The sequence below is a fragment of the Tubulanus polymorphus genome, chromosome 3, assembly GCF_964204645.1.
Source record: "Tubulanus polymorphus chromosome 3, tnTubPoly1.2, whole genome shotgun sequence".
In the NCBI taxonomy this organism is placed as follows: domain Eukaryota; kingdom Metazoa; phylum Nemertea; class Palaeonemertea; order Tubulaniformes; family Tubulanidae; genus Tubulanus; species Tubulanus polymorphus.
Window position 1 is genome coordinate 19,788,260 of NC_134027.1, and position 144,179 is coordinate 19,932,438.

General features: G+C 32.3%; 7 protein-coding genes across 11 annotated transcripts; 3 read left to right on the forward strand and 4 right to left on the reverse strand.

Annotated features, from left to right (window-relative positions):
* Window positions 1-40,110: 40,110 nt before the first annotated feature.
* Window positions 40,111-42,095, forward strand: LOC141902149 (uncharacterized). The gene is made up of 2 exons (XM_074789789.1): window positions 40,111-41,702; window positions 41,747-42,095. Exons 1-2 carry the CDS (start codon window positions 40,111-40,113, stop codon window positions 42,093-42,095), a joined length of 1,941 nt encoding a protein of 646 aa, XP_074645890.1.
* A 344-nt stretch (window positions 42,096-42,439) lies between these two features.
* Window positions 42,440-43,660, forward strand: LOC141902151 (uncharacterized). Its single transcript, XM_074789790.1, has 2 exons — window positions 42,440-42,851; window positions 42,900-43,660. Exons 1-2 carry the CDS (start codon window positions 42,440-42,442, stop codon window positions 43,658-43,660), a joined length of 1,173 nt encoding a protein of 390 aa, XP_074645891.1.
* Window positions 43,661-48,955: 5,295 nt separating this feature from the next.
* LOC141902683 (uncharacterized) lies at window positions 48,956-95,411 on the reverse strand. Of its 4 annotated transcripts, XM_074790513.1 has the most exons (6): window positions 95,184-95,371; window positions 59,840-59,860; window positions 56,750-56,913; window positions 56,418-56,527; window positions 50,549-50,710; window positions 48,956-49,247 (listed from the first exon to the last, which is right to left on the reverse strand). In XM_074790513.1, exons 3-6 carry the CDS (start codon window positions 56,878-56,880, stop codon window positions 49,060-49,062), a joined length of 591 nt encoding a protein of 196 aa, XP_074646614.1. In that variant the 5' UTR covers window positions 56,881-56,913; window positions 59,840-59,860; window positions 95,184-95,371; the 3' UTR covers window positions 48,956-49,059. The 4 variants fall into 4 exon arrangements, with proteins under 4 accessions (XP_074646614.1, XP_074646616.1, XP_074646613.1 ...); XM_074790515.1 differs by lacking the exons at window positions 59,840-59,860; window positions 95,184-95,371 and adding an exon at window positions 95,393-95,411; XM_074790512.1 differs by lacking the exon at window positions 59,840-59,860 and having other exon boundaries at window positions 95,184-95,369.
* Window positions 95,412-95,417: 6 nt separating this feature from the next.
* LOC141902684 (snaclec salmorin subunit A-like) lies at window positions 95,418-99,868 on the forward strand. Its single transcript, XM_074790516.1, has 3 exons — window positions 95,418-95,677; window positions 97,121-97,303; window positions 97,689-99,868. The coding sequence occupies exons 1-3, from the start codon at window positions 95,644-95,646 to the stop codon at window positions 97,895-97,897; spliced, it is 426 nt and encodes a 141-aa protein (XP_074646617.1). The 5' UTR covers window positions 95,418-95,643; the 3' UTR covers window positions 97,898-99,868.
* Window positions 99,869-101,589: 1,721 nt separating this feature from the next.
* On the reverse strand, window positions 101,590-103,858 carry LOC141902500 (uncharacterized). Its single transcript, XM_074790263.1, has 5 exons — window positions 103,806-103,858; window positions 103,460-103,611; window positions 102,845-102,954; window positions 102,573-102,734; window positions 101,590-101,887 (listed from the first exon to the last, which is right to left on the reverse strand). Exons 2-5 carry the CDS (start codon window positions 103,594-103,596, stop codon window positions 101,715-101,717), a joined length of 582 nt encoding a protein of 193 aa, XP_074646364.1. The 5' UTR covers window positions 103,597-103,611; window positions 103,806-103,858; the 3' UTR covers window positions 101,590-101,714.
* A 7,924-nt stretch (window positions 103,859-111,782) lies between these two features.
* LOC141901279 (B-cell receptor-associated protein 31-like) lies at window positions 111,783-130,018 on the reverse strand. The gene is made up of 7 exons (XM_074788424.1): window positions 129,942-130,018; window positions 124,080-124,285; window positions 123,735-123,882; window positions 121,983-122,121; window positions 121,305-121,431; window positions 117,898-117,998; window positions 111,783-115,718 (listed from the first exon to the last, which is right to left on the reverse strand). Exons 2-7 carry the CDS (start codon window positions 124,270-124,272, stop codon window positions 115,665-115,667), a joined length of 762 nt encoding a protein of 253 aa, XP_074644525.1. The 5' UTR covers window positions 124,273-124,285; window positions 129,942-130,018; the 3' UTR covers window positions 111,783-115,664.
* Window positions 130,019-130,519: 501 nt separating this feature from the next.
* Window positions 130,520-135,589, reverse strand: LOC141902790 (uncharacterized). 2 transcript variants are annotated; one of them, XM_074790683.1, is made up of 6 exons: window positions 135,511-135,589; window positions 135,074-135,188; window positions 134,823-135,015; window positions 134,630-134,740; window positions 134,446-134,535; window positions 130,520-132,618 (listed from the first exon to the last, which is right to left on the reverse strand). In XM_074790683.1, exons 2-6 carry the CDS (start codon window positions 135,078-135,080, stop codon window positions 132,591-132,593), a joined length of 429 nt encoding a protein of 142 aa, XP_074646784.1. In that variant the 5' UTR covers window positions 135,081-135,188; window positions 135,511-135,589; the 3' UTR covers window positions 130,520-132,590. The 2 variants fall into 2 exon arrangements, with proteins under 2 accessions (XP_074646784.1, XP_074646785.1); XM_074790684.1 differs by having other exon boundaries at window positions 134,823-135,002; window positions 135,074-135,512.
* Window positions 135,590-144,179: the final 8,590 nt, after the last annotated feature.

Consider the following 144,179-nt stretch of genomic DNA (forward strand, 5'->3'; position numbering starts at 1 on the left):
TTATCGCCAGCGACAATTCATTATTTTGGTTTTATCGCCCGCGGCAATTCAATATTTTGGTTTCATCGCCAGCGACAATTGATTATTTTGGTTTTATCGCCCGCGACAATTCATTTTTTTGGTTTTGTCGCCCACTCTATTAGCTTTTGAATAATTAGGCCAATTAATAACGTAATAAAGACTTATGCTTTCGCCTATTTTGAAGTCGATTAATCTGATTAATCTGACAACTCGAGGCCCTTTATCGCTTCCGTACAGTCGTCATATCACTGGCGTCCTCAACTTTCAGCAACGCAAGTCACATGGAGTCGTACATGTTCTACTTTCTGCGACGTGACACGACTGTCACAACCAACTGACACAATCGTATTGCAACCGACATGCACCGAAACTTGCGATGCAACGCGAGGATCGCATCGTGTCACAAGACCTACCTACGTCCGGCTTTAAGTTACTGCGGAGCACCAGAAATATCTTTTTTTTTCGTTCAAAAGACCTTTCGCTTGAAAATTCTTTCGTCGGAACAAAATTTATTTCGTTCGAACCAATAATATTCTATACGATTGAACCAATTTGAAAAAATCGTTTGAACAAAGTTGAACAAACTTTTTTTTGTCCAAACGAAAGGTTTTTCGTTCGAACAATCGTTCAATTGAACAGAATCGTTTTAATTTGAACAGAATTTTCTTGTCAGAACATTAAGTTTTTCGTTCGAACAAGTATATTGAAAAAAGTTTTTTCTCCGAACCGAAAGTATTAAGTATTTCGTTCAATCGAACAGAATTGTTTTCATTCAAACATTGGTTCGAAAAAATTGTTTACGCTCAACCAAATTTTTTTGCCGGGACTAAAAATTTTTCATTTCAACAATAACATAGCTTTTTATTCGAACACATTTTTTGTCAGGATAAAGAAAAATTTTGGTTCAAGCAAAAAGCGTATTGTTCGATCAAACAGAATAATTTTCATTCGAACAAGATTTTCTTGTTGGAACATTAAGTTTTTAAGTTGAACAGCGTGTTAAGGTCGATTTGGAAATTTACTCGGTCTGGTATATGTTGGATTACTGTGTATGTCATTTGTCAGGACATTAAACAGAAGACAACTTAGGATACTACCTTGCGTGACTCCACTAGTTTGACCGACTTATTCCAAGATGAGGCGTTCCGTTGATTTCGGCTACAAGTTTTCGTTCAGAGATAACTGCTGAGCCATTTGGGCGACCTATCATTGATACTGTTTCCTAATAGCCTGTTTAGTAATGGCTGAAGTTGCGCCTAATCAATTGCTTTGTCGAAATCCACCGTTGAACAGGATTCTAAGACTGTGCAGAAAACCCGTTATCGCTGCTTTGCAGCTATATTTATTATTAGGGTTTTCTGTTATTTCACAGAAAACCCTATTGATATCCGCGTGGTTATTATTATTATTATTTTCTTCCACACTATTTTTACCAAAAGAACATAGGCTTTGTTACCTTTCCGCTGTTTCATATACAATCCATATAATATCGTTCAGCTCACTGAGATCTACAAATAGCCCGCGTGTTTTTTCACGAATCATCGTTACAAAAGCGCTGTCGGGCCGTAAACATCGAAAATTTAGCCCCATTCAATGGGGCAACATGTTTTTCGAGTCGTCATCCCGAAATCAACCCGCAGGCCGACTGTCACTTCGATTATCAATTCAAGTATAAATGAACTAATTTATTGCCGCAGACTTCACATTCAGTCGCGGTCTTCAAACAGTGATTTTAACAATAGCCCATTTTCCTCATCAAATCATATTACCGATACACTGGAAATTTACTACTTTAGATTTTAAAAGCACATCGACGAATCGACGTGTGTTACTACATCGACGTTCCGGGGATCAGCTGCGAGTTTCTCCTCATCATGAGTCAAATCGAGTACAAATTAATTTATTACTACCAGTGATTTGGCTGCGGGTTTCAAGGAGTTAGTTTGACAATACCTATTTTTCTTTACCGAATTAACCGTGTATTTACTAAGATAAATCTTTAGTGTACCGGGGAGTCGTAGGCCTAAACTAAACACGCCGAAGAGATATAGCGGAGAAAAGCTGTTATGTCGACGAGGTATCAAAATAAAAAAATGTATTACTTTATTCGGCCGCGGGCTTCAACCTCTATATCAATACCATCAATACTCTATATTTCCTACAGTACATACCGATCATTGTCAAATGCACAAGGTATTTACTAAATACAAGTATATAACACACTCCTTTCCGTATGCTGGACTCACGCTTGACATTCGGAGTAAGCATTCGCTGTGGGGGAAAGGAGATCGTTCGCTGTGTCGCTTGAAGTGTTTATCGAGTTTTACGCGGCTTTAGGCCTACCGGTACTGAGCTTTACTAAACAAACACAGTATAATTGTTGCGTTTATTAACGGACTTATTGGATTGAACTTCAAAACAAAATTTACGATATTTAGGTGGGTTGTTATTCAATTGGCCTACGACCAATCTGTCCAGATTTTAGACCTACGCATATACATAGGCCTACAAAGGCTTGTAGCCTCTACTAGGTTAAAGCTAAGTTCACTGTAAAGGAGGAATCAAGATTTATTAAAATGCAGAACTAAATACAAGTATACAACACACTCCTATCCGTATGCTGGACTCACACTTGACATTAGTAATAGGGGTTTAGTTGTTCTAGATCAAAGGTCGAACGGTCGAGCTCGTAAAAAATGAAAAAATATGAAAATAACTATAATTTCTATTTGAATTACTCGCGAATTTCATAAAAAATGAGTAATTGGGAAAGTGGGGTTTCAGATCAGAGGTCGAAGGTCGAACACTCATCACCACAAGTAATTTTTTTTCCTAATAAATGGGAGATAGAAAAGCATTCTTAGCAACAATAAATAACAGAATTAAACCAACAAAAAAACAATTTGAAATAAAAAAGTTAGTTGATGTTACAAAAGAAATTGAACATAAGATATTGAAATTAGAAAAGATAAAAACTAAATATGGAGAGAAAGTATCAGCGAATTTAAGCTACTGTAATGTTAGTACATCGCGAGAATTTAAAGTGTTTTTACCTGATAAATGGGTTTCATTGAGTACAGAGGAATTAAAAGATTTAGAAGGATTTAAAATAATCTATCATGGGAAAAATGAAGACGGGCATCATGATTTAGAAATTGTTGATTAAATAAGAAATAAAAATAATGAATATCTAGAATCCAAAATTACCTTAGTCGTTTTATAAACAACTACAATCATACAATCAAACATCTGTTACATGTTATTATAAGAGAGTGCTTCATTTGAATATTGATCAATCAAACAGGTGTTGCACAACGTTGTTGTTATATTGGATAGCTAGCAGTTATATAATAAGCACGCAGTACATACAACACACACAGGCCAGTTAGCCGGCATTGAACGCAGTACATACAACACACACAGGCCATTTAGCCGGCATTGAACTACCACGTTTTCATTGGTTGCTGAAAGCGAGGTTTATTTAAATTAGCTCGGCCGTGACGACAGGAGGATAGTCATCATTCTCTCTCGTGATTAAAAGGAATATTTCAATGTTTTTACGGTAAGTTTTAGCAAAACCACCCGACAGGGGATAAGCATCCCGTTATTGAGAGGCGCCACGAGATACCTATCCCCAAGCATTTCTACTTACACCCCTGTGACCCACACCTCGCCAATTCTCCTTCAATGGTTGACAGGAAACACATTATATTAAAGGCGCCTAATGCATTTCCTATCAACCCCTTACCCCCGAAAGGAGGATCGAAAGTCGAAACTGAAGGAGAACCACGGAGGGTGGACAAAGGTGCATTTTCGAAATGCCCCTGCAAGCCAAGCCCGGCGGCACTACAGTGGTCGAATGAATTGCCTTATATACTTAGCTAAAACACCTAAGTAAATGTTGCTGGTGCTAAAAAAAATATGTGAAATTTGAAATTATAAATTATTCCGAATGAAAAGAATATAAGAATGAAAACTGATAAATGAATTATGGATTTTTAACTTAATTATAATATAATTTTTAATCAAATTAGTAATCAATTACTATGTTAATTGATAAACAAATTCAAATTCAAATATTCATTTTAGCATACCCAGTGCTGTCATCTTTCAATTTAAGAAAAAACTAATAGTAAGAAACGACTGTAATACAATATTCAAGTAAAAACAAAATAAATTAATAAAAATAATGAATATCTAGAATCCGAAATGACTTATCTGGACAATTTAATTGCTCCGCATAGATAGACAAAAGTAGTGAGATATTCAATTAATATTCAATTAATTAAAAAAAATTATTTTTTTTGCTTTTTTTCTAAAATATTAATCCATTTTCTTTATTATCAATTTTGGAATTTCAGAAGTATTTTCATTTTTGATCGCAGTTGTTTCAGAATTATTAATATCATGAATTTTATTTGATTTCTTATACCAATTACACCCAATCAAAATGAATACAATTACAAATCCAACTGTAAAATATAGACATTTATCAAATATTCTACTATCAGAAGGAGTAGAAAAAACAATATTTTCACCATTTTTATTAACATTTTTATTACTTATTTTTTCTTTTACAGCTTTTTTATATTCTTGTGATTTAATTCCTAATTGCCGAGACCATTCAATTTGTTTCTGAGTTCTCGGTTTTTTCTTCACAGTTAATTCCTTCACTTCTTTCACCTCGCTCATTTATTAAAGAAATATTTTTACTTTCAATATTTGAAAATGTTATAACCCCAGTTGATAATAATGTCATAAATCCACCTAATTGAAACGATAAATATCCAATCCATTTATTTAATTCAGTCATAACTAAATAATCATTTTTTAAATCGGAATATAATCTATTTTCATCTTCAATTGGTAGTATATAATTACATAATTTACTATAACCTTTTACTACATTTTCTGATATCGCGTCATTAATTCTAGCTGTTCTCGCGGCTTCATAAATCTTAAATAATCTAATAATTTCAACTGATTTCATTGTATCTAATTCATTATAAGTTAAATTTTTATCGACAAAATTTTTACATTTTCCAGATGCTATTAATATTTCTAATTGATGTTTGCAATAAAGATAATATTCATAATTATTATTTGTTGTAACATTATTTAAAGCACCATCATCTGGAATTAATTTGTTTTCTGTTATTCCTAAATCATCTAAAGTTTTTTCAATTGGAACATCACCATTTTTAGATTTTATTTTATTTTCACCTACCATTTATATAACAAAAAAAATTAGTTGTGATGTTGCAACTAGAATTTAACTAGAATGTAACTAGAATTCAACTAGATTAACAAGCTAGTTAAAATATTGTCAAATCTAGTTGATTTTTGTTCCAACTACCAATAACTAGAATTCAACTAGATTAACAAACTAATTGAATTTAAATAAATTCATATTTAAATGGGTGTTGTAATCTAAATAATAATTTTGATCTTTTAATATTTTTCAACTTATCCATATATTCATTATGTAAATCATGTGGAATAATATCATTTTCCTCAAGTGCATTTTTCATCGATTTTCTATCTTTACTGTAGAATAAAACAGGAAATCTAATGTTTTCTCTAAAGTCTTTAACAATTGAATTATATTTTTGATTTAAAACCCATGTTGTTATCCCAAAATGTCTCCCAGAGAAAGCTAGATAACATAACTCACTTTCTCTAACTTTTGAATCATGTAAATTTGCGCAATCATCTATGATGAATAATGTATTTGATCCTTTATAAATATCAATTGCTATTTTAACACAATTATTTAAATTTTCTTTTACTGTTTTAGGATCTAATATAATAAATTTATTATTTTTAGTAATATTTCTATCATAAGTTTGATCAAATTCATACGTTGGGCAAAATAATACTATATTATCAAAATAGTTTTCATAAAGAGTTTCTAATAAATTTAATATAAAATAAGTTTTTCCACAATTTGTTACGCCAGATATTAACATATTATGAGGCTCAAATATAAATAATTCTTTATTCATTTATATATTTTTAATTTTACTTGATAATATCCATTCGTTGAATTTATCTGGCCATCCAACCCATTTTACTAAAGAATATTTTTTTCTTTTAATAGTTTTTGTTTTTAATACTTTTTCAATTTTATATTCTTGTTCTAGATTTTCAGTAGTTAAACTCAATTCTTCTTCATAAAAATACCCATCAACTTCTTCACCATCTAAATCTTCTAATTTATAGACATATGGTTTTGTTGTTATTACCTTTTTTATTTTATATATTTCCCTAGTAAAATTTCGATCGTATCCTTTGTCAAATATCTTTTTTATACTTAGAAATTCTAACATTTTGACCAACTTTAAATTTAGGTTCACCAAAATCATCTACAAGAAATGCTCCATATAAATTATTCCAAACAATTTCAGCATTTTCAGGTTTTCTAGCATCAATAGGTTTCATTCCAATAGAAGAATGATAAGAATTATTATATCCTTCTATCAATTTTGGTAAAACATCAATCCATTTAAAAGTATTATTTGCTGTAAAATATTTCCACATTCTTGTTCTTAATGTTCTATTAAATCGTTCAACAACTGCTGCTATTTTATCCGATTTTGTTGAAAAATATTTAATATTATGATTATCTAAGAGTTCATGAACAAGTGAATTATCAAATTCTTTTCCATCATCAAATTGTATTTTTTCTGGTTTTATTTTATCATCCGAAAGAAATTTTCTTAAAACATTTGATGTTTGTACAGCATCTTTTCTATAAAGTGGGAAGCTCCATACATAACGACTAAAAATATCAATTATATTCAATAACCACCAATAATCATCATTATCTTTCTTAACATTTTTCATATCAATTAAATCTCCTTGCCACTGTTGATCTACATAACTTACCATAGTTTTACGAGTTTTATATTTTCTAACAATTTTTTTATGTGTTGTATATGTTGGTTGTTCTAACATAAATTCATTTATATCTTTATATTTAACTAAATTTTGTGGGATTATCTTATCTAATTTATCTTGTTTTACTTTACGCCATATATTTTTGGTAGAAGAATAAGCAACCGAACTCTCAGGGTTGTAATATAAATTTCTTAAATATTGTTCTTTAGTATTAGGAGTTTTTTTACCTCCCATTTATATATCGTTAATTTTAACTTTATATTTCTAATATTGAATACTATCTAACTGTGAATTTACAATATTTAATTGTGCGTCAGATATAATATAAATGTGCATTTTGAAATTTTTGTCTCCTTTTTTTTTCATAAATAATTGTATTCCATCTTTAGTGTTCTGTAATTTCTTCCCTGAACCATGTAATGAATTATCCCCTGTTGTTCTAAAATCTAACCATAATGCATATTTATTGCCGGTATAATAATCAATTTGATTAATATTACAATTTCCAAATGATTTTACTTTTTCATTCATAAAATGTTTTCTAATTTCTGGCCACTGATCTATCATTCTCATTCCTTGACAAAATATTTTATTTGCTATTCCTTCGATAGTTATTTCTACTTTTGTTATTTCAGGATTATAATAATTATCAACATTTATTGCGCCATTAGTATATGTTGCAATGGTAAAAAATATTAATATGCCTTTAATAGATCTTCTTGGGAAGTTAATATTCTCATTAATTATTTCATCATTTGCATTAATAGTTACGGTTTTAAATTTATCAATATAATCATATAATAATGAAAATCCTTGATTGTATTGAGTTTGAATTATACTTGAAATATTTTCATTAGTTACTGTATCATATTCTAAACATATATTCGATAATTTATAACTCATATCTTTAACAACGCTAGATAATACAATTTCATTTACAGGAGCAAATGTTATCTCAAATATAATATCTTCTTGAATTGCGTATTTATATAAAGGTGCATTATTATTTATCAATTCAAAGTCTAATGGAATTTTATATTTGTTCCACATATATATTTTTTTAATCAATTTATCTACAGCATTAGTTAATATTGCGCTATTAGCTTCTGATCTTAATTTATTTTGGTTTTCTGATTGGATGCCTTGAAATATCATATTATTTCTATTTTCTTTAGTTAACCATAAATCTTTATAATGCATAAATAAATTATAATCATCTAATGAGAAAACTGTTTCTGGACCAATCTTTATTGTTAACTTTTTAATCAAATATCTTCCAACATTATCAACAACATAATTATTATTATTACCGATTACTTTTATATCGGCCGATAAATAAATACTATTTGGAACATAAAAAGTATTTTGTGTTAATCGAGGGATTCTAACGTATAAAGTTTCATCGGGATTAATATTTGAAGGGTTATGAGTAATTATATGCTGTGATCTTTCTGCTTTAATAGCATTAGATATTCTAGAAATCTTAGAAGGATTGATATAACTCCCACTCATTTATTTAATAAAAAAATTTATTATTTATTTTTTGATATCATATTTACTAACCCAAAAATAATAGCACTTACAACTGTAATTAAAAATAAAATAATATGTTCAGCAGCAAAGTTAAGAATATTACCTGCAGATTTCAATATAAAACCAACAAATGATGCAATAATTCCTGGTAAAGCTGCAGCAGATTTTTTATATAGTCGCCATAAATATTTTGCTAATTTTTTTAAACCATCCTTAACTTTATCTTGTATAGAATTGTTATCATTCTGGGGTTTATCCGGTTTATTGGTAGTAGGAGTAGATTTCAAAGCATTTGATATTGCTAAACCAATTGTTGTAAATAACATAGTTACAGCTGTTAGAATTGAAAGAATTGTTATTCCTTCTAATTTAAATAATAACTTTATTCTATCTTTCAGTGATATTTCAGAATTTGGTTTAATCAACAAATCTTTAAAAATAACTTTTAATCTATTTATATTATAATCATATGATTTTAATAATAATTTAATTTCTTCTTTTTGTACTTCTAAATTATCTTTTAAATTATTAATTTCTTTTTCTAAACGTAATTCTTTTTGTCTATATTCTATTTCATCAATTACTTGATGATCTAAATCAGACTTTAATTGTTCTATTTCTTTATTTTTATCAGTTAATTCTTTTTCCGAATACATAATTTTTTGATCTCTTATACTTTTATTATGTGCAATTTTATCAGATGCAAGTCTTATACTAATAATTTCTCCAATTGCTTTATCAGAAAATATATCTAAATCTTCTAATTCTTGATCTGTTGCATCAAGTAATCCATTCGGTAAAAGTTTTTCAATTGGAACTTTATTTGATTTAAGTTTACTATTTTTGAAAGTTATATTCTGTTCAGAAGTTGTTTCTGTTTCTGATTTCTTTTTGATTATTTCAAATAATTCATTAATTCTTTGTTTAAATACGTCTATATTATCATCTATTTCTTTTTGTGTAACATCAGTTATTTCATTACTATTACTTATTATTTTAATTCTCTCTGGTTTTAATTTTTCTAAAGTTGATTCTGATAATATTTCATTTTTATTATTTTTATAAGTGATATCAATATAATAATCACCTTTCAAACGATAATAACATTTACCATTATCTAAAAATTTTAATTGATCTGCTAAAAGTCCAACGTCTTCATCATTTATGTTAAGTTAAGATTTTTCAATTAAATCTTCTAATTTAGGTATTTTGTTTAAATTATCTAAATCTTGTTTTACTAAATCTGGGTCTAAATTTTCAGGATTTAATTGTGATTCTGCATTTTTAATATAATCAGGCATATTTAAATTATTATTATATTCTGGTTCATTACCATCATTAAAACTTGTTTCATCAAAATCAGGTGGTTGTTCATCAGTTATACCAGGTTCATCAAAATTATCCATTCCAATATCTTCTCCACCTTCTACATCCATTTATATAATAAAAAAATTAAAATTTAAAATATAATATTCCTCCGATTACAATTCCTATACAAGTTATAGCTAATTTAGTATTTTCATGGGATTTATTATCATCATTTAGTTTAATTATATCATGTTGAATATTATCAGTTTTAATATTTTCTGTAGTATCTTTTATTTTGGAATCATTATCCAATTTAATATTCTTAGTTTTAGTTTCTGTTGATTGAATGTGTTTTTTATTTTTGGAGCAGTAATAATCTTTTTATTTATATCATTTAACCCAAATGAATTATTTATTGTTGCAGTTTTAATTAGATTATTATAACCAATTATATTTCCCATCTTTCATACTAAATCATTAGAAATAATTAATAGATTAGGGCCTATACAATAATTAAGCCTTACATGAGATTTATCTAAATAATTTTGATATCTTATAATGTTTTCTGGAATCGAACTATTTTTATCCTTATGAATTGAATCTTCAAATAAAACTTTAAATTGTTTCTGTGTATCGAATGATGTATTTAAATTTCCAATTATTGGGGATCTTGTTTCAACTTGCGCACCTAAAATACATATCAAATAAGTTCTAATAGATTGATTTATTCTTTGTATACCTGATTTTGTAAAACCTTCACTATTTTCTAAAATAAAATAAACCCAACCATTATTGTTTTCTTGTTCTAAATTATCATAAAATTTCGGTAATTTATTGAAATTAAATGTTTCTAAATCCTTTGTTTCTATTTTACCATAACCTAATTTATTAATTTATTATTATAGATATTATAAAAACTATTAGATGGTATGGGAAGTGCGCAATATTCTGCAATCTTTTTAGGGCAAGGAAATGATCTTATTGTTCCAATTTTTTTTCTAAAATGAGAATTATTTATATCTATATTAAATTCATTGCAAATTTTATAAAACTTTGATAAATTGATATTATTATCTAATTCTTTAAAATACCTAGATCCTGGTAAAGCGCACTCTAATTCATTTAATATTATTCTTATTTTAAAGTATGTATGAAATCTAAATAAACTTTGAATTAATTTATATTTAGAATTATTCAAATGATCATTCCAACTAATTCCACATCCTGTTGTTGCACAATAAACAGCAAAATTTAATTGGTTCTGCCAATACTTCATATTAGATTTTAATAACCATTGTTTTTCATCTTTCAATTTTTTAAAATTAATTAAATATACATGAAATATATTTTCCATCTTTGCATTAAAATTATTAGTTTCAGTAACATAAATTTCTAATTTAGTTAATGAATCTAAAACTTGATTTCTATATGTTATATCTTTATTAAAATCTATTGCTGGAATATTATATTTAATTGATTTATTATATTGGAAAGCTTTTGGAAAACTATCTACCATTTATTTAATTAAAAAATTAATAATTTATTAATTCTTTTAATAATTTATCTTGTTCTTCAACTGTTATATGACCATTTAAACTTATTATATAATCTAGTGTATTCTTTAATTTATCAATTTCTTTTATATTAGTTTTAATTTTTTCTTTATTACTTTTTATATTTAATTTTGAACTTATACCAGTTAAAACACTTGAACTTAATCCTAACACACCAATTGATATAGCTAAAGGTGTTAATGGACTGAATATTGCTAAAAATGTTATTACAGAACTAATTGTAACCGAACCACTTATAATCAAATAATATATAATTTTACTTTTTAGATATTTTTTTCTTTTTAACTTTTAAGTCACTTTCAAATTCTAATATTTGTTTTTCTAAATATATTTTTAATTTAGTTTTATTTATATCATGAGGAATAATATCAATGCTATCAACTTTATCTTCCATTTATTTAGCAAAAAAAATTACTAATTAGTAAATTTATATGCTACAAATATAACAATAACAGTTCCACCTAAAATCCATATTATTTCATATTTCTGTTGTTCTTTACTTGGGGTATAATAATCTGATAATTTAGGTTTGTATAGATGTAATTTTTCTTTATTGGTTACCGCGTTATATAAACTCATTGCATCATCAACTGATTGAAAATCTCTATGTGAAATCTTCTGATCATATAATTCTTTATTGATGTAATCCATATAGTTTTGTCTCTTTTCTCTATATTCTTCTGCAGCTTTATTGTATTTCTCTAACGCTAAGTTATGTCTTCTTTGTTCTCCTAATGAACTATTTTTATCAATATGTTTAAATAAATAACCACCACCAGTAAATGCTAAAGCGTTAACAATTGCCGATCCTATAATAGTTATAATTGCAGAAGCCATTTATTTAGCAAAAAAAATTATGCATTTATATGGGAGGAATATATTTTTGTTTTTCCAAATAATCAATAGTTAAATTAGATAAAGTAATTGCTAATGTTAACTTTAAAATATCATTTATATCAAATCTATCAACATTAACACTTCCCATTTTGAATACTTTTTTTAATACCATTGAATAACCAACAGTTCCATCTGATAGTAATGCTCCATTATATAATCCAGTTATTATCCACTTATTATCACTCATTTATTTATCAAAAAAATTACTATCTTCAAAATATTTAGTTATCTTAGTGATGATTAATTCAACATTTATTTTATTACTAGTTTCATTTGTATATATTTCAATTATTATTTTTCTAATATCATCAATGATAAAATCTTCATCTAATTCATAAAATCTTAAAGATTCTCTAATTTAATTAGTAATCTTTTCTACATTTAAAGTTTCTTTATCTATTGTTGTTTTATACTCAAATGTTGTTTCATTAGAAAATACAATATTTTTGATTTGTGTAATTACATCATTAATGTTAAATTTCATTTCTTTCTCACGTTTAAAATCGAACCCAAAACATATACTCGGTCCAACAGTTATATTCATTTATATAGTGAAAAAATTACTCTTTACATCTTATAACTAATTCATAAATTACAGGAAAGTTATTCAAATCAATTAAATAACCATTATGATGTCTTATTTCTAATTTAAAATTATTGAAATGTGGAATACAAGGTTTGAAATCACATTCAGCTAAATTATAATTTATTTGAGTTCCAAATTGTTTGACATTTTTTAATGGTAAAATATTTAATAAACTAGAATTAAAAATTGTATCTTTAGTTGCTTCAAATGTTTTTGTTGGGTCAATTAGATTACAATAAATATAGAAATGTGTGTAAGGTATTATATTTGAGCTACCTTCTACGTTTCCAGTAACAATACGCGGTTTAATTCCTAACATTTTAGCTATTGGTTTGTTTACCATAAATTTATTTTGTTCATTGGCTAACTTTATTTTAATTTTATCAGAACTATCACTTTTTATAAATCTAATTGAAAATTTATCTTCACTTTCAAGTTTTAATCGTGCTTTCCGATTAATTTCTTGGGCTAATGTTTCTAAATTATATAATCCTAGTTTTAAAAATAGATGAAACCATTTATTTTTATTTCCAATATGAATTAAAAAGTCTCTATGTTCAAAAGTTTTAGCCGTTATATTATAAAATGAGTTACATAAACATAATTTTCCATCTAATTGAACTAGTAAATTATGTGATTTATAATTTGTAAGTTTTCTAGAATCAACAAATATTCTGTATTCTTTTAATTCTACCATTATTTATAACATAAAAAAATCACCGCTCATCACTAAAAATTAATTTTAATAAAATTTTTCCTAAATAAATGGATGAGAAGATAGCATGCGAAATTTGTGGTGAACTTCTAAGAAAAAGTAATATGGCTCGACATATGAAAAAACATGATGAAAATTATAAACCCCCTAAAATAAACTGCCCAAAATGTAATAAATTATTCTCAAGAAATTATGTTAAAAAACATTCAGAGAAGTGTAGAATTAATGGCGCAACGGCTAATGTTGATAGTAATGAAAGTAATAGTAATTCTGCTGAAGTTGAACCTGAAGTTATTTGGAAAAGACCCTTCTTATTCTATGATAAGGATAATATAAAAGATCATTTCTGCGAGCCTTGTCGAATAAAATATGGCCCTGAAAATATAGAAGATTGGGAGAATCATCAATTTCGTAAAGTACATATAGATAAAATTTCTAATAAATTTGAAACTGAATTTAATGAAAGAAAAAATAATTTATTAGAAAAAATAAAATATGAGAAAACGTTACCAGATAATAAAGAAACAGTTGAAAAGTTAGAAAAACAATATAATGAATTAACAAGAAAAACATATTATTGTAAATATTGTAAATTGATTATTACAACAAGTAATTCAAATCTACATAATAGAACAATAAAACATAAAGAAAACGTAAGAAAATACCAAGAGTTTAATGAAGATCTATTACCAATAAATTATGAACAAAAATGCCCACAATATATTTATGCGACCTTAAGGCAAGAAGGTACTGTGTTATTTTGTGTTGATTGTGGATGGCAAAAGAATTTATGGGGTGAAGAAAAAACTAGAAATTTTCTAATAGATCCAAAATTAAATTATCTAGATGAAATTTTTAAAATATTTTCTATGGAAGATCATACAGCAGAATATATGCAATGGCTTGAAAAAATGAAAATAATAGAAAATAAAAATGGTGAAATAACTAAAAAAGATATTATAAATACAATTATTCCGTCAACATTTAACACAAAACAAAAGAAAATGTATTTATATTTATTATTTAACGATTATTATGAAAAACCTAAATTAACAGAAGAAGATACGGAAAATATAAAAAAAAAATTCAAACAAATATTAATGTATCATTTGGAAAATAGAATAACAGATTCAATAAATTATGAATTCTTTTTAAATAAGATTGTAAATTATTTAAACCTAGATATTATAATTCCATTTGACGAATTAACAAACAAAAAGAAACAAAGAGAGCGAGATGAAATGTGGAACAAGATAGAACTTTATTTAAATGAAAAAAATGGAATGGAAGAAGAACCTAAACAATTAAATGAAAATGAAGAAACCAATAGTGATTTCGAGTTTGATGATATAGATCCATTTTAATAACCATAAGGTAATGTTTTTATACCATCATCTAAAATATGCCTTTTATCATCAAATGGATTTAAACTAGTTTTTTCAACTTCATTAATGTACATCTCATGATCTTCTGATCTTAAACAATTCATTTTGTGTTTCATTACAATTGATTTATATAAACACATTATATAATCTTGAAATTCTATATGTTTATCAACCACATGTTTTGTTATTCCTTTTAACTTTTTAGCTTTATGATCTTTTGTTCTGTAACTATACATTTTACTTCTTATCTTAACAAATTCAATCATTTCATCACCCCCTAATTCATCTTTAAACTTACCAGGAATCTTTTTATTATCATTGCTAAATAGTTCATGATCTTTGGGATAATTGCTAAAATCAAAATGATGTTTTAATGTTTTTAAGTCTTTTGTTATGTCATTTGTCTTGATTTTTAGTATGTAACTGTCGGTATTTTTTTGTATTAATGGGAACCCAGAATTGAATGTTCCATCATCTGTTGATAAATAATAAACATAGTCAGTTGGGTTATATATTTCAAATAAATCTTTAACTTCTTCTGTTAATTCTTTTTCTACATGCTTTAAATTAAAACAATTTGGTTTAGATTTAATTAATTCTATATTCATATTAAATCCTAATGAACTGCATAATATATTCAATCCTGATATAGCAACTTTTCCTTTTTGAGCAAAGGATATTGTTTTGCGGTTTTGGAAACTTTTTGAACCATCTGCGGCATAGAATCCAATGAAGAACCACTTTCTTAAATTATTTTTTGCATTCAATACATAATCTGGAACTATCTTTTCTTTTGTTGAAGTATTACTTTTCACTATTGCATGAATATAGAATTCATCATTATATTTTGCAGCAGAATCTTTAGGATTATTTACAAATATTCTATAAACCGCGGATGATTTCATATGATCCATGATTCTAAATGTTTTATATGAATAAACTTCTTCGCAGAATTTCTTTATTCTTTCTAATAATTTCAAATCTTCATTGCATAAATACCAACGATATTGAGTGCGATTAACATAATTATACACACCTGCTGAACCATCTCCCATGAAAAATCCTTTGATAAAATATTCTTTTTCTTCTAATGTTTCAGGTTCTATATTATAAATATTATCAATAATTTCATCAAATGACATATGATTCATTCTTTGGAAAAATCTTTTATGTAATAATTCATCTCCAATTTTTATATCAGTTGGTTTTATTTCATCACCATTTCGTTTAATTAAACTATGATCTTCTGTAACATCTACAAATCCTAATTTAGTTCTAACTCTATAGATTTTCTTATTTGTTTTATGCCTAATAATATTCTTTAATTTTTTCCATCCATTTCTTGTCCAAACATCTATTAAACCATTTATTTGTATTAATTCTTTTTCTCCATATGAAATATAACATTCATTTTGTTTTGGAATTATTTCTGAAATTCTTCTTATCAATATTTTATCATTACATTTTAATAATATTGGGGTGTCAGCTGTTACAGAATCAAAATATAATATTTCAATATGCTTTTCCCCAAAAAGTGGTTGTAAAACATTATAATAAAAATCATACATTAATAATTTTGATACTTCTAAAACAGTCGAACCAATAAATATAGGTTTATTAAATTTCATTGATGTTCTTTTTAATTTAACTGCTGTTAAATAATCTTCAAATCTTTTATTTCCTAAATGTCTAGGACTTGATTGTAAATGTCTTTATCTTTCAGAATTATTTACTAATTCAATATCATTTCTATTTCTAATATTTTCACATGTTTTACCATAAAAACTATTATTCAGTAATTTGAAGAAATCTTTTTCAAAATCTGTTTTTGATATGGTTCTCTGTTGAGTATTGAAATCTATATATTTTTCTAACCACTTCGATTGATTAAATTCAATATATCTATGTACTTTCTTTAATTTCATTCCTTGTTTTAGATGAAATTTTACCATTCTATAATGAACAATATAATTGTATTTATTATTTTGAGTAAGTATTAATTTTTCTGTAAAAACATGATCTTTCGGTTTTATTTTCTTCTGGTATTCACTTAAATAACTATCATCTACAGTTAAATGTTCTGGGCAATAAGGTAAGTTTCTTGTTTTAAACTTTATATTTTCAGGATATTCTCAATCAACTACAAAGAAATAACCAATTGGTGCTTCATCTTTTAAACTCGCAATTGCGCTTTCCCAATCAGTTTTATCACCATTTTTAACTTCTGTTAATATAAAATTTTTATATGGTTGAGGTTGCATCATTGCCCAACCAAATAAATTATTGGCGTCAATATATAATAATTTATATTCATCATTTGCTTTAAAATATCTATCTCCCATAACACCACTAATTCCACCTCTAATTGATTTTTCAAATAATAAAACCATATCTGGTTCTTTTAATAAATCTAATTCTACATTTGTATATTTTAAACGACATTGCCAGGTTAAACCAGGACTAGAGTAGCAATAACAAGGATCAACATTAAAATGATTCAAATTAACTTCTCTAAATTTTTCAAATATGTCAGCCAATATCATAACATCTGATTTTAAATATAAATCAACTAATTCACCATGATTTTTCATCTTAAAATGGTTCCAAATATTTAATGTTCTATTAAAAACTTCGTCTTTCACATACTCCTCTTTTAATTGATCATAAAATTGATCTTTTGATAATTCTGTTACATTAAAATCATTGTGTGTTTTATAAAATGAATAAGGAATTGCGCCATTATATCTCAATAATTTAAAATCTTGTTCATTTGGATAATAATATCGAGTTATAACAAAATCATTATCAACTAAACTTTTTGATAAATTATCTAATGAACTTGCTAGAAATCTATAAGAATCTAAAAATCTAATGCAACCAAATTGAAATGAAATATAATTTTCAGATGTTTTAGCTAATAGTTTAAAATCATATTTTCTTACATTTGCTTCATTCATAGCATTATATTCTTCTATTTCTTGATTAATTGCACCCAATTTTCCCGATAATTGTTTTATAAATAGGTAGGTATCATATCCTGATAAATTATGAAATAATATTGGCACGAAATTTACTTTTTTGGCTTGTAAATTGCAAACCTCATGCGCGGCGCCTCTAAACTTTCCATTCAAATGATCATGATCTCTAACTCTTTTATCAAATGAATAAAAACGTTTTTCACAATAACAACAATGAGTTGCATAATTAAAATCAATTTCATCTTCTTTTGTCATAACTATTCTTTTATTTGTGTTTAATAATTTTGCAAAATCACTTTCTAATTCAATCATTTTATCACAAAAATCATTAACTACATTTTCACCTCTAAAAGAAATATATTGACTTTCATATAATTCAGGATAATTTGATTTTATATAAATTCCATAAGCAGCAGCTCTTTGATGAACTTTTTTAATTGTATTTATAATTGGTGGGTCTTGTATTGTGTCTTCATTTAATTCATTTCCTTTATCCATTGATTTTAATAATTGCTTTTTGTTATATATTTCTTTTCTATTTTGATTAGTTAATTCTTTATTCAACGATTCAAAATCCCCATAAATTACAAATGGAACAATATTCTTAAATTTATGATTAGTAAATTTCAATTTATAATCTTTTTCTGTTGGCATTATTAATTTACAAAAATCTTTATTATCACATAATTCTTTATGTTTTAGTAACGCATTCTCAGTCATAAATTTAGATAAACATTTTCTACATAGATAAATTTTACGATGATGATCACTTTCTGTTGTTCTAAAGAATAAATCAATTTGTTTTAACCACATATAATGTTCATTTTCATCTTTTTTATAATATAACAAATCTATAGCATTTTCATCATCATAATATTCTGTTAAATATAAAGCTTCCAATGTATAATCTTTAATATTTTCACCTTTTGTCTTTGGTAATTGCATTAATTCGAATACATTCATTTTTAAATTATTAACTTATTCTATTTTAGGAATCATTTTTATAGTTACTGGATATTGATCAATTTTATATAATGTTTCATATTTCCGATAATCTGTTATTCTACAAACATTTTCCTGTGATGGATGTAAGCAACTAATAAATGACCATAGAAAACATTTATTATCTTCATTTTGAATATTTATTACTGCTTTTGTTATAAATGGTAATTTAATATAAGATGATGCTTTAATTTCCTTTTCTGTTGTAAAGTTTGAATCATTTTTAAACATTTTATTACTTTTTGATGTTTTATTTCTTTTTGTATTATAAACATTCAAATCTAAATATATCATTTCATTCAATGTTAAGCCAGAACCCTCAAAATATCTTTCTTCAATATGACGTTTAAATTCATTTAATATTTTTTCTAACTTCTCTTTTATTTGTTTTTGAAATTATTTCTTCAGAGAGTGTTTGAATATTATAATTCATCTTTTCTTCTGACTTTATAAAACTTACTTTCCCAGAGATACTAATTTTTGGATATTCAACATCTGTTATCAAATCTAGTATTTTTTCTATTATTTCATTAAATTTACTATAATCTTCTATTGTTGTACCTTTAAAAAATCTAAATATAATAGCTGCAGGACCAATTTTACTATGTAATGTTTCTAAAATTTCAATTGTATCTTTTATTTCTAGTGAATCAATATAATTTCTAACATTTTCCATGTAAGGTTTATTTGAAATGGATTTAGTTTTTGACGTTGATTTTTTTACTTGTTGAGGTTTATTATCAAAATATTCTGATCCTAAAACATTTTTATTTAAATTTTTATAATGTTTTTGTGATTCGAGATGTCTATTATAATTCCTTTTTACTATAAATTCATTACAAACTTCACATTTTATTTCATCCACATTCATATTTTCTAATCGTTCTTTTCTTTCATTGGAATTTTCTGGAGTTTCAAAATCTATTACATTTTTTATATGATTTGCAGATTTTTCATGTCGTGATTTTTGGGATTTATCGATGTATTTTTTACAATATTGACAATAATATTGATTTTTATTAACATTATTATTTTCTGGTTGGTGTTCATTCTCCCCCATTTATTAGGAAAAAAAATTACTTGTGGTGAGGAGTGTTCGACCTTCGACCTCTGATCTGTAACCCCACTTTCCCAATTACTAAAATGAAAAATAAATTCTCGCACGCTCGAATTTATTTTTCAATTTTATGAGTTTTACTCCTAATTCAAGTAGAAATTATAGTTATTTTCATATTTTTTCATTTTTTACTCACCCGCCCGTTCAACCTTTAACCTAGAACAACTAAACCCCTATTACTCTTAAAATAATCATATATATGAATAACATTTAAATTGACAGATTATTCAATATAAAAGTATATATTTACAACATTATTTCAATATTCATATTTGTGTGAGTTAGATTTTTAAACATTGAAAGTGTTAGTAAAGTGTGATTGAAATAATACATATATAAATCATAGCTGTTTATACTAGAACATGATTCTATTTGAACCTATATACATTTCATGTAATGAACGATTGAATAAATCTATAAATTCACAGCTGTTACTATGACGCCGAGACATATGAATCATTATTGCAAACGTGTAGAGAACACTCTAGAACCGGAACCAGATGACGTGGCAAGAAATGAACAGACGCTGTAACATTACGCTCAGGATATTCTATCTCTCAAAACGAAATTAGGAGTTTATAGTTTACAATTCTAAATCTAAATGTAAGTACTGTTTTTTGTAGTTATTGGGGCTATTAAATATGAAACCTTTAGATATATTTAAGTGTATTTAGTATATCTTTTAGATGGCTAGAGTTGCCGCTAATATCTTTTAGATTAATAAAACGTCATACGCATCAAAAAGCGATAGAGAAACTCAAGATACTCTTTCTGACTGAGGAATCAACAGCAATGGATATCGAACCAATAGAATCGCCAAAAGATCGACGAAGAAACTATATAAGAATTTCAAAAACATTAAGACTCCAATGATTAAGTTTAACATTTGTTGATATAGTTAAATATTTACCGGCAATTGAAAAAATGTTTGTAAATATAAATTTTATATAAAGAAATCAAATGATGTATTGGATGAAACGACCGAACATACTTGTATAATGTATTGTGTAAATCTGTTTGGTGAATTTTTATGTTCAGTCGTTTCTATTATGATTAGCGCATGCGCATTAAGCAAAACCGGCCATAAATGGCCGCATGTGACTGACACATGTAACGCATGTGACGCGGACATGAACGCGTTTGAATTTTCTATGTTCAGTTGTTTCTATTTTACAGAATGAATATATAATTATGATTAGCGCATGCGCATTAAGCAAAAGCGCGCATAAATGGCCGCATGTGACGCATGTAACGCATGTGACGAGGACATGAATGCGTTTGAATTTTCTATGTTCAGTTGTTTCTATTTTACAGAATTTATAGAATGAATATATAATTATGATTAACGCATGCGCATTGATCAAAACCGGCCATAAATGGCCGCATGTAACGCATGTGTTGTTTCTATTTTACAGAATTTATAGAATGAATATATAATTATGATTAACGCATGCGCATTAAGATAAAGCGCGCCTGTATGTCCGCATGTGACGCGGGTATTGTAACTGGTATGATTTAGATATCAAGGAATCGAAACAACTTATCAAAAGGAGCGAGGAATGAAAAAGGATGACGTTGGTCGAAGAAATGGAAGAGGATTCTAAAATAATAACCAATTTAGTAAAAAATACATATAATGAATGGAACCAGAACAACCACAAATTATCAATATTACAAATAACACTAGTGTTATAAATATATACTACAAGAAGTGTTCTAAATGTGAATTAGATAAACCATTTACAGAATTTAGTAAGCGTAAGATTAGCAAAGATGGTTTTCAATATTGCTGTAAAACTTGTACTAAACTATATACCAAACAATATCGAGAAGATAATATAGAACATTATAATTATTATATGGCAGAAAATATGAGAGAAAGATATCAAACAGATCTTAATTTTAGATTGAAACAATGCTTAAGATCTAGATTAACACAATTATTCAACAAAGAAACACATTCAGAAACACTATCTAATCTATTGGGTTGTTCAGATGAATTTCTCAAATCATGGATTATATTTCAATTCGATGATAAAATGAATATAGATAATTATGGGGATTATTACCATATTGATCATGTGTTACCGATATCTAAATTTAACATGAATGATGAATACAATAAAAAACTTATTTGGGGTTGGAAAAATTTAAGGCCTTTAGAAAAGAAAGAAAATCTAATCAAATCTAATAAACTAGATTTACAGTTATATTTAGAACAGTTAACAAAGGCAAAGAAATTTATTGATCAATGGAACAATGATCCAAATAATGAACAATACGTTGAGTCTTTAATGAGTGGTTAAAGAATAATAGATTTTAAATAAAAAGTATTAAAAATTACATATCTTCAACTAGCTAGTGAATTCTATTATATTTTTAATATTTTCTTTTCAAAAAAGAATACTTTATATCACAAATAAAAAATACTAAAAAAACAATAACTAATACTAAAATTCTTTACCTTTAACTAACTAGTATTAACCCAAAGAGATACTAGTATCATTTGAAGAATACTTATAATATTTTTTTTGCTTTTTTTCTCTAATATAAATGTCAAAGAAATCTAATAAGAATAGTATTGATATTGAAAAGACATTAGATGATTTGGGTATAAGTGATAATAAAGATACAGTTGTAACTAATTGTGCTCAAGTTAATTGTAATATAGATTTTGAATACTATTTTTATTGTAAGCATCATCTTGAATTATTAATTGCTGGCGGGAAATCTAACTTTATCTGATATTGATTCAAATGATAATCCATATGATTCTTCTAATGCTGGAAGTAATTATAAATTATATATTACAAATGGATTAGTAACAGTTATTATATTATCCGGTGTAATATATAAATCAAAATTCAAATCTGATGATAAAGATGATTCCAATGACAATAAACCTTTTATACCAGATCTGATAATGAAAATGGTAATGGTGCCGTATGGCACCCACACGGTGATATAAAATATGGTGAATTAAAATCATGGTTACAAAATCAACCAACATATCAAATACACAAGAAAATGGATAAAACTTATTTAACAAAAAAAGTTATGGTTTCATATATCGATCAACAATGGCAAGCTGATTTAATTGACATGAAGAACTTAGAAGAATACAACAAAGGATATTTCTGGATATTGAATGTTATAGACATATTCAGTAGATACGCATGGTCAATTCCAATCAAAAATAAAACTGGAATAGAAGTAACAAATGCTTTTAAATCAATATTTAAAGAAGCTATTCCAGATAAGATACAATTTGATGAAGGTGAGGAATTTTATAACAAACATTTTAAAAAACTATTATCTGATAACGATGTAGATAATTTTTCAACACACTCAGATAAAAAAGCATCTATTATAGAAAGATTTAATAAAACATTGAAAACTAGAATGTGGAAATATTTTACTGCTAATGACACATATAAATATATCGATGTATTAGATGATTTAGTGAAAGGTTATAATAATTGTAAACATAGTTCTATAAATATGAAACCTATACAAGCTAGAAAAGAAGATAATTCAGAAATAGTATGGAATAATTTATATGGAGCATTTGTTACACATGATTTCGGTGAACCTAAATTTAAAATTGGACAACACGTAAGAATATCTAAATATAGAAAAACCTTTTATAAAGGTTATACCCCAAATTCTACAGAAGAAATATTTAAGATTAAAAAGATAATATTAACTAAACCATTTGTTTATAAATTAGAAGATCTAAAAGATGAAGAAATATTAGGCTATTTCTATGAACAAGAATTATCACTTGTACCAAACCCAGATGAAATAGAATACAAAATAGAAAAAGTATTGAAAACAAAAACTCTTAAAGGAAAAAAGTATTCTTTGGTGAAATATAAAGGATATGATGATAAATTTAATGAATGGATTTTATCTAGTAAAATTAAAAGAATAAATGAATAAAGATTTATTTATATTTGAACCGCATAATATGTTAGTTACTGGTGTAACCAATTGTGGTAAAACACATTTCATATTAGATTTGTTATAAACTATTTATAAGAATCATTTTGATAATATAATATTATTCTGTCCTACTTATGAAATGAATAAAACATATAATAGAGATATAGTTAAGATGAAAAAGTTTATTATATTAAATCCTAAAACAGTAAAAGAAAATTTAGATAATTGTATAAAAATAGCAATTCATACTTATAAAGGATCAAATACATTAATCATTGTAGATGATTGCGCAAATTTACATGATTCAAAAGTTAGAGAAAGTGAGTTATGTTATTTAGCTTTCTCTGGGAGACATTTTGGGATAACAACATGGGTTTTAAATCAAAAATATAATTCAATTGTTAAAGACTTTAGGGAGAATATAAGATTTCTAGTTTTATTTTATAACAAAGATAGAAAATCTATGCAACAATCATTGGAAGAAAATCAAATTATACCTACTGAATTACATGATGAATATATGAATAAATTAAAGAATAATAAAGGTTCAAAATTATTACTGAGACTACAATTTCCCTATGAATATAAATTTATAAAATAACTATTTGTATACCTATGTATTAGATACCCTAATACCTGATACCCTATTAGATACCCTAATACCTGATACCCTAATACCTGATACCCTATTAGATACCTTAAATACTTAAAACCCCCTTTTTTATTTACTATTATTTTATACGATTTTCAACCTTTATTATTATTTGAGTGTTAGATAATAAATTTCTGAATCACTTTCACTATCAGACCCCCTAACAATTTATTCAAATTCTCTACCGTATCTTCTTCTAATTCTTTATTATTTTTATACTTATTCTTCACCTTTTTTACCGAATCATCAATAGTTGTTTCATTGTTATTCTTATTCATCCAATCAAATTTATCTTTATTATCAATGCGCTTTCCTGTATTTTCATTATTATCTTTATTAGTGTTTGCTCCTAATATTTCATTTACAGTGTTTGATCCTAATATTTCATTAGCATCAGTTAAATCTAATTCATTTTTATTAGGTGTTTGTTGCTAATAAAAAATCTTCATATAATTCTTTACCATTTACTTTTTTATTTGAAACAAACTTTGTAACATATCTAAATGGGTGTTCTATAAATTCTTTTAAACCAACACGTTCTATAACATTAGTAATATGTGAATTTGTATTCATATGTTTATTCCAATTTGATGGAGCGTTTGAAAATTCACCTTTACAATAATCACAATAATTTCTATTTTTACTAACATTGATATTATTGCATTATTATATGTAGAAGGTATTACATTATTAGATGTAGTAGGTATTACATTATAAGATGTAGTAGGAATTACATTAATAGATGTAGTAGGTATTACATTATTATCAATTACATTACTTAAATTATCAACAACACCACTTTTATTATTATCGATTTCTATTAGTTTAGTTTTATAAATTTTGAAAATAGGATCAAATATCAAAGCTATATTACAAGGTATTACATAACATAAACCATCATTATTTTCATGTGTATCGATGTATGGAATATGTTTATATACTTTACCTCCTTCCATTTATATAATAAATATTTATTAAAGTTAAAATTTTAATACATAACACTATCTAATTGTGAATTTAAAATATTTAATTGTGCGTCAGATATAATATAAATATGCATTTTAAAACTTAGACTTCCTTTTTTCTTTGTCATGAATAATTGTATTCCATCTTTAGTATTTTGTAGTTTTTTCCAGAACCATGTAGTGAATAATCCTCTGTTGTTCTAAAATCTAACCATAATGCATATTTATTACCGGTATAATAATCAATTTGATTAATATTACAATTTTCAGATGATTTTAATTTTTCATTCATAAAATGTTTTCTAATTTCTGGCCATTGATCAATCATTCTCATTCCTTGACAAAATATTTTATTTGCTATTCCTTCAATAGTTATTTCTACTTTTGTTATTTCAGGATTATAATACTTATCAACCTGTATTGCACCATTAGAATATGTTGCAATTGTGAAAAATAATAATATGCCTTTAATAGATCTTCTTGGGAAGTTAATATTCTCATTAATAATTTCATCATTTGCATTAATAGTTACAGTTTTAAATTTATCAATATAATCATATAATAATGAAAATCCTTGATTGTATTGAGTTTGAATTATACTTGAAATATTTTCATCAGTTACTGTATCATATTCTAAACATATATTCGATAAATTATAACTCATATCTTTAACAACGCTAGATAATACAATTTCATTTACAGGAGCAAATGTTATCTCGAATATAACGTCTTCTTGAATTGCGTATTTATATAAAGGTGCATTATTATTTATCAATTCAAAGTCTAATGGAATTTTATATTTGCTTCCATAAATCTTTTTTATCAAATTATCTGCGGTACGAGTTACTATTGCGTCATTAGCTCCTGATCTTAATTTATTTTGGTTTTCTGATTGAATGCCTTGAAATATCATATTATTTCTATTTTCTTTAGTTAACCATAAATCTTTATAATGCATAAATAAATTATAATCATCTAATGAGAAAACTGTTTCTGGACCAATCTTTATTGTTAACTTTTTAATCAAATATCTTCCAACATTATCAACAGCATAATTATTATTATTACCGATTACTTTTATATCGGCTGATAAATAAATACTATTTGGAACATAAAAAGTATTTTGTGTTAATCGAGGTATTCTAACATATAAAGTTTCATCAGGATTAATATTAGAAGGGTTATGAGTAATTATATGATGTGATCTTTCTGCTTTACTAGCATTAGATATTCTATGATTCTTAGAAGGATTGATATAACTCCCACTCATTTATTTAACAAAAAAATTAATTATTTATTTTTTATCATGGTTACTTGATATTTTTTGATATCATATTTACTAACCCAAAAATTATAGCACTTACAACTGTAATTAAAAATAAAATAATATGTTCAGCAGCAAAGTTAAGAATATTCCCAGCAGATTTCAATATAAAACCAACAATTGATGCAATAACTCCTGGTAATGCTGCAGCAGATTTTTTAGATAGTTCCCATAAATATTTTGCTAATTTTTTCAAACCATCCTTAACTTTATCTTGTATAGAATTATTATTATCTGGGGGTTTATCCGGTTTATTGATTGTAGATTTTAAAGCATTTGATATTGCTAAACCTATTGTTGTGAATAACATAGTTACAGCTGTTAGAATTGAAAGAATTGTTATTCCTTCTAACTTAAATAATAATCTTATTCTATCTTTCAATGATAGATTAGAATCTGATTTTATTATTAAATCTTTAAAAATAACTTTTAATTTTTTAGTATGATTAAGATCATATGATTATAATAATATATCTCTTTCTTCTTTTTGTAATTTTATGTTCTATTCTAAATCATCTATTTCTTTTTCTAAAGCTAACTTTCTGCTTTCATAATCAGGTTCATCTCTATTTAATTCTAATTGTTCTAATTTTTCATTTGCCATAGCTAATTCTTTTTCTAACATGGCTATTTTAGAAAATCTCATATTAATATTAGCATTTACATCAGCTGATTCTTGAATACCTTTAATTTCTTTACGTGATTGTTCAGGAAATGCTTCCAATTCATCATCAGTTAATTTAAGAAGTCCTTTTTTAGTAAAGATTGTATTCGATTTATTCCAGTACTATTCATCTCTTCTTCTGAATCTCTTAATCTATCAATTTGTTCTTCTAATACTAATTGTAATTGACTTGAATCATTATCAATTGGTTGAGTGTCTCTTCTCGATGTTTCTGGTGTTGAAGATCTTAATCTATCTGATCGATCTCCATATTCTTCCATTTCTGGATCAAAATCAGTAGGATTTGGATTTGGATTTTTAAATGGTGAATATTTGTTAATATCAATTTTAGGAATTGGTTCTTCTTCATTTATTCTATCGATTGCATTCCATATAATTCTGAGAAATTCTGTGCCACCTTTTGAATGTTCAATTGTAGATCTTGCTAACATTACAGGTTCATACATATTTTCTTGACCCATTCTAGATAATTGAATTGATACATTTTTGTTATTTAATTCAACATTATATCATATCCATATTATTTCATATTTCTTCTGTTCATTACTCGGGGTATAATAAATAATCTGATAATTTAGGTTTGTATAGATGTAATTTTTCTTTATTTGTTACCGCGTTATATAAACTCATTGCATCATCAACTGATTGAAAATCTCTATGTGAAATATTCTGATAAGTTAATTCTTTATTGATGTAATCCATATAATTTTGTCTCTTTTCTCTATATTCTTCTGCAGCTTTATTGTATTCCTCTGATGCTAAGTTATGTCTTTTTTGTTCTGATAATGAACCATTTTCATCAATTTTCTTGAATAAATAACTACCACCAGTAAATGCCAAAGCGTTAACAATTGCCGATCCTATAATAGTTACAGCAGCAGAAGCCATTTATTTAGTAAAATAATTACGCATTTATATGGGAGGAATATATTTTTGTTTTTCCAAATAATCAATAGTTAAATTAGATAAAGTAACTGCTAATGTTAATTTTAAGATATCATTTATATCAAATCTATCAACATTAACACTTCCCATTTTGAATACTTTTTTTAATACCATTGAATAACCAACAGTTCCAACTGAGAGTATTGCGCCATTATATAATCCAGTTATTATCCACTTATTATCACTCATTTATTTATCAAAAAAATTACTATCATCAAAATATTTAGTTAACTTATTTATGATTAAATCAACATTTATTTCATTACTAGTTTCATTTGTATATATTTCAATTATTATTTTTTTAATATCATCTATGATAAAATCTTCATCTAATTCATAAAATCTTAAAGATTCTCTAATTAAATTAGTAATCTTTTCTACATTTAAAGTTTCTTTATTTATTGTTGTTTCATACTCAAATGTTGTTTCATTAGAAAATGTAATATTTTTGATATGCATTATTACATCATTAATATTAAATTTCATTTCTTTCTCATGTTTAAAATCAAACCCAAAACATATACTCGGTCCAACAGTTATATTCATTTATATATCAAAAAAATTACTCTCTACATCTTATAACTAATTCATATATCACAGGAAAGTTATTCAAATCAATTAAATATCCATTATGATTTCTTATTTATAATTTAAAATTATTAAATTTAGGAATGCAAGGTTTAAAATCACATTCTGTTAAATTATAATTTATTTGAGTTCCAAATTGTTTAACATTTTTTAATGGTAAAATATTTAGTATACTAGAATTACAAATTGTATCTTTAGTTGCTTCGAATGTTTTTGTAGGCTCGATTAAATTGCAATAAATATAAAAGTGTGTAAAAGGTATTATATTTGAATTACCATCTACGTTTCCTGTAACAGTATCTGGTGCAATTCCTAACAGTTTAGCTAATGTTTTTTTTTACCATAAATGCATGTTGACTTTCATCATATACCTTTATTTTAATTTTGTTTGTGCTACCACTTTTTATAAATCTAATTAAAAATTTATCATCTTTTCTGATTTTCAACCGTGCTCTACGATTGATTTCTTGAGCTAATGTTTCTAAATTATATAATCCTGGTTTTAAAATTAGGTGAAACCATTTATTTACATTTATAATATGAATCATAAAAGCATTATCTTCAATAGTTTTATCCGTTATATTATAAAAAGAATTACATAAACTTATATTTACTAATTTTAAATCTACACAATTTTTATATTTTCTATCTAATTGTACTAGTAAATTATGAGATTTATAATTTGTAAGTTTTCTAGAATCAACAAATATTCTGTATTCTTTTAATTCTACCATTTATTTTACATATTTTCTTATTCGAAATCTATTTCATGGTGCCCTTTTTCATTCTTACCTTTGTATACGAAATAGAAATCACCAGAACATAATTCTTCTAAATCTTCACTTGATAATCTATGAAATCTATCCGGTAAATATGTTCTGAATTTATGTGTATTTCCTTTTAATCCTTCATATTCTAAGTGTATAACTAATTTATCTCCATATTTGTTAGTTACTGTATCAATATTTGTAATTAGATATTTCTTATGGATTATTAATTCTGTTAACTTTTTGAATTTATAATCGACAGATTTTACATTTGTAGTATCTTTTATTCTATCTAGAAATAATTTGTTGTTCTCACTGTGCGCTTGTTTACTCTCCATTTTATAACATATTTTTATTAAAATTTGATTAACACGTTAGAATCCTGTTCATTATCTCGTTCTCTTTTGTTTCTTCTCTTTTGAACTTTAGATATTCATTTAAATTGCAACCATATGCAACTGTATGAATTCCATCATCCAGAATATATCTTTTATCATCAAATGGGTTTAGACTAACCTTTTCAATTTCTTCAATAAACATTTCATGATCTTCAGATCTTAAACATCTCATCTTATGTTTTCTAACTTCTTCATTGAATATACAATTGATGTAATCTTTGAAATGAATATTCTTTTCTACTACACTTTTGGTTATTCCTTTTAACTTTTTAGCTTCATGTTCTTTAGTTTTATATGAATACATTTTAGATCTAATACCGATGAACTCTATCATTTCTTCACCACCTAATTCATCCTTGAATTTACCGGGAACTTTTTTATTATCATTGCTAAACAATTCATGATCTTTAGGATAATTACTGAAATCAAAATGATGTTTTAATGTTTTTAAATCATCAGTTATGTTATCAGTTTTTATCATTAAAATGTAAGAATCGGAATCAAAATATAATATTTCTATATGTTTTTCTCCAAAAAGTGGTTGTAATACATTATAATAGAATTCATACATTAGTAATTTTGATAATTCTAAAACTGATGCTCCAACATAGATTGGTTTATTAAATTTCATAGAAATTCTTCTCATCTAAACTGCAGCTAAATTTTCATCAAATATTCTGTTACCAATGAACTTAGGATATGATTGTAAATGCCTTATCCTTTTACCATTACTGACTAACTCAATATCATTTCTATTTCTAATATTTTCACAAGTCTTACCATAGAATGCATTATTCATTAACTTGAAGAAATCTTTTTCGAAATCAGTTTTAGCTTCAGTTCTCTGTTTGGTGTTAAAATCTATATATTTTTCTAACCACTTAGATTGTCTAAATGAAATATATCTATGTACTTACTTTAGAACCATTCCTTGATTTAGATAAAATTTTAACATTCTATAATGTACTACATAATTAAATTTATCTTCTTGAGTTACCATTAACTTTTCTGTATGAATATGATTTTCGGGTTTAATTCTTTTTTGGTAATTTGATAATTCTTCATGAGTAACGGTTTTATGTTCGGGGCAGTAAGCTAGATTTCTAGATTTAAATCTTCAGGATATTCTAAATCTACAACAAAGAAGTAACCAGTATCTGAATCATCTGCAATATCTAGAATTCTTTTCTTCCAATCAAATTTATCATTATTTTCATTCTGTAAAACTTCAGTTAATTCAAATACTCCATAAGGTTGTGGTTCCATCATTGCCCAACCATACAAATTATTTGCATCTATATATAATAACTTATATCCAGGGTTATCATTTACATTGAAATATCTATCACCTAATACACCTGAAACTCCTCCTCTTATAGATTTTTCAAATAATAGTAATTGATCTATATTTGTTAACAAATCCATTTTTATATCCGTAAATCTTAATCCACAATCCCATGTTAAACCTGGTGATGAATAACAATGACATGGATCAATATTGATATATTTTAGGTTAACATCTCTAAACCTTTCGAATATATCGGTTAATAATAATACATCTGATTTTAGATATAAATCTACTAATCGTCCATGATTTGTTATTTTAAAATGATTCCAAATATTCAATGTTCTGTTATAGACTTCATCTTTAACATATTCATTTTTTAATTCATCATAGAATTGTTCTTTTAATAATTCAGTTATGTTAAAATCATTATGATTTTTATAGAAAGAATATGGAATTGCTCCTTTATATCTCATTAATTGAAAATCATCATTATTTGGGTAGTGTTGTTTTAATATTTTTAATTCATCATCAACTAATGATTTTGATAAGTTATCTAATGAACTATTTAAAAATCTATATGAATCTATAAATCTTAGGCAACCAAATTGGAATGATATATAATTCTCAGATGTTTTAGCTAACATTCTAAATTTATAAGTTGGTATTTTATCTTTTGATCTATTTGAATTTAATCTTTCTATTTCATTATTAATTTCTTCTATTTTATGGCATAACTGTTTGATGAATAAATGTGCATCATATCCTGATAGATTATGAAATATAACTGGTACAAAGTTAATTTTCTTAGCTTGTAAGTTAAAATTCTCATGTGCAGCGCCTCTAAACTTTCCATTCAAATGATCATGGACTCTTACTTTTTTATCTTTATAATTAAATATCTTTTCACAATAATAACATTTATCTGCAAACGCAAATTCTTCTTTATCTTCTTCTGTCATTATAATTTCTATATTTGTATTCAATAATTTACTAAATCTTATTTCATATTCAATTAATAAGTCACAAAAATGATTGATAACATTTTCATTTCTATAATCATAATATTCACTTTCAATTAGTTCTGGATAATCAGATTTAATATATAACCCGAAAGCAGCAGCTGATTGATGAATCTTTTTAATAGTATTTGTTTTTGGTGGTTCATCTGAAAAATCATTTTCATTAGAATTTAATTTCTTTCTTTTATAATATATTTCTTTTCTATCTTGATCAGTTAATTCTTTATTTAATGATTCAAAATCTCCATATATAGCAAATGGAACTTTATTTTTGTAATCATATTTTTTGAATTCTAATATTTTATCCTTTTCATTTGGTAAAACTAATTTACAATAATCATGATTTTCACATAATTGTTTATGATTTGATAATGTACTTTCATTACTGAATCTATGTAAACATTTTCTACATAGATATATTTTATTATGGTGATCACTTTCTGTTCTAAAGAATAAATCTATTTGTTTAATCCACATATAATGATTCTCATAATATAGTATATCTATAACATCAATTGAATCATAATCTTTTGATAGATATAAAGGTTCTAATCTATAATGTTTTATGTTGTTACCTTTTGTATTTGGTAATTTGATTAAATCAAATACATTTATTCTTAAATTATTATCTCTTTCTATTTTTGGGATGTTTTTAATTCTAACAGGATACTTATCTTTCTTATAATTATTTTCAAATGGTTTATAATGAGTTAATCTAAAACTATGTTGTTTATAATCTTCAACTGGGTGTAAATAACTTGTTATAGCCCATAGAAAACATTTATCATCAGAATTTTGTACATTTATAACAGCATTAGTTTTAAATGGTAGTTTAAAATAACTCGATGCTTCAATATCTGGTTCTTTATAATATGATACATTTTTTTCATCTATTGGTTTTGATTTAGTTAACTTATTATATTTTGTGTTATAAACATGTAAAGTCATAAATATTATTTCATCAAATATTAAACCAGATCCTTCAAAATATTTCTCTTCTATTTTAGTTTTTACTTCATTATAACATTTATCTAATTTATCATCTATATGTTGTTTAGATATAATATGTTGTGAATGAGAATTTATATTATATATGGGTTTATCTTCAGATAAACTTTACTTTAACTGATATACTTATTTTAGGATATTCAACATCAGTTATTATTTTCATTATTTCTTTCATATTTCCTAAATGTTTTTTATTTTCTTCTAATGTTTTTCCTTTATGAAATTTAAACTCGATAGCTGCTGGACCAATATCACTTTTAAATGCTTCGGTTATCTCTATATCTTTTTTATTATCTAATGAATTAATATAATTTCTTACATCTTCCATGTATGGTCTTTTATTGTTTAATTTATTTCTTATTCTTTTAATTGTCTTATGTTTCTTATCATTGTCATTATGAAAATAATCTTCACCTAAAATATCATTATTCTTATTTCTAATATGACTTTTAGATTTTAAATGTTCATTATAATATCTTTTATCACTGAATGATTGATTACATGTATCACATTTGTATGTTTCTTTTTCATTCTTTAATTCATCTAATTTAGTTTCTAATATATCATCTTTATATTCTAATTTCAATTTATTCTCTAAATGTGTTTTAGTTTTATTGTGTCTTGCTTTTTGGGATTTATCTATATTGATATTACATGTTGGACAGTAGTACTTATTTGCTTCCATTTTTAATACTAAATTTTTTATTAAAATTGATTTTAGAAGTTCAATGATTTATATATGTATTATTTCAATCACACTTTACTAACACTTTTAATGTTTAAACATCTAACTCATACAAATATGAATATTGAAATAATGTTGTAAATATAAACTTTTATATCTATTCTATAAGAGCTCACACTTTACTCACACTTTTATATTGAATAATCAATCAATTTATATGTTATTCATATATTATTTATTCATGTATATAAATATTTTAAGAGTAATAGGGATAAAAGGCTTTCAAGCTAAAGGTTGAACGGGCGGGTGAGTAAAAAATGAAAAACATCGACCTTTGGCTTGAAAGCCTATTATCCCTATTACTAATGGCTTTTACAAATAACGCTGTGTTTTGATGGTTGCCAGTTCGCCTCTCCCCTTCGAACAGCGGTGATCCAAATCTTGCGTCTCTTCTCATCTCTCGGAAAGGCATGCCCCCCAAGCGTTCCACAAAGTGGAACACAACACTCCGTGGGCATTGTTAGATATAATACAACGCTTTAAAGCGTTCAGTAAAAGTGACGCGGTGGTGAATGGCGCCATTGTTCCGGTTCAAAATAACCGAGTTGACGATCAGCGCCGCCTGGGAGCAGGTGCGCGAAGGCGGGCTCCTCATTAGTGATTTACTGGTTCTGACTTGTAACGATCAATCACAATTATCAATTTTATTGACAAAAATGATGATTTTTTTGAAAATTTCGTCTGAGCAGACAGCTTTATAAGCCAGACTTTTCATCATAAATGAAACTGGTATTTCTTTAATTCCTAATGACTAAAGCCGGGCGTAGGTCGGCCTTGCGATCGCTTGTGACTCACTGCGACGCCATTCACTGCGACTGACAGCGACGATTGTGTCACAACGACTCATCGACCTATGCTCCCTTGCGACGGGTTGCGACTGTCAGCAACGCCAGTCACAAGGATTCGCACGTGTTCTACTTTCTGCGACGCGACACGACTGTCACAACGAAAGGTTTTTCGTTCGAACAATCGTTCAATCAAACAGAATCGTTTTAATTTGAACAGAATTTTCTTGTCAGAACATTAAGTTTTTCGTTCGAACAAGCATATTGTAAAAAGTTTTTTCTCTGAACCAAAAGTATTAAGGATTTCGTTCAATCGAATCGATTGAAGCAATTTGAAAAAATCGTTAGAAAAAAAGTTGAACAAACTTTTTTTGTCCCAACGAAAGGTTTTTCGTTCAAACAATCGTTCGATCGAACAGTATTGTTTTAATTGAAACAGAATTTTCTTGTCAGAACATTAAGTTTTTCGTTCAAACAAGTAAATAGTAAATAGTTTTTTCTCCGAACCAAAAGTATTAAGTATTTCGTTTAATCGAACAGAATTGTTTTCATTCAAACATTCGTTTGAAAAAATTGTTTTCGCTCAACCAAATTTTTTTGCCGGGACAAAAAGTTTTTCATTTCAACAATAACATAGCTTTTCATTCGAACACATTTTTTTGTCAGAATGAAGAAATTTTTGGTTCAAACAAAAAGCGTATTGTTCGATCAAACTGAATTTTTTTCCCTCGAACAAGATTTTCTTGTCGGAACATAAAGTTTTTTGGTCGAACAGCGTAAGTTTTTTGGTCGAAGAGCGTGTTAAGTTCGTTTTGGAAATTAACTCGGTCTGGTATATTTTGGATTACTGTGTATGTCATTTGTCAGGACATTAAACAGAAGACGACTTAGGATACTTCCTTGCGTGACTCCACTAGTTAGACCGACTTATTCCAAAATGAGGCGTTCCGTTGATTTCGGCTACAAGTTTTCGTTCAGAGATAACCGCTGAGCCATTTGGGCGACCTATCATTGATACTGTTTCCTAATAGCCTGTTTATTAATGGCTGGTGTTGTGCCTTATCAAATGCTTTGTCGAAATCCACCGTTGAACAGGATTCTAAGACTGTGCAGAAAACCCGTTATCGCTGCTTTGCAGCTATATTTATTATTATTATTATTATTATTTTTTTCCACACTTTTTTTGTCAAAAGTACATAGGCTTTTTTTTCATTACTGCTGTTGCCGATACAATCCGTCTGATATCATTCAGCTCACTTCGATCTACAAATACTCCGTGCGCATTTTGAAGAATCAACGTTACAAAAGCACTGTCGGGCCGTAAACATCGAAAATTGAGCCCCATTCAAAGAGCCGACATGTTTTTCTAAGTCGTCTTTCCGAAATCTACCGCACGTTTCTTGTCACGTCGATTATCAATTCAAGCATAAATTAACAAATTTATTACCCAAAGATTGCACATTCAGCCGCGGTTTTAAAAAACTAATTTAAACAATAGCCCATTTACCTCATCAAATCATATTATCGAAACACAGGAAATTTACTACTTTAGATTCTAAAAGCACTGTCGAGCCGTAAACACCGACTAATCGACGTGTGTCGCTACATCGTCCTTCCAGGGATCAGCTGCGAGTTTCTCCTCCTCATGAGAATCAAATCGAGTACAAATTTATTTATTACTACCAGTGATTTGGCAATACCTTTAACCATACCTTTTTTCAATTAACCGTGTATTTACTAAGATAAATCATTAGAGTACCGGGGAGTCGTCGGCCTAAACTAAACATGCCGAAAAGATATAGCGGAGAAACGCTGTTATGTCGACGATGTATCAAAAGAAACAATATATTACTTCATTCAGCCGCGGGCTTCAACCATTTATCAATACTCTATATTTTCTACAGTACATACCGATCTTTGTCAAATGCACAAGGTATTTACTAAATAAAAGTATATAACACACCCCTATCCGTATGCTGGACTCGCATTCACAGTATGATTGTTGCGTTTGTTAACGGACTCATTGGATTTAACTTCATAACAAAATTTACGATATTTAGGAGGGTTGTTATTCAATAGGCCTACGACCAATCTGTCCGGATGTTAGGCCTTCGCATATACATAGGCCTACATAGGCTAGTAGCCTCAAATAGGTTAAAGCTAAGTTCACTGTAAAGGAGGAATCAGATTTATTAAAATGCATGTTAATTAGTGATTAACTGGTTGTGACTTGCAACGATCAATCACAATTATTTATTTTATTGCCAAAAATGAAGATTTTTCTGAAAATTTCGCCTGAGCAGACAGCTTTATAAGCCAGACTTTTCATTTGAGTTTTTTCATCATAAATGAAACTGTTTTTTTCATTAATTCCTAATAAGTTAAGCTGGGCATAGGTCGGCTTTGCGACGGCTTGTGACTCACTGCGACACCATTCACTGCGACCGCCAGCGACGATTGTGTCGCAACGACTGAACGCCCTACGCTCCCTTGCGACTACTTTCTGTGATGCGATGCGACACGACTGTCACAACCGACCTACGCGCTCTTGCAACTGGCAGAAACTAGTCGCACACAGTCGCTGACAATCGTATCGCAACCGAAACTTGCGATGCAACGCGAGGATCGCATTGCGTCGCAAGGCCGACCTACGTCTCGCTTTAAGTTACTGCGGAGCCCCAGAAATATCTTTTTTTCGCTCAAAAGGCCTTTCGCTTGAAAATTTTTTCGTCGGAACAAAATTTATTTCGTTCGAACCAATAATATTCTGTTCGATTGAACCAATTTGAAAAAAATCGTCAGAACAAAGTTGAAGAAACTTTTTTTGTCCAAACAAAAGGTTTTTCGTTCGAACAATCGTTCGATCGAACAGAATCGTCTTAATTTGAACTGAATTTTCTTGTCAGAACATTAAGTTTTTCGTTCGAACAAGTATATTGTAAAAAGTTTTTTCTCCGAACCAAAAGTATTAGGTATTTCGTTCAATAGAACAGAATTGTTTTCATTCAAACATTCGTTCGAAAAAAATTGTTTTCGCTCAACCAAATTTTTTTGCCGGGACAAAAAGTTTTTCATTTCAATAATAACATAGCTTTTTATTCGAACACATCTTTAGGCCACTTGGGACTTAAGTCCTAGCGGGCTATTGCGTTCTCTTTTCGTACGTCAACTGTCCGTTCGTCCGTAGTCGCAATCCAGTTATTTTGGGAAGTTTTGAAGACGCTTCAATGTAATGTCTTGATATTTGGGTTACACATGTATCTACCCTAGACACATCTTCAGCCCACAAACTGGCCCTGTCAGAATAAAGATGGCTGACTGGCAGCCATTGATGTTTGCCAAAATCAGCACTTTTTATACGTTTTTGAACTTTTTGAGGGAAATTTTGAAGACGCTTCAATCAATTACCTTGATCTTTCGTATATATTTGAAGCCCCCTAGGGCCCATGAGCGTAACAAAAATTGGGTCGATCGAACTCAAGATGGCCGTCCTATGACCTTTTTAGTGCCCAAAAATGTCAATTTTGGCCCAAATTCTGAGTCCTGTAGCTTTCTACTGGTCTTCCATTTCTCATTGCGATTGCTGATGGGTATTCTTTGGAAAGGGATGTTTTATAGCTGAGATAGGCATTTTTGATCAACCAATTGTGACGCAATTGGCGGCCATCTTGGTGTCACCAGTACTCATTCGTAGGTGGGAATAAGTTTTTCGACATTATATTGATACCTAAGCATATTTTGTTACCGCAATGAATTAGAAAGTTGTAGCTTATAAGGTGTCATGATTGTAGTGAGTTTCAAGGTCATTAGTTTTTGTATATGGCCACCAGGAGGCGTTGAATAATATAATACCTTAGTATTTCTATATTATATTTGTACCAATGCATATTTTGTTACTACAATCAATTGCAAAGTTGTAGCTCATGACATCGCCTATGATTGTGGTTTGTTTTAAGGACATTAGTTATTCTATATGGTCACCAGGGGCATTGAATAGTAGAATAACTTAGTATTTCTTTATTATATTGGTGCCTAGGCATATTTTGTTGACATGATCAATTGCAAAGTTGTAGTTCATCACATGTTCTATGATTGTGGCGAGTTTCAAGGTCATTGGTTTTGTATATGGTCACCAGGGGGCGTTGAATTGTAGAATAACTTAGTATTTCCATATTTAATTGGTAACGAGGCATATTTTGTTATAACAATCAATTACAAAATCGTAGCAAATGACGTGTTCATTGATTGTGGTGAGTTTCAAGGTCATTGGTTTTTGTATATGGTCACCAGAGGACGTTGAATATTGAAATTGTTAGATTGTTGAGCATTCAAAACCACTTCCCAAGTGGGCATGGTGTCTCTGGACCCCTAGTTTTGTCAGAATGAAGAAAAGTTTTGGTTCAAACAAAAAGCTTATTGTTCGATCAAACAGAATAGTTTTCATTCCCACAAGATTTTCTTGTGGGAACATTAAAGTTTTTGGTCGAACGGCGTGTTAAGGTCGTTTCGGAAATTTACTCGGTGTGGTATATTTTGGATTACTGTGTACGTCATTTGTCAGGACATTAAACAGAAGACGACTTAGGATACTACCTAGCGTGACTCCACTAGTTAGACCGACTAATTCCCAGATGAGGCGTTCCGTTGATTTTGGCCACAAGTTTTCGTCAGAGATAACTGCTGAGCCATTTGAGCGCCCTATCATTGATAATGCAAAAATGCAGTGAGGGCCAACGACGCGGTAAGAATACTCGAATATCCTGAAAACTTGAAACGTCTAATCGCTAAGTTGCTATTCCTTCGCGATAGATGGCGAACGATTGCCATGCAAAAAAGAGACACCGGACAGTCAGTTCATTTTGGAGATTTGGTCACTTTCGTAAAACGTGAGTCCAAAAAGCAAATGATCCCGTCTATGGACGCGATGCAATGAAAAGTAGCCGGAGGAAGCCGATGCTTTTCAGTCGGATGAAGCCTAGAATGAGTAGTAATTTTGCCTACGATAAGACGCAAGATAGTATCCGAAGTTCGGGATTTGGCAGCGATTCGAAGACTTGTGCGTACTGTAGGGGTTCAGATCATGGCCTTAGTTGCTGCAAGAAGTTTAAAGAATGCTCATTTAAAGAAAAGAAGAACTTCTTACGAACTAGTTCACGCTGTTTTGGCTGCCTAGGTGAAGGTCACATCAGTCGCTTCTGTACTAAAAGATTTGTTTGTAAAAAGTGTCAGAAACTACATCCGACAATACTTCACATCGAACGATTAAATCAACAGTCAACTTCATTGATTCCTCAACAGACTTCAGCGATACCAAAGGTTAATGCATTCTCGGAATATGATGATGGGAAGTTTAATTACAAGATGGCAGTAATTCCCATGAAAGTTCGTAGTTATGGTTGCACTGGTCTAGTGGAAACATATGCTTTCATGGACACCGGAAGCAATGTTTCCTTTTGTTCGACTTCTCTCATGCAGAAATTGGGTATTACTGGAAAAAAGAAAAGAATTAAGTTTGATACTATGGGAGAATCAGTTACGATGGAAACCTTTTGTCTAAAAGGAATTCAAATTGGTGATTTCAACGAAAAAGCCTTCATTGATTTACCAACTACTTATACGAAATCGACTATTCCAGTATCGAGGTTGCATATACCGTTACCCGAGGACCTACAAAAATGGCCTCATTTAACAGGCATTGATCTCCCAGTCATTGATTCCGACATTGAGCTACTAATTGGAGGCAATGTAGCAGAGGCGTATTATCCGTTAGAATGTTTGGCAGGGCCGCACGGTAGTCCTCGCGTCACAAGAACGATACTTGGATGGATTCCGTGGGGTGTACGTCAAGATGACTCGCAACAAGTTGACGTATCATACGTTACTGATGCCCGTATAATTTCCGACTATAAGGAGTTACAGAACCTGGATCGGATGGTTAGACAGGCAATGAATTTTGATTTTCCGGAGCGAGCCTTGGATGAGAAAGCAGAAAATTCGCAGAATGATATGGCATTCCTTAAAAAGGTTAATCCTTCTATTCAACTTAAAGAAGGCCATTACGTTATTGAATTGCCTTTTAGAGATGATGATATCAAATTACCAGCCAACAAGGATCTCGCTTTGAAAAGATTAAAAAGCTTAGAACAAAAACTAGGAGGTCAACCGCAGTTTAAAGCTGACTACGATAATTTCATGGCAACGATCTTAAAGAGAGGTTACGCGGAGTTAGTTCCTGAGAACTGGAGCCGTGATGATGGACGGGTATGGTACATACCACATCATGGCGTCTACCATGCACGGAAGAAAAAAATAAGAGTAGTTTTTGACTGCACGGCACGTTTTAATGGAGTTTCATTGAATGAGGTATTACTCCCAGGTCCCGATTTGACCAGCAATCTACTGGGCGTACTGCTTCGATTCAGAATGGAAAATGTAGCTATCATGGGCGACGTAGAGAAGATGTTCTATCAGGTCCAGGTACCTGAAAAGGATCGTGATTGTTTAAGATTTTATTGGTGGCCTGATGGCAATTTAGACTCCAAACCTCAGATTTTTCGTATGACCGTGCACCTGTTTGGTGCGTATGACCGTGCACCTGTTTGGTTGCATCGCCTAGTTGTTCCAACATAGCTCTTCGTCAGACGGCCTTGGATTTTGCTGATGAGTGTGAGAGTGATGTTCTGGATGCAGTCACACGATGTTTCTACGTGGATGATTGTTTGCGGAGTGAAGAATCTGTGTCAGATGGGATAAGGTTAATACGAGGCATTGCATCTATCTGCGCGAAAGGAGGGTTTAGAGTGACTGGATGGTGCAGTAATGATCCAGAAGTCGTGGAAGCTGTACCTACGTCGGAACGAGCTGAGACCGATCAAGCGCGTCAGAGAGCTTTGGGCGTGACTTGGATATTGGATTCTGATATATTCGGTTTCACGGTTTCTATCAAAGACAAATCTCCCTCTTGACGTGGAACACTTTCCGTAGTGAGTTCGGTGTTCGATCCTTTAGGACTCATATCACCGCATATTCTCCCTGGAAAAGAGCTGTTACAGGAGATATGTAAGAGAGGTCTAGATTGTCGGTACCTCGTTTTATCAAACCATCTGATTTTGGGAGCGTTATCTCAAAGCAAATCCACTATTTCTCTGATGCGAGTGAGATCGGATATGGAACTGCGATATATTTGAGAGTGGTGAATGAAAGCGGCGATATCCATTGTCAATTGCTTATGGGAAAATCTATTGTCGCACCGCTTAAAAACGTAACTATTCCACGTTTGGAACTCAATTTAGCTGCTATGAGTGTCAAGATGCATGTCGTACTCCAGAGGGAACTGGATCTGAAGTTCATTGAAAGCTTCTTTTGGAGTGATAGTGCGTCGGTATTAAAATATATTAGAAACGAAAGCAGTCGATTCAAAACGTTTGTCGCCAAGCAAATATCACTTATCCGAGAGGTGACATCTCCTGAACAATGGGGATTTGTTAATTCGTGTATGAACCCTGCGGATAAAGCATCTAGAGGAATGAAATTAGAAGATCCTAATCCTGAATTGTGGTTTCAGGGCCCTCATTTCCTGCATAAACCGGAGTCAGAGTGGCCAGTGGACCTAAGTTCGCAAACAAATATAAATGGCGATGATAGTGAATTAAAGAAGGTGACGTGTGCTGCTTTCGCTGATGACACGCCAGAAAATGCTCTTGGAAAACTTATGAGCTATTGTTCAGAATGGGAAAAATAAAGACGTTTTGTCGCTCATTTCATTCGAGTGAAGGATTTCCTTCGCTGGAAAGCCACTGAACGAAAACGGATCGATATTGGTCTTTCTATCGATACACCAGTAGAAACTGAACGTCGTTCTGAAGTAGAAAAAGATCCTGAAATGTTCTCAAGAAGGGAAAAACTTCGTAACCTTGAATTTAGAATCTCTGAAAAAGCTGAGTGTATACTACTTCAAGGCGAGCAACAGCACTTCTTGAGCGAAGAGTTCAATCGTCTGGCTAGCGGCAAAACCGTTAAAAGATCGAGCCAACTCTATAAGTTGGGTCCGTTCGTTGAAAATGGTCTGATACGGGTTGGAGGCAGATTGGAAAATGCACAAATGCCTTATGACGCGAAACATCCTATTGTAGTTCCTAAATTGTCGACTCTGGTAGAGAAATTAATTCGACACACTCATGTGCATGCTGTCGGACATCTGGGAAAGAATGCAGTCCTATCGCATTTACGGCAGAACTATTGGGTCATAAGAGCCAACCGTATTCTAAGAAAACTAATGTCACCGTGCGTTAATTGTATCAAATATAAAGGAAGATGTAATGAGCAAAAAATGGCAAACCTACTACCTGAAAGATTAGCTGTAGACCCACCCTTCACGCATACAGGTGTGGATTACTTTGGACCGTTTGAAGTAAAAAGGGGTCGCACAAAAGTAAAACGATATGGAGTACTTTTAACTTGCTTATCTTCCAGAGCTATACATTTGGAAGTTGCTGAATCATATGGATTCCTGTATCAACTGTATTCGTAGATTTAGAGCACGACGTGGTAGCGTACAGTCTTTGCACTCGGATAACGGTACCAATCTTGTGAGTTCGGATAAAGAGCTTCGTATAGAAATAGACAGATGGAATCAGTCAGTATCAAAAGAAAAATTAGCCCAAATTAACATAGGGTGGCACTTCAATCCACCGGTGTTGTCATATCGCGGAAAGACGGAATCGCGGAATTTTCCAAAAACGCGGAATTTCTTCATTTTTACTTTAAATAGTAAACGGGTTTTCCCACGGGGAATCCGAAACAGATTCAATTTCGTAAAAGCGCCTCATATTTTTAAAGTGAAAAATTATTCTTTACATCTTATAACTAATTTAATAAATAACAGGAAAATTATCTAAATCAATTAAATATCCAATATGATTTTTTATTTCTAACTTCAAATTATTAAATTGTGGAATACAAGGTTTAAAATCACATTCAGTTCAGTTATAATTTATTTGTGCTCCAAATTGTTTAACATTTTCTACTTGTAAAATATGCAATATACTAGAATTACAAGCTGTATCATTATCGGCCATAAAAGTTTTTGTAGGATCAATTGAATTGCAATAAATATAAAAGTGTGTAAAGGCATTCTATTTGCTATACTATCAACACTTGAATAAAGTTTATCTGGGCTAATTCCTAACAGTTTAGCTATAGGTTTTTAACTAAAAATTGATGCTGTTCGTCATTAGCTAACCTTATCATTATTTTATTTTCACTTTTATTAAATCTAATTTTAAATTTGACAGATTCTCCTATTTTAACCGAGCTTTTCTATTAATTTCTTGCGCTAATGCTTCTAAATTATAGAATCCCGGATTTAAAAATAGATGAAACCATTTATCTATATTTCTAATGATAATTGCAAAGCCTCTATGATCAATAGTTTTATCTGATATATTATAAAAAGAATTACATAAACTTACATTTACTAATTTTCAATCAACAAAATTTTTAAATTCTCTATCTAATTGTACTAGTTAATTATGAGATTTATGATTTGTAAGTTTTCTAGAATCAACAAATATTCTAACACCGTTTCTCTGGGTATAACCAGGGAAATGTGATACTTCCCTGGTATAACTGATTCTATCTTCTTAAATTCCTCAAGATTTGGCTTCTGGTGAAAGACAAGAATCCCCATCCCCTGCCTTGCCCTTTTCGCAGCGGTCGTGCTTTTTCATGGCTTGTGCGAACGGTAGCTTCCGTTTGGTGCGGCTCCCTGGCGTACGTTATATATTACCGTAGATACATTTTGGGTATCGCTCTTTTATACGGCTTGCATCTTCGTATATTCGAATCGTGTGTCTTTGATGTTTGTTTTGTTCTGGGATGTATTTAGATTTTCCTTACGTTTGTTGTTTAGATCTGATGTAATACACCCTTTGTGGTTTGAACATGGGTTTTGGGATGTTTGTTTTTGGGGTTTTATTGTCTTTTTGGGGTGTCTGGTGTCATCGCTTTGGCAATCCTGGTTTTTTCCCCTTATCTATACGCAGTTGTATGTCCGCACATCAGGGAGAATAGTATACTATACTCACTACGTGGCGCTAATGACAAACGGAAGACATCAGTTTGGCTTTGGTAAGGTTGGTAACGCCAGCTGTGCTGTTGAATGTAGTTTTATAGTCCTAGTGGGTCAACTTAAAAAAGCGTCATTGGAGATTCTTGGACCTTTGGTGCGAGCATGCTGCTGACCCGTTTTTCCCATATCTATATATTTCTGTAGCTTATCCGCACAACAGATAGTGAGAATATCAAACTATGTCCTGCAATAAGAATATCACGATGTCTAGTCATAAGGTCGACTAGAACATCCCTCTCTACGGTCGAAACATCCAGTGATCGTTTTGTGGCAGCTACCATTTCTTTTGACGAGCCTCAACTGGTTAAAACTGTTAATGAACGTTTATAATCTACCCAACAATCGAAGTCAGTCACTAATAACATAAACACGAATAATGGGCGTGAATCGAAAATCTCTTCGAAAACTAAATAGGCATAATGCTTAAAAACAGGACAGGATTGTATGGCATGAAAGTAACAAGCATCTTAAAGTCATTATTGTGGACTTTCCCCTTTGCGCAATCCATTTTTGCTATCGCATATAACACTTTTTAATCCTTTGGTACAAAATTACTTGCCAAAGAGGTTAAATTTTTCTTCGCAACTTTCAAGATATTCAATAAATATTCAATTCTCGTAACCCTATTGAATTTCGTCAGGAAGCGGTGCTTATTTGTTGATTAAGTTATTTGTTAATGGCACTATATTTCTTTTCGTAAGAGCACACGCACGCACGCGCGCACACACACACACACACACACACACACACACACACACACACACACACACACACACACACACACACACACACACACACACACACACACACACACATTCGATATTTTACACTGTACACCGTGTGGTGTTTCGAATAGATACGAAAAGCGTGCCTCGTGTGTTGTAGTCCAGCATAGCGTGGATTAGTACATAACGGCTACGCACATTGAGTTTCCCTACGGACATACCGACAAACCGACATCATAGTCCCTTGATTCAGCTTTTGTGTAATACACGCAAAAACCCAGCCCCTCGAACCCAGCCACTTTGAATGAGGGTAGTCTACGCAAACACAAGCACAAATACCCAGCCCCTCGATCCCAGCCACTTTAAATGAGGGTAGTCTACGCAAACACAAGCACAAATACCCAGCCCCTCGATCCCATCAACATTATACAAGGGTAATCCGCGCAAACACTCGGCCCATCGATCCCAGCCACTTTAAGACACATGTAAGGGTAGTCTACGCAAATACCCGGCCCCTTGATCCCAGCCACCGGCCACGAGTTTTTCGGTATGTTGGTATGTATGTACCCCTGTACGTCGTAATTAAGGGGTTAGATTCAACAAGTCCAATATTGGCGGATTGAGTTCAAATACCAGTCCGGTGTGATTAGCGATTAGTGATTAACTATCTAATGCTATAATTGACTTAAGCCATGTGTGGCTTAGTTAAAGTTTTCTAGGAAACTGCAAATGATTCTCAACCTGCGCCCGCCGTGCATATTCTAAATCATTGAAATAAAGAGTAGTCCTATGATTAAATCTTTATGAATAATGAATGCTTAAACTCTAGCAGTTTCGAGTATACATAACTGACGTTTGATTTTAATAATGGATTAAACATGCACACCATGTAAATTTAGGAAAGTCCATTTTTAGAATTTCAGTTTTTGTTCTTTTGTGGCTTTTATATTATCAAGGCCCAGGTTCACAACAAGGTTTAACTCGTAAATCGATTTAATTTCTTCATGAATTCAGTTTATCTTAGATCGATTTAGGTCTTAATCCTTTTTGTGAAACTGAGCCCAGGGCAACGATTGCTCAATACTGAAGAACTTGAGTGAAATGTAAATAGTTTATATAGGCAAAAACTATCAGTGGGTTGCGTTTCCTATGGTTTGTCGAATGGTATCAAACCATTAATTTAAAGGAGGGTGATGTGTTCTTAAGCAATATTGTAGGCGCATTATGCTAGTGCACAACCTAGAATCCTTTGTACTATTGTTCGCTTTCCTCTCTCGCAGTTGAAAAAGCTATTGTGTTGTAAATCGGGAGCACTAAAGCAAAGACTATACTCCAAACCAATGAACTGAGGCCCTCTTCGGGTTTTCGGTGTAGACTTTGTGACATCCACATATAAAACACTAAACCTAAGACTCATTAACATAAGACATCATATATCTTCACGCAGCTAAATGATATGAACTTTACCAATATGCTTAGAAACATTTTACTTATAGAACTAAGAAATTTTGCTAGCATGTCTCAATCGTGAATTGAATCGTCCGGCAGAATGGTTTTCGTTTTTCCGTAGTTAGTCAACTTGTAGTCGGAACTGATAATCCAACCCATAGTTTACTTTTTAGATTAAACGGTCAAATTTCCTGAAATTCGGTATGAGTAAAAAAATATCCGTAGATACATGAAGTCGATGTGATGCAAAATCGTTGCCAGGCTTATGTTGGTGTAAGCTTCAGTCAGAGGCGCCATACCCTAATAACAATGCCAAAAAAAAATAAATCGTTACCTCGAAGCCTTGTCCGAAATCTAAATTCATGCCAGCTGTACATGGAAATATATACTTTCGTTTATGGTATTAACAGATACGTTGTATCATGCACAAAAGCATTGGTGCGGATATGAAATCCCTTCACTGGTCGTACAACAGTGAACTGAGTTTGAATCAAGTATCATTCTTGTGTTCAAGTGTCTAAACAACCTCGCTCCCCGTTATTTACAGGATTCGATAGTTCCGTGTTTACCAACACGCCCACTCAGTTCCAGAGTTGGCAATCGAAACATTTGGCGGACGTCCCTTCCAATAAGAGCTGCTTTAGAAAATCGATAATTTTGATGATCCAAACACATTTAAACACAGTTTGAAACATCTGCTTAGCTGTAAAGCGTTTAAAATTTTGATGCAATTTCAGCAACATTCTTACAGCGCTGGTGAATATTTTGTCAATGAAACAGGCCCCACATCAATTTTAATAATTTTCAGATCATCATTTCTATCATGATAATTAGAATTATTAGAATGAAATGTATTGACTTATTTTATGCGTTTAAAATTGCGAATAAAGTTATTTTCAGGATCACTCAGTACATTGAGGTAGCGCCACCAGTCATCATATCAGGTTCGAATCGATATCGATTTTCTGATTCCCTTCATTTCGAATGTGAAGGTTGCAAGTGTATGCAGGAACCTGTCATTGCAGCTTTGATTTATTCGATTTTATAAAGATTCATACGAGTTTTATCTATCAAAATGATTCAATGGGGTACCCGCAGTGCTACCTGGCAATCGATGATTCGGCGTATGGCAGGCGAAGATCTGCCAGGTTTACAAGTAGATCGTTGGTCGTCCGCGTTCGATTTCTGCTACATTTCAATTAAATCTAAGTTGAACTTTTTTCTTAAATGAATCAATTATTTAATTTTACCGATTTCTGAATAAGAGAATAAAAGCACTATAGGCCTATATTTGGGGGGGGGGGGTGTTGTTGTGATCATGTATGGATTGAGGGGTCAATTCAGTTCAAAATATTCAGTTCAAAGCTCATTGAAAATGAACTAATTTTGACGGATGACCTATTGCTCGTCGCGCCATCTCTGGCGGGATAGCTGGTTTTGCGGGTACCTCATTAGATTTTGTATTTTCAAAACGATTTTTCTGTTCTTTCGATTCATTGAAAAAAAGCGTTTTCGTGGTTGAGTTCACAGAAAAGATTGTTTTATTGAATATATACATGTTCTGATTCCAAACGGATGCTCCGTGATACTTTTGAAAAATCGAGCTCGTTTACTAACGATTTGAACTTATTGCGATTTGTCAGATTCGCCAACTATTCCTTCGGGTGGAGATTTGACGTCGCATTTCCAATGGAAGAGTGTTGCCATATCCATCAAATTTTCATCAGGACCCTCGGTGCATTTACAATCCCTGCCGTCTTTAAGAGTCACGCCGTGTCCTTCACTATAAAACGTGCCTTTCCCGTGTTTACAACCTATACAGATGAAAACATATAATGGGATAGTATCGGTAGGCTATTATTGGGTATGACTTCCTTTTAATTCCCATGGTAAAATGGTTCGTATATTTGTATCCATTACAAATCAGATGTAGTTAGACATTTGGGTAGGAATGTGACATAACTGTCGATGTATCAGGTTCGAATACCTGTACAGGAAGCACATGATAGCATTCCACTGAGGTGACCACAACCATGCCTCAAGGTTTTCATCGTCACGCCCCAAATGACCACGCCACATATTGGGAACAACGAATAAATTTCCGTGTCCCGGACGTTAATTCCTTTAATTTCCATCAGTTTTAAGGACATCGTTTAAACGAAATATCGGACAGAACGAAGTATTGTGTCCCAAGAGCAATTTTCATCGGTTACAACGTCAACGATCAATTGAACCCATGTGTTTAATAGTACCATTCATTGTTTTTCGTACTGAACGTCCCGTAGTTACTGACAACGTAATAATAATACATACACATCCGTTTATATTTTTCCGCAACGGCGCATCACAAACGCATGCAGATTTATTTGGCTTTAAGTGAAAATACTTCAATATGTTACCACAGGAACGCAAAAGGCGGATGTTTGCAGGATTTTTCAAATTTAAAGGTTCGGAACGGCTTATCGTACAAATCATCTCAAGCGATTTATTGGTCTTAATTAGTTTCTTTATTTGGTTTATTTAGCGTATGGTCATAGCGCGTTCGGTGATAGCTACGTAGCCCGAGATCTTTTGAATGATCCGGCATAAAAGTCACGGTGCCTCAGAACTTTCCTTGGGTTTATAAGTTATGAAACGCTCGTTTTGACTATATAAGCATTTCAGTTGAGAAGCTACAATTTATTTTTTCTTCAACCTTTACAACGAAGCATCGGATACAACGAATTTGTTTTTATTTTGCCCCGAAAACTTCCTTGTAACAAGGTTTGACTGTAGAAAGGAAAATTGGTAGTGGTAGAATTCGCCTGATTTAACTACTGGAAGCCTCTGTAACCCAGTCAGCCGTAGTGATGAAATAGCAAAACTTTTGGTTTTCTCGGGCGAGAAAACCAAAATGTTTTGTTTCTCGCGCAAGAAAACGGGCCAATGTGAAAACCAAAGAGACGGGCAAATGTGAACATTTCTTTATTGTTGCTCTTGCCGTACAGAAAATTTTTTAGTATGGCCCGAATCAGCCACCATAGGGACGGACCCCTGAACACTGGAGTCGTGTTACTAGCGTTCGTGTGCTGTCTGTCATTCGATTTCAATGATATCAGAAGAAAAGGCGACTTACCATTGAGTCGGCACAGACTTTGTGCTGGTATAGGCGGCGCATTCAGTGGTTTAGGTATCGAGAAGAAATATATCTCACTAACGTAAGCGCAACGACACAATCGATTTCCTTCGTGCCATATTTCTTTATATGCCCTTGGATCACCGTCAGAATCCAAACATTCTGAAATGATATTTATTTTCTGAATAAGTTACAATAAATACGGTAGAAAATAGAGGACTCGTGTATCGATTGTGATGCTGATTTGAGAGATCAGAGATCCAGAGCTACTTTCCTACTTTGAAACGCTCTATGGTATAATGATGTATATTTCAAGCAACGTTCGAGCTAAGTACTTAATAGCCATCATCAGGCATACTAAGAACAGAATGAAATTAACAGACTATTTATTTATGAATCAGTCAAAAGGACAAAGTGAGTGATTAAATGTTGTAATATGATACAAGTTGAATTAATCTAAAAACAAAACCCGAACCTAGAGTGATTAAAAAACAGAGACAAACTAGATGGTAATCAGACAAAAACAAAAGGCAATTAAGAACATGAAAGGCATAATCGGTGAGTGAGAGGAAGCAGCATGCAATAAAGGCAAGCTAAATGGAATTAATTTAATGAAGATACAAGTGAAGCGAACGTCGGTTTTTGTGTTCACGGATGTGCTTGTTTAAATCATGTCTAGTATCACTAATACATATTTTATTACAGACTTTACAGGGGATTTTATAAACAACATCATATGTTCCGATTTGGAGGAATTGTGAGTTCGGTTATGACTAAGTATATTATTGTAAGTGAACACGGGTTGTTTGTTGAGTAGATGAAGGGTTTTTAATTTTTTCCAAAAGAGGGACAAAAGGAAAAGGTTCTAGTCAATATTCAGTCTCGTCTTACAAGTCTTCTGGACTAAGAATTTGTCGGTACAAAAACGATGAATCCTTGAATTCGTCATTATTAAAGATTCCACATCTTTGCAGCGTGGGCCTTGTGGTATCGGTATGTTATACCATTTTCTGATTACCTGAAGTATTTTTTTCACGAAAAAACTGGAGGACGAAGGGAAAAAATGAAGATATATTTTTTTGTAAAAGGAGTTCTAAAATGATGAAAGAATGATGAAGAGATGAATCCTCTGACAGCGATAGCATCTACCAAATTTCAAGACTATGTCGATATTTTCCTTAAAAAAAAACCTTTTCTATCTACAAATGAGGAGGTGATCACATGCCTGTCGATTGACTGGTCAAATAATCTGTTTGATATGTTTGAGAGCCCACCGCAACGTATAACCATCGCGCATTTCAATGAAAAATAGCAAACCATGACGAAGCCATGTCTCCGGTCGACCCAATATGTCTTTTGCTGCTGATGGGCCCTGGGGGAAGAAATACATATGAAAATCGTTATCAAAACCCAATACGGTCGAATGGCTAGGCATCGATGCTGAATGGAGGTATTTTGTATAAATCAGACGTAACGTTTAGTATAACATCTGACAGCGAAGATACTGTTGCTGCATGCTACCTTCAAGACAGGATACCAAATGTAACTCGCGCTGAGTTCTTCACCTTTTAGATCAGTTAAATTCAAACAAACCTAAAGACAAGTTATTATTACTGGGTGACCCAACCTTCCATATGGATGATACGTCCCACCCAGATACTATTCGTCTACCGTCTCTCCTCAACGATTTCGGACTATACCAACACGTAGATAAACCCACTAATGAAAAAGGTAATATTCTTGATCTTATAATATACAGACCGAATGATTCTGTAGTTAGCGACATTGCTGTGGGTTTTGCAACATCGGACTATTTTGAAGTTAAATTCTCTTTGAACGTACGTAAGCCGACTGCTCCACGAAAAAATGTTGTGTATCGAAATTTTAAAAATGTGACCTGTACTGAAGTTAGTGCTAAGATGGCATCAATCAATTTGACTGAATCACCTAAATTGACGATATGATGCATTGCTATAACGCTGCCCTGACCGGTGTCGTCGATAAACTAGCACCCGCTAAAAATGGTTAACACCTGATATTATAAATGCCAGGAAACTGGAACGTAAACTCGAGCGAAAATAGCGTAAAACTAGATTGACCATAGATCGTGAAATGTGGAAACACCAGTCAGTAGTAGTTGACAGGTTGATGAAAACTGCCAAGATTGAACACTTCTCGATTAATTCTGACGATATAAAGAATGGTGACTTGTTTATATCAGTGAGAGCCCTTCTGTATGGACATGTTGGGACGGAGTGGCCCGATCATGATAATGCATCGGAATTAGCAGAAAACTTCAGTACATTTTCTGTTAATAAGGTCAGAGAGGCTTCCCAATCACTAGTACGTAGCTCAAATTTTGATGCCGAAACATACAATTGTACTACTTATCTCAGCTGCTTCAGAGAAATTGATGAACATGATCAATACAATTTGATTTCTGACACGAAACCAACAAATTGTGAGCTCTACCCGTGTTATGAAATGAGGATTTTTAGTTTAGATTTAGATTGAAGTAATAATATTAGATGATTACGATAGGACATTAGACTAGGGGAACTGGTGTTATTAAACAAATAAGAATTAGAAATTGTGTAGTTGCGATATTTAGGGACAGGATTGTATATAGTATAGTTAATGGATTATTATTACTAGACTAGAATAACTCTTAAAATCGGCCTTAAGCCTGGGGGGAGTGCTCGTCAGTGTGAACATCTGAGATTAGTTTGGATAACAATTCAGTTAATAATTCGTACATTAGCAAAACAATTGCTCTGACTTTGGCTCTGACACATTGACACTAAACCCTCTCAACCTCTTGACACCAAGATGTTTGGATCGTAGACAAAATTGAGAATGTTCACTCAGGCAGCACATCGAACCCTCCAATCGTAGATATTTGAGAAACTAATTCAACCAATAGCTGTATAATTTTGGATCATAGATTTTGGATAAAATAGGAATATTGTACAGAGATCATGGTCACAATTATTACGGGTCAGTCACTGCACGGATTACTTTCGCGACTGGACACGGCTTGAGCGATATAAAATAAAGAACATATAACGGAACGCGAGCTTTTACTTGGATTTATTCTTGAGGGAACTTGGTAAGTCAAAATCAGCATGTGCTAGAGTTGTTCTGCTCTTTACACAGTTCAATTCAACCTGCCTTTCGCGACTTATTAACGGGAAACCTAGCTACAGATATATACGTCATCAGAGGAGAGGATTCACTCATTAAACAACATTTCATTTCACTATCATCCTATCATCAAATCCATAAAATCCTTTCACCCGCTTCCATCTACCCTTTTACAGGTCTTCCAAGCGCTATTACTCTGTTCTGAATGTGGCATAGTTCCATCACAGTTTAAAATTGCTATTTTGAGACCATTACTCAAAACGCAATCTTTGGACACCAATTTTTTCAAAATTATCGACCTGTGTCAAACTTATCATTTCTATCCAAAGTCTTGCAACGAGTTTTCGCTTCTCAGTTAACTTCATTTTGAAAATAATTGTTTGATTGATGAATTTCAATCAGCCTATAGATAACGTCACAGTGTCGAACAGCACTTATTAGAGTACACAATTATATACTTCGAGCCCATGATGATAGAAAGTGTGTTTTCTTAGTTCTACTCGATTTAAGTGCTGCTTTCGACACTGTTGACCACTTCAAATTATTATCCAGATAGGAAAAGATGGATATTACTGTATCGCTCTAAGATGGCTTCCATCTTATTTATGTGGCAGGTATCAGAAAGTGTGCATAAATGGTTCTTTGTTCCGAGCCAGTTAAGCTAAATTATGGTGTACCACAGGGCTTGGTTTTAGGACCTTTGCTTTTCTGTGCTTATATTGCTCAAGTTTTTTAGGCATCTTACAACTGATTATCATCTATATGCAGATGATAGTCAGTTGTACATTGATTTTAACTTATCGGAACTGGTTTCTGCTTGTTCAGCTGCATCTGACATTGTAAATGAACTCAATGTTTGGCTCATAGATAATTTCCTTAAATTTAATGGAGCAAAAACCGATGCTCTTCTCATTAGCCCCACAAGCCTCAAAGTTCAGCTCCCTAATATTAAAATTATCGATACTGATATTTCCTTCTCCACATCGGTGAGAAATTTGGGGGTTATCTTTGATTCCAATTGCTCATTTAGGGAACACATTTCAAGCTGTGTGAAGTCTGCTGATTTTCACATTCGCAACATTGGTAAAATGCGTCAATATCTATCTGTTGATGCCACAAGAATTTATGTGCAGGCACTCATCACAACCCGTCTTGACTTTTGAAACTCTGTTCTCGCTGAATTACCAAAGTCCTCAACGAAACCACTCCAGCGAGTACGAAACTCAGCAGCCCGTCTAGTTAGTAAAACTAGAAAATATAAATCAATCAAACCTGCCTTTATGGAATTACATTGGTTACCCATTGGACAAAGAATCCAGGAAGAAAGACAGTAAATATTTGGATGGATATATGAAAGCTGTGGGTACTGGAGTGTGTAATGTGTAGTGTAGTGTGATCTGTGTGCATTTGTGGCCAGCACACAGATCACATTGTTCATTCGGGTTTGGTCCAGGACTCGCGAGATTTTCAACAACACGGAAGTAACGTGTAATAAATGATGACTTGAATTGCATGACTAACTACCACCCCTCATTATTGTTGGAAAACTAAACGTTCCGCACTGACTAAAAATTAGTTATAACATTTTAGAAATGGCCAGAATTTTAACTTAGGTTCTATCTCATTTTTATTTCACAATTGCGATTGGTATAAATTTTTTTTAAACGGCCGTTAAGGCTTCATGTTTCGTCTGCAATTCACTGCAAATAGTTACGCAACTACGCACATTTCAGTGTTTTTGGCAGCTGTACACTCAATCGGCACCGTTCGTGACTAGCTTCACTGCGGAATTATCATTAATTAACATCGCCATATCACATCATCAACTTATATTGTGCCTTAAAACCCTAACAGCCGAAATAATTGAAATGCACACACGATTTATATCATTGAAAATTGAGAGAGTGGCCGTTTTGTGTTCTGCTGCTTCGCGTAAATCCCGCGCGGTGGCGCAACCGCGCGGAGTGGGGCCGATACGTCAAGTACAAAGTTCTCATTTTCATCTGCCAGTGCATACATAATTTGGCTCCTAAATATCTCTGGGACCTCATTCATATTCATGTCCCTTGCCGCCCTCTCCGATCTTCTGCTTTTATCTCACTGACAGTCCCTAGATACATTAGAAAGTGTATCGGTTCTCGGGCCTTTTCCATCAATGGCCCGACCTTGTGGAATCAGCTTCCTGGAGACCTACGGTCTATAACATCTTTGGAGATCTTCAGGTGGCAACTTATACATTTGCTCTTTGATGAGGCTTCTCTGAGTGGTTTTTTTCATGAGCTGGATTTAGCGCTATATAAGACACTTATTATTATTATATACTGGACGTTCAGATAATTTGTTGAAGAGATGTCATAAGATGTACTAGAGAATTATACGCCGTCCAAGTTTATTGGCCGCCCGCCTCTTGCAGTGATTCGAATGCAAACGAAGGTATATCGATTTATGTTACCCTTTTTTATATTTCAGGTAGTTGGGGTAGGAGGGATATCATTTTTCCAGGTTCTTTAAATAATGCATGACTGGAGACTTTAAATAATGCAAACCTCGATCGCTTTGAGCTAGTGGTCATTCTTAGAATAACAGTCAAAATCCATCTTACTGGTGTAAGGCTCTTTTGATTTCTCAATTTTCATTCCGGAAATATTTAACCTGCATGTACTAAGAAGTTCATCCTACTAGCCATCTCGGCCTATTTGGCCTGTCATTTGGAAGCGTTACTTACCACCGTATGTTGGACAATCGCTTATTCTAACGCATTTTTGATCGGTCGTGTTCACTTTACAGCCGGCTTCTATATAGAACGAATACAGAGCCGGCGTCCCGTGCACACATCTGCAAGAAATATATATATATTGAAAATGTAACGCTTCCTTCAAATCGATTGTCTCCTTATCTTATTTCCCCAGCTCTGTTGTTCGTATGGTGAAACTACGGTATATATCACGGATTACGGTTTACGGAAAACCCCAACTTTAAGCCTCGTGACTGTGAATATGAGAATCATGAAATAGGAAGATTTCCAAATAATTGTCTGTGAATTTCGTTGGAACTTACTCGAGACCTCCGGGCGGTTTGATTTCACTTATATCGGGAGGGTTTGGAGGATCCGGAGGGCGTTCGGGTCTTGTTGTTGGGTGGCCGCAAGAGACACCAATAAGTAAAAACACGACGGCGAACAGACACATTTTTCGTTCACGATTAAGTTGTCAATCTTCAGACTGAAATAAATATTAAAGACTTTATTTATTGAATTATTTTTTTTAATTATCCATAAAGCGTCCACTTTGTATTAATACAAGTCACAGTAGAATTGTAAGAACAAGAGGTCTAGGGATACATGCCCGCTTTGTGAAATGCTTGATAGTCTAACAGTATCAATAGTCAATGCCTCCTATAGTGAGCATATAAAAGAAACCAGTGACTTTAAAACTCACCAAACTCATAAAGTTTGGTATGGGATACTGGTCTATAATTAACTGGGGTAAAGATATGCCTAGGATACAATATGGATATACCATGTAATTCTTCAAAATAAAAGTAAAGCGCAGCTAATATCAATCCTCCAGCAACTAAATAATGCTTTAAATCACTTTTTCCAGTTGGAATGAAATCATTCATTTATTTAGGAAAAAAATTATAAGATTTGAAAATATTTGAAATATATAATTAAATATTTACTAGATTTGATTCTAAGTATTTCATCGATTGATTTAAGTACTTTAACATTTGAGATTGAATACATTTATTAGACAACCTAATCTATTTTCAATATAGAATTATTCCACTTTTCATAGTCTTTATGTTTAATTGTTTGATAATGCTTTGATTTATGTGATCATGAATATTTGCCTCCTCAATAACAATACACTTTCGTTAGGATTAAATTTTGTAAATGCATTATCTAATTCACATTGCAATCCAATATTTGATGAATTTTCATTTTAGATAATTTGCTAATTATCAAAATTAAAATAATATAATTTTCGTTTTTCAATTATTAATTTTATCCTATCATTATAATCTTAAGAAATTATTAAATCACTTTTTCTTTCATTAAAAGGAGTTTCAAGAAAATTTATTATTTTTTCATCTAAATTACCTTTATAATTTAAAACTATTAAATATTTAAAGATTTTTGACGCCATCATTTAAAGTTTCTATTAGTTCAGTAATTAAATACGTTTCATTTAATAATATTTCGCTTATTTCAGTAATATTATCAATTTTATGTCTTCCATAGACTATATTTGTTACTGAGATATACTTTTTAATATTAGATAGTGAAAATAAGTTATTAGTTTATAATATATATTTCTTTAAACTCACAGTAGAATCGTAAGAACAAGAGGTCTAGGGATACATGCCCGCTTTGTGAAATGCTTGATAGTCTAACAGTATCAATAGTCAAAACTATATATAAAACTATATATATACTGGATATTGCCCAATTTATATATACAATTATATATATATATATATATATATATATATATATATATATATATATATATATATATATATATATATATATATATATATATTTAACATTATATGAAATTGAGCAATATCCAGTAACTATAAAAATGATACCTCAAATAGAAAAAGTTGATAATTTAAAAATAAATGTATTCGAATTAATGCAATTACCAGAGGCAAAAGGTGAAAATATTAAAAATTATACATTAGAAGCTTTATATTTATCAGAATATAATGAGATCTATTATATTATAAAAAATGATGAAAATGAACATTATATGTGGTTAAAACCAATAGATTTATTCTTTAGAACAGAGAGTGATTTTAACAGTCATAACAAAATATATTTATCTAGAAAATGTTTACCTAAATTAAGAACTGAAAATGCATTACTAAAACATAAAGAATTATGTGATAATTAAGATTTTTGCAAATTAATAATGCCAACAGAAAACGATTATAAATTGAAATTAACTAATCACAAATTTGAAAATGTAGTACCATTTGTAATCTATGGGGATTTTGAATCGTTGAATAAAGAATTAAATGATCAAGATAGAAAAGAAATATATAACAAAAAGCAATTTCTAAGATCAATGGACAAATGAAATGAATTAAATGAAGACATAATTCAAGACCCACCAATCTTAAATACAATTTAAAAAGTTCATCAAAGAGCTGCTGCTTATGGAATTTATATAAAATCAAATTATCCTGAATTATATGAAAGTCAATATATATAAAAAAAAATAATATTGACTAAAGAAGATGAAGTTGATTTTAATTATGCAACTCATTGTTGTTATTGTGAAAAACGTTTTCATTCATTTGATAAAAAAGTTAAAGATCATGATCATTTAAATTCAAAATATCGTCGAGCTGCTCATGAAGATTGTAATTTGCAAGCTAAAACAGTTAATTTCGTACCAATATTATTTCATAATTTATCAGGCTATGATACTCATCTATTTATAAAACAATTATCAGGAAAATTAGGCGCAATTAATCAAGAAATAGAAGAATATAATGCTATAAATGATGCGAATATAAGAAAATATGATTTAAACTATTAGCTAAGACATCTGAAAATTACATTTCATTTCAATTTGCTTATTTGAGATTTTTAGGTTTCTAGTAAGTTTTTGAAAAATGAGTATGTGGAAAAAGAAGAATTTTTTAATAGAACATTAAATATTTGGAATCATTTTAAGATAAAAAATCATGGTGAATTAGTAGATTTATATTTAAAATCAGATGTTATGATTTTGGCTGATATTTTTGAAAAATTTAGAGATTGCTACTCTAGTCCTGGTTTAACTTGGCAATGTGGTTTAAAATATACTAATGTAGAATTAGATCTATTAAAAGACATAGTTTTATTATTTGATAAATCAATTATAGGTGGAATTAGTGGTGTTATGGGAGATAAGTATTTTAAAGCAAATGATGAATATGAATTATCATATATTGACGCCAATAATTTATATGGTTGGGCAATGATGCAATATCAACCATACAAAAATTTTATATTAACAGAAGTTGAAAATGATGATAAAACTGATTGGGAAAGCGCAATTATGAGTTTTAAAGATGATGCACCTATTGGTTATTTCTTTGTAGTTGACTTAGAATATCCTGATAACATAAAGTTTAAAACAAGAAACTTACCTTATTTCCCAGAACATTTAGCTGCAGATTATAGAATACTCCTAATAATAATCCTAAAGATTTGCTATAGAATATAATGAGGAATTCTATATTCATGCAATAGTGAAAAGTAATACTTCAACCAAAGAAAAGATAGTACCAGATTATGTATTAAATGCAAAATATAATCTAAGAAAATGGTTCTTCATTGGATTCTACGCAGCAGATGGTGCTAAAAAATTTACGAGTTTTCCAGTAATAATATTTGCACAAAAAGGAAAAGTTGGTGTATCAGGATTAAATCTATTATGTAATTTATTAGGCTTCAATATGAATATTGAATTAATTAAATCTAAACCAAATTGTTTTAATTTAAGACACGGAGAAGAAGAAATAACTGAAGAAGTTAGAGATTTATTTGAAATATATAACCCATCAGATTATGTTTATGATTTGTCAACTGAAGATGGAACATTCAATTCTGTGTTTCCATTAATTTGCGTCAATACGGATGCATACATACTAAAAGTCAAGACAAATAACATAAAAAAGACTTAAAAACATTAAAACATCATTTTGACTTAAGCAATTATCCAAACGATCATGAATTATTTAGCAATGATAATAAACAAATTCCTGGAAAGTTTAAAGATGAATTAGGGGGTGATGAAATGATTGAATTTGTTGGGATAATGTAAGAAAAATGTATAGTTATAGAACTAAAGATCATGAAGCTAAAAATTTAAAAGGAATAACAAAGCATGTGGTTGATAAACATATAGAATTTCAAGATTAAAGGGTTTATATAACTCAATAGTAATGAAACATAAAATGGATTAAGATCAGAAGATTACGAGATTCATTAATGAAGTTGAAAAAAACTAGCTTAAATCCATTCGATGATAAAAGATATATTTTGGATGATGGAATAAAAACATTACCTTATGGTTATTAAAACGTAAAATCAGCATCATCATACTCGAGTTCACTATTGGCTTCTACATTTTCATCTAATTGTTTTTCTATAAATTCTTTAGGTTCTTCCATTTCATTTTTCTAATTTAAATTAAATTCTATATTATTCCACATTTCCACATCTCGCTCTTTTTGTTTCTTTTTATTTGTTAATTCATCAAATGGAATTATAATATCGATGTTCAAAAAATGTGCAATTTTATTCAAAAAGAATTCATAATTGATTGAATCTGTTATTTTATTCTCCACGCAATATTTCGATATGCTTGTGAATGTTTCTTTTATATTTTCCATATCTTCTTTTGTTAATTTATGTTTTTTCTAATAATCGTTAAATAATAAATATAAATACAGTTTCCTTTCTTTTGTGTTACATGTTGATGGAATAATTGTTTTAATCATATCTTTCCTAGTTATTTCACCATTTTTATTTTCTATTAATTTCATTTTTCAAGCCATTGCATATATTCTGGTGTATGATCTTCTATTGAAAATATTTTAAAAATTTCATCTAGATATTTTAATTTTGGTTCTATAAGAAAATCTCTAGTTTCTTATATCTAGTTTTTTCATCACCCCATAAATTTCTTTGCCATCCATATTCATTACAAAATATCACAGAATCTTCTTGTTTTAAATACTCGTAAATACATTGTGGGCATTTTTTTCTATCATATCTTGGCAATAGATGTTCATTAAGTTCTTGGTATTTACTTACGTTTTCTTTATGTTTTATGTTTTATTGAATTACTTGTTGTAATAATCAATGTACAATATTTACAATAATATGTTTTATTTTTTTATTCTAACTTTGCAAGTGTTTCTGGTAACGTTTTCTCATATTTTATTATTTCTAATATTTTATTTTTTCTTTTCATTAAATTCTGTTTCAAATTTATAAGAAATTGTATTTAAATGTACTTCATTTAATTGGTTTTTCTCCCAATCTTCTATATTTTGAGGGCTAAATTTTATTCGACAATGCTCACAGAAATGATTCTTTATATCATTCTTGTCATAAAATATAAAAGGTCTTTTCCAAATCATTTCAGGTTCAGTTTTAACAGAATTATTAGTACTTACGTTACTATCAACATTAACCATTAAGTTATTAATTTTACACTTCTCGGAATGTTTTTTAAAATAATTTCTAGAGAATGTTTTATTACAATTTGGACAGTTTATTTTAGGGGGTTTATAATTTTCATCATTTTTTTTCATACTTCGAGCCACATTACTTTTTCTTTGTAGTTTACCACAAATTTCAGATTGTATCTTCTCGTCCATTTATGTAGGAGAAATTTTGTTCCGAGGTAATTTTTTTGTGTAATAAATAATGGTTGAATTAAAAAAATTTAGAATATATGTTGATTCTCGAAAACTTACAAATTATATATATCTCATAATTTACTAGTACAATTAGATAGAGAATTTAAAAATTGTGTAGATTTAAAATAAGTAAATATAAGTTTATGTAATTCTTTTCATAATATATCGGATAAAAGTCTTGAACATTTATTTTTTTCAATTTTTATTAGGAATAAGAATTAATGGAATCATCTATCTTTAAAACCAGGATTAAATAATTTAGAATCATTAGCGCAAGAAATTGATACAAAAGCTCTGGTTAGATTAGGTAGTGATGCTGGATTTAACATTAAATTTTTAAAAAGTGATATTTCTAATAAAATGAAGATAAGATTAACTCATGATGAAAGACATCAATTTTTAGTTAAAAAACCTGTAGCAAAACTGTTAGGAATTACGCCAGATAAACTTTATTCAAATGTTGATACTACACCAAATATAATCCCTTTTACCCACCTTTATATTTATTGCAATTTAATTGATCCTACAAAGACATTTGAAGCAACTAAACATACAATTTGTAATTCTGGTTTATTGAAAATTCTACCATTAAAAATGTTAAACAATTTGGAACACAAATAAATTATTATTTAGCTGAACTATTTAGCTGTGATTTCAAACCTTGTATTTCACGATTCATTCATTTCAAATTAGAAGTAAGAAATCATAATGGTTACTTCATTGATTTAAATAATTTTCCTGTAATTTATGAATTAGTCATAAGATGTAAAGAGTAATTTTTTGATATATAAATATGAATATAACAGTAGGACCGAGTATATGTTTTGGATTTGATTTTAAACGTGAAAAAGAAATGAAATATAATATCAATGATGTCATAACTCATATCAAAAATACTGCATTTTTTAATGAAACAACATTTGATAATGAAACAACAATACATAAAGAAACTTATAATGTAGAAAAGATAACTGATCTAATTAGGGAATCTTTAAGATTTTATGAATTAGATGAAGATTTTATCATTGATGATATTTAAAGAATAATAACTGAAATATATTAAAATGAAACTAATAATATTATAAATGTTGAAATAATTATAAATAAGATAACTAAATATTTTGAAGATTGTAATTTTCTTTTACTTAATAAATGGCGGATCAGAAGTGGATAATAACTGGTTTATATAATGGAGCATTACTATCAGTTGGAACTGTTGGTTATACAATGATATTTTAAAAAGTATTTAAAATGGGAAGTATTAACGTTGATAGATTTGATATCGATGATATTTTAAAATTAACATTAGCAGTTACTTTATCTAATTTAACAATTGATTATTTAGTAAAACAAAAATATATTCCTCCTATTGACGGGTAATTTTTTTGTTAAATAAATGGCATCTGCAATTATAACTATTAAAGGATCGGCAATTGTTAACGCTTTAGCATTTACATATGGTGGTTATTTATCTAAACATATTGATAAAAACGGTTCATTATCAGAACAAAAAAGACATAACTTAGCATTAGAGAAATATGATAAAGCAGCAGAAGAATATAGAGAAAAGAGACAAAATCATATGGATTATATTAATAAAGATTTATATAATCCAAATATTTCACATAGAAATTTTAAGTCAGTCGATGATGCTATGAGTTTATATAATGCAATAACAAATAAAGAAACATTACATCTATATAAATCTACAATATCAGATTATTATACCCCAAGTAATGAACAAAAGAAATATGAAATAATATGGATTTTAGGTGGAACAATTATTGTTATATTTGTAGCATATAAATTTACTAATTAGTAATTTTTTCATTATATAAATGGAGGATAAAATTGATGGTGTTGATATTATTCCTTATGATATAAATAAAACTAAATTAAAAACATATTTAGAAAAAAAAATATTAGAATTTGAAAATGATTTAAAAGCAAGAAAAAATATTTAAAAAGCAAAATTATATATTATTTTATTATTAGTGGTTCAGTTACAATTAGTTCTGTGATAACATTTTTGTAATATTTTCACCATTAACACCTTTAGCTATCTCAATTGGTGTGCTAGTATTATCATCAAGTGTTTTAACCGTAATGAGTTCAAAATCAAATATAAAAAGTAATAAAGAAAAAATTAAATCTAATACAAAAGAAATAAATAAATTAAAAATACATTCGATTATATGATAAGTTTAAATGGTAATATAACAATTGAAGAACAACATAAATTATTAAAAGAATTAATTGATTACTAATTTTCTTATTATATAAATGGTAGATAGTTTTCCAAAAGCATTTCAATATAATAAATCAATTAAATATAATATTCCAGCAATAGATTTTGATAAAAATATTACATATAGAAATGAAGTTTTAAATTAATTAATTAATTTAGATATATATGTTACTGAAACTAATAATTCTAATGTAAAGATGGAAAATTTCATGTATACTTAATTAATTTCTAAAAATTGAAAGATGAAAAACAATGGTTATTAAAATCTAATATGAAGTATTGGCAGAACTAATTAAATTTTGCAATTTATTGTGCAACAACAGGATGTGGAATAAGTTGGAACGACCATTTAGATAATTCAAAATATAAATTAATTCAAAGTTTATTTAGATTTCATACATACTTTCAAATAAGATTAATATTAAATGAATTAGTGTCCTTTACCAGAATCTAGATATTTTAAAGAATAAGATAATAATATTAATCCATCAAAGTTTTATATAGTTTGCAATGAATTTAATATAGATGTAAATAATTCTGATTTTCGAACAAAAATTGGAACAATAAGATCAATTCCTTGTCCTGAAAATATTTTACGATATTGCACACTTCCCATACCATCTAATAGTTTTTATAATATCTATAATAATAGATTAGGTTATGGTAAAATAGAAAATATGGATTTGAAAACATTAAATTTCAATAAATTACCGAAATTTTATGATAATTTAAAACAAGAAAACAATTATGGTTGGGTTTATTTCATTTAAGAAAATAGTGAAGGTTTTACGAAATCAGGTATACAAAGAATAAATCAATCTATACGAACATATTTGATTTGTATATTAGGATTACAAGTTGAAACAAGATCCCCAATAATTGGAAATTTAAATACATCATTTGATAGACAAAATAAATTCAAAGTTTTATTTTAAGATTCTATTCATAATGATAAAAATAGATCCATACCAGAAAATATAGCAAGATATCAAAATTATTTAGATAAATCTCATGTAAAATTAAATTATTGTATAGGTCCTAATTTATTAATAATTTCTGATGGTTTAATCTTAAAAATTGGAAATATAATTGGTTATAATAATTTGATTAAAACTGCAACAATAAATAATAAGTTTATCACTGCTTCAAAACTAATGGAATGTGAATAAATCATCAAAAAAATATTCAATCAACAGAAACTAAAACAAAGAATATTAAATTAAATAATGATTCAGAAATTAAAAAAACTGATAATATTCAGCATGAAATGATTAAAACTAATAACGATAATAAATCACATGAAAATACTAAATTAGCTATAACTTGTATAGGTATTATAATATGATGAATATTATATTTAGAGTTTCTGCTGCTTTCGCAGAAACCCTCTTGTAATTATTATAAATTTTCCACTTTCTAGCCAAAACTTTTTCATAAAATGTAACTCCTCTCAGATTCGACCACTATCAGTTTATAAACGTAATTCACATTTTTGTCAGAAATAGAACTCAGTGCCTGACCATTTCGAATTTGCGTATAGTAATTTATTATGAATTAATCCCGTGTAATTACCGGGTCTAAACAGCGACAAGAATAAAGCAAAGCATTGTCATCCATTGATAAAAGTACATCCTGAAAAGCCTACAAATTACCGGACGACCTCGAGCGTCAAACTCAACCGTAAATCAGGAATTCAGACTTAGAATTAGTCCGGATCCGTCATTTACTGCGGACAATATGCAGCCAACATGGCGGATGGTTGAAATCATTTTCAGCTTAAATTTATCGCAAGTTTATGGCGAGTTTTAGGACTTTAATGAACTATGATCCCTAAAATGAGTCAATTGATTTATTCTATTAGTAAATCAATTTACATTGGCTACATTTCCTGAAGATTTCTGGCTCAAATTAACGTAATATGGACAGGAATGGTAGGGATTTTCCTATGGAATTTTACTTCCGCGTTCACTTGACGACTCGAATCGATGACAACGACAGCAGAGCAGAGTTTATGCAATTTAAGGTGAGGATCCACTAACCAGGGAATGTAAGACATGATTTCTTGGTCTAACTGCAGTTAAGGTTACCTTTCCACTGGGTGGTGCTATGATATGAGTACATGATAGCAAATGAGTTCTCGGCAAAGCAATGATCATTGTTGGCTACCTACTAGCCTAATGCCTAGCTTTTTGAGGGACACGCCAAGAATTGATTTAGGCCCTTAATGTAGTGTGTAGAGCCATTGGAAAGCCTTAGTAGTTAGTAAGGGACTGGTTTACACTTATGTATGCGACTATTTATTTCGATTACTTTCTCGATTACTTTGCTATTGGTCGTGGAATGAACTGGTCACTACGGTTTTCAATTCCTTTGCCGATTCTTGCAGCTGGTGGGAATATATTTAAACCACAGTGTGCAAATGTACGTTTCAAATTAAGCGTCTCAGATGCTGTAAGTACCTGACGTTTTGTGTAATTGTTTTTTTTCTAAATGTCATGTTTAAAATATTTGGACCAGTAATCAGTCGTGCTAGTGTACATGCAGAATTAAGGGTGTATGCGACAAATAAGGAAAATACAGTTAATTTCCCTGTTTTCGGCTTAATTTTGAAGTAGATGAAAACCTGTTTTCTTTGAATTGAAGCCACGGGAACCACTTAACCTCATTTTCAAGCCGGCTTAGAATAGGCGATGTTGGGTTATTATGTCATTGATTTGCACAAAACGGACACCAGTATAATCAAATTCCCATCCTCGATGGCGAGCGTTTCCAAAAACCCAGCAACAGTGAGTTCCGGGAACTCATTTTGACATGGAATGTCGGAATCCCAGCCTTCGATAATTTCCCATCTGCACCATGACCCAATAGACTCAATTACTCAAATAATTTGCGGATCTCATTTTGACACGACGTTAAGAATTCAAAACCCGCCAAGGAATCGACCACGAAATTGAATTAATAAAACTTTTGAATTTAATGAATAAAAGTTTACCGGTAGGAAATTATACGGAACAATTATCATCTTACCCACGTACGTGTATATATATACCCAGCATTATAGATAGTATTGAAGTTTTCAGTTAAACAAGCCATAACAGAATTTACGTGACATGAACTACTACCACAAAATAAGCTTTTCATCTTATTCCTAAAGGAACAGGTTCAACACTAATCAGTTATCTATTTTGTTACTAGCAAGCAAAGCAAAACATTCAAATGTTTTTGATATATTCTAAATGTATTGTTTGCTTTTATTTCTATTAACGGAATTGATGGAAAAGTTGTTTAGCTGAATCGCAGTATCGTCTCGCAACTGGATCTTTTATGACACAGTGTATTATACTTTTTCCACTGTCGGGTTATTTTCAAAGTGATTCACAATACGCGAGCGGATCTATTGCTATATGAGAGTGATGGTGATTGAATACTAATTAAAGATAGAATGTCAGCTCTTTTATCTGTATTAGTGTATATAAATATATATCTTTATTAACGTGTCATCTCGATAAACAAGCCAGCCTATAATAAGGCTTACAAGACACATTGACATTTACAAGTACAACAAACATGTGACATTGGATTAAGAATAAAGAATTTAGAATTTCGAAGTTTCATTGCGGCTGATATGAATCCGCAAACACTTACGATACGACTATAACTTAGTAGAATTTTAGTTTTTAAGGCGTTAGACAAAAGATTAATATCTAGTTCTAGGATACCATTGAAGAAAAGAGGTCATTACGTAGATCAACGTATTTGTAGCAAGTACACAAGAAATGTTCCTCTGTTTCAACTTCATTCGCTGTACATGCCACACATATTCTTTGTTCAATTGGCAAATTACGGTAGCGACCTAGTTCTATGTTCTATGGCTTAAGTACGGTATAAGTACGGAGTTTTGATTGCAGAGGAACATTTCTTGACCACGTTATAGCATAGTTTCTATATACAATTGTTCTAATATCATTCAAAACCGTTTTGATTTGATGGGTATTTAGAATAGATAACTGCATGTTTTCATAAAAATATTCCATATTACATTCAGTTAGAACTGAATTGACAAATGAACACCAATTAGCTTTGCCAATAAAGGCCTGTTCATAATCATAGAGAAACAAATGTTTGGTTAATCTAGTATCTGGCAAATTACAAAGACGAAACCATAGGCGCAAAACCTCAATACGATGCATAATAAATACCGGTAGCCATCCCATATCACCTTCAATCGATAACAAAGATGATTTGTATATGCCCATGTAATAGCTAGAAAGGACATAAGTAGCAAATAATCACGAATCTGAGAATGTTCAATGTATACACTGACTTTTAAGTGTTCTTAATATCCAGCAGTGATGTATAGTGCGTGTTTTATTGAAGTTCGTTAAAGTGTCCATGTGCAATAGGTATTATCGGGTAGACGGAATGGCCTGGTCGCTATCGGTCTATGTAGCTTTATGTCCTAATGTTACGGAATTATAAAAATGCTCTAGTATAGGCCTACAAAGAAAGTCTTTACAGCGGTCAAATGCATGGTCTCGAAGAAAGAGCGAACCATGCGAAAGTTATTTACAAAATAATGTGAATTATCAGGCCAGTAGTAGGCGGCATTGCAACTGATTCGAAATAGTCGTGTCATCATTAAGAAATATCACATTTAGATTAATAGTTTTAGCCGGTGCTCGTGGTATTCTGATGCGAGAATGGTGTGATCAGATTAAACCAGTAATAGGGATAATGGGCTTTCAGATCAAAGGTCGAACGGTCGAGCTCGTAAAAAATGAAAAACATAAAAATAATAACAATTTCTACTTGAATTACTCGCGAAACTCATTAAAATGAAAAATAAATTCTCACACGCTCGAATTTATTTTTCATTTTATGAGTTTCACTCCTAATTCAAGTAGAAATTGTTATTATTTTTATGTTTTTCATTTTTACTCACCCGCCCGTTCAACCTTTAACCCGAAAGCCCATTATCCCTATTACTCTTAAAATATTCATATATATATGAATAACATTTAAATCATTGAACTTCTAAAATCAATTTTAATAAAAAATATAGTATTAAAATGGAAGCAAATAAGTACTACTGCCCAACATGTAATATCGATATAGATAAATCCCAAAAAGCAAGACACAATAAAACTAGAACACATTTAGAGAATAAATTGAAACTAGAATATTTACAGTTATATTCAGAACAGTTAACAAAGGGAAAGAAATTTATTGAATTATGGAATAATGATCCAAATAATGAATAATACGTTGAGGAATTTATTATCAAGGAATCGAAAGAACTTATCAAAAGCAGCGAGGAATGAAAAAGGATGACGTTGGTCGAAGAAATGGAAGAGGATTCTAAAATTATTAACCAATTTAGTAAAAAAATACGTATAATAAATGGAACCAGAACAACCACAAATTATCAATATTACAAATAACACTGGTGTTATAAACATATACTACAAGAAGCGTTCTAAATGTGAATTAGATAAATTAGCTTTAACAGAATTTAGTAAGCGTAAGATTAGCAAAGATGGTTTTCAATATTGCTGTAAAACTTGTTTTAAACTATATACCAAACAATACCGAGAAGATAATAGAGAAGCTTATAATGATTATATGACGGAATATATGAGAGAAAGATATCAAACAGATCTTAATTTTAGATTGAAACAATGCTTAAGGACTAGATTAACACAGTTATTCAACAAAGAAACACATTCAGAAACACTATCTAATCTATTGGGTTGTTCAGATGAATTTCTCAAATCATGGATAATATATCAATTCGACGGTAAAATGAATATAGATAATTATGGTGAATACTTTCATATTGATCATGTGTTGCCGATTTCTAAATTTGACATGAATGATGAATACAATAAAAAACTTATTTGGAATTGGAAGAATCTAAGACCTTTAGAAAAGAAGGAAAACATTATTAAATCCAATAAACTAGATTTACAGTTATATTTAAATCAACTGGATAAAGCAAAGACATTTGTTGAATTATGGAATAGTATTTCACAGAATCAACCGCATTCTGAGGTTTTGATTAGTGGTTAGAAAGCTGGCAATTCTATTTGAGCTTTGTATGTATATAATACATAGCTTTTGCTTACTACTAAAACATATGTTGTCAAATATATCTTGTTTTCAATTCTACAGAATTAATTAACTTCATCATAAAGAACATCTGTGTAGAAGTAATTAGTTTGGTCGAACGTGCGCCACGTCGGCAGTTAGAAATCAACTTTCACATACATGGTACGTATTGGATATTCTCTCTCAAAACACAGTTTACAGTTCTAAATCTAAATGTAAGTACCGTTTTTTGTAGTTATTATGAAGTAGGGAAACCTTTAAACATATTTAAGTATAGTAATTCATTTTCACGATATCTTTTAGATTAAAATGGAACACAAAGATCAACCAGAAATTCTAAGCCAACCAACGGATGAGGAACGATTGCTACTGGATAGTGAAACTCAGGAATCAATAGAAATGGAGGATGAAACTCTCGTAATTGACGAACAAACTTCACAAACATTACAAGAACATTTGGACTATCATCAAGAAATGGTGAAATACATAATAGTGATGTAATACATAATAAACAATTACCGCGCGAACTATAATTACCAAAATTACCAGCAACGCGACTTAAATTGCTGTTGGGACTCAAAGAATCGAAAACTAAGAAAATGAGTGGAGATATCAGTGCCGGTTTTGAAAGAAAACTGAGAAGAGTAGGTAGATTAATAAAATATGAAAAATTCAAAATATTAGGATTAGCATTTAGTGAAGTAGTAAGATATTTACCAGAAATTGAAGAAATGATTGGAAACAATCCAGTAATTAAAGAATTCTGGACAAAATTATAAATTATAATACTGAAGGTCTTAGATATCAAAAATGTAATCTCGATTGTATATATCTGTTTTAATATTGTATTGTTTACTGTTTACTAAGTATTACGCAATAACCGGTCCGATTGAACCGCTTTTCTATTGTTCTCCATTGTTCTACTATTGATCGTTGTTAATGGCGGCGGTTGTTCTGTATTGATTGTTTACTGTTAACTGTGTATTGCGCAATAACCGGTCCGATTGGACCGCTTTTCTATTGTTCTCCATTGTTCTACTATTGATCGTTGTTGACTGAAACAGCTGCTCAATATTGATTGGTTACAGTTCTATGTTTGAATGTTGTAGTTTACAGAATAAAAATATAACTGTGTATTGCGCAATAACCGGTCCGATTGGACCGCATTTCTATTGTTCTCCATTGTTCTATTATCGATCGCTAAAATTTACATAATAAATATATGTGTTTATGAAATAATATTTCCACCAGTCGTTTCTTTGAATTTATTTTCAGTTGAGGATTTGATATCGAGGATCCGAAATGACTTATCTGGACAGTTATAATTACTGCTCCTAATAGATAGACAATAGTAGTGAGATATCAAATAGAATTTAAATAAAATATAATAAAAAAACAATAACTTCAACTAGCTAGTGAATTCTATTATATTTTTAATACTTTCTTTTCAAAAAGAGAATACTTTATATTTTGAATAGATTCAAATAGATATTCTTTAAGTTCAAATAGCTAGTATCAGTAGTCAATACTAGAATTCTTTAGTTTTAACTAGCTAGTATCATTTTATAATACTTATAATATTTTTCTTATTAAATTTCTCTAATATAAATGTCAAAGAAATCTAATAAGAATAGTATTGATATTGAAAAAACATTAGATGATTTGGGTATAAGTGATAATAAAGATACAGTTGTTTCTAATTCTATAGATTATAAATACTATTTATATTGTAAGCATCATCTAGAACTATTGATTGCGAGTGGAAAAACTAAAGAGTTTATTGGTAAAACAATAACTTTTCAAGAATTAGATAATATGAACAAAGAAAAAGTAATCAAATATTTTAAGATTTATGAAGAGTCAAGATTAGCTAGAATAAATGATTCTATTTCAGATGGTATTATCAAATGTTATTCAAAATTATGTAACCGGCTAATACCAATTGATGATGAAAATAAATTATATAATGATTTGAAAAATGACTACTTAGTTATGACTGAATTACAAAAATGGGTTGGATATGCTTCATTTCAATTAGGATCGGTTATGACATTAATTTCTACTGGCGTCATAACATTTTCGAACATCAAACCTATGGAATATAAATCAGGTAAGAACGAAACAGATGTACTACAACAAAACATCGAAACAGAAAATGAATCAGAACAAAAATTAACTAAAATAAATGAGTGATGGAGTTAAGAAAAAGGCTAGATCCGAGAAACAAATTAAATGGGCAAGAGAATTAGGTAAAAGATCTTCAGAATTAAAAAAAGCTAAGAAAAAGAAATTAACTGATATAAATGAATCACAGAAATTATCTGATGGTGCCGTACAGCACCTACACGGTGGTATTGATTCAAATAATAATCCATCTAATTCTTCTAATAGTGGAAGAAATAATTACTTATATATTACAATTGGGTTAATCACAATTATTATATTCTCCGGTGTAATATATAAATCAAAATTCAAATCTGATGATAAATATGATTCCGATGACAATAAACCTATTATACCAGAAAATAAGTCAAATCATAAAGCCATTGAAACTAAATCTAAATTATTATTAATGGATTAAAATATGATGAAAAAAGAACAATATTTAAGAGAGTTATATTATAACCCAGAAAGTGAAGTTTCATATTCAAGTGTTTCGGAATTATGGGATAAAATTAAATCTGATAAAGAAAAAATAAAATATAGTGAATTAAAATCATGGTTACAAAATCAACCCACATATCAAATTCATAAAAAGATGGATAAAAAATATTTAACAAGAAAAGTAATGGTTTCATATATTGACCAACAATGGCAAGCTGATTTAATTGACATGAAAAACTTAGAAGAATATAACAAAGGATATTTTTGGATACTAAATGTTATAGATATATTCAGTAGATACGCATGGAGTATCCCAATTAAAAATAAAACTGGTATAGAAGTTACAAATGCTTTTAAATCTATATTTAAAGAAGCTATTCCAGATAAGATACAATTTGATGAAGGTAAAGAATTTTATAACAAACATTTTAAAAAACTATTAACTGATAACGATGTAGATTATTTTTCAACACACTCCGATAAAAAAGCATCTATTATAGAAAGATTTAATAAAACATTGAAAACTAGAATGTGGAAATATTTTACTGCTAATGAAACATATAAATATATCGATGTGTTAGATGATTTAATGAAAGGTTATAATAATTCTAAACATAGTTCTATAAATATGAAACCTATACAAGCTAGAAAAGAAGAAAATTCAGAAATAGTTTGGAATAATTTATATGGAGCATTTGTTACACACGATTTTGGAGGACCTAAATTTAAAATAGGACAACACGTTAGAATTTCTAAATATCGAAAAACATTTTATAAAGGTTATACCCCTAATTTTACAGAAGAAATATTTAAAATTAAAAAGATAATATTAACTAAACCATTTGTTTATAAATTAGAAGATTTAAAAGATGAAGAAATATTAGGTTATTTTTATGAACAAGAATTATCATTAGTACCAAATCCAGATGAAATAGAATACAAAATAGAAAAGGTATTAAAAACTAAAACTCTTAAAGGAAAAAAGTATTCTTTGGCGAAATATAAAGGATATGATAATAAATTTAATGAATGGATTTTATCTAGTAAAATTAAAAGAATAAATGAATAAAGATTTATTTATATTTGAACCACATAATATGTCAGTTACTGGAGTAACCAATTGTGGTAAAACACACTTCATATTAGATTTATTAGAAACTATTTATAAAAATCATTTTGATAATATAATATTATTCTGTCCTACATATGAAATGAATGAAACGTATAATAGAGATATAGTTTTTAAAGATAAAAAGTTTATTATATTAAATTCTAAAACAGTGAAAGATAATTTAGATAATTGTATAAAAATTGCATTAGATATTTATAAAGGATCTAATACATTATTTATTATCGATGATTGCGCAAATTTACATGATTCAAAAGTTAGAGAAAGTGAGTTATGTTATTTAGCTTTCTCTGGAAGACATTTTGGGATAACAACATGGGTTTTAAATCAGAAATATAATTCAATTGTGAAAGATTTTAGAGAGAATATAAGATTTCTAGTTTTATTCTACAACAAAGATAGAAAATCTATGCAACAATCATTGGAAGAAAATCAAATTATACCTCCTGAATAACATGATGAATATATGAATAAATTAAAAAAGAATAAAGGTTCAAAATTATTACTGAGATTACAATTTCCATATGAATATAAATTTATAAAATAACTATTTGTATACCTATGTATTAGATACCCTAATACCTGATACCCTAATACCTGATACCCTATTAGATACCTTAAATACTTAAAACCCCCTTTTTTATTTACTATTATTTTATACAATTTTCAACCTTTATTATTCGAGTAATATATAATTACTTTCTGAATCACTTTCACTATCAGACCTTAACAACATATTTAAATGCTCTACCGAATCTACATCAACATCTTTATAATTTTTTTTCACCTTTTTCGCCTTTTTTACCACACCACCAATAGTTGTTTCATTATTACGCTTATTCATCCTTTCTATTATATCATCAATAGTTTCTTCTTTATGTTTCATAGAATCTTTAATATCAATATCTGTAACTATATCACCATGTGGGCGTATGGCGCCATTTTCATTATCATCTTTATTAGTGTTTGCTCCTAATATTTCATTTACAGTGTTTGATCCTAATATTTCATTAGCATCGGTTAAATCTAATTCATCGTTATTAGGTGTTGTTAATAATAAATCTTTATATAATTCTTTACCATTTACTTTTTTATTTGAAACAAATTTTGTAACATATCTAAATGGGTGTTCTATAAATTCTTTTTTACCAACACGTTCTATAACATTAGTAATATGTGAATTTGTATTCTTATGTTTATTCCAATTTGATGGAGCGTTTGAAAATTCACCATTACAATAACCACAATAATTTCTATTTTCACTAACATTTAATATTATTGCATTATTATATGTAGTAGGTATTACAGATGTAGTAGGTATTACGTTATTAGATGTAGAAGGTATTACAGATGTAGTAGTAGGTATTACAGATGTAGTAGGTATTACAGATGTAGTAGTAGGTATTACAGATGTAGTAGGTATTACATTATTATCAATTACACTATTATTAACAACACCACTTTTATTATTATCGATTTCTTTTAGTTTAGTTTTATAATTTTTAAAAATAGGATCAAATATCAAAGCTATATTACAAGGTATTACATAATATAAACCATCATTATTTTCATGTGTATCGATGTATGGAATATGTTTATATACTTTACCTCCTTCCATTTATTATATATATTTTTATTAAAGTTAAAATTTTAATACATAACACTATTTAATTGAGAATTTACAATATTTAATTGCGCATCAGATAATATATAAATATGCATTTTAAAATTTTTGATTCCCTTTTTCTTTTTCATAAATAATTGGATCCCATCTTTTGTATTTTGTAATTTTTTCCCAGAACCATGTAATAAGTTATCTTCAGTTGTTCTAAAATCTACCCATAATGCAAATTTATTACCGGTATAATAGTCAATTTGATTAATGTTACAATTTTCAAATGATTTTACTTTTTCATTCATAAAATGTTTTTTAATTTCTACCCATTGATCTATCATTCTCATTCCTTGACAAAATATTTTATTCGCTATACCTTCGATAGTTATTTCTACTTTTGTTATTTCAGGATTATAATAATTATCAACATTTATTGCGCCATTAGTATACGTTCCAATGGTAAAAAATATTAATATACCTTTAATAGATCTTCTTGGGAAGTTAATATTCTCATTAATTATTTCATCATTTGCATTAATAGTTACGGTTTTAAATTTATCAATATAATCATATAATAATGAAAACCCTTGATTGTATTGGGTTTGAATTATACTTGAAATATTTTCATCAGTTACTGTATCATATTCTAAACATATATTCGATAATTTATAACTCATATCTTTAACAACGCTAGATAATACAATTTCATTTACAGGAGCAAATGTTATCTCAAATATAACATCTTCTTGAATTGCGTATTTATATAAAGGTGCATTATTATTTATCAATTCAAAGTCTAATGGAATTTTATATTTGCTTCCATATATACTTTTTATCAATTTATCTACATCATTTGTTAATATTGCGCTATTAGCTTCTGATCTTAATTTATTTTGGTTTTCTGATTGGATTCCTTGAAATATCATATTATTTCTATTTTCTTTAGTTAACCATAAATCTTTATAATGCATAAATAAATTACAATCATCTAATGAGAAAACTGTTTCTGGACCAATCTTTATTGTTAACTTTTTAATCAAATATCTTCCAACATTATCAACAACATAATTATTATTATTACCGATTACTTTTATATCAGCTGATAAATAAATACTGTTTGGAACATAAAAAGTATTTTGTGTTAATCTCGGAATTCTAACGTATAAAGTTTCATCGGGATTAATATTTGAAGGGTTATGAGTAATTATATGATGTGATCTTTCTGCTTTAATAGCATTAGATATTCTATGATTCTTAGAAGGATTGATATAACTTCCACTCATTTATTTAACAAAAAAATTAATTATTTATTTTTAATCATGGTTTACTTGATATTTTTTGATATCATATTCACTAACCCAAAAATAATAGCACTTACAACTGTGATTAAAAATAAAATAATATGTTCAGCAGCAAAGTTAAGAATATTACCTGCAGATTTCAATATAAAACCAACAATTGAAGCAATAACTCCTGGTAATGCTGCAGCAGATTTTTTAGATAGTTCCCATAAATATTTTGCTAATTTCTTTAAACCATCTTTAACTTTATCTTGTATAGAATTATTGCTTGGGGGTTTATCTGGTTTATTGGGAGTGGGAGTAGGAGTAGATTTCAAAGCATTTGATATAGCTAAACCAATTGTTGTAAATAACATAGTTACAGCTGTTAGAATTGAAAGAATTGTTATTCCTTCTAATTTAAATAATAACTTTATTCTGTCTTTTAATGATATTTCAGAATTCGGTTTAATCAACAAATCTTTAAAAATAACTTTTAATCTATTAATATTATAATCATATGATTTTAATAATAATTTAATTTCTTCTTTTTGTACTTCTAAATTATCTTTTAAATTATTAATTTCTTTTTCTAAACGTAATTCTTTTTTTCTATGTTCTATTTCATCAATTACTTGATGATCTAAATCAGACTTTAATTGTTCTATTTCTTTATTTTTATCAGTTCTATATTTTTCTAAAAATCTAATTTTAATATCTCTTTTACTTTTTTCATGCGCAATTTTATCAGCTGATTCTTGCATACCTTTAATTTATCTACGTGTTTGTTCAGGAAATGCTTCTAATTCATCATCAGTTAAATCAGGGAAGTGTGATGACACACAGGGAAGTGTGATGACACTCATCACACTTCCCTGGTTAAATCAAATAATCCTTTTTCTAGTAAAGATTGTATTCGATTTATTCCAGTTTCAGTACCGGGTGTATCTAAAATACTATTCATCTCTTCGTCAAATGAATGAATTACATCTAACATGCTATCAAAATGTTTTCCTAATTGTAATTGACTTGAATCATTATCAATTTGTTGAGTGTCTCTTCTCGATGTTTCAGGTGTTGAAGATCTCAATCTATCTCTATTCTCTTCCATTTCCGTTTCTGGTTCTAAATTATCATAGATTTTGTCAAATAACTCATTAATTCTTATTTTAAATAATTTTTTATAGTAATCTATTTCTTCTTTTGTTACATCTTCTAGTTTATTATTATAAATAATTTTCTTAATTCTATCTGGTTCTAACTTAAGCAAAGTTGATTTTGCCAATATTTTGTTTTGATTTTTATAAGAGATATTAATATAATATTCACCATTTAAATTATCACCATCCAAATAATAATAATATTCACCATCTAAATATTTTAAATCTTTTACTAAAAGTCTAGCGCCTCTATCATTTATATTATAACCAGATTCTTCAAATAAAGGTTTAAAATCATAAATAAATTCATTATATTCTAATTCTTGTCTTGCTAAATCTGGATTTTCATTTTCAGTATTTATTCTCTTTCTATTTGTTCTATCAAATTCATCTGTTGATGGGATTTTAGAACCACTATCTGCTAAATTAGAATTATATGCTGATTCATCATCATTATCAATATTAGTTCCATTAAAATCGGGTTGTGGTTCATCATCAATATATCCCTCATTATTATTTCCCATTTCTCCCATTTCATAATCTTCTACTCCTTCTGCCATTTACATAATAAAAAAATTAAAATTTAAAATATAATATTCCTCCGATTACAATTCCTATACAAGTTATAGCTAACTTAGTATTTTCATGGGATTTATTATCATCATTTAGTTTAATTATATCATGTTGAATTTTATCAGTTCTATTATTTTCCGTAGTATTATAATCTTTTATTTTAGAATCATTATTTAATTTAATATTCTTAGTTTTAGTTTCAGTTGATTGAATGTGTTTTTTATTTTTTTCACCTTCCATTAATTTTGGAGCAGTAATAATCTTTTTATTTATATCATTCAATCCAAATGAATTATTTATTGTTGCAGTTTTAATTAGATTATTATAACCAATTATATTTCCCATCTTCAATACTAAATCATTAGAAATAATTAATAGATTAGGGCCTATACAATAATTAAGTCTTACATGAGATTTATCTAAATAATTTTGATATCTTATAATGTTTTTTGGAATCGATCTATTTTTATCATTATGAATTGAATCTTCAAATAAAACTTTAAACTGTTTCTGCGCATCGAATGAAGTGTTATCATTTCCAATTATTGGGGATCTTGTTTCAACTTGAGCGCCTAAAATACATATCAAATAAATTCTAATAGATTGATTTATTCTTTGTATACCTGATTTTGTAAAACCTTCACCATTTTCTAAAATGAAATTAACCCAACCATTATTATTATCAATTTTATGATTATGATAAGCTCCAATTCTATGCATATAATCAATTCTTTTTATTTCATACTGTTCACCAACACCTTGCAATTTACCATGCGCTCTAAAATCGGAATTAATATTTATATTAAATTCATTACATATTTTATAAAACTTGGATATATTAATATTATTATCCAATTCTTTAAAATATTTAGACCCGGGTAAAGGACATTCTAATTCATTTAATATTATTCTGATTTGAAAATATGTGTGAAATCTAAATATTGTGTGAATTAATTTTAAATCAGAATACTTCAAATTTTTATCTAAGTTATTTAAATGATCATTCCAACTTATTCCACATCCTGTTGTTGCACAATAAACAGCAAAATTTAATTGATTCTGCCAATATTTCATATTAGATTTTACTTTATATATATGATATTCATCTCGAGTAAAAGTAACTTCATATGTATTAAATATATTTTCCATTTTAGAAATAAAAAACTGTGATTCATTAACATAAATTTCGAAATTAGTTAATGAATTTAAAACTATATTTCTATATGTAATATTTTTCTTAAAATCTATTGCTGGAATATTATATTTAATTGATTTATTATATCGGAAAGCTTTTGGAAACCCCATTTATATAACTAAAAAATTAATAATTTATTAATTCTTTTAATAATTTATCTTGTTCTTCAACTGTTATATGACCATTTAAACTTATTATATAATCTAGTGTGTTCTTTAATTTATTAATTTCTTTTATATTAGTTTTAATTTTTTCTTTATTACTTTTTATATTTAATTTTGAACTTATACCAGTTAAAACACTTGGACTTAATCCTAATACACCAATTGATATAGCTAAAGGTGTTAATGGGCTGAATATTGCTAGAAATGTTATTACAGAACTAATTGTAACCGAACCACTTATAATCAAATAATATATAATTTTACTTTTTAAATATTTTTTCTTTTTTATCTTTAAGTCACTTTCAAATTCTAATATTTGTTTTTCTAAATATGTTTTTAATTTAGTTTTATTTATATCATGAGGAATAATATCAATATTATCAACTTTATCTTCCATTTATTTAGAATAAAAATTACTAATTAGTAAACTTATAAGCAACAAATATAACAATAACTGTTCCACCTAAAATCCAAATTATTTCATATTTCTGTTGTTCTTTACTCGGGGTATAATAATCTGATAATTTAGGTTTGTATAGATGTAATTTTTCTTTATTTGTTACTGCGTTATATAAACTCATTGCATCATCAACTGATTGAAAATCTCTATGTGAAATCTTCTGATTATATAATTCTTTATTGATGTAATCCATATAGTTTTGTCTCTTTTCTCTATATTCTTCTGCAGCTTTATTGTATTTCTCTAACGCTAAATTATGTCTTCTTTGTTCTCCTAATGAACTATTTTTATCAATATGTTTAAATAAATAACCACCACCAGTAAATGCTAAAGCGTTAACAATTGCCGATCCTATAATAGTTATAATTGCAGAAGCCATTTATTTAGCAAAAAAATTATGCATTTTTATGGGAGGAATATATTTTTGTTTTTCCAAATAATCAATAGTTAAATTAGATAAAGTAACTGCTAATGTTAATTTTAAGATATCATTTATATCAAATCTATCAACATTAACACTTCCCATTTTGAATACTTTTTTTAATACCATTGAATAACCAACCGTTCCAACTGATAGTAATGCGCCATTATATAATCCAGTTATTATCCACTTATTATCACTCATTTATTTATCAAAAAAATTACTATCATCAAAATATTTAGTTAACTTATTTATGATTATTTCAACATTTATTTCATTACTAGTTTCATTTGTATATATTTCAATTATTATTTTTTTAATATCATCGATGATAAAATCTTCATCTAATTCATAAAATCTTAAAGATTCTCTAATTAAATTAGTAATCTTTTCTACATTTAAAGTTTCTTTATCTATTGTTGTTTCATACTCAAATGTTGTTTCATTAGAAAATACAACATTTTTGATTTGTGTAATTACATCATTAATGTTAAATTTCATTTCTTTCTCACGTTTAAAATCAAATCCAAAACATATACTCGGTCCAACAGTTATATTCATTTATATAGGTAAAAAATTACTCTTTACATCTTATAACTAATTCATAAATTACAGGAAAGTTATTCAAATCAATTAAGTATCCATTGTGATTTCTTATTTCTAACTTAAAATTATTAAATTTTGGAATACAAGGTTTGAAATCACAATCTGTTAAATTATAATTTATTTGAGTTCCAAATTGTTTAACATTTTTTAATGGTAAAATATTTAGTATACTAGAACTACAAATTGTTTCTTTAGTTGCTTCGAAAGTTTTTGTAGGCTCGATTAAATTGCAATAAATATAAAAGTGTGTAAAAGGTATTATATTTGAGCTGCCTTCTGCGTTTTCAGTAACTGTAAGCGGTTTAATTCCTAACATTTTAGCCAGTGGTTTGTTTACCATATATTTATGTTGTTCATTAGATATCTTTATTCTAATTTTATTAGTACTATCAATTTTATTAAATTTAATTTCAAATAAAGAAGTGCCCCCGATTTTCAACCGCGCTCTTCTATTAATTTCCTGCGCTAATGATTCTAAATTATATAATCCTGGTTTTAAAAATATATGAAACCATTTATCTTTATTTCTCATATAAATCATAAACCCTCTATGTTCAAAAGTTTTATCCGATATATTATAAAAAGAATTACATAAACTTATATTTACTAATTTTAAATCAACACAATTCTTAAATTCTCTATCTAATTGTACTAGTAAATTATGTGATTTATAATTTGTAAGTTTTCTAGAATCAACAAATATTCTGTATTCTTTTAATTCCACCATTTATTTTACATATTTTCTTATTCGAAATCTATTTCATGGTGCCCTTTTTCATTCTTACCTTTGTATACGAAATAGAAATCTCCAGAACATAATTCTTCTAGATCTTCACTTGATAATCTATGAAATCTATCTGGTAAATAAGTTCTGAATTTATATTTATTTTCTTTTAATCCTTCATATTCTAAATGAATTACTAATTTATCTCCATATTTATTAGTAATTGTTTCAATGTTAGTAATTAAATATTTCTTGTGAATTGTTAACTCAGTTAGTTTTTTAAATTTATAATCTACAGATTTGACGCTTGAAGTATCTTTAATTCTATCTAAGAATTCACTGTGTACTTGTTTACTCTCCATTTATTATACAAATTTTTATTAAAATTGATTAACACGCTAGAATCCTTTTCATAATCTCATTTTCTTTTGTTTCTTCTCTTTTGAATTTTATATATTCATCTAAATTGCAACCATAGGCGACTGTGTGGATTCCATCATCTAAAATATATCTTTTATCATCAAATGGGTTTAGACTTATCTTCTCTATCTCTTCAATATACATTTCATGATCTTCAGATCTTAAACATTTCATCTTATGTTTTCTAACTTCTTCTTTAAATATACAATTGATGTAATCTTTGAAATGAATATTTTTTTCTACTACACTTTTGGTTATTCCTTTTAACTTTTTAGCTTCATGTTCTTTAGTTTTATATGAATACATTTTAGATCTAATACCTATGAACTCTATCATTTCTTCACCACCTAATTCATCCTTAAACTTCCCAGGAACTTTTTTATTATCATTGCTAAACAATTCATGATTTTTTGGATAATTATTGAAATCAAAATGATGTTTTAATGTTTTTAAATCATCTGTTATGTTATCAGTTTTTATCTTTAATATGTAAGAATCTGTATCAAAATATAATATTTCTATATTCTTTTCTCCAAAATGATGTTGTAATACATTATAATAGAATTCATACATCAATAGCTTTGAAATTTCTAAAACTGCAGCTCCAACATAAATCGGTTTGTTAAATTTCATACTTGTTCTTCTCATTTTAACTGCAGCTAAATTTTCATTAAATATTTTGTTACCTATAAATTTAGGATATGTTTGTAAATGCCTTATCCTTTTGCTATTACTTACTAACTCAATATCATTTCTATTTCTTATGTTTTCACAAGTTTTTCCATAAAACGCATTATTCATTAACTTAAAAAAATCCTTCTCAAAATCAGTTTTAGATTTAGTTCTCTGTGTAGTATTAAAATCTATATATTTTTCTAACCACTTAGATTGACTGAATGAAATATATCTATGTACTTTTTTTAATATCATTCCTTGTCTCAAATAAAACTTTAACATTCTATAATGTACTACATAATTATATTTATCTTCTTGAGTTACCATTAACTTTTCAGTATGAATATGATTATCGGGTTTAATTCTTTTTTGATAATTTGATAATTCTTCATGTTTAACAGTTTTATGTTCGGGACAATATGCTAGATTTCTAGATTTGAATTTAATATTTTCAGGGTATTCTAAATCTACAACGAAGAAGTAACCAGTATCTGAATCATCTGCAATATCTAGGATTCTTTTCTTCCAATCAAATTTATCAATTTGTAAAACTTCAGTTATTTCAAACATCCCATAAGGTTGTGGTTCCATCATTGCCCAACCATAAAGATTATTTGCATCTATGTATAATAATTTATATCCAGGATTATCATTTACATTGAAATATCTATCACCCAATACACCTGAAACACCTCCTCTTATAGATTTTTCAAATCATAGTAATTGATCTATATTTGTTAACAAATCCATTTTTATATCTGTAAATTTTAATCCACAATCCCATGTTAATCCTGGGCTAGAATAACAATGACATGGATCAATATTAAAATATTTTAGGTTTACATCTCTAAACCTTTCGAATATATCGGTTAATAATAATACATCTGATTTTAAATATAAATCTACTAATTGCCCGTGATTTTCTATTTCGAAATGATTCCAAATATTCAATGTTCTATTATAGACTTCATCTTTAACATATTCATTTTTTAATTCATCATAGAATTGTTCTTTCAATAATTCAGTTATTTTAAAATCATTATGTGATTTATAAAATGAATATGGAATTGCTCCTTTATATCTCATTAATTGAAAATCATCATAATTTGGGTAATATTCTTTTAATATCTTTAATTCATCATCAACTAATGATTTTGATAAGTTATCTAATGAACTATTTAAAAATCTATATGAATCTATAAATCTTAGGCAACCAAATTGGAATGATATATAATTCTCAGATGTTTTAGCTAACATTCTAAATTTATAAGTTGGTATTTTATCTTTTGATCTATTTGAATTTAATATTTCTATTTCATTATTGATTTCTTCTATTTTATAACATAGCTGTTTGATAAATAAATGTGCATCATATCCTGATAGATTATGAAATATAACTGGTACAAAATTAATTTTCTTAGCTTGTAAGTTACAATTCTCATGTGCAGCGCCTCTAAACTTTCCATTCAAATGATCATGGTCTCTTACTTTTTTATCTTTATAATTAAATATCTTTTCACAATAATAACATTTATCAGCAAACTCAAATTCTTCTTTATCTTCTTCTGTCATTATAATTTCTATATTTGTATTCAATAATTTACTAAATTTTATTTCATATTCAATTAATAAGTCACAAAAATGATTGATAACATTTTCATTTCTATAATTATAATATTCACTTTCAATTAGTTCTGGATAATCAGATTTAATATATAACCCGAAAGCTGCAGCTGATTGATGAATCTTTTTAATTGTATTTGTTATTGGTGGTTCATCTGAATAATCACTTTCATTAGAATTTAATTTCTTTCTTTTATAATATATATCTTTTCTATCTTTATCTGTTAATTCTTTATTTAATGATTCAAAATCTCCATATATTACAAATGGTACTTTATTTTTGTAATCATATTTTTTGAATTCTAATATTTTATCCTTTTCATTTGGTAAAACTAATTTACAATAATCATGATTATCACATAGTTGTTTATGATTTAATAATGTACTTTCATTACTAAATTTATGTAAACATTTTCTACATAGATATATTTTATGGTGATCATTTTCTGATTTGAAAAATAAATCTATTTGTTTAATCCACATATAATGATTCTCATAATATAGTATATCTATAACATTATTTGAATCATAATCTTTTGATAGGTATAAAGGTTCTAATGTATAATGTTTAATATTATTTCCTTTTGTATTTGGTAATTTAATTAAATCAAATACATTTATCTTTAAATTATTATCTCTTTCTATTTTTGGAATATTTTTAATTCTAACAGGATACTTATCTATCTTATAATTATTTTCAAATTGTTTATAATGAGTTAATCTACAAATATTATAAGTTGCAGGATGTAAACAACTTATTATAGCCCATATAAAACATTTTTTATCAAAATTTTGTATATTTATTACTGCTTTTGTTGTAAATGGTAGTTTAATATAACTTGTTCCATTTATACTATCATCTTTATAATATGATAAATTATTTTCATCAATTGGTTTTGATTTAGTTAACTTATTATATTTTGTGTTATAAACATGTAAAGTTATAAATATTATCTCATCAAATATTAAACCAGATCCTTCAAAATATTTCTCTTCTATTTTAGTTTTTATTTCATTATAACATTTATTTAATTTATCATCTATATGTTGTTTTGAAATAATATGTTGTGAATGAGAATTTATATTATATATTGGTTTATCTTCAGATTTTATGAATTTAACTTTAACTGATATACTAATTTTAGGATATTCAACATCTGTAATTATTTTTATTATTTCTTTCATATTTTCTAAATGTTTTTTATTTTCTTTTAATGTTTTACCTTTATGAAATTTAAACTCGATAGCTGCTGGGCCAATATCACTTTTAAATGCTTCGGTTATCTCTATATCTTTTTTCTAATGAATTAATATAATTTCTTACATCTTCCATGTATGGTCTTTTATTGTTTAATTTATTTTTTATTCTTTTAATTGTCTTCTGTTTCTTATCGTTATCATTATCAAAATAATCTTCACCTAAAATATCATTATTCTTATTTCTAATATGACTTATAGATTTTAAATGTTCTTTATAATATCTTTTATCACTGAATGATTGATTACATGTATCACATTTGTATGTTTCTTTTTCATTCTTTAATTCTTCTAATTTAGTTTCTAATATATCATCTTTATATTCTAGTTTCAATTTATTCTCTAAATGTGTTATAGTTTTATTGTGTCTTGCTTTTTGGGATTTAACTATATCGATATTACATGTTGGGCAGTAGTACTTATTTGCTTCCATTTTAATACTATATTTTTTATTAAAATTGATTTTAGAAGTTCAATGATTTAAATGTTATTCATATATATATGAATATTTTAAGAGTAATAGGGATAATGGGCTTTCGGGTTAAAGGTTGAACGGGCGGGTGAGTAAAAATGAAAAACATAAAAATAATAACAATTTCTACTTGAATTAGGAGTGAAACTCATAAAATGAAAAATAAATTCGAGCGTGTGAGAATTTATTTTTCATTTTTATGAGTTTCGCGAGTAATTCAAGTAGAAATTGTTATTATTTTTATGTTTTTCATTTTTTACGAGCTCGACCGTTCGACCTTTGATCTGAAAGCCCATTATCCCTATTACTAAACCAAATGATATTTTAATTTTCGTATAGTAATTACAATTGGTCGTTTGATTCAATTGTTCATTTTCTTTAAAATAGAAACCCTTATAGAACTCAGATGGAAAATCCACTATGTTAATCCACTAGTTTAAGCAAGTTTCGTTTTATCTAAATAATATGTTCAGTGAGTTTCGATCACAATGAGTTAAATTAGATATGATTATCATTGTTATGAGTATGAGCCAATTAGATAAGACTTATGATTGAACGTTCCGGTTTCATACAACAAAACAAATAGAATGGATATTCTATATCATGAAAATATATCAAATAATATGTGAAACATTTCACATTGACACGATGCAGTGATATTAGTGAGCTATTTGTTCTATTGACGTTGACCATGAACATGAATGAATGAACTTGTACCAGCAGAACAATTTTTGTCAGAACAGTCTTTGAACAGTTGAGTTACCTCCAGTTGAAGAATTAACTTTAAAGTATTTGAAAAAATGGATTTTAACGCCTGATTCATAAGTCCTCATTTAATATCTTCTGATATCGGTCTCATAATCGGGCAACGCATATGGTATAGGAACAAACCTCACGGGTTTCAAAGTCCTGAAATAGGCTTTTGAGATCGGAATCGCTGTCGTCACATAATAGTGAAATCGATCAGTCTAATGCGACACAGATTAAAGGTATCGGTAATGAAAACTAGTGTATGAAAAATAGGGTGTGAGTGCTGACTCCTACACCCTAAATTCTAGTAAAGAAATTATTTTTTCATGTGGTCCAACCAGTATTTGATAAATCTATGCCAATGAACCTACAGAAAGATCGCATAGGAGACAGTTTAGGTGATGGTCTCACTGTATAAACTAATAGGGTTGCTCGTTCAGCCGCTCTCAAGTGCTCTCAAGAATACTTAGTTCTAATCCATCCCAAAGTAAATTGGGCCATTTCTATTTGAAGCCTTTTATCTTATACAAAAACAAGAGGATATCGCCATAGTTGCACCATGGGCTCGCTATAACAAAAACAACTGAGGAGGTCAATAGTCAACGGGATCCAATATCCAGTACTCTGCTTTGCAATTAAAATGGACCTACGAAAATCCGAATACATCTCTACATTTTGTTTCATGTCTTTCGAGAAAATAGAAAAAACCACACTATCAAAAACGATGATATCTAAAATGTGCAATGAACATCTTTAGGCAAATACTGACCTTCAAATTCAAAGATTGTATTTATAGATTAATAATACACGATATACATTAATAGACATAATTTAGTTATCGAGCCCATTGCAGGTCTATGCAATCTGATATTATTTGAATATGTATTTATCGAGTAAGATAACGCATTAATACGGTTGTTGATTTATAAGCGTGAGTCTATCCGGGTAACGGGTAATAATCCGCCACATAAAAATCTAGCCCTTCCAAATTGAATTTCATAACATGTTAATCGATGATTCTCATCTTGATTAAGAAAAACATTTATCGATGTTACTATTTCTAGTGAGCACTAGATGATCGACAGTAATCCCTTCAAAGTGTACTGCGAACGCTAGCGAAGCACACGAATCATTTTAAGGAATGATAACTTGAGGATATTTTGATTCTAGGAGTACGAGTTGTTGATTAGATTCGAACCTCAGCCCATAGAATAAGACAATTGGCTAATAAAGGTCACGTGAAAATGAATAATGTCTATCTGACATAAATTAAATGATTTTACATATATATATTCCTTAACACCGTTGTAAAAAATTTTATCTAAAAAATTTCTAAAATATTGCATGTTTCCACTGTTTCACAATCTCAGTATGCAATCCTAACTTCGAATTAAATACTACGATCAGAATTACAATTTCATAACCTTGTTTATCGACTCTAGGTGACAGTGATCAAATGATAATTGAGAATAATAAAGAATATTGTTTCTGAAGTATACTTCAGAAACAATTTTGCTAAGGGTATGCTTTTCGATTGAATTCGATTAATTCGCCATATAAAACAAAAGCGATCAGACCATTTAGTACCCCGATAATACGGATTTAGGCACGGGTATTTGTGCGAGCATCATCATCTCCATATACATATGATAAATTATCGCTGGAGATTTATAATATAAGTCAAAGCACTGATGCAGCATTGTAGTAAAGATTGACTGTTTATTTCCTGACGCCCGTTATTGCCTATAGGCCTACACAAGATTGGAGATCAGATGAAATGTAGTCCTGTCATTCAACCAAACGGATATTTAATTAATTTCGTTAATAAAGAAGCAAACAAAACTAAAGAAATAAAATCATTTCTTTGACAGAATTTGAACGTGGACCTTGACTGCTTTGTTTTGCACACACCCAGCTACTAACAAAATAAACAACGGTCTGTATTGCCTATTGATTCATTGCGCATGCAGTGACGTCATTGTAGTGTATAATACTATTTCTCGTGGTTTTTATTGGAGGTTGGAAAATAAATGCGCTTACACTCTGCAAATATGTTTTACACTCTATCAAGCATCAGAATTTGATAAAGTAACTTATCTATAATAATTGTGACTCTCATAATTACGGAACTTTGTTCCAGGTTTTGGAACCTAAAACTTCGATTGTTGTTATAAAAAGATGTATAGCGTACAACCTACTGATTAATGAGGTTTCAATTTAGGTTTATATGTAGTGGACTTGACAATAGTAATATATAAGATAGAATAGTTTTTTGGGAGTTTTTCTTTATTTCTACTTGATTTAAATTCGATTCCCTGGCAGGTTTAAAATGTTTAATGCCGCGTTAACTCTCAGGTCCGTAAATCAGAGTATTTGACCCTATTGGGCCATTAGAAAGACGGAAAATTATCGAAGGCTGGGATTCCGACATTCCATGTCAAAATGAGTTCCCGGAACTCACTGTTGCTGGGTTTCTGGAAACGCTCGCCACCGAGGATGAGAATTTGATTATACTGGTGTCCGTTTTGTGCAAATCAATGACATAATAACCCAACATCGCCTATTCTAAGCCGGCTTGAAAATGAGGTTAAGTGGTTCCCGTGGCTTCAATTCAAAGAAAACAGGTTTTCATCTACTTCAAATTTAAGCCGAAAACAGGGAAATTAACTGTATTTTCCTTATTTGTCGCATACATGCTTAATTGGATTCATTGTTATCATGGGATGATAATTCACGAGCATCAAGAGTCCTACGATATACCCTTGATATGAAGCTTTTAAAAGTTTATCAGAGACTTGTTGAACCGAATAGCCCTAAAATTCCAATTCCACATGGCTTAACGCTCGGTGTCTTTGCTCTGCGAGACAGTAGTAATGACACGACAAACGCACGATTTAAGTATTTATTATACTTTCTTTCACTCCTCTATTATATTACATAACTGAGTAATTCTTACATCAGATAATACATAACTGAGTAATTCTTACATTAGCTTAATTACAGAGATGGAAAGAGGTCAGATGGCATGAAAATCGACTGTGGCTGACTATTTGAAGCGCGCAGATAAAGCGTTGAGGTTTCAAAAGATGTCGCCAAAATGCTTGTATCATCAGGGGTAGACAAATTATCCGAAGATAAATGAAAACTCCACCTTGTTGATTGTCAGTTGATTTAGCTGTAATTATTTCGTCTGGATCAATCGACATATAATTCATTTCAAAATCTGTGTTCAGTAGAATTTCTTTCAATAAAATAGGAATCTATTTGACTAATTTTTTACTAATGTATTCAGGAGTGAATTTTAATTGATCTCAAAACCAAAGAAAGCATTCTTCAAAAATTTAGAAAATCCGAGACTCATAATGAATTCATTTAATAATTCAAAAAGTCATTTAAGGTCTTTTGCTCGAATCAAGCCAAGGGCTCAGGTGGCTAAAATCCAATTCCTCACTGTCCTATAATGCCGAGTACGACGGAGTTTACACACTGAAAAACGTTGCGCTGTGTAAGTGTAATTTGAATAAGTCAGCAATATAATGACGGCCCTGCCCCGCGCGCTCCATCTGAGACATAAACAAGTTGGACTGTATTGCTTCGATGCCTTAACAAATGTACTCCTAATATCCACATATTATCCAGCATAATGTTGACCCAGGTTGCGCTACTTGGCAATAGTCATATGTTATGGGCTAGAATTATTTCGATGAAATCTTCGTACGCTTCCCAGTTCGACATATGAACCAATTAGGCAGAAAGCCGTTATCGCTGCTATGCAGCGGAAAAGTGGACGCCTCAAAATGGCGCCAGGTAACTGGAAACTTCCCTATAGCCTGCTGAGATCATCAGATTACTGCTTTTGTTGTAGACGGCCCTGCCCCGCGCGCTCCATCTGAGACATAAACAAGTTGGACTGTATTGCTTCGATGCCTTAACAAATGTACTCCTAATATCCACATATTATCCAGCATAATGTTGACCCAGGTTGCGCTACTTGGCAATAGTCATATGTTATGGGCTAGAATTATTTCGATGAAATCTTCGTACGCTTCCCAGTTCGACATATGAACCAATTAGGCAGAAAGCCGTTATCGCTGCTATGCAGCTATATTTGTATATATGTTGTTTCATATCAAAGGTTGAAGGGTTGAGTGAATGAAATAAGAATAAATTCGAGCCGGCGAGAATTTATTTTCCATTTTATGCGCTCGACCCTTCGACCTTCGGTATGAAACAACATATGTACAGTTACTATTGAAGCATCTTTAAAAATTCCCAAAATAACTGAATTCCGTCTAAACCCTGAACAGTAAAAAAATGTATTCGTTTTCGAGTCCATGGACGGACGCCGGAGGAAAAGTGGACGCCTCAAAATGGCGCCAGGTAACTGGAAACTTCCCTATAGCCTGCTGAGATCATCAGAGGCGGATCTAGGGGGTGAATAAGGTGGCTAGCCACCCCCTCAAAAGCCTTCCAAAAATTTTTTATAAGGTGCTTTTTCGTATAAATAGCCTTAGAAGATGAAATAAGAATGTTAGCTGCCTTAGAATCAGAACTAACAGTAGCGTTGCGACTAAAGATCAAGTAGCTCTTAATTTGTCAAAATGGTTATTTTGATCTCATTCAATAGTTTACTAACCCATAAAACAGTACAAAATGTTATTTTTTCAATAAACACAGAACTTTAATAGATATCTGAGTTTGAAAAATAGGCCCAAGTCGGATATAGCATAGTATAGTGCCTTGGCGTAGAGTTAATAAGTTGTGCGGTTAATTTATCAGCGCATTAATACATTGGCGCATGAATACATTGATAATTGGGTATTAATGCGCAGCAAAGGAACAGTTCATGTACAGGTTGACCGACGACTGGTGACAGTTTTGACTACTGTTGGCTGTTTGTTGGTGGCCCATTGGAGAGATGATAGAGTGCATATCTCACCCGCTGGTTGACGGTCGACGGATGACACGATGCAATGTTGTCGCCAATTTATGTACAAGGATATGTACGATAGAGTGCATAGACCTATATCATCCGCTGGTTGACGGTCGACGACGGACGACACGTCGCAATGTTGTCGCCAATGTATGTACAAGGATCGTGGGTTGACTGGTTGACGGGTGACCACAAAACACAATCAAACAAGAGAAGTAAATAAACAACGTATTAATGTATTAGGTTTTCTTTACGAAATGATTACACAATAAAATTTAGTTATCATCGTCATCGTTGTTATCAGTTTCGGCCTCAGTTTGCGCTGCCTGAGTCAGTATATCTCTCAGAAGCTCTATGTGAGGATGTTCAGCTATGCATAAGTCCATTAGTTGATTAGTTGGTCAGACACCCCAGGGGTATCCTAGAAGTTCGCGGTATAAGTGTCCTGATTTATTCCGATACTTTTAAGCTGCGTCGCACCAGGTGCCAATGTCTCCGGTGCCGGTTTATGGAAAATGTGTCGAGTAGCGTTGCGCATTTTGCGGTTGGTATACTTACCGAATCCCGCACTCTCTTGTGCTTGCAGTTCAACTGTAATTGAAATAACGCCGAAATAACGATACTGTGGTCAACATAATAATGTGGATAGCTTAGATTAATTGCGATTGTTGTAAAATGTAAAATAACAATCAATTTGAAGTAGCATAGCGTACCTATAATTTGTTGAGCTAGAGAGCCTTTTGTATGTCACTGTATTTGGCGGCTGTCGACTAAAGGGCCTGGTGTTTGGTCACGTGGTGTGTATGAGGTTAATATATCGTTAATAGTTAATTTGTTGGTTGGTAGATACGTCGACACGTTGACTGACACATGGAATGTTAATGGCTGGCGATGTGAATGTGTCGACATGCCAACTTTCTTTGGGATACACATAAACCGAACAACGCAGTAAGCATTCGCGGAGGAACTAAACTATGCAATACCCTACTTGAGCCGAAAAAGAAACTAACAGGTGCGTGAATTTCAGAGCGCGCACTGACTATTAGCTATGCGTGTGACGTCATTGGGTCGACGATGAATACACAGTACACTGTTAACACGTTAGTCAGTATAAGTTTTATTGGTTTCTAACATACTCATACTCTTACAATGTTAATATCTATAAAAACATTTTCATGATGTTTGTGATTATTTATATATAATCAAGAAATTACTCAAATGTTTACCTTTAATCAGTGCAGTAGCGAGGTATTCGACAACAGGTTATAACACGACTACCAATATGAGTAAGTTTTAACCTTATCAGTAGAGTTTTCCCACTGAGATATGCCACTCCATACTGATGTTTGTACTATACACAAAAAGCAGGTCATGCAAGATTAACGGGGACAACTAAGACTTGGGGTACCATAAACACCTATATGTAAAAAGGAGTTCACGCTGATGGAAATACAGCGTATAAACCGTATTGCATCATCACCAGCGCCATCTACATGGGTATCAGATGAACTACGCGCTGTAAAAATGCCTTCAAATTTACACTTTTCAATCGTTCATATTTCAGTAATCCATCACTCATTATACAGCTAAAATTTCTCATGAAGGATTGTTAAGTATCAATGTAACATAATCTATTGTTAAAAACAAAAACTATTTAAGCGCTACTTGATCTTTAAATGTGTTACCTATTGTATGACGCTGTGTGCTACGAGCAATCATCGAGATGATTGCTCGTAGATAATCATCGAGATGATTGCTCGTAGATAAGTTAGTGTATCTCCAGCTGTTCCGCTAGGCCGTATATGTATCCGGTAAACGGTCGCAATTTTCCCAATCAAAACTCTTTGACTTTTTCCCCAATCTGTGTCAAAAAATTCCCAAAACAGTACCATGACAAATTGTTAATTATGATCAATGCTTAAGAAATTACCTGCTTCCCCCAATAATCTCATTAAAGTTATCAACACCTCATCCTGGCCACTACGGCTCAGCAGGTTGTCATAATTTCACGGAAACCATCGCATAAATGCTCTCAAATTCCACAATTTTCCCGATGATTTTTCAAAATTTTCTTAATGTTGAGGGGGACACCCCTTCGTGCCACTCCCTGTCTTGCGACCATTGGTCGCTCGGACCTCGCCGCTGTGTGGCTCGCTGGTCGCAGTCTCTTCATTATGTTTCTCGTCAGCCACCCCCAAAATCCTAGATCCGCCCCTGATCATGATAGACTGATGGCCATTCACACGCTGATCAATCGTACTATGGTATCAAACGCTTCTTTGGTAAGCGTGAGAGTAACAGTTTTCCAGGCCAAACACACAAAATATCGGTCGGTTTGCCCGGGTCAACAGTAATGTTATTGTGGCTTATGAAATTGTATCCAATCCGGCAATATAAATTAAAATCCCACGGATGGATCCGGAGTTAACCTGACCCACAACTGCGAATCCAGACCCAAGTTGAACCCAGTGGGACTGTCCCAAATTCAAATTGCTAGCTGGCCATAAAATTGTTTCCAGACTCAAATGGATACACACTGCGACACTGCGGATTTAGATCTACACTGGATTTTTGAACCGATTCTTACGGTGTAACTAGATTCCAGAAAACGTTCAATATACAAAATAAGTAAGCTTTTACTTACTTCCTGTTCACATCAGCTTGTGGAATATGTGTATGGTATGTGTATGCGTATGTAAAACCGTAAAAAGATCCCATGACCTCAAATGATTAGCGAGTGCGCTGTGCGTACCGGTACATCGTTTTAGTGTCAACATAGTTATAACGGTAAACACCGTACGATCCACTGATAATATTCATATTAAATAGCTGCGAAACTGACATTATATTTACCGAAGCGCAATACTCCAATACTTGTTTATGTTAACAAAATACCTCGTCAAATATCGCTCGTGTGTATATTCATAGTTTTCTTTTACTTTATATCACGGCAGCTGTAGCACGCATTATGAGTTTTCCGGTTTGCTCGGCTACCCGTACTGGCGGGGTAGTCTAGATAGGCAAATGAAAGCTCCGGTTTGCTGAACTACCCCTTTTATGCGGGAATGCGGTGTGATGTTTGATCTGACAGTTACAAGTGGTTAATGGGTGTTTCAAGACTGAGACGGCTTTTTCCAGGTATGGCATTTTTTCGGTTCCACATGTTCCATTTGAGCTATATACAATGGTGACAATGGTGACACCATGATGGTCAGTAACTGACCAATTGAGATATCACCGAATCTGAACACTTGAACACACGAATTTCGGAAATTTTTCAAGTCATGTTTGTTTTCAAACTACTAATGAATCGTCATTGCAAATTAATCACTGACCATCACTGACCACCACAGACCAATTCAAATTTCTCGAATATGAGAACAAAATACCGCGTTATGGTGTCAAACTAGAAAGGATTCGCCATTGAAAATTCATGTATAAAAGCATTTGTTTATCGCTAGGTTTGATTTTGTTACACGTCACGAGTCCGATGGTTCACGAGTTGAGCTTATTAAACCTGCGCCTAGTTATCATATCTTGCCGGTGTGGGGAAAAGTCGTGCAACTAAACCCACAAAACTGTGGAACTGAGTCTTTATAAGTTGATTGAAAATAATGATAAATTGAACTTAAAAACCGTTTGATATATAGAGTTGATTGCAATTACGTGGTACCGTACTGAATAATACATGGCACCAAATGAATTGATTCGTGAAAATAGATCATCGTCGCATTTATTATTGATAATGAATATACCCTCCTTGCGATCCAATTATTCCAAATTCACAAATGCATGAATTTTGCTTTTTGATCCAACACCGAAATTGCAAGTTGCATCATTAGGTAAAAATTGACGTGGAGCAACGCACGGTTTATGGAGTTTCGCACGAAATGTAAGTCCCTTTGTTAATGGTTTATATGAACATTGGACTTCCGTTCAGTGGATTTTTTTGAATCACAAATTATCGAATTCTATCAAGCAAGATGGCCTCACGGAATTCTATCAAATGCGTTGTGTTTTGTGTGGTGTGTATAATTTCACGATTGTTCACAATTCAAGTGGTAAGTGGTAAGTTGTACGTGAGTTCGCAGATACCAGCAGATCAGACACCATTCAAAACCCGTCCCTCGGAATCTTTAATCGATTGTGCAGTTTTATGTTCACAAGAATGGAATCTCTGTCTCGGAATACGTTTCGAAAACCCACGCATCTGTAAATTGTACAACTGGTTAGGGCCTAATGATGGATTCATGTCGCCTGGTGAGACGTTCGTCAAAGCAGATAAAGGTGCGCATATCAAGCAATCGGTTATCTTAACTTCAATCATGGGTTTTTTTTAAATTTACTCTAGATCCATTTCTACAGCTGTGAGCTAAATTTTTCTCCCGGCCAAGTTCAAAAGTGTAGCCTTCATTTAACTCTGAAGCCATTTCCACAGCTGATGTGGGTTCAATTTTACTCAGGATCAACTTTAACAGTAGTGGATGGGCGCAGCAATTGAAATAATTCTTCCATTTCGTTACCTGTTTCTCGTTTCACGATCCACCGTTTTCGGCTAATGAAATAACTGTTCTTTTTTAGTAAAATTCTGCCCTGATGGATTCAAACAGGTTATCTATAACTGTTATAAAATGATTCTTGACCTGAAGTCATCAAACGATGCACGTAACTATTGTTCCAGCATTGGGGCGAAACTGGCCGAACCGAGGACTAACGTTGACTTACGGGGTGTGAGAGCCTATCTAAAAAATAGATATTCACAAGGTTAGAGGATCAAATTATTTTCCATACCTAAACACGTGTAGCCTATAAGACCTAATTCAAATTTTGCTTTCCATCAGTGTTCTGATTTAATTTGAATCTGAACCCAAGTCAATTAACGGTTGAATTTTATTCTAGGCCCAGTTCCAGTTGTAGCTTTGATTCGGGTCAGCATTCCTGTTCTCCTTAAGTAAAATAATTGTGATGTATCGCATATGATTCTAAGTATGGCAAATTATCTTACCCTCATTCAAGTCCTCTCCCGGCTACACCGATGCTTGAAAATCATTTTCTCAGTGATTCATAAAAAAAGTTTTTTTTCAAGTGATTTGATCAAAAGAGTGGATCGAAAGAATATATTCAAAAAAAGAAGTGTCATTTTTTTCAGAACGACCGATCATAGGTGGTCATGACACGCGGGTAAGCAACCCGGGTGGATCATGGGTCTGGTTGAGCGATAATTCATCTATTGCTTATCTAAACTGGACACACATTCAGACGAAGACTTGTCTACAGATAGAATCAATGTTACAGAAACAGGTCTTAAACGCAGTTTCCTGCTCTCTGCCGTTTTCGTTCTTATGCGAAGCATTTTAGATAAACGTGCATGCGGAAGCGTCCCGGGGACCTCGCTTCCATTAATAGTTTGTTCCATTAAGTCACTGGACTACTATGAATCTCCATAATGTAGCGCGGTAGTTCGACTGTAATCGTATAGCTGATTCATGTATTAGTACGATATCTCAATATTCATAATAGTCTAATTTGTTCCACCTGATGATAGCTGGTAGCCAAAAGCCAAAACGTTGCGGTTTCATGACAAATCTTATCGCAAAGAATTCGATCGTGGGATATTTCTTTATTTATGTTTAGATCAAGTAGGACCACAGTTATGATTCAAATCTGACTCTCGTGAATATTATGAATATCTATATCATGAAAAATTGACAAATTCTATCCTGAAAATAACTTAACTGAACTAATGCAACTGGATTCGAATAATGAGAGTTTTTTTTCTACAATATAAATCATTTATCTATTTGTATTAATGTAGTCGACTGTGACGAATGTAGTCATTATATTGTGGTTTTAATGAATGGCTGTAAATCATTTATCAGGCCTGTATTAATGAATTAATTATATGAAATTACAAGGGACCATTCTCAATTAAGCTTATTTTTCACGAGGCGGGCGTTGGGCGTTGGCGGGTGTTCTATTCCAACCAAACGAAGCGGGAAACCCGGCCGCATTTTCACGATTGATTCCCACCTCTCTTAATACATCTCGAGATGCTTCACCAATCTTTTTTTTCTCTATCAATTGTTTACATGTCATTTCCTGTCTGCATATTTACTTTTTCGTTTTTATTTCTTCCTCACACGTGACGAAAGTCTTCATTGAGAGACCGAAAATTCTTGTGTCGGTTTCAAATTTTCAATACCGTTTATGCAGCAAGAAAAATCGCTACACGTAACTGATTCGGGGAAAAACGGCTCCGTATGGTGGCTGATAAGGGCCATAGGGTAAAATTCCTGGTATGCAAATCAGGGCGCCAGAACGCCAGAACGCCAAAACGAAAAAAAACGTCCAATTTTCTCTAAAAGTCAGTTTTGGCGCGCCGAAACAAAGAATATTCCGTTTTGGCGCCCCCGCCAAAAGGCGCCAAAACGAACTTTAATTTTGGCGCCCCCGCCAAAACAAAATTTCAACCACGTAAATTAGTTCTATATATGCAAATTTAAACCAATTAAACACACGCCAAAAACGCCAAATTGAAAAACAATTTTACCGTGGTTGAATGTTTGTTTTGGCGGGGCGCCAAAAGGGAAATAACCACGTTTTTTCGTGTTGGCGTTCTGGCGTTTTTGGCCCCCTCCTTTCCATACCAGTAATTTTACGCTATAGCCCGAATCAGCCACCATAGCTCCGCGTCCCGGCCACCTTCCGCCTGCCGCACCTGTACTGTGGAACGGCAACAAATAAACTTACTATTAAAAGGTGAATCCTAGTCATTCACGGAAATAATGCCACCAGAAACAATTTTTGCAATCACGTAGCATATAGAGGCCACTTTTTGCACTGGAGGAAAAAATGCCACCATGAAAAGAATTAATTTTCACAAGTGAATTTCAGTTAAAATACATTGTTACTTCTTTCGATGTAACTGTCAACTTGTATGCGCTTTTATATGTTACCTAGTTGCTCTGCTTTAAATTGGTTTAAATTTGTGATTATTTCTGCTGCAATTTTTTGCTGTATATTTTGTACACTAGTTTGCATCAAATCTTTTAATAGAGTGTGCTTAATTAGATTTCATTATTCAATTATAATTACGAAAAAGGGGTTTATGGGCTATTCCTAGTTAAAGAAAATTTGCAGAATAAAAAAAATGATGTCAAATTCTTAAATGTAATTTATAATTAGTAGTTAATAGTACTTTGAACATGCATAAAATCTCGATTAAAGATGTCTGTAAATTGTAACGTACTAGTATTAATGCAATTAACTTGCACCGACACTCATGAAAATAAAATTTCTATGGGCTAGAAATTATATGAATAACCAAATATGTCTAAATAAAGATTTTAAAAAATTATATATCTATTCTTATTCCAAATGGAATTTGTAGTAAGTAATTTATCTCCTATTAGATCGAAGAAGTCGAAAATAAACTTAAACGTTTCATCTTTATCATTTGTTTTCATGAAAAAAATCGTTGGTTGCATTTTTGAGGTTGCTAGGATGCCGTAGTTAAGAGACGCGGACAAGTTTGTGCTCCACAAAATAACGAAATTAATAGAGAACACTGAGAACACCACCATGAAATTAGGCACAATTGAAGAACATCTACTCAAGACTAGAATGATAACATAGTTTATAGATTAACGAGCAACGGTCGTATTTGTTCCTGAATATATTTAAGTCTCAAAGATAAGTATAGCAACCAAAAAAATCATGGCTGACCAGAAGATGACAACCGGTTACCAAGGGAAGAAACAAGAATGTTCTACTCCATATCCAAGAAATCAGAGACAGTAAACCCAAGAGGATTCTTGGAATCGAAATAGAAAACCATGGAAAAGAGAAGGGTACACAACTTACATGCCATCAGTAAGCAGTTGGTCGAGAACTGAAAATGATTAATCTTACCAGGACACAGAGTTAGTTGAGTTAAGGGAGTTCAAGAAATATGCTACCCATGAAATATCGGAGTTGAAACATAGACTAAAATCACTGGAAGATAAACTTAAAGCAAATTCTCAGCTCGTAGAAAAGTACGTCTCACAACAAGTAGAATTAGATCTGCGTCATACTGTTATTACTGAGGACTTGTCTCATGTCATCTCTGACGAAATCAAAAACATGAATAGAAATTGAATCGAGCAATTAGAAAAATTCAAACGAGATTTAGAAGAAATAAGCAAGCGAAAAACACACATCATAACACACAATGCGAAGGAACCTGAAATTACTAACAGTATCGATCGTGAAAACTCTGAATTGCATATCATACAATACATAATAAAAGTATTAGGACTTGAAGGAAAATGCACAAACCCATGTAACACGTAAAGACCATGGTACCCCAAGACCTTTACGGGTGATTACTAGCACCACCACAGAAAAACAAAGAATTTTGCAGCTTACCTTTGAACTACGCAAATGCAAGGATTGTGAATTTAAGATAAAAATAACTCCGAATTGGACACAAGAACAAAGATGCCAATAGAAACAACGAAAAAGTGCTAGAGAGGCATGTCTAATCATCAACAAAAGTCTGAGAGATGTTAAAGAGAGGTACTTTAAGTAGGCCTACTTATATCAGAAAGGACACTTAGAATCTAAACTAATGAGGCATGGGCCTATGGCCGTCTTTGATGGTGAATAATGATTGATATGATATATGATATGATATGATATTTTATTCCACCGTAACTTTTACCGTTGACATTTTTCCGTTGTCATGTTTTCCTACAATCTATTTACAAATCGCTTATAAGCCGAAACGAGCTTAAACTGGCCACTCCGAAATAAGCTGGATTGGACTGGTTATACCGAGATTAGCTTGGGCTTTGGTCACTGTAACACGAGCCTGGCACGAGCTAGGACTGTTCGTCATAAAAGGAGCTTGGACTGACAAGTCCCAAAAATGATAATACAGATATCAAGGCTATGAAGGATATAAGGATAATCTAGAAATCAATGATATGACTGATCTAGTTATCGAGGCTTGTTTATCAAGTTGTATCATTCCACAATATACTTGAAATAAAAATTTGTTGTTGTGTTCGATTTTGTCATTGCGACAAAATAACGTTGATACTTTTATTAGTTACTTTCCTTTTAATAAACATATATTCTTAATTGTAGACGTTTTATTTCATTCAATCAATAATTGTCTTCTTTTTTTCTTTTAAATACTCATCCAGGGCGTGATGCCTTCTTCACATTCCCAGTGGAAAAGAGTCGCCGCATCCTTCAAACGTTTATCTGGACCGGCTGCGCATGTGCACGTGTCGCCGTTTTTATCGGTAGCCGCGTCTCCACCTTTGACGACGTTCTTTTTGTTGACGGGATGTCGACATCCTACAGAAGAATATGGCAGTACCAATGATAGGTTTTTTGGTAAAAAAGTGAACTAGACATACGTATCTTTGGTTTCAGTTCCAGCGTTTTTGGTTAACATTGAGTCAAACGTTTCAATTTCATAGGCTGGGTAACTACTTTCAACCAAAACTCTGACAAAAACGAAGTCTCCGATTCCTTCTCATTACTTATATAACTTAAATGCGATGTTCTGTCGTTCCGTGAAACGGTTCCCTCGTCAAAGACATCAGAATTTGAGAGCTTTGTACTTTAAACTTTAAAGGCACTTAATTTCTATAAATTCAAGACTTCGGCAAATAGCACTTTCTGTAAGAAAAAGGGCACAATCTTGCTGAAGCTAAGATTTTTCAGAAGGGTATTTTCCTATTAAAAGGGCACTGTCAATATGCTCATATGACCAAGAAATATGATAAGATTTCCCAATGGATCCGCATCTTGTTGATTAAGTTAACTACACGCGCCATGGCAGTCGGGTTTCCTACGCTGAGGCTGGTTTCACAATTCCTGGTTTAAATTTAAGAGCTGGATGATGGTCTGTTAAGTAAATAATGGTTTATGAAATGACATATTGTATATAACGGCACAACTGTGGAAATCATAAGAACAGTTAAAGGTTTATTTTTTTCTGCGTGTATGATTTAAAATGAAATTAAAGTTTTACTACCATTTAGTCGGCAGTAGCGTAGAGCCGGGAATGGTGGTCCGTACATCGGTGGTGGAATTGGCGAGGCAATGAATTGTCTTAAATACGCGCAACGACACAATTTTTGGGCTTCTGTCCACTTTTCCGTGTATGTCCGGACACCTCCCTCCGAATCGTAGCAATCTTGATGAAAAAGAAAAAGCTATTCTTAGTAGGGGAACTTAAGTTCGACAGTTAAGAGGAAACTAAGCAGAGATAAGGACGTAAAATGGGTGCATTATGTATATACGCACCACCATTGAGTGGACAGTCTGTAATTTTAGCGCAGCCTTTTTCATCGACTTTGACTTTGCAGCCGCCATATTCATAGATACGCATTCCCTTCGTTCGATAGGGGATACAACTAAATATAAATGAAAAAAACATGTATATTGTTAAACAAGTATATTTCTTCATAAGATCATACGTTCAGATCATTGTAGAAAAGCTCTTAAATGATTAATCTCCCCGGGACGATTTTCGCACTAATTTCTGATCGCAAACATCTTTGTTCGCAACTTTGATCCGTCCAAAATACGTCTCACAAAACATTTTAACATTATCTCTCAAATCTATGAGTACAGCTGTTGTAAGTTTTAGAGTTACTCTCCCAGACTTATGTTTAGTGCTTAAAGATTTAAACTTAGCAAAGATCTGTAAAACTTACTCGTATGAACTTAATTTGACTGATCCGCTTCTAATAGGACACAAATGTCCAAAAGTAGTCTTGAAACCGGACTTATACGAACGCAATGGCCCACAATTCTAATCTTTGACCGGGCCCATGACCCTTTTATTTTTTGCTTCGAGTAACAAACTGTTTTCTTGCTATAAGCCAGAATAAAGAGGAACGCATACGATTGGCCTACCTTTTGCCTAGTATCATCCCTGGAGTCGGGTGAACCCCCGCTGGGGGTCTAACTGTGATTCTTTTTGGAGGGGATCGACATTCCAATATACACAAAACCATCGAAAATATCACGACATTGGCGATTAGACCCATCATGAATTTTCTGTCGGCCTGTACCATTTTAAATGAAAAATTGATAGGTATTCAAGTTAACTTTTGTAGTACATATAAAAATTAAATTAAAAACAACTGCAGAACCACCGCTAAGACCTCGAAATATCATAAGCTATTGTGTGATATTTCTAATAATGACTAAAAATAATAGTTTCATAAGCAGAATTAATGTCTGAATAATGTATACTTACGGATAGATTTGAATCGACCTTAGGCGAATTCTGTACCAATGTTGAATGTTGAATCCGACTGCTTTTATGTATGTATATACAGGAGTTAATTATCATAAACATCGGCCATGCAAACCATTTACGTAATTTTCGAATAAATGATACACTTTTTGGGTCGTTGCTGTCATTACCGGGGATCCTTTTTTCAATCTCGTCACATCATATTATATCATTATTTACCATCAAAGAAGGCCATAGGCCTATGTACAGACAGTCTAATTAAGTTTAGATTCTTAATGTCCTTTCTGATAAAAGTACTTAAAGTACCTCTCTTAAACTGTACTTTATGAGGGTGCCGCTGCATAAAGTTAGTCCTACGTAACGTCTCAAAGATTTGTCTAAAATTTTCTCTTTAAACTTTAAACTTAAAGATTGAGTTAAAGATTAAGATTAAGATTAAGATTTAAAAACTTTAAAATTTAATCTATAAACTCTGTTATCATTCGGCTCAACTCCAGAACAGGTAAAAGTAGATCTGTGGGTCCAACATTTTCACTGAGAAAAGTATCAATACGCGCAGATCGATAGAAGTAGGCACGTGAAGTAATTTTGCACTTACGAAAATTACCTTGCGATCTTTTTATCGTTTCTTCATTCCATAAAACCGCTCTACAAAGGGTATACTTCTGGTTATGGGCAAAGAGATCGCTGCAAAGAGGTGTTTGCTATTGAGAAGTTTGATATTTCACTCCAACCATGAACTTTTGGTCTTACCTACCACCTAGTGGTCTGTCAAGTGACCAATTTTCTAAATTCCTATATGTAAATACGCCCATCGTAACACATCTATTTGGTCAGAATGCTCGACGAAATTCACGCATGCCCGTGTCATACCCAGGAACCAAGCAGCCTACTAATCCTCGGAAAGGCAACATTTTCAGAAGATTTCGAGACACGCTCATAAATGCATCCACCATTTCAACTAGGAATCGACATGGACCTTATAAGCCCACCTGGTGAAATACTTAAAACTAAGATCCGATTACATTTTCCTCATAAAACGTGTTTCTATCTACTTTTGATATTTTCCTTCAAAAAATCTACGATAAAGGTAGCCACCGTCTGCATTACGAACGACTGATAAAAACCCTGTCTGATATGTTTAGGATCTTTATCTAAAATATACCCGTCACGGATTTCAATTTAACAATTGGCAGAAGGAAGCCTCAGAACTACTTTGATCTTCCGCAAAATGACCTTTGGCGCACAAAAAAACGCCACAGGGCGGCCATCTTGCTGATTTCAGGGAACAACAATGGCCACCTTGATCTTGACTGGGCCAGTCTCTGGGTTGCAGATATGTCTAGGATAGATACATGCATCACTCAAATATCGAGATAATCCATCAAAACGTATTGAAAAATTCCTGAAATAACTGGTTTCTGTCTACGACCGGACGGACGATGGACGGAATGTGATCACAATAGCTCGCTCGGACTAAAGTCCGAAGCGGGCTATGAATTTTTCGCCGTCAAAAAACACTTCAGATGATAAATGGTATTAGCTCGTAAAACGTACAAATATATGCTTATATCCCATTCAATACATTATGGTAATTAAGTGATAAATATGTCAAAGCAGTCGTATAATTCTCATCATACAGGACAGTAATGCCAGATACGTAGATACGCGATGAAATAGTACGTTAATTAGTCAACATCCTAGTCATTAGTGGCGATACATCGGTCACAATCCTCTCCTTAGTCGTTGATTAATAAACGCGTTGATAGGTCCCTGGCGAGAGAACGTGCCCGTGCACAAACCCAAGTAAAAACTAGAATGCCGGAAATTTGACTGAATATAATAATAGTAAAACGAAATTTATTTACTTTGATAAGTAATCTAAGCTTTCCAATTAGAACACAATCCAGATCCTAGCCCTTAAAATGATTTCTAGCCTACTCTCCTGTTGGTAACCGTTTTCCCGAACAAAACTCTCTAAACGAGGTCTTGAATATAACCTCCGAATCGATCTTCCGCACCCCTTTTATAGAAAGAATCGGCATTTTTAAAATAACAACTCTCCCACTCGTCTTTTGGCAAGGAGCAGCAACCTAACTGTCATGATTGTTTTGGTCATGTAGAATTTAGCCTTAATGATTCGCTGATCTAGAATTATTTTCAAAACTGATTTGCTAAACTAACTTTTCCTTCCAACCCTCGTGTCATGACGCCGAATGATTTACTCACTCCTTGCTTATCATCGTTGAGAGAACAGCTATTCTTTGCGAATTAACAACAGACGTATACAACAAGAGAAACTTTAGAGAGCGAGTATTAACATTTAACACAAATTAATTTTTCCTAAAACTTTAGCGATTATAGAGATTTTGTACTCATCCAGGATACTCAAGTTAATCATATTTTCGAAACTTTAGTATTCGTCTCAAATTACGGTACCACTCATTGTTTCTTTTTGAATTATTATAAATACTTTTGCTTCAGAACTTCATTATGATCAATTATCCATAATGGTGCGATATTTCTGAACAGCAAGAGGAGCACTGAATCGCAGTATTTATTGCTATTCTTGCTATTCTACAAAACCTTACGATAGCATAGAATAGCAAACGTCTTCGCTATTCTATGCTATTCTTGCTATTCTACTCTCCTAAAAGAACAAAGAATAGCATGCTTTTCTTGCTATTCTTGCTATTCTACAAAACCTTACGATAGCATAGAATAGCAAACGTCTTCGCTATTCTATGCTTTTCTTGCTATTCTACTCTCCTAAAAGTACAAAGAATAGCATGCTTTTCTTGCTATTCTTGCTATTCTACAAAATCTTACGATAGGGCTAAACAAAAATGATACCTTGTTTCTCCGCAGCGGCCGGGTAATTTTTGTAAAATATGATAAAATTTATAAACAGTTCATTTCTATACCAGCCGGGTCTGTTATGGTAAAATTGATCACGATTTTTAAAAAAGTAATATATAGGGTAGACAGGCGGCCGGCCGGGTCAACATTTAAGCTCAGCAGAGCGGAGAAACAAGGTATCAATTTTTTTTAGCCTAGCATAGAATAGCTAGGGTTTAGAATGGTTAGGGTTTAGAGGGTTAGGGTTTATAGTTATTTTTGTTCACTCGTATTATTAGGGTTTAGAAGGTTAGGGTTTAGGGGGTTAGGGTTGAGGGTTTGAGGAGCACAATAGCACAGGAGCACGCGATCGTATTGCGATCGTACGCTAATCTTACGATCGTTAGAAAAGCACTTCCGTGCTATAATAAAGAGGAGCACAGTAACATTACAATAGCAGTATAAAAGCATAGAATCGCAAAATTGTACAATAGCACATATTTTTTATAGAATAACGTTTATAAAAGCAAGAACATCAAATATAATGCTATTCTTGCTATTCAGAAATATCGCACCTTTCTCCAATTATCATTCTTAAAATCATTCTATAACTGTTATACTAATTTTATCACAATACGGGATAAAGCAAAACAACGATGTCTCCCCATACTTCCGTTTTTCTTTTTATAGAAAGTACTCGGGAGTATCAAGTAACAGCGTGATCCTTTCACCAGCCACATTATTAATGCACCCCATTGTTCCGACCCAACCAAACCCGGTTCCGTCTATTCTTAAGTTTATAAAAAGATTTCTGAATGTTTGCCAGATATCGCAGCAGAAGAACTGAGGAAGAATTATTTTTCACCAGGCTGATTTATCGTCAGCGCCGATAGAATAAAGCATCAAACAACAACTTGCTTACTACATCGTTTGTTGTCTGACAACCATTAACCACCAACATTACAAACATTTTCTAGCTACTACGAAATCTTGCTGCAGATCAGTGGGCACCCTAAGTCATCGCTCGAACGTTTACTGATTCTCGGCTTATATGTCTTTGCCAACTTCCCTGAAACAAACTGCTCTTAGCAAGAACAACTTCTTCCAACAGATCACGAAGAGCCCCTGTAAAATCAAGCCATTAGTACAAAGTACATGTATACCCATTCTCATAGTTCCGAATACTGATTTCAGCTCCAATAACAGTCAAACTTTCGATTGTTATCCCGATTTTGGGAATGACTCATACCTCCAGATCCACTCTACCTCAAATCCCACAACTATCTTTGTCACTACTCAACGATGGCCGTACCCAGGAATAAAGACACTCTAAATATTTGGATATATGAAAGCTGTGGGTACTGTAGTGTGTAATGAGTAGTGTAGTGTGATCTGTGTGCATTTGTGGCCAGCACACAGATCACATTGTTCATTGGGGTTTGGTCCAGGACTTGCGAGATTTTCAACAACACGGAAGTAACGTGTAATAAATGATGACTTGAATTGCATGACTACCTACCACCCCTCATTATTGTTGGAAAACTAAACGTTCGGCACTGACTAAAAATTGGTAATAACATTTTAGAAATGGCCAGAATTTTAACTTAGGTTCTATCTCATTTTTATTTCACAATTGCGATTGGTATAATTTTTTTTAAACGGCCGTTAAGGCTTCATGTTTCGTCTGCAATTCACTGCAAATAGTTACGCAACTACGCACATTTCAGTGTTTTTGGCAGCTGTACACTCAATCGGCACCGTTCGTGACTAGCTTCACTGCGGAATTATATTAATTAACATCGCCATATCACATCATCAACTTATATTGTGCCTTAAAACCCTAACAGCCGAAATAATTGAAATGCACACACGATTTCTATCATTGAAAATTGAGAGAGTGGCCATGTTTGTGTTTGCTGCTTCGCGTAAATCCCGCGCGGTGGCGCAACCGCGCGGAGTGGGGCCGATACGTCTAGCACTTAAATGTTCGGGGGAGAACCCTAAAAGAGTACTTTCAAGGAGTCAGACGCCGATAAAACGAGTGTTCATATAAACCCCAACTAAAACTCTGTTCGGCCCATAACATAATGCTCGTCAGTCCCAGAGAAGGATTCCACATCAACTGGTCATATAAATAAAACTCCATAAGATTTTCATAAAGGGCAAGAGCAAGGTACAAAAGGTGTACAAGGTACATAGATACTGATTTAGATGGAGAATTGTCTATTTTCGAAAAATAAATTTCAATTTTCCGCAGAATACTTTTTTGTTTAGTCATCTGGAAGCACGTATGCACGAATCTTTGGTGTCCATCTTTATTTAGACGTTTTGTTATGACATTTCCTGTAGGTGATCTACTCATGAAGAAACGCCAACACCAATGTTTGTTGTTTAGAAAAAGCCGCAAAACGAATAACCAAGAAAACTAACTTAGTAATTATTGACGCCTTGAAAAATGAAATACATTGCATAATTTTACTGAGAACGAATATTAAATGTGTATAAGATAAACACGTATGTATCCTAAGAATCAATAAAATGATTTAGAATATGAATATGCGCATCAACAAGTGAATTGAATTGGCCGGTACCGGTCTAGCCGATTGTGACCACTCAAAAATTCGTTCTGAAAAATGACATGAACATTGCCATTAAATGGAAAATTAGTCATGAAATTCATCTCATCAAAAAATAAAAGCAAACTTTGCTAATTTTAAGTTGTTCATACAGTGGTTATCAATAACTATATAAATGTTGTTATAACGGTTTAACAGAACTACGAGAGTTTGTGACGTTTTGACTAAACACATGGTAGTTCTTTAATTCCCCTTGTTTCCTCTCACCCCTCTGCGTGTGATATATAGAAACTCAACCACAGTGGGTTCAAGAGGGAACCTTTAACAGCCCAAATGCAGAATTTTGATTCACCCGAATGTTACTAGCGTCTTTTTTGCTCACACGGATTTTTATGTCGATAGTCAGTATGGTGTAAGAAGTGGATTAAGGGGCGAGTTGATCGGTAAGAGGAGGACCAGCCAGACCGCCACCTGTTGAACGGTAATTAACGGTAACCAGCAAAAAAAATTACACAGATTTATCACTTCACTCCTGCGTGCCAGGGTCATTTCTACCCGAACCAGACATGCTTTCAGATACGAATCTGTACATTTTGGCATAAGTCATCATTATCGTAGCGAGTATACATGCCAGTTATGAAACTTAACAGATCAATTAACTGTCTTGCAGACATAATACACCCAGATCAGAAATGTAGCGTAAAGGGACGTCGAATCCAAGACAACGGTCATATAATAAGAGACTTAATTGATTACGTTAATAATAGCCGCGATCACGCGAGCATTTTTGGCCAGGGCCAAATTTGGCCTGAACAAAAACGTCGGACCAGGCCCGAGCCTAATTTTAGCACCAGACAAATGATTGCGTTTGAATTGCAACTAGCACCGGAAATGATCCACTTAACTTTGTTTGAGCATTGTTGAGTATCGAGTGAATGGTTTGCGTGTGAACGCGCTCTCTAATTAGGCACGGGCCAAATTTGGCCCGAGCCTGATCGGTGCCAATTTGGCCCGGGTCAAATCGGCTCCGTTTAGTACTGGTAACCATTGACCAAATGAAAGCTTTTGATCGCGTTGACTTTTGACCAACTTTTGTCTGGTGTTGAGTTAGCTCCTGGGTTAAAATTAGCCGGTTGCATAGTCATGGCTTAGACTTAAGACCAGTCTAAGACCAACTTAGTTCTATAGCCAATCTAACAACTTAAGACCGATCTGAAGATTTAAGACCACTTTTGGACTTAAGTCATGACTGTGCAACTGGCCCCTGGTATTTCATGAGTTAAGCCATTTTCATGTGGTGGTTGTAGTGAGAAAAAAACATGACTGGATATACTGTGTATTCATGATGGTTATGTACATTGAGTCATTTAAGTGCGCGAAATGGATTTTTAGCTATTTATGGGGTTTTTTCTTTGAACTTACACCTGAATTTGTGGATATTCAGTGTCACTGGCTTAAGAACTGACACTTGACAACTGCTCACTCAACTCAACTGCTCACTCACTTGACACTTTAGAGATCGTTCTATCAATGAATTATGTCGAAGCAAACGGTTATTACTGATCTTTTGTTTAGCAAGGGAGCTGTTGGCAGCAATCGTTCTGACAATATCGACTCTGTCGACAATACTAATAGTGGTATGTAACAAGAAAACTTAAATCAACAAGAACAACTAAAACAACCAGATATTCAACCAAATATTCACCCTACTAATGCGAACACTACTGATAATAATTAAGATAGAGAAGTTTTTACCGATCCTGAGAGTTCTAGTGGGTCTCGCGCCACTCAAAGAGGGCTCCTCCAACTAAAAAACGCAAAGAAAGAAGTTCAACGATCGAAGATTTAGAACCGGAGAGTACCTCTAAACTGTTCAATATGATGCGCGAAATGACAGAAAAAATTGACTCCCTTGCTAACATGAAACAAGACATAATGGATACTTAAAATGTACGGCTCGATAGTCTCACTAAAATGATCCATAATTTGATGCATCGTACTGAAGAGAGACTATATGACCTGGAACAATCAAATAAAGCCAAAATTACAGAAATTACAGATCTGAATTTCCAACACACACGTGATGTTGCTGAATTAAAACGTGAAATGGAGCAACAAAGCCAGTTGAACGACTTCAAAGATATGCTATTGAAAATAACCAATATTCGAGAAGGAATCACTTAGTAGTGTGTGGAATACCCGAGAAACAGGACGAAAAATGTACTAGGCCTAATTTAATTGTCGAAACACTGAATAAAAGACTATCGTTGGAAACACCAAATAAAATCTCTAATGATGATATTAGTCCCATAGACTCCGTAGTTTCTAACGAAAGTTATCGACTCCCCAAGCAAGTTATCAATCCGTGTGATAGCAATATGGGCTTGCAAGCATGCAAGCCCTTGATTACCGATAGTAAAAATTCTGTAGTAGTTCGTTCTATCGCAACTACCATCCGTTCCGATACCCTTTTTTCTTCGAAGGATACATGTAGTTCTTTCAAGACAAGACCATCCTCAGAAACCTTGCCGAAAGAAAAAGACGAACTCAACAGTTAATTCGATTTCAATTTCTTTTACTCGTACATGTGTAATATGTATTTCTCAAATCACAAAATGGTAGTACATAATTTAGAAGAATGTACACGATAGGAGATCTGAAAAGCTAAGCTCCATTTAGCTAAAATAAACAACATCAAGCCTTCACAAACAAGATGCGCTTCTTGAAAATAACGATATACTTAATACATTGTACTAATTCGACCTAGTTCAGAAGTACGTGTATCAAGAATATTATAAGAGAAAAGACTCAGAGTTCATTTCAGTCCTCCAAACCATCTAATGAATTAGGACTTTACTGTTGAACCGAAATGGGGCAGGTCTCGTTACATTACGGTATTCGAACGCACTTAGTATGGAATCTATCTCAAGAAAATCTGTGGGCCCAGAAACATTTGGCCTACTTGATGAAATTATTGAATGTCCCCCGAGTGAACTAATACGGAAACCAACATTTTTGGACTCACCACAATCATAACATTTCATGAGCTACATGTACAACTTAAGAAATGATTGTTGTAATAAAATATGCACAGGCACCAATACAAATAGACAAAAATCCAATATCAAACTCCCCTATTGGGGGGAACAAAAAACTAGTTAATCCTTATGTTTACTATTTTTCAATTATCAAGCCTGTTAGTAAAGCCCGTTGGTATTTTACTTCTTTTTCCATATGGTGAGGCTAAAATGGCCACAGATTGTTTGACAAGCAACTGATTGAAAAACCTTTTTTCATATGTAAAAGATACCTTTCTGAAGTAGATATATCAAAAATCCCAATTAAATTAGCCTAACAGTTTCAGAAAAGCTAAGCCCTCAAAATTCAGACCAAAAATGACCTCTTTGGCAAAAGAAAGGTCACAGCCATCTTCTGTCTGAGTGACCCGATTTTTCTAATGATTATGGGCTCTCCGGGTCTCCTTATACATATCAAACATAAAGATAATTGATCAAAGCATCTTCAGAATTTCCCTTGAATTCTTTGAAAATGTAGGATAATGTTAAATTAACATTATTATATGCTAGTGCGCCACATTAGTCACATTTGAATTCCTATCAGGCCACTATTGGGCTGAGATGTGTCTAGGTAAGATACATTATTACATCAACACCATATACCGAAGCGTGTTGGTAACTTGAACTTTGATTTCCTCTCTACGGACAGTCAAAATGTGAATGCAATAAAATGTGAATGCGAAAAACTGAATGAATTAAGATCAGATTTAAGATATAAGCCTCCTTCTGCTGATTGTGTAAAAAAGGAAAAGGTTAAAATGAGAGAAAAATAAGTTTGACTTCTCATCCAAGTAAGCCCAATTTCGTACAAATCGGATATACAGTGTGATGTACAACCCTGGCACACCACGTCCAGGTCAATGAAGTTTAAAAGTCTGGATTAATTTCTAATTCTCTAATTCGATTTTTGTACGACCAGGCAACAAGCCCTGTTTCAATGAAATAAGTTTAAGCAGTTATAAGTTAATTAACAGGATACCACCGAACAACACAAAGTAACACAACAAAACTGATACTTCTTCATAAAACCGGACACATCTTTACTACTACATGTAGTTTTTAGCGAATGATTCCCAGCTTGAAAAAGGCGAGTGCAACCGATATGTAAAAAGTGATAAGAAATTCAACCACCGGCAGAGAAAAGAGACGCATGAATTCCATTGGAAGTAAGACAAGTGCTCGCTATACAATATTCACGATTAAGAAGTTTTGATTTTTAGGAAGATACAAGTACTGTTTGTCAACTTAAAGCGACCCAAATGTAAAAATATTTTTTTTTAAACATTACCTATGACACCCGTGTCAATGCAGACTGGACCGACACCCTCATACATTGCAAACTTTTTCAAAATTCTTCCAATTTTTATCCTTCAGGACGCAGTTCCCTAATCTCAGCAGAATTTGACTCTAGTTAAAATTAGTTAGATAGTTTGGCCTTAGAATTAAATCTAATTCAGGACTGGATATGTATCCAGATTTCAGTGTTCAGTTCTTCATCATTTTTTAAAATGAAAATGAACTTCAGGCGCCATTAGTTCACTTGTAATCAGTACACTTTCTAAGTGATTATCAAAACTCCATACTAAAATGGTGAATAACTGAAGAGCATGGTTACAGGCTGTAAATAATGGCGAAAAAAACCTTCCGCATGAATCCCTACTTAATGCATTCAGAAAACTTTAGAATAGAAACAAATAGTCTTCAGAGGCTCAAACCCAGAATTAAAATAACCAAAAAGTTATTCAAAACATCAGAGAAGTTAAGATTGATTAAAAATCCAAACTTTCGGTTTTACACACCATTTTCAAAGAGTATCCTAGAAATAAATTGCTCATGAGCAAAGTGTGGTTTATCTTGAAAGCTAGAGGTTGTTTGGAGTAAGGGCATTGCTTGAAAAACCTTTTTAATTCGTGACTTCAAAGTACTAGAAGTTTATCTTGTATTTTATCTTTCTTTAAGAATTATTTTGTAGTCAAATAAGACCAAAGATAAACATTTGTTTATGGTCTACGTCCAAAATTTCGTAGGGTACAGGTAGGCGCGGCAGGGAAACTATTTTATATTTTCGAAAAAATATTTTTCACAATATAAAAAAATATTCAAATAAAATTCATATGATGTCACATCAGAGAGTGGCTGAATATTGAGTCTTGGAAACGAAACCTCTTCCAATGTATGGCCGCGGAAGCTAAAGTTCCCTTCACTTCAATCTCAATCAACACAAACACTAAAATGAAACAATACCTATGGCGATATGTGAAATAGTTTTATTCTCACCAGCAACGAACATTTAAAATTCGAACATATACAGCACCTAGTCCAATGAAACGTTCGCCATTTATGGCTTTCCCATAATTATTTTAGTAACGCCGAAAACAGCCAATCACATTCGCTCATAGAGACGATGCCCCCCAATCGAGGTCATTGCAATTTTATACGCAAGAGCTAAGAATTTTTCCGCCAAAAACAGTTTTTCATTGAATTTAAACAAAGTTGACCATGTCATCGACAGAGGTTCGTCATGTCTTCAATCGCATCGATTATACCTCGTTTAACCCGAGAACCAATGAAAAAAATGCTCACATAAAAAAACGTACCGCGATTTTAGATGAATTGGCTCAATGCCAACCTCATACTGCTGACAAAGGTAAACAAAAAGTTTTCGTATATAACCTAAAATTCGGATTCTTTATAAATTCTAACATGTCAATGTTTCAAAATAACTTTCCAGTTATTTTGATTCTTGGTTTGAGACTTCAGTCATCATTGGCAACACATTATGAATATCTACCTTGTCAGTCTTTTATTTAAAAGGATTCAGTTCTACATATTATCAATAAAGTTCGACTCCGAAGCCAATACTACAGGACCAAGTTCCACAGATCTTTTGCCTCTTTAATTGTTGATGTTTTACCTGCGAAATCAAATTCTAACCAAAAACTCAGGAACTGGGTCCTGCAGTTCCATTTCACCTATTACAGTAGAAGACAAAACTCAAAACTCTGGAACAGAGTCCTTAACTACAACAATCTCATTTCGATATAAAAAAAAGTTTAAATAAATTCGTGCAATTTTTTCATACATTTAATATGTATCAATGGCTCAAACCTGTAAGAACGGTATGGGACTGGGAGGACCCACACCTCCAACCTACTTTTGGGAACCTCTTTTCAAATGTTCATAAATAGAATGGAACTTCATTATGATAATTTTCTGGTCCATTCTTAACCCTCCCTCAGCTCCACTTTGATACATGTTCTTACAGGCCTGCAATTGGTATAATACTACACAGATCAAGTAGCCGGTCTCTTGGATTACTAAGCACGTACATGTACATGTAGGATTATCACATTCCATATCAGTCAGTTTTAATCATCTTTCTTATCGCCATCTCCTGCGCCTTCTAATGTAGCCAATTTCCTCTACAAAAATCAAGATTCTTAAAATTCAAGCATGTTTCATGTTGCAGTAGCATCAGAAAGATCTAGGGCAAGGGAATAACCTTGATTTCTCAACCAGAAGGGCATCACTCAATTATTCACCCATAAACGTTATCTCAAAAGTAAGGCTCGAGAAGTACCATCGACCAAGAAAATCAGGTCTTACAAGAGATTCAAACCCATGGATCATGAAACTCGTAAACGTTCCTTAGCAGGGGCTGCACAATTTAGCTGATTTTGAATTTTTGCATGGATGCCGCTTCCCCTGTGCAGGGTGGAAAGTCACCTGAGAAGAAAAATTCGAAAAATGAATCCAAAACCACATTGCAAGCGCCGAAGGCGCGAAGCAAATCTGGGGGGTTGAGGGCCCTCCCCCAGAAAATGTTTTGAAATTAAAAGCGTTTTCCGAGCACTTAGAGCGATCTTAAACCAATCACGAATGATCCATATTTTGAAAAGTAATGTCTATTTCCAATGCGGTACATCCACATTTCACTAACAATCAACATCTCAAGCAGTATAGGTCGAACCCCTAAATAAGTGAACATTGCGCGCTGCGCACTGCGCTACCCGAATGACTTGATTGAGTATAGACACTCGAAACACGATGCATATAAGACAATATATACATATGTTTTCTCACTATATGTACTACTACTGGTGGCTATAAATAGACGTAACCTAACAACCATCAATCGCTCACTCCATGAGGTCACACAGATGCACTTTTCTCGCAATAAATCGCAACAGAAGGAATTTAAATACATTTCAAACAAACAGTTTAAGAGTAATCGCTGTGCTGAAATGAATGTCGTCCAGTCTGCGACGCTTTTATGGCCTACCAGTTCCGATAACTTTCTCAGCGTTTTTAGGCTTTTCAGAAGTAGGGGTCCAGGGACACCAAGCCCACTTGGGAAGTGGTTTCAAATGCTCAACAATCTAACAATTTCAATATTCAACGCCCCCTGGTGACCATTTACAAAAACCAACGACCTTGAAACTCACCACAATCATAGATACTGTCAGCAGCTACGATTTTGTAATTGATTGTGATAACAAAATATGCCTCGTTACCAATTTAATATGGAAATACTAAGTCATTCTACTATTCAACGCCCCCTGGTGACCATATTCAAAACCCAATGACCTCGAAACTCACCACAATCATAGAACATGTCATGAACTACAACTTTGCAATTGACCATGGTAACAAAATATGCCTAGGTACCAATATAATAAGGAAATACTAAGTTATTCTACTATTCAACGCCCCCTGGTGACCATATAGAAAAACTAATGTCCTTAAAACTCGCAACAATCATAGATGATGTCATGAGCTACAACTTTCCAATTGATTGTGGTTACAAAATATGCATAGGTACGAATATAATAAAGAAATGCTAAGATATTGTATTATTCAATGCCCCCTGGTGGCCATATACGAAATCCAATTACCTCGAAACTCACCACAATCATAGAACACGTTATGAGCTACAACTTTCTAATTGATTGTGGTATCAAAATACGCTTAGGTATCAATATAATGTGGAAAAACTTTTTCCCACTTACGAATGAGTACTGGTGACACAAAGATGGCCGCCAATTGCGTCATAATTGGCTGATGAAAAATCATCCGATCATCAAAATGATCCGAAATTTCCCTCAAAAAGTTCAAAAATGTGTAAAAAGTGCTGATTTTGGCGAACATCAATGGCTGCTAGCCGGTCATCTTGATTCTGACCGGGCCAGTTTTTGGGCTGAAGATGTGTCTAGGGTAGATACATGTGTAACCCAAATATCAAGACATTACCTTGAAGCGTCTTCAAAACTTCCCAAAATAACTGGATTCCGTCTACGGACGGATGGACGACGGACGAAAAGTGAACGCAATAGCCCGCTGGGACTAAAGTCCCAAGTGGGCTAAAAATGACCTAGCCAGACTTTCCTCCCTGCCTGTGGTATCTTTTTTTGTAATCTTGAGCAACTGAGCACCATTACATTCATGATGATACTAGAGTTCTAAGCATTATTAAATACCATGATAACAAGTTTCAATGTTTAATTTTTCCTACAAAAGGCTTGGTTATCAATAATCCTAATAAACATAAAACATCCAATTAAACAGCGGTTACAGTGATCGTGGTTGCCATTTTATTATTACCTGTAAGATTGAATGTTCATCCATTAACCTATCGTATTCTTTATTGGTACTCTGAGCTTGTCTCTGCATTGTTTCCAGATCCATTTTCGAATGGTGCAACTCTGCAAATGATAAAGAGGTCATCGTTATAACAATGAAGAGTACACAAGATAGAACTGTATTTTGCCTGGGTTTTTAAAATCAAACTAAAAATCAGCGCCATTGACATTCCTTTTCATTCAGGGCTGAGTTTCATAGGTCTGAGGGAAAAAATCCCAGGGTCGGGTTTTACGAAAAATTCAAATTTTTGTTTTTATTGCAATTAAGTCCAGAAGTGTGAGTGTGCATAAAAGGTTAAAGCTTGGCAGCAGTCTTTTCTTTAGAAAATAGGAACCTCAGTTTTCAGAAGTGAGAGTGCACTGTTTTAGCCCACTTAGGACTTACATCCCAGCGCGATATTGTATTCACTTTTCCTCCACTTTCGTCCGTTCATCTCTAGACGGAATCCAGTTATTTTGGGAAGTTTTGAAGACGCTTCAATGGATTGTCTTGACATTTCACTGATATATGTATCTACCCTAGAAACATTTTCAGCCCAAAAACCCGGCCCGGTGAGAATCAAGATGGCCGAATGGCGACCATTGTTGTTTGTAAAATCAGCACTTTTTACACATTTTTAAAGTTTTTAAGAGAAATTTTGAAGACGCTTCAATCAATCATCTTGGTATCCTCCAAGGGTCGATCAGCATAAGAAAAATTGGGTAAGACTCAAGTTGGCCATCCCATGACCTTTTTTGAGCCCAAAAAGGTCAATCTTGGCATGATGTTCGAGACCTGTAGCTTCCTACTGGTAGGCAATATTCTATTGAAATTTGTGATCGGTATTCTTTGATAAAAGACCTTAGCATATTAGCAGGGTTTTGCGATCAGTCAATTATCACGCACTTGGCGGCCATCTTAGTGTCATCAGTACTCATTCATACATGGAAAAAAGTTTTTGAGAAAACTATCAATAGGTTTGACTTGATAGTTGATTATTATTAGAACTGTTATAGGATAAATCACATCACATGGAATATAGGATCACCCAATATTTTGTTAAGTATTGAATCATATACAATTTGTCTATTCACGTTGGTACCTATGCACATTTTTGTAACCACAATCAATTGTGAAGTTGTAGCTCATGACATCTATGATTGTGGGAAGTTGGTTTTCATTGGTTTTTGCATATGGTCACCAGGGGCGTAGAAAAGTGGAGTATCTAAGTATCATATTGGCACCTAGGCATATTTTGTTGCGACAATCATTTGAAAAAATTGTAGCTCATGAAAGTTTTATAATTGTGGCCAGTTTGAAGGTCATTGGTTTTGTAAATGGTCAACAGGGACATTGACTAGCGGAATAACTCAGTATCTCCTTATCATATTGATACCTAGACATATTTTGTAACCACAATCAATTGCAAAATATCAGCTCATGACATGTTTTATGATTGTGGTGAGTTTCAAGGTCATTGGTTTCAGTTTATATTCACCTGGGGGCATTGAATATTAAAATTGTCGGATTTTTTAGCATTTCAAATCACTCACCGAGTGGGCATGGTCTTCCTGGACCCATAGCTCTATTTTTGTCTTGTTGCCACAGTTTTGACGTTCTTAAGGCGTCAAAAGTGTATAATTGTGATATTCAATGAATTGGACGCTGCTCAATGGAATGAAAAGGTATTTTTGCTATGTTTTTGAATGCGTTTGATATCCATAAATACTGATATAAATTAACGTGAAAAAAGTAAAATTCTCAGTTTTATCCCAAACTAGGGGCCAGGGACACCATGCCCACTTGGGAAGTGGTTTCAAATGCTCAACAATCTAACAATTTCAATATATAACGCCCCCTGGTGACCATATACAAAAACCAATGACCTTGAAACCCATCACAATCATAGAACATGTCAGCAGCTACGATTTTGTAATTGATTGTGATTACAAAATATGCCTCGTTCCCAATTTATCTGGAAATACTAAGTTACTCTACTATTTGACGCCTCTTGGTGACCATATGCAAAACCCAATGACCTTGAAACTCCGCAATCATAGCACATGTCATGTACTACAACTTTGCAATTGATCACGGTAAAAAAATATGCCTAGGTACCAATCTAATAAGGAAATACTAAGTTATTCTACTATTGAACGCCCCGTGGTGACCAACCATATAGAATAACTATTGTCCTTTTAACTCACCACAATCATAGACGATGTCATGAACTATAACTTTGCAATTGATCATGGTAACAAAATATGCCTAGGTACCAATCTAATAAGGAAATACTAAGTTATTCTACTATTGAACGCCCCCTGGTGGCCATATAAAATAACTAATGTCCTTAAAACTCTTCAAGATCATAAGAAGATGTCATGAGCTACAACTTTGCAATTGATTGTGGTAACAAAAAATGGTACAAATATAATACAGAAATACTAAGTTATTGTAATATTCAACGCCCCCTGGTGGCCATATACAAAAACCAATGACCTCGAAACTCACGAAAATTATAGAATACGTGATGGGCTACAACTTTCCAATTGATTATAGTAACACAATATGCTTAAGTATCTATTGAATGTGGAAAAACTTTTTCCCACCTACGAATGAGTACTGATGATACCAAGATGGCCGCCAATTGCGTCATAATTGGCTGATCAAAAATACCTGTTCCAGGTATAAAACATCCCTTTTCAAAGAATACCCATCACAAATTGCAATGAAAAATGGCAAACCAGTAGGAAGCTACAGGACCCAGAATTCCGGCCAAAATTGACATTTTTGGGCACTAAAAAGGTCATAGGACGGCCATCGATCGACCCAATTTTTGTCATGCTGATGGGCCCTTGGTAGATTCAAATAGGGCCTATATACAGAAGATCAAGGTAATTGATCAAAGCGTCTTCAAAATTTCCCTCAAAAACTTCAAAAATGTGCAAAAAGTGCTGATTTTCGTCGACCATCTTGATTCTGACAGGACCAGTTTTTGGGCTGAAGATGTGTCTAGGGTAGATACATGTATGAACCAAATATCAAGACATTACCTTGAAGCGTCTTCAAAACTTCCAAAAATAACTGGATTCCGTCTACGGACGGACGAACGGACCGACGACGGATGAAAGGTGAATGCAATAGCCTGCTGGGACTTAAGTCCCGAATGTGGGCTAAAAATGCCATGTTTATCACAAGTTACTTTCTAGCCATTTTAAGCATAAAGTTTTTCATGAATCCGGACCCTGAATTGTTGAAACTTGTCAATCATTACCATGGTTTCTCATTGTTACTATGGCATTTGTTGCCCATATTGAGGATTTACCCCTAAGGGCAACTTTGATACCCAGTCTATGAAACCCGACCCTGATGATTTCATTAGCTAATACCTTCACGAGTTTTCTCCAGATCGAGTAGAGCCTGGTCAAGTTCTTTCTTAACATCAGCTACTGATTTCGCAGCATCAACCACATTAGTCATTGCAGCAGCACCTTTACCGGTATTTTCCTCTATAGCCTGAAATAATTGAAATGGACCCCTTAATCAAAATGATATCCAAATGAAATCTTCTGCATAGGTGACATTTAAAAATCTAATACATAGGGTTATGCAGCTAGCAATCTGCTGTCTGTGTCCACCAACTCAGGCAATCGACTGCTATCACCATGCTACAAAAACCAGGGATCTACACAAAAGGAATCTAAATTCCTGATATTTCCCACACATTTGACCAAAATTTCATGATTGAATCATAAGGTATCAACGGCGGAGACTGTTTCTTCTCATGAGGTTCATTCAGTGTTACTCATCTACAGGCAGCAAGAGCAACAAGACATGAAAATTCAAATTCCTTGGACCCAGTTCCACAGTTCTGAGTAAAGATTTGTCAAAATCAGCCATGTTCATTTGGTAGACAGAGTCGACCTAAAATCAATTTGGTCTGCCATTCGTTATTAGGGAAACATAGTTGATCAACTCAGATGGCTGTTTTCCTGGGAGAAAGAGTTAATTCAATCAATAAACCTATAGGCCTACTTACTACTATCACTAATGTTCTCTAAACTTACCGAATTATCTTTGTTTTCCTTTTCTTCAAGAAGTCGTTTGGCAGTTTCTGAAGCGCTTTTAGCTTGTTTCAGAGCAGCTTCCTGCTGAGCGTTCAACACAGCCGTACTGCAGATTAGTCCGACCAATCGCTTCAATACCCTAAAAATAATCACAGAATGCAGAACTAGATGAAAGCCAAATTCATAAGGACACCATTCTACCAGAACGTCAATTGTTTCCAATAGCCGATCTTTCATGTGATAGTGAGCTCCAAGGGGGATGAATATATAGAATTTTTTTCAATCGGGGATCATTCATGGAAATCTTGCATTTTATTTGATGGCCTAGATGGCATTGGTCACGTGATAAAAGCACATGGCCGAAATACCTTAAACCTATCAAGGCCCAGGAATTTTGCTATGTAGGCCTAGCATCTATTACTCCTCAGAAAATTCAAGGGAAAATCCAAATTTATCATTATACAGAATAGCTTATTCAGTTTATTTTCAAGTATTACAAGTTCCTGTTATTTTATAGTAAACAGTCAAGGCTTTCACATGAGATAAGATTTGATGACGTAGACCACCAAATCGTGTCCTTTTGCCCCCCTACCGAAATTCATCCAAACCTACTTGGATTTGAAGTGGGCGCTCAGATATGTCATATTCATCCTCTAAATACTCGAGAATTTAAAATAGGAAGATCTTGATTCCTGTACAGTATTCTGAGGAGTTTGGTGCCAAGTTAATCAAGCTACTGGGTTCGATTCCCATTATGACAATTTTTGTGCAGCAGACAAAAAAAGTGTCAGGGTGGCATTTGGCGGCTTGAGGAGTAATAGGCAGAGTAGATACAAGTGGCTAGATTGCTAATGGGTCAGTATACACTGCGATGCATGAAACATGAAACTATGTAACAGTCGCCTTGGAGAAATAATGGGCTTTGAAATTTGGATTGGGAGTCAATCATTGTCATCAGGGTTTGGTGATCAGGACAGAATGAAGAATTGACTGGAACAGCAGAAGTCAGCGTAACGTTTTACTAAGATTATTAATTGAAATATTCTGACTATGAATAATATTTTGCCACAACAGACTGATTACCGCTTCATTTGATATTTGGTGACCGGGTTTTCAAATCATTATTTACAGTTCTTAGTTAATTTCATCGCTCAATGTGAAAATGCTAATCATTATCATATTTGGTAAGAATATGATTGTAGTTCATTTCTAGAGATTGTTGCAATTTGAGTTTTTGTCTCAATTAGTTTTTTTTTTCTTTCTGAACCCACGCCAATACCATCAGCAAGTTGGTTATATACATACGTACGCCTTACATTAAAACCATTGCTCGAAGCGTCTTCAAAAATTCTCAGATTTTGGCAAACAATGATGGCCACCAGTCAGCTATCTTGATTCTGATTGGACAAATTTGTTGGCTCTTTATATGCCTAGGGTAGACATCACGACAATCTTTAAATCACATAAAACCTTGTCTAAATAACTTGATCCTGTCTTCCGATGGATGTCTCATGAAAAGTGAACACAATAGCCCACTCAGGGGCTATGCCTCAAGTGGGCTAAGAATAAAGTAAATCATTTCTGTAGATAAACCAAGGACAAATCAATTGGAGTTTAATTACTCAGACTTTGTCCTGGACTCTGCATACCTTTCAGACACCCGTTACAAAATTAATAGGAGGGCTAGGGACAGCAGGACCTAGACTGGAGATTGATAGCTGTGATAGTGGGACAGATGTATGAACAACTTACAGCCACAAGAACAGCGCAAAACCAGCAATGTAGAAATTCCTCTGAGCGCGGAAGAGTTTCATATGCATCATTGTCTCAGCTTGTGGATGGTGGGCAGCCTCCACGGGGTCGATTGCACTTGAATAATTTCTCACATCACGAATTGCATCTAAAATATAATACAAAACTACCAATACTGCCTGTTATCCAGAGAATAACCAATTTTGACCAAGGTGAGTTCTCAATGTTTCTTGTTACATTCACTAAACATACCATGGAACATCTCACCCGCAGCCTAAATGGAATAACATGGTTTTTGAAAGAACTCATGCCTAAACAGAACTGAAGAACTTTTTAAGAACTTACCCATGAACAGAATAACGAGAATAACGATCAATATGTTGAAATATAAATGAGAGTGACTTTCTAGATTCTTCAGCAGGCGTGATTTGAAGATTTTCTGCCATCTTGCAGCTGAAATCCACGGCACCAGTAGTAAGATGACGAAGAAGATCTCTGTGTAAAGAAACGTCGCTACAAATGTCCACTGCAATGACATCGTGGTCGAGAAACTACAAATAAAGAAGAAAAAAGATATCATTTTTGAATTAAAGGTTTTTAGTAAGAATGCAGTTAAGGTGTCCAAGGAGTAGTGGTGTCCTATCCAAATGAGTACCAGTAACCAGAATGAGTATCAGAATGTTTAGCTGACTGGACTGGGATCAAGAAAAAAGGTATTAGTAAATAATTTGCAACCAGCGAAGTGGTTGATCTTTCTAGTATCTAGAGGTGTTCAACTATATTCATTTGATAGCTTTCACTCGCATGCAGTTAGAAACTGTCCATAAATAACATCCGCATGAAATAGCTAAATTTTGACACGTTCATGTTCAAGGAATGTAGAGAGAATCCCACAATTATAACGAAAAAGTCCGAAAATGAAACTTCGAGATAGTAGTTTATTTCAACGTTTCGACTATATCCTAACAGTCATCTTCAGGGATAAATTCTCTTCATTATTCCTGAAGATGACTATTAGGATATAGTCGAAACGTTGAAATAAAATACTATCTCGAAGTTTCATTTTCGGACTTTTTCGTTATAATTGTGGGATTCTCTCTACATCGTGTCAACACGGATATAGTGTTCTATCAATCGTGATGTTCAAGGAATGTCCACATTCCACTGAACCCCTCCCCATAGTCCATCAGATAAAAAAGCAATTAAGGACATTGAATATCCAGTCATGCAAAATAATGTTTTTTCATTCAATTAATCATTGACTGTGGAACACTGTTTGTTATTCCTTACATTATCTTGAAAACACACAGGCCTACAAGTGAACTATTTCTCCTCTTATTTGAAGTAATCATCCATGTAATGCACTAAGTGATTTGTTCTGGCTTACAGGACCTTAGATGTTGACATCCAACCACCCGTCCCTCCTCATTGTCCACAAAAGCCCAAAGTTCACAAACCCCTCCCCCTTGACCTCGGATGTCTTATATGGACGGCCCCTTAGAGGTTTGGTTTGGAAATTTCCAGAAAACTCTTAGGGTTCTGGAAGCATTATACAAAATTTGATATGGCTGCGTTTTTGCAATTCTGTCAGCAGCTATAATTTTGCAATTTGTCAAATACCAGGCCTGTTGCCGTGGCACTGCTGTAACCGGCTCGTTGTTGTATCGGCAGGCTGCCTGGGGAATTAGCATTTACACCAGCGGTACAGGATTCCATCCATCAGGAAGAACAAGGCATTTAAACCTTATATGTACAATCTTTATTGCATCCCAGAATGAGAATGGTTATCATAACTTTACATAGTCTTTATATACAGAATCGTGAGTATGACGTGAGGACTAGGTGTCAGTCAAGTTGTATACATCAGGGGCTAGTTGCACAGTCGTGACTTCAGTCCAAAAGTGGTCTTAAATCTTAAGACTAGTCTTAAATTGTTAGATTGGCTGTAGAACTAAGTTGGTCTTAGACTGGTCTTAAGTCTAAGCCATAACTATGCAACCGGCCCCGGGACTCACAAACTAACACCTAGTGACATGTTTGAGAGACCTTAATTAATTATCGATGGGCACTGACTATAGCTAATTATCTATATAGCTAATTAATATTAAACAAGAATAATATCTGCATTGGCATCAATGTCAGTTCAAGTTTAAGTCCGAATCCGTAATTTACACTCCCATCATGCACCATGAAAAGCCGCCATATTTGTTATGTTGCTTCACTTCAACTGTTTTTTGAGGTGACTAGTCAAAAGTTTGAGCTACTACGATCATCAAAAGCCACTTAGGATTACAAATTTATGCACAAACAATAGTTAACTTCCATCTGATTAGTCAGTTTGAGGTAAGTTGATGGTGTTTTAAGGGGTGAAATAGATGCTCAAAGCCTCGTCCCTCAAAATGAGGAATGAAAATTAACCTTATATGAGCACTTTCGCCCTAGACGTTGTTTGAGGAACAACGGCTGGGTACTAGACTACTGTCTGTCACACCTGCTCTTCGTGCGATGTTTTGATCCGTTATTTCGTTAATAAACTGTTGATTTACCTTTATTATGCATTGATTTGTTCAGTAAGGAATTTGCATTCAGAATTAAACAACGATTTTCCCTAAAGATGTTTTTGTTTTCATTTATGAGCGATAGTTTACTCAGCATACGATTGCGTAATGCTTAAAAATCCGCTCCGCGGACGCTCGGAATCGTTACAGCGACGTCATCAGCTGCTCATTAGCATAACAAAATACAGTAGGTGGCGCCACGTGACGGGCCGGAAAAGCCGTTTTTCAGCATTACGCGAGCATATGCTAGGTAAACAATCGCTGATACCTAAATGAAAACACAAACAAATTTATGCCAATTCATAATTTATTTCTGAATGCAAAATCCTTATTGAACAAATTGACGGTCATCCTTATTACCGAGATGAAGTATTTTACCGAGATGAACCGAGATCAACCGAGATGAAATGAAATATAACATATTTATATATTCCTAATCGATTTTAACAATTGAAATCATATTATATTAGTAATAAATGCCTGCTGGAGTCATATTTTACATATTTTGTTGGATATTTTTGTAGAAAAATAACTTAACTTTACCGAGATGAGATCGTCGATCAATCAAATTCAATGAAATTTTATTGCTAACCGAGTTTACGTATTTGAAGCCAAAGTCAATTCAGTACATTGCCATTGGCTAATTTTAAGATATCTTCAGAAACAGCGTTTTAGCTTAGATAGTTTTACAGGTACTATTTATAGTGCTTAGTTCGATGGGAGTCCCTATTATGACATCATCGCTTTTCTGCTGGCATACATTTGTATATTTGCGCCGAAAAATTAATCTCATTGATCCATTCCAGGCTTCAAGAAAGAATTAAATATAAATGTACGGGTTTCCGATGGCAAATGTATTTGAATTCTGTTCTTTCTGTATACCTGTATTCTATGTAATAAATATATACATACATGTATCCCAAATTGTTTCGAAAATGTTTGTTTTATTTTGAAATGAATCTAGATACAGCTGTATTGATTTTGAGTGTTGTAACGTCATCGGCCACCAATTCATTCAATCACTACCCATCACAAGTCCAATTAGCTGGGAGGCATCATAATTACCTTCAATTAACCAACATCATATGCAGTCCAATATATCCCTCAACCATTCTATGCTTTATTAGGCAAGATAAGACCATGGGCAAAACTTAAAACTAGATTTTTGATACACTAGTTTATACATCCATGATTGATTTGTCTTATGAGAACGATAATTATAATAACAATTTTATTTTTATTTTTAACATATAATATTTACACATCCGTTCACCTCAGCAAATTAATTATTTTATTCCGAAAAAAAGTACCGTGTAGACACTAGGGAAAACGTCTAAGCGGGTGGGGGAATCCTCATTTATAACAAGTGGACTGCCAATAATGGCTTAATAGTTTATGATTATAAAACTAGCTACGCCAAAAACGGCGGAATACGCCAGAAATGGCGAATGTTTTTATGTGTACCCATGGCAACGTTTAATTGAAAACTTTATAATAGTTTTTAAAACTAGTTCCCAAATTTATTAAATTAACAAAAATCATGATTAATGAACTTGTTTCATGCTGTAGTAGTTTTGAGAGTTTTCCCGGAGTTTTTGGGCTGCATATGACGTAATCATTTAGAAAAACGTGAATTTGACCACTTTACCTAGCTCAAAAATTTCCATCCTAGTGTCATATGAAAGCTTATCGTCTGCTCGATATTATGACATAATCGGCAACATGCGCTAATTTGATCGGAAGTGCGCAAAAAACTTTAAAGCAAAACTCAAAACTTAGTGAGCTGAAACTGGCTGATTAAGCCATAAACGGCTGTAAAAGTTTCAAAACTGAGTGATCCATAAACGGCTGATTCTGCCGTTATTGGCGGAAAATTCGCGTTTTCAAAGCTGGAAGATCGTATGGATTAACGAAACAACCGCAATATCCAGAAAGTATAGAATGTTTTGCGCATTTGAAGCCCTCGATCATCAAAATCGGTGAAGGATTTCGTGTCGAACTCAACGTTTTAAATTTCGAAATCGGCAAAAACCGGCGTCATTGCATTTTCAGTCCAGGCGATTTCGGCCCTAATTTCGCATTCAAAGACATATAATTCACGAACTATTCATCGGAAATTGACGGGATTAGTTTCGTTAGAAGCAGGAAGGTATTAGCTTTCATATCATGCCTGGATTATCAAAATCGGATGAAAAATAACAAAAAAGTAAGCGACTGAAGTTGAGTAGTTTGTGAGCGTCGTTAGCCCCCTTGTTATTTTATATATACTATATACATTGGATTAACACATTATCGTTTTTACATTACCTACAACTCTGATACGAGCCCCTGTGGAATAAGCCGTTTTTGGAAAGTGTTCCTGACGGGTCATACTAAACACCATAAGACACCATCAGGAACCGTCAGACACCGTCAGGAAGACCGTCAGACACCGTCATGAACTCACGGGTTATACTAAACGTGACTGATTAATAAATTGCAAACTGGGTCTGTTCCATATTCCATGTTTTCGTTCCTACGCAGATAGAGAAACGTGTTCCTTTAAACTGGACTAATAATAATTGCGAAAGTACCGTGTAGATTGTATGGTTTGTTGGGGTTTTCTCTAATATCTCACATAGAAATCATCGTTTGAAGTGAAAAAAACGACCATTTTGCTGTCCACCATAGAATCGGTGGCGCTATTGCACTTTCGTACCCCCCTCCCAAAAGTTTTTATTTCAGCATATTTATTATCAGGGAGGTCTGTAGAGTCAAAATAAATTACTTTTGACCAAAAAGAATAATTTTTTCCAAGCCAAAATTCTGATAATTTGGGGCCGATTTCCTCGATTCAAACCGACGGGTCGGCCATGTTTCCGCACTAATTACCACCTAAAAACATCTGAATAAATATATCTCAATAAATGGAATTGAATTGACATAATTTCGTTTTTGGGTACATAACTTTTCTTCATCAGGACATCTTTAAATCAATAGCTTAGTATGAAAATAATGCAATCATACGCGTTATTTTCAGAGATGGTTATGTTTGAAAACATGGTTTTTGCAAAGTTTTTATGTCATGACATTTCAGTGGAGGGTTAGCAACTTTGATTGACATCCAATATGGCGTTGTTGACGTCGCGAATCGGCGAATTTACACGCGATTTAGGGCCCAAAATAACAAAATTTTAACCTAGAAAAAGTAAGTTTTTTGGGTCAAAAGTTACTGATTTTGAATCTCTAGACCTCCCTGATAATAAATATGCTGGAATAAATATTTTTGGGAGGGGGGTACGAAAGTGCAATAGCGCCGAATCGGTAGACCTCCATTTTGAGCTATCTCTCGTCAAAAAAAGGTGATTTCGTAGTGAGATAATTGTCGGAGAGTGGTGGTTAAAGGCTCGTTCGAAGCAGAAAGTCTTCTAGGTTGTATTAAAGCTTATTTCATGTGAATCGGTTGAGAATTTTTGGAATTACAGTCGATTGAAGTGGAGAAGTCATTGTCAGATTGAAAATTTGTTGCCACCCTTGTTATTTTATTATACAGTTGCAGGGATACTGGTACCCCCATCATCATTGGTCTCATCCATTATCAATCGTGACAAGTGCCTGTGACTGGGGCCAACATTTTTGTGAATCAGAGCAATCATAAATGGACACGTACCTGTTCTGAGCGAGCGCTAAAGACGGTGGCTGACTAAAATTAAAAACTAATAATCGGGCAAAAGGTTGAAAGCCTGTTTTGGTCGATGGCGAGTGACGTCACTAGTACAAATTCCGAGCGGTTCGAATCCCACAATACGCCAAAATCACTACGGCCGCTCTGAGCGCACATCGCATTTCAACGTTGCCGTTCAATAATTGTAAAATAACTAATAATAGTTTAAGTTTTATAAGGGTTAGAAGTACATTGTATTTACTGCTAGTGTATGTATATATCATGTACGGTTGCGAGAAATCCCTGCCCTGGTTAAACAGTAAGTCCACTAAATCTTTAAATTTTAAGTTGTTTAATGAAACTATTATTGTTTTAAATTGTTAAAACTGCAAACTATGGTTGTCGAAGATGCACCTTCTTCACATCCTTTGAAATCCTGGATAGCATCGCTATCGGCAAAGACCTTCAGGTCTGTCTTCAACGGCACATCGCTTTGGAACAAGCGACTACTGTGTTATCAAATCTGAACTAGGTAAAAAAATGTTCCCCAAAAATAAAGACAAGTAAACGGATTAATTTGAGGTTTGAATGTTTTTGTTTATTTGTTGGTTCAAATCGAACCCTCGTCATCCTGATCTCCATAAATCTAAGAAAAGTATTCGCACACTTAAAACAATAAAATACGAGCAATAAGCAATAACATCAGACTGGAGTAAGTAACTTTACTTAATTCACAGATACAATCCTACACAAAACAATAGCTATTCAGTGGCGGATCCACCCCTCTATTTTTACCGATGTAGCCGCAAATCTATGCGTTACTGAGTAAAAACCGAATGAAATCTTTCTATTAAGTAATGCTCAGAATGCACCTGCTTGCATCTATTTTTCCAAAAAATTTTTAGGGAGGGTCTTCGCGTTATCGGTGCTTGCTCTGGAATGGCTTACAGCCATCTGTTGTTGCTTTCATTTGCCCCCCCCCCTTCAAAATGCTGGATCCGCCCCTGAGTGCAGACAAAATGATCGACAAAGACATACAGAACTCTAAAACAACAGTTAACAATTTAAGCAACGATAGACAAAACAGATAGCTGATTACTTTACAAACCTGTTGTCAGAACCTTAATTATTTTTACATGTACATACAGAGGACTGTTAACAATTCAACCAATGAAATTGCGATAGAGATACAGAACATACAGCTTTAACAGTAAACAATGCAACCAATGAATTGCGATTAACTAAGACCTACGAGCAATTATCAAGTTTGATAATTGCTCGTAGCTAAGACATACAGGACAAACAGGACTAACTTAATTGCGATAGACATACAGGACATACAGGATTAACAGTAGACAATTCAACCAACGAATTGCGATTAACTAAGACATACAGGACTAAACCACAGGACATACAGGACTAACAGTAGACAATTCAACAACCAATGAATTGCGATTAACTAAGACATACAGGACATACAGGACTAACTTAATTGCGATAGACATACAGGACTAACAGTAAACAATGCAACCAATGAATTGCGATTAAGTAAGACATACAGGACATACAGGACTAACAGTAGACAATTCAACAACCAATGAATTGCGATTAACTAAGACATACAGGACATACAGGACTAACTTAATTGCGATAGACATACAGGACTAACAGTAAACAATGCAACCAATGAATTGCGATCGCGATCACAAAGACATACAGGACAAAACCACAGGACATACAGGACTAACAGTAGACAATTCAACCAATGAATTGCGATTAACTAAGACATACAGGACTAAACCACAGGACATACAGGACTAACTTAATTGCGATAGACATACAGAATATACAGGACTAACAGTAAACAATGCAACCAATGAATTGCGATTAACTAAGACATACAGGACATACAGGACTAACAGTAGACAATGCAATCAATGAATTGCGATTAACTAAGACATACAGGACATACAGGACTAACAGCAGACAATTCAACCAATGAATTGCGATTAACTAAGACATACAGGACATACAGGACTAACTTAATTGCGATAGACATACAGGATTAACAGTAAACAATGCAACCAATGAATTGCGATTGCGATCACAAAGACATACAGGACAAACAGGAATAAACCACAGTAAATTGCGATAAAAAAGACATACAGGACTAACTGCAGTAAATATATAGGGCCTTAGGAATGCAAAATACATTCATTTTGTCGAATTTAAACATTCCACAACTTATTTCATTATGTCATTTCCAGTTTTCAAAGGGAATTTTCTTAACTTCAGATGCCTCGAGGACATAAACATATAGAAAGATCTGTCCCAAAAAAATGTCAAGTGTCTTTCATAGTGCAATGGGCCCTGGTTTCCACGTTTATATATCACATATAAAATTCTACAGAAACAATCAATGAATAAGTGAAAATTTACGAATAACAAACAAGACATTCAAGCAGTTGAGTAAGTTAAAATGGGACCAATCTATATATATTATATATGGATTATACAAGGACAGCCTTGAACCGAGGTTGATGTGTCCATACACTCTCTGAACATGCATGTATGTATACTGCTGCCAATTGATGATAAGTCAAGGATGTTGAAGTTCTAGACATGGTCAGAATCATCCAGAGACATCGGCACGCATCACAATAACTGATGATTTTGCAGTAACCTGTAACATAAAAAATCAAGCGGTAATCTATTCACAAAATATATTTTCCTGAAAGAAAAAACCTGAAATAGAGCACTATAAACACCAGTGCATATACATCGCTTCTTAACCTTATATGTAATCGAGTAAATATATAGGTGACTAAGTGACGGCTTCTACGTTCACCATGGGAAATGAAAATATTTCTAACGTCAGGGATTCATTCGAAACCCGATCAATAATATTCAATACAAACTATTTAGGAAATCGGGTCACAATGAAAACAAAACCACCTGATATGTTCAGGAGGAGCCTCATTGATTGGAGCACATTTCCAATGATACCATCTATGGCAATTATCACATTCAATTGAGAATGTGGACTTTTTCTTAGGATTAGCATTGCAGTTTTTGTGGCAGACAGGGCAGGTTTCAGCAACTAACTGAGGAGGGGTTTTTTCAACTTTTGATGGCAAAAGATTATCTAGTTTCAATTTTGCTAGGTTTTGGAGGCCTGCATTTCCAGGTTGATCTATAAGAATTTCTAATTCTTTTTCAGTATTGGAATTATTGATTTCTGTAATAGGAGAACTGTTGAGATAATCATCTCTATTATTATAATCGATTACAATAGATTTTTTCTTATGATGATTATGTTCAATACGAATGTGCTTTTGAAGGAATGTTTCACTTGCATATGAATTAATAACCCCATCTGCCCAACAAATAGCACATGAGATAGGTTTCAAAGATGAATGAGAAGTGGATATGTGCCTATCTAGTTCCCTGCGACATGAACAAAGATATGGAGGATTTATTTTGTCTTTAATACAAAAGGAACAGACAATACTTTTTTCAAATAAAACAGACTTCGAGTCATTTTTAACAACTGGTTATGACTTAATATCTTTTGGTTTGGTATCTTTTGATTTTTTCGGTAAGGATGATTTATTCTGACTTAAAATATCTGCTGAAAATTCGATATCATTGCCAGGATCTGGATCAGTGGAGTCTATGGTTTCAATTTCTGATATTTTAGCTTTTTTAACCTAGTTTCATAGCAGCATTTTCAACCATAGCAGAAAAGGATACACCTCTGTTAGCAGGTCTAATTATCTTTCGCCCTCCGTGTCTTGCATTCTCAGCATCTTTAGGCATTGTAACCTTAGGGCAGTAAGGGTCTATCACTTCAAGTTCAGGAAGGTTTATGGCAACCTGATTGTCCTTGATTGGACCCTCAGCACGCCTATGAGCCATATTGTGAGGTTGTCGTTTGGCAGGTCGTCCGCTTATTAACTTAATTCCACAGTGGCTTTCATTATGTAAAATACTTAGAATGTGCCCTTTCCGAGCAGCATTGATATCATTCGAGCTAGCAATGTGGGAATGATCTTTTAACTTATCAATGAGGGTAGATGAAACAGAACTATTTTGTCGAGTAAAATTGTAAGTTGGCAGAGGCTCCACAATGTGGAATTTATATGCATCAATTAAAGCCTTCGTTGTGGTTATATTGTTTTTTTGGGCAAAACAGGCAAAAAGATGTTTGCAAAAATATGGTTGTCCAATCATTATAAAAGCTTCACAAGTACATATACCTAGTTTCAAATTGATTAAATGGCAATTACCATCTACGTATGAAAGACAATTTTCAGGAACGATTGTAATAACGTAATTGAATAAGATACGACTGGATATTGAATCTAAATTTCCTATGTACCTTCGGCATTTTTTTGAAATGTCATATGAATGTTCCTCGGATATTGATACTTTATCGGGGAATCTTTCTTCTAAAACATCAAGCTGATTGAATGTATATTGAGTATCACCATTGAAAAATTCTACGTACATTTCATCTTCATCTTTCAATAGCAGTAGTTCCATTATCCTGTTATTTATGAACTGATTTCCCTTACGGCTGGGGTGTAACAAGTCAGTCCTAGATCACAAAATTTAGAAAAAAACAAGTTAGTTTAAATCGCGAAAAAATGCACATAACCTACTGGGCTTATTAAAATTAAACGATTACTTACGGTGAAAGGAGATCTCTTGAGAAGTGAAAATCAACGAACTTTACACCAAGTGTAAAGCATTCGCGGTGCAGCATTTCATTGTAATGAAATATCTTTGTGTCAGCATCGAAACTTTAAAAAAGAAAGAAATTTAAAAATCATAACATCGATCATAAATATAGTATTTCAAGAAAAATCTATTCTTGATACTTACTCATCACATCGAGGAAAAAGAGCTGGTACAATGATGGTCCCAGTACATTTATAGAGCAACAATCGAATTAATTCAACGTGTCTTCGCAGAACAATCTCAAGCGGGACATCACGCGTCATATTATTTGTTCCAACATGGACGATTAGTTGTTCCACATTCAGCATCTTCACTTTTTCAATTCTGTAATATACAACTAATCAGTAACCCAATGAAAATGAACAATATAAATCAGTACTGAACCGAGAAATTACCTTCCATCAATGTTTCAATGGTTCCTCCGGGGCACACGATCCTTGTCCATTCAAATAAGCCTACACCATCTAGCCCAGCATACTTTAAAATGCTGTCTGCTACGAGACCAATACGCTACAAAAAAGATTATTTGTCAGTCTCAGGCCAATATCACAGGGAGGTGTGAGAGAGCACACTGGTTACTGTAAGACCCTACTATATGCAAAAGAAGTGACACATATATGTATATCAATGTGATAGAATTGATTGAAAAAATTGTGCATAATAGTAGCTAGTGCCCAAAAATAGAACACAGTGTTATTGAAGTGAAAATTTCTAAAATCCTCTGAAGCGGTGCTTATTTGGTAGCTACATGGGTATTCTAATTGAATAAGCATAAAGATAAGCGTGCACACACAGTAGCCTATGCATAAACAAGGGCCAGTTTCACCTTCACCTAAAAGTCCTGCGGTGTAAAGACTAACTTGTTCACCTAAACCACCTCTACCAGGCTGTGGAAGGCCTAACATCAGGCACTAAATTAAAAGATTCCTCTAAATCAAATTATCTATAAACATCCTCTTAATTGCTGGCAGACTGATTCAGGGAGGGGTGCAGCCCAAAATAGGGCATAGGTATCAGTATCATATATAATTAAAAATCAAAAGGGCACCAGATCATCAGAAAACATAATACCTATATTTTGGAAGTAGGCCTACAGAGAACATGTTTTGGAATATAAGCTTTTTAAAAATACTTGTTGATATTTTTAATTTTCCCTTTAAATTTCAGTGCAACTTAAAAGTTTTAAGGGGTGTACACCCCTGTATACTCTCCTGATCTGCCCCTGAATTGCCACTTAACAAAATTTCTCAGCTTAATTGTTGGCTAACTAGCTCAGTGAAACTGGGACCAGACCTAATGCATACACCCTCAGTGGCCAGGGCCAGGATTAAACAGTTAGGCTACGTATATAAATAAAGGAATGAAAAGTACTTATCCTGAAATTGGTTAGGCTATCTATCTGCAACAAGAAATACATTTTCATTGACTCTGAATACAGGGAACTACCATTCTTCTGTTTCGATGCCTTAAAATTTATTGTTTATTTTTTGTTGCTGGATTTGGAATGGTTGTTGGAATATTTAAGGCCTAGTAGGTGGTGACTGTGTACGGGCAACATAGGCCTATACCCAGTGGCATGGCAATGGCATGCCACTGGGTACCCACTACTGCACTATAGTATACTGCCTACGGCTACTGCGACTGGTGGTTCGGTTGGCAGAAATTACTTGTTAACATGGGGGGGGGGGAGGGGGGAAGTAAGCGTGGATGAAGACAAATTAATTTAGCCGAGTAAGTAGCAAGTAAAGTAGTGGCAGTACAGTAGGCCTAGCGACAATGTGAGTGTGGTGGTAACGTGGCCGTGGTGGCAATAACAAGACTCCAAAACTGGCAAAAGCCAAAATTAAAAAGCCCTGCCGCCGCGCGGTCGCGACGCCTCGCCTGCACCACCGTGCACGATGCTCGCGGCGTTCACCAGTGTTACCCAGTGAGTTTTTTATAATCTTGCAATCTACCTCTTTTTTCAAACCAATATACCCACCAACTGGTCCGGAGACAAGCTTAACACGTTCGGAAAACATGATTCACAATCTTTTAATCAACAGCCAGCAAGAATACACTTGACAGCAAATTCAAATTCAGCGGTTAACCGTCAAAAGTGAGTTGTTTAGCTGTGGGAGTAACAAAAAGGCGATCTTGATGACGTCACTAGCCATCGACCAAAACAGGCTTTCAACCTTTTGCAATAATCGGAGAGCGAAACTAACTTCCGGGTTCCCCTTATGGTGTAATGTACCGTGTCAAAACCACAAATTTCAATCTGAGGTCGATTCAATTAAAATCTAGTATATTTGATCGAAACGATCGTAAACATTCAAACCAGCTGATATACCAACGAATTGAGTTTTTTTGCGCAAAGATTTAGGAGCAAAAAACGACCTTAGTAACAAAATAACTGTATAAATCAGCGCTAGGCGCTAGTCAGTAACCTGACTGTGGTTTAGTTTCACGATCGGATATTTTCACAAACCACAGTCAGGAATGGGAAGGTCATTTTTGTATGAAATCTTCGTCAGCCAATTTGACTGACGAGTTATTTGCCTGGCATTTCATTGTCTCTTAAGATATCTGTCTCATTTTTGTTGTAATCGACGCACAACAGATTCGTAGTTTGTCTGATACCTATAACACCTCACCTGACGATCTTAATCCATGTGCAAATCGGCCGTAAAGTGAGAGTAAATTTCCGTCCAGTCAACAGCTGCCATTTTGAAAATTACTGGAGGTGCTGGCACCTGTGGACTGAGGCCAGGACAACAGCACAAACTAACAAAGCGAAACGACGAAATTTAAAAAAATTAAAAAATCAACACTTATTCACATTTTTCTTTTACCAGAAACTTATTATTTCATTATTTATTATGGAAAACACGAAGACTTGAAATAAAAGTTGGAAAACCATCAAAAATAAAAATTGTCGTTTCGTCTTGGAAGTTTTATATAAATCCTTGTAGGTCCCCTTGTCTTATCATGCCACATGTGCAATACAGAGAAATGGCGGCCAATGGCGAAATTTGTGGAGAAATTAATTAATTTCTCAAAATAATGTTGATTAATCACTCGAAACATACATAAAATTGGATTATTTCGAAAGGTACCTGTGTTAGTTTGTGAATTAAGCCATTAATTGTGGACTGAAGTGAATAGAAAGTATATTTTTGAAGTGTTACTTTTTTCAACCGTGTTTTGGTCCTTGTCATCCCTAACGTTGGTATAAGCCCATCCGATTATAAAAAGCTTACCACCAACGATTAGGTAACTAACTACGCTAGGCGCTAGCTAATAATAATATAAGGTATTCGAAGTCAAGAAGAAAGGCCGGGCCGGGCCTAAAGCCCTAGTCTAGTACTAGCCGTTGGTTCCTGAAACAGTTGTAGGGAACCGTAACAACGACTGGTATTCAGACTAGGCCGGGCCGTGTGTAACGCCTAACGGATTCCGTGGACACGGTAACCAAAATAGCTTCTCGGTCATATTTGGATTTCGCGGGTGACAAGCAACTCCTGCGCAGCTGTGCTTGCCCCGCCTCCGCCCCACTTGGGCCTCACACGGCCCGTATCCTCTCGGAGCGTCCCTAATCTCTTCGTGCCTCATTGGCGGCTACGTCCGGGTCCGCCCGTCCTCCTCTTGGAGGCGAGTAATTCAGCTGGAACCCTCTGCCGGTTAAAATATCGGTAGCGTGACTCCGGCCTCTCTTCAGCTAACCGGATTCCTCGTGCCCTTATTAAAAGCTATGACTCTGACTCTCTTCCTCACTCCAAACGTCCACGACAACTCGAACGGCATTCTTAATTTGAAATAGTAAATGTGTACATTGCAGACGGATTAAATCCGGCGTTGTACCTCACGATAATTTCTAAATATACATTATTATTATATATATGATCACGGTCGTTCTACATCTTAACTATTTACACTAAGCTCCCGGTCAACGAATCCGCGGGTTCCGGGGACAACCACGTCCGCCGGGGACAACGTCGACCGCGGGCCGGACATCAATAAGCAACGAACCCGGGGACAATGTCCGGGCGGCAAATAACCTATTTACAAGTTCTATCGCAAGGCGAGCATGCGCGGACGATGGTTCTTACATTTTGACTTAGCTGGAAAGCGTAACTGATATCGACCTAGCGTTCTATTCTGGTGGCGCTTGAAGTAGCCCGGACAGTCTGAGTGAACGGTTTGTTCTTGCATCTCGCGCTCCGCGTGCCTTTTATAACCCGCGATTGTCCCCGCCGCGCTCTCATTGGCTGGAACAAAAGCCCAGGGACACGCGTGATTGGTTACGCGTGTCACGTGACTTCGAGGTTGGCTGAGTTCCAGCGAAAATGAACGGAGGCGGGCAACAGCACGCCAGCTGCAAAAGGTCACGGCGGACACGAGAAGATACGTTAAGAATAGTTAAAATATATATAAATATCACAAAGGTAATAGTATAATATACATGAGCGACAAATGTTCTTAAGTAAAAACGAGTATGAAAGGGTTCGAACCCCGCACTCAGAAGATATACGTAATAATTACAAATCCAATTCAACCAGAAGGGTTAAAATGAATCAACGCGGACCCAGAACAACCAGTCGCGAAACATCGACCAATGTACAAAACACGGACATTGATAAAATGATACAGCACGGTCTCGCCGAATAAATACAGCTAAAAGACATTAAGCAGGATAATATACAAAGATAGGAGCAGAGCGGTGAATTCCGGGAGAAGCTGATTTTTAATGTACGGCGAAATCCGCTAGTTTCGCTACATCACCCCCTTCCAGCTTTCACGCGCCCCGCGTGAAAAATCGAAGTTTCTCGTAGACGGACAATCGTTCGACATTTCAATGACAGACGCTCATCGTAATCTTCTAAAATAGACGGACATTCGAGTTTCTCGCGGACGGACAATCGTTCGACGTTTCGATGACAGACGCTAATTGTAATCTTCTAGTAAACACGCTACGCAGTCGATCAGCATATCGTCGAACCCGAAGATGATCATGTCCCCTGTCTCGAGTGGATGGACGTGGACTTCCGAAAACGGCTGCGATGAGTTTCGTGCTGGAGGCGTCCAGATCCCCGAAGCGCGGGCCATCTTTTGACAAAACGGGCATCGAACGGGCACTCCCGGAACTTCCCGGAAAATAGCCGGGCGGCCATGGACGGTCGGGTGTACATGCGCGAGCACCCTTCACGATTCTGGGTAACATCTATTCTCTTTCGCCGGCCGCGGCTCGTCAGCATTGAGTATCGCGAGCTGTATGGGGGCCGGGACATCGGCCTTCGGTAAAGGCTTCTCGATCGCTGTATGCTGGGGTCTGGTTCCCCCACCAATCCTGAAATTTCGTGCCGAGTACTTCCGGCGAGTACGCTGGCACGCTCTCCGGCTCTCTCGTTCCTTTCTCCAAGCGCTGTATTTCTTCTCTCCGTTTCTCTTCTAGCCTCCTTCTCTCTCTCTTCTCTCTTGCCTCCTCTTCTACCCTCCTCCGCTGTTCGACTGCCGCCATGCGCGCCTCTTCCGACCTCTTCTTTTTTCCAGCTCGTCTCCTTCTCTCGCGCACCGGCTAAGTTCTAGGCTCCACTTTATCATTAGTTTTCTCCTTTTTCCGTAACTAATTCTTTCGAACAAACTTCTCCCGGGTTTTCCAGACGCAACATCTTCTGGTTTGCCGACTTTTCCTTCATCTTCTACATCGTTCGAGGCGCCGTCAGGGGTGATTTCCTCAACTACGGTTGTAGTGTCTGCCGCTGTCAAGTCGTCTTCCATTATCTTGGTCCATTCTGTTCCATCTCCGGCTCCTCTCTCTTCATTCGCTACGCTTTCTTCTTTTTCTTTGCTTTCGGTCTCTCCTTCTTTCTTTCTCTCTTCTTACTTCTTAATCTGTGTCGTCACATCTTCTTCCTTCCTCTCTTCTTTCTTCTTAATCTCTGCCACCACACCTTCTTCCTTCCTCTCTACCTTTTCTTCCTTCTCTTCTCCTCACGCACCGCACCTGTCAACTCCACCATGTTCTTATCTACTGCGCACTCAATACCGATCTCTGGCAGTTGGTCCCACCCTTCCTCCACGATCTTTACTACGCACTGAGACATGGTGACGTCTGGCGTGGCGTCGCAGTGTGTCGCCCCTGTCACTGATTCGGCACTTCTTAAATTTGTACTTTATGCCCTCGTGTGTCACCGCTTCACACTTAGTTTCATGGCGCTTCAAGTTCTCTACTGATCGGATATGGTCCCGACAGCCATGACATTTGAAATTTGACGACCTAAAAATAAAAGAACAAAGAGCGATTGATTACTTTGCTGTTTTAAACAGTAGACAGTGCCTACAAGTAGATATATTCTGGGCGTTGGCGTTTCGGGCAGGTACGGCCGATGGTTTTACGTCTACCATCTGTATCGTCTGTCATCGTCATTTCGTCTGTTTCGGGCTCGACAGTCAGTAGAGATCGGTATTGCACTCCTAAATACGGCTTAAGTCGATCTTAGGAGCTGGACAGCTTGTCCTGCACCTGATATAGGGCATCTGAGAGTCGTTTAATTACGGTAAACGGCCAAGTCCAGTTCAGGAGTTTGCGGTTTGGATTTCCGTCCGTCAATTTGGGTTGATAGAGCCAAACCCGGTCGATGGCGTTGTACGGCTTCCCGTGACGTTTTTGGTCGTAAAGTGATTTCTGTCGCGATGTGTTTTTCAGGAGCGCCTTGCGGGCATCTCTGTGTGCCGTTGTTATTCGGGTTCGTACTTGGCCGTGTAGTCGTTGATGGATGGATACCGATCTTTCGGAGGGAGTCCGACGATCAGATCTAGGGGTAGATCTCACTCAGAAGCATCAGGTAGTTCGGTGACGCTTCTGTAGTGGTGTGCCGGGCAGAACGATAGGCCATCGAGACGTAGGGAAGTTGTAAGTCCCAATCAAAAGGGTCGTCAGTTGTTGTTAGGGACAACATTGCTTTAAGGCTCCGATTGAAGCGTTCCACCATACCGTCGCTTTGAGGACGGTAGGGGCTGCATCTGGTTTGATGGATCCCCAGCAGGGTACAAATTTCGCGGAAAAGGTGAGTAATAGGAAAAGTAGGCTTTCATACCAGAGGTCGAGAGGTCGAGACACAACTCATTACCACAAGAAATTTGTTTCCCTTATAAATGGGAGATAGAAAAGCATTCTTAGCAACAATAAATAACAGAATAAAACCAGCAAAAAAACAATTTGAAATAAAAAAGTTAGTTGATGTTACAAAAGAAATTGAACATAAAATATTGAAATTAGAAAAGATAAAAACTAAATATGGAGAGAAAGTATCAGCTAATTTAAGCTACTGCAATGTTAGTACATCGCGAGAATTAATATCATAAATTTTATTTGATTTCTTATACCAACTACACCCAATCAAAATGAATACAATTACAAATCCAGTTGCAAAATATAGATATTTATCAAATATTCTATTATTAGAAGGAGTAGAAATAACAATATTTTCACCATTTTTATTAACATTTTTATTACTTATTTTTTCTTTTACAGCTCTTTTATATTCTTGTGATTTAATTCCTAATTTCCGAGACCATTCAATTTGTTTCTGAGTTCTCGGTTTTTTCTTCACAGTTAATTCCTTCACTTCTTCCTTTACGCTCATTTATCATAGAAAAATCTTTACTTTCAATATTTGAAAATGTTATAACTCCAGTTGATAATAATGTCATAAATCCACCTAATTGAAATGATAAATAACCAATCCATTTATTTAATTCGGTCATAACTAAATAATCATTTTTTAAATCGGAATATAATCTATTTTCATCTTGAATTGGCAGCATATAATTACATAATTTACTATAACCTTTTACTACATTTTCTTATATCGCGTCATTAATTCTAGCTGTTCTCGCGGTTTTATAAATCTTAAATAATGTAATAATTTCATCTGATTTCATTGTATCTAATTCATTATAAGTTAAATTTTTACCGATAAAATTTTTACATTTTCCAGATGCTATTAATAATTAATATTTCTAATTGATGTTTACAATAAAGATAATATTCATAATTATTATTTGTTGAAACATTATTTAAAGCACCATCATCTGGAGTTAATTTTGTTTCTGTTATTCCTAAATCATCTAAAGTTTTTTCAATTGGAACATCGCCATTTTTAGATTTTCTTTTTTCACCTCCCATTTATATAACAAAAAAATTAGTTGTGATGTTGCAACTAGAATTTAACTAGAATGTAACTAAGAATCAACTAGATTGACAAACTAGTTGAATTATTATTGTTTTTATTTATTTCTTGTTAAATCTAGTTGATTTTTGTTCCAACTGCCAATAACTAGAATTCAACTAGAATGTAACTTAATATATACTAGATTAACAAGCTAGTTAAAATATTGTTGAATTTTATTTGATTTTTGTTTCAAATACCAATAACTAGAATTCAACTAGAATGTAACTAAATATGTAATAGATTAACAAGCTAGTTGAATTTAAATAAATTCATATTTAAATGGGTGTTGTAATCTAAATAATAATTTTGATCTTTTATTATTTTTCAACTTATCCATATATTCATTATGTAAATCATGTGGAATAATATCATTTTCCTCAAGTGCATTTTTCATCGATTTTCTATCTTTATTGTAGAATAAAACTAAAAATCTAATGTTTTCTCTAAAATCTTTAACAATTGAATTATATTTTTGATTTAAATCCCAAGTTGTTATCCTAAAATGTCTACCAGAAAAAGCTAAATAACATAACTCACTCTCTCTAATTTTTGAATCATGTAGATTAGCACAATCATCTATAATGAATAATGTATTAGACCCTTTATAAATATCAATTGCTATTTTAATACAATTATCTAGATTTTCTTTTACTGTTTTAGGATCTAGTATAATAAATTCATTATTTCTAGTAATATTTCTATCATAAGTTTGATTAAATTCATATGTTGGACAAAATAATACTATATTATCAAAATAGTTTTTATAAACAGTTTCTAATAGATTTAATATATAATAAGTTTTTCCACAATTTGTTACGCCAGGAATTAACATATTATGAGGCTCAAATATAAATAATTCCTTATTCATTTATATATTTTTAATTTTACTTGATAATATCCATTCATTGAATTTATCTGCCCATCCAACCCATTTTACTAAAGAATATGTTTTTCTTTTAACAGTTTTTGTTTTTAATACTTTTTCAATTTTATATTCTTGTTCTAGATTTTCAGTAGTTAAACTCAATTCTTCTTCATAAAAATACCCATCAACTTCTTCACCATCTAAATCTTTTTAAATTTATAGACATATGGTTTTGTTGTTATTACCTTTTTTATTTTATATATTTCCCTAGTAAAATTTCGATCGTATCCCTTGTCAAATATCTTTTTATACTTAGAAATTCTAACATTTTGACCAACTTTAAATTTAGGTTCACCAAAATCATCTACAAGAAATGCTCCATATAAATTATTCCAAACAATTTCAGCATTTTCAGGTTTT

What these genes read in the sequence shown, in the direction of transcription:
- LOC141902500 (XM_074790263.1), bottom strand. Translation starts at nt 103,596, where the DNA reads ATGATGGGTCTAATCGCCAATGTCGTGATATTTTCGATGGTTTTGTGT. An exon ending in GGGATGATACTAGGCAAAAG is followed by an intron (nt 102,955 to 103,459) that starts GTAGGCCAATCG and finishes ATTTATATTTAG; the next exon opens with TTGTATCCCCTATCGAACGA. An exon ending in AGACTGTCCACTCAATGGTG is followed by an intron (nt 102,735 to 102,844) that starts GTGCGTATATAC and finishes TTTTTCATCAAG; the next exon opens with ATTGCTACGATTCGGAGGGA.
- LOC141902790 (XM_074790683.1), bottom strand. An exon ending in CTTTTTCCTCGATGTGATGA is followed by an intron (nt 134,741 to 134,822) that starts GTAAGTATCAAG and finishes TCTTTTTTAAAG; the next exon opens with TTTCGATGCTGACACAAAGA. An exon ending in TCAAGAGATCTCCTTTCACC is followed by an intron (nt 134,536 to 134,629) that starts GTAAGTAATCGT and finishes TTTGTGATCTAG; the next exon opens with GACTGACTTGTTACACCCCA.
- LOC141901279 (XM_074788424.1), bottom strand. Translation starts at nt 124,272, where the DNA reads ATGTCATTGCAGTGGACATTTGTAGCGACGTTTCTTTACACAGAGATC. An exon ending in TCTCGTTATTCTGTTCATGG is followed by an intron (nt 123,883 to 124,079) that starts GTAAGTTCTTAA and finishes ATTATATTTTAG; the next exon opens with ATGCAATTCGTGATGTGAGA. An exon ending in AGGAAAACAAAGATAATTCG is followed by an intron (nt 121,432 to 121,982) that starts GTAAGTTTAGAG and finishes CAATTATTTCAG; the next exon opens with GCTATAGAGGAAAATACCGG.
- LOC141902684 (XM_074790516.1), top strand. Translation starts at nt 95,644, where the DNA reads ATGGGTGTTTCAAGACTGAGACGGCTTTTTCCAG. An exon ending in ACTGAGACGGCTTTTTCCAG is followed by an intron (nt 95,678 to 97,120) that starts GTATGGCATTTT and finishes GTTCTTTTTTAG; the next exon opens with TAAAATTCTGCCCTGATGGA. An exon ending in AAAAAATAGATATTCACAAG is followed by an intron (nt 97,304 to 97,688) that starts GTTAGAGGATCA and finishes CATTTTTTTCAG; the next exon opens with AACGACCGATCATAGGTGGT.
- LOC141902683 (XM_074790515.1), bottom strand. Translation starts at nt 56,880, where the DNA reads ATGTGTCTGTTCGCCGTCGTGTTTTTACTTATTGGTGTCTCTTGCGGC. An exon ending in CGATTGTCCAACATACGGTG is followed by an intron (nt 50,711 to 56,417) that starts GTAAGTAACGCT and finishes ATATCATTTCAG; the next exon opens with AATGTTTGGATTCTGACGGT. An exon ending in AAGTCTGTGCCGACTCAATG is followed by an intron (nt 49,248 to 50,548) that starts GTAAGTCGCCTT and finishes TCATCTGTATAG; the next exon opens with GTTGTAAACACGGGAAAGGC.
- LOC141902149 (XM_074789789.1), top strand. Translation starts at nt 40,111, where the DNA reads ATGAGTAGTAATTTTGCCTACGATAAGACGCAAGATAGTATCCGAAGT. An exon ending in TTTCGTATGACCGTGCACCT is followed by an intron (nt 41,703 to 41,746) that starts GTTTGGTGCGTA and finishes TGCATCGCCTAG; the next exon opens with TTGTTCCAACATAGCTCTTC.
- LOC141902151 (XM_074789790.1), top strand. Translation starts at nt 42,440, where the DNA reads ATGCATGTCGTACTCCAGAGGGAACTGGATCTGAAGTTCATTGAAAGC. An exon ending in TGGAAAACTTATGAGCTATT is followed by an intron (nt 42,852 to 42,899) that starts GTTCAGAATGGG and finishes ATTTCATTCGAG; the next exon opens with TGAAGGATTTCCTTCGCTGG.